A 142,545-nucleotide genomic window follows, 5' to 3' on the forward strand; every position below is an offset into this window, starting at 1 on the left:
TTCCAGAATGGAGGGCAAAAAGGGATGAAAAGTAGGTAAAAAATATATAGGAAATACAGAGGACCAGGGAGGAGGGCCAATATATGAATAATTAAGGAGTTCCAAAAAGAAAAAAAAAAATCATTATAGAGTTAGGCATAGAAAATTTCCTTTAAATGGAAGATGATGAGTTTTAGAATGAGAAGACCCAATGGGTGTCAGGCACAGGGAACAGAAACAGACTCACTTCAAGATGCACAAAGTCACAGAAGCTTAAAAGCATCCAAAGGAAGAAAAAGATTCCTTTTAAAAGATTAGGAAACAGACAGGCACGGTGGAACATGCCTGTAATCCCAAACAATTTAGGAGGTTGAGGCAGGAGGATTGCAAGTTTGAGAACAGACTCAGTAACCTAGTGAGGCCCTAAGCAACTTATCAAGCTGAGATCCTGTCTCAAAACAAACTATAAAACGAAAAAGGACTAGGGATGTGACTCAGTTGTTAAGTGCCCCTGGGTTCAATTCTCAATACAAAAATAAATAAATAATCATAATAAAATTTTAGAAAAGATTAGGAAACAGAATGCCATTGGACTTTTCAGTAGAAACTAGAAGACAATGGAGCAAGCCTTCAAATCCAGAAATAAAATTATTTCCTACTTAGAATTCTATAGCTAATCAAATATGAATTAAAAAAGAGGCACTTCCTGTAATCAAAGCACCTCAGGAGGCTGAGGCAGGAGGATTGCCAGTTCAAAACCAGCCTCAGCAACAGTGAGGTGCTAAGCAACTCAGTGAGACCCTGTCTCTAAATAAAATATAAAATAGGGCTGGGGATGTGGCTCAGTGGTTGAGTGCCTCTGAGTCCCCCCAAAAAGAGACACTTTTAGACATGCAAGATGTTAAAAATGTACCTCACATACTTTCTGTATTACTTCACTTTCTGTTGCTAATAACACAATATTACAGATTGGGTAAATTTTAATGAAAATAGGTTTATTTTGGCTCACAATTCTGGTCCAAGGTGGTGGGGTAGGGGTGGGCACATTTGGTGATGGTCTTTCTTGCTGACAAAGTTCCAAGGCAGTGCAGGGCATCACAGGGGAAGAGAGAGGAGTGACATGTGTCTGTGTACATGTGTGATATGTGTACATGTGTGTGCACGTGGGGGGGCTGGTCTCTCTTATAAAACCCCCAGGATTTCATCATGGGGGCTCCACCCTGATGACATTATCTAATCCTAATCACCTCCCGAAGGCCTCACCTCTACATACCATAGTCAGATTAAATTTCTCCTGTTTTAATATCTTACGACAGGGATTAAACTCTGACATGAGTTATATGTTATGGTTCCATAGCATCTCCTTTTAGAAAGTTGTGGCTAGGCAAGCTGAGCATGGTTGTGCATGCTTGTAATCCCAGTGACTCAGGAGGCTGAGGCAGGAGGATCAGAAGTTTGAGGTCAGCCTTGGCAATTTAGCCAGGCCCTAAGCAACTTGGCAAGAACCTGTCTCAAAATAAAAAATAAAAAGGGCTGGGGATGTGGCTCAATGGTTAAGTGCCCCCTGGGTTCAATCTCTAGTACAAAAACAAAAACAAAAAAGTTGTGACTGGTGTTCCCCCAAATAAGGCAGAATCTGGAGAGAAGAGGATATAGAAAATGGGAAGCAAGGGATTCAACACAGCAGAAAAATGCAGAGTAGCTTCCAGATGCTGGTGAAGGGAGATCCCACAAGGAGAGCTGAGCAGCTGGTCTTGCCACCAGACAACCCAGGATGGCCAGTCCAAACTTTAAGGGGTAAGTTGGTAGAATACTTAATGTGGATGATTGTATTAAGAGGGGATTTACATAAACTAGGGAATGTTTGGGAAGGAGTAAGAGATGGCTACAAGAAAAGCAAGAAATAAAACAAAAATGATCAATTATTAATTCCAGGGAAAGCACAAAGTTATGTAGGACAAATATTAATCATGGCACACTGTGAATAGCATTTATTTCATTATGATCGCATCAAAATCTTTGCAGGATATGACAGCAAATATACAGGCAACTAAAGAAAAAGTAGATATGTTGGAATAAAATCAAAATTTAAAAATTCTGTTTTATTGAAGGATTTGATCAACAGATGGAAAAAACTACCCACAGAATGGGAAAAACGTCACAACCATATATCTAATATCCAAAGTTAATGTCCAAAAATATAAGAATTCCTACAACTCAATAACAAAAATATTGGCAAAGAACTTAGAGATATTTTTCCAAAAAAAGATAAATTAATGGCTGATAAGCACATGAAAAGATGCTCAACATCACTAATCATTTAATAAATGCGAATTAAAATCGCAATGGAAAAAAAAAACACAAAAACCTCATACCCATTAGGATAGCTATTACTGAAAACCAACAAAACCCAGACAACAATAAGTGTTGGCCAGAACATGGAGAAACTGAAATCCTTGTGCCCTGTTAGTGGGAGTATAAAATGGTACAGCTGCTGTGGAGAAAATTTAAACTAGAATTATGACACAACCCAACAATTTCACCTCTCAGGATATTCAAAAGAATTGAAAGCCGGAACTTGAAGAGATATTTGTTCACCCATGATCATAGCGGCTTTCTTTGCAATAGATAAAATGTGGAACCAACCCAGGTGTTCATTGATGGATGAATGGAGAGACAAAATATGGAATATACATACCTATAATAGAATATTTTTTTATTCTTAAAAAGGAAGGAAATTCTAATACATACTACAACATGGATGAACTTTGAAGTCATTATGCTAAGTGAAATAGCCAGACTTAAAAGGACAAATACTATGCAATCCTCCTTCCTCGGGTCTCTCCTTCCTAGAGTAGGTGAATTCATAGAGACAGAAGGTGGAATGGTGATTTCCTGGGACTGGGGTGGAGCTACTGTTGGATACCTCTGGAGTGTCAATTTGGGAAAATGAAAATGTTCTGGAGAGGGATGTTCATGTGGGACTGGTTGCAGAACAAATAAAAATGAACTTAATGTCACATGAACTGTGAATGGGTTAAGATGGGGGCTAGGGTTGTGACTCAGTGATGGAGTGCTCACCTAGCACATGTGAGGCACTGGGTTTGATTCTCAGTGCAGCATACACACAAATAAATAAAATAAATATTCATCAACAACTAAAAGAAGAAGTGGTTAAGATGGTAAATTTTGTCATTTGTATTTTATTACAAAAATGATTTAAAGATTTAAAATTTTTTCAAAGAAAAAATACCCTTTCAAGTCATATATTCATCTTACTAGGGGGCTGGGTAGGAGCTGACTCAGTGAATGCACGTGTCTGAATGTGCATGGGTTGGGGAGCATTGGGGTGTATGTGAGAGAGCTAAGCTCTCATCTGTATAATGGGAAATCAAAAGATAGTTCCTAGTCAGGTGTGGTGGCCCACACCTGTAATCCCAGAGGCTTGGGAGGCTGAGGTAGGAGGATCACCCGTTCAAAACCAACCTCAACAAATTAGAGATGCTTTAAGCAACTTAGTGAGAACCTGCCTCAAAATAGAAAATAAAAAGGGCAGAAGATGTGGCTAAGTGGTTAAATGCCCCTGGGTTCAATCCTCAGTTCAAAAAAAAAAAAAAAAAATCCTAAAACTGAAGATCAAGAAACAGAAAGAAGTGAAGAGTGTTATTTAATGATATGGAGGTATGTACCAAAAGATTCAGCTAAGAGTAGACAGCAGTTGCCTCTGGGGAGAGTGAAGGGGGGACAAAAACAACTTAAGATTTTCATAACAAGCTTTGCAGAACAACATGATTCTCTAACCTATAAGCAAGTAAAACTTTTTAGGGGGAAAAAAGACTGAGTCAAACCAAAAGCAATCAGAATACTGCTGATCCTCTCCTGGGAGGCACTGGGCTTCAGGCCAAATTACCAAATGACCTTGAGGAACACCTGCTATCATGGGCAGAGAGGTCAGGGCCCCTATGTTCCATCCTTTTCCCCAGAACAAATGATGGTGCTCAGAGCTGGTGGCCCTTAGAGAAGGGAGACACATCTGCACAGGCAGGGCCCAGTGTTTACTGGTCTAGCATGTTCATTTTAATGTATCAGAAAATGCAATTACTGTATTGAACCTGTGATTTCATGGGGATTATTGATTAGGATGAAGCCAAGTTTGTTAGTGAAAGGATTTAAGGAAAACATAGCTGCCCTTTTGTATTCATGGGTTCCACATTGTCAGATTCAACTCACAATGGACAGAAAAACACTAGGAAAAAATATGTCTATACTGAACATATACAGTTTTTTTCCTTTTCATCATTCCTTAAACAATGCAGTGTGGCAGCTATTTACATAGCGTTTACTACATTAGGTATTCTAAGCAACCTAGAGATGATTTAAAGCACTTGAGAGGTTGTATGTACATTATATGCAAACAGTATATCATTTTACATAAGGGACTTGAGCATCCACAGATTTTGATTTCTCAGGGCATAGGGTCCTGGGACCAACTGCCCTCTGATGTTGAGGGACAATAGTACTAGGAGATAGTAGAGGAGGTAAGTGGAAACTGAGAGAGTCATTCAAGTGGGATGGAAATGACTGAAGACACAGGAAATACCGACCTAGTGCAATCCCTCGGATCAGGGATGAAAACCCCATGCCTGGGGAGGAAGAGGGACCCACCTTGAGTCCTACAGTCAGACTGTAGAGGAGGCTGATGTGACCCCCACCCCTGCTCTCCTAAGAGGTAAGAAAGGAAAGCTGGGTTTTTCCTGCTCTTTTAGGAAGTTCTGAGTTACCAGCACTCTCTCAGTATCTTCCTCTGCACACTGAAGGGTTCCGCAGCTAACAGCAGTCACATGGCTGATGGGTTGCAGGAAGTTCTTCTGGAGAACATGCTGACTGTGTAAGAGAGCAATGCCAATCACAGGAGCAGATGCTTGCAGTGTGTGCCATATACTGAAACCCTTCTAAGAACTTAGCACACATGAGCCTTTTCATCCTTATGCGTCCTTACAGCCAGCCTGCAAGACACTTTCCGAAGAGGTTTTTTCAGGGGGGTGTACCGGAGATTGAATTCAAGGGCACTCGACCACTGAGCCACATCCCCAGCCCTATTTTCTATTTTATTAGAGACAGGGTCTCATTGAGTTGCTTAGCACCTCACTTTTGCTAAGGTTGGCTTTGAACTGGTGATCCTCCTGCCTCAGTGGCCTGAGCCACTGGGATCACAATTGTGTGCCACTGCGCCCAGCCCTGACGAGTTTTGTTTCTTGGGAATCACAAGCCTGTGGCCCACTCCTACTCAGATAGGTTGACCTGTGTCATATTATAGAAATGATGGAGTGTGACTTTCATGCTTAGGTCAGAAAAGACATTGTGACTTCTTCCTGTCTCTGGATCAACTGCCATATCCTGGGGGAACCAGCTGCCATATCCTGAGGACACTCAGCAGAGTGAGCTGTGTGGTAAAAAACTGAGTCCTCCTGCCAATAGCCAATGTGAACTTGCCTCCAGCCCCAGGTATGCCTTGACTGCAGCCTCATGAGGGACACAGAGTAAGGACCAACCATCTAAGCTGCTCCCAAATTCTGACCCCCAGATACTGTGAGAGAGGATGTGTTTATGATGTTCTAAAATTGTTATGTTTCAGGATCATTTGTTATGTAGCAATAGGTAATCGATACAATTAGGTAACATTTCCATTTCTATTTTATAGATAAGAAAATTGAGGCACAGGATCATATAGGTAGCAAGTGGTTTAAACTGCAGTGGTTTGGATCTATACAAAGTTCATGTCCTGAATTAGAATCTCCCACTTATAGGAGATAAATGTATTCTCTCCTTTGTCTCTGCCTACTCAGAGACAGTGTGACACAAATGACAAGGAGAAATGGGCAACTGGCTCACAGCACAGTGTGAAGAACTGGAGCCCCACATCTGTAAAACTAAGGGAGGGGACAGTGGGGAACTCTGTGCCCTTGCAGTAGCTGTGGTTGGCTTCAGACTGCTGATCTCCGACCCTGGTTGAGTGGGTGGCACAGTCTGGGGGTACCTGGTGGTGGGAGTCTGATGCCCTTGAACAGCCCCCCACTGGGGCTCTTATCCCCCTCTGCGGTCACTGTTCATCCCAGTCTACGTCTGCCCCCACACCAGAATCCTCAGTGGCAGGGATGGAGTTTTGTCATCTGTATCCCTCCCCTAACACAGGGCCTGCCAAAGTAGGCCAGGCAGGGTGCAAGCAGAAGGCCCTTTGGCCCTGGCCCTGGAGAGGATTCATCTGGTCACACCTTCCTTTAACGAGTCATTAGCAGTGACACAGGACAAGCCAGTTTCTGACTTGCAGCACTTTTCACTGAGTGGAGGATCCAACAATGGCAGCCCAGACAGATTGGGACACACTGTGCTGCAGGAGCCCAAGGAAGCAAGGAGGATCTCTGTGGAGAGGCTAGAAGGCTTCCCACAGGAGGAGGCACGTGAGCAGAGATCAGAGGATGAACAGAGGTCACCAGTGCCTCAGTGCTAGTTCTAGGCAGAGGGTCCAGCCTGGCAAGGATCTGATGCTCCAGTTCTTAAGGGGCAGAGTAAGGAGTAGGGGTGCAGAGTGGGCTTCAGGGCCTCTAGTGGCCCTGGAGGCAAGTCATGGAGGCATCAAGGACAGTGTCATGCTGACAGCAGGTGGAAGGTCACCTATATGTTTCATGGAGAACACACGGCATTGGGGATTGAGTTTGGGAGTTCTCTTTGGAAACCCAGGGGTAGGCAGGTCCCATATGCTTGAGTCATCCCATGACTCAAGAGAGAGGACAGATGAGGACAAGAAGTCACCTGGGTAGCAGAAACTACACCCAAACCTCAGTGTCCATTTGGTGTCTTAGACATTCCTCTGTTCGCCCCTCAAAGGAATTAACACTTGGGGCCTGAAAAATTCTAAGTCGCACCATCTGGGTTAGAATGCTGACCTGCCATTTATTGGCTGTGTGATGGCTCCATTCAGCTTACCGGGCTGTGAAATGGAGATGCTACAAGGACTAAACTAGTAAAAGATGAAGCACTTAGAATGGTGTCTGACCGCCAGAAGTGTACAATAAATATTAGCAATTATTACTGCTTGTTGTGGTCTTCTTTCAACATTTTCAGTTATTTAAACATAATTTATCTAATGCTTTTCCTGTGCCTGGTCTTGTGTTTATCCTCTGAAAACATTGTCATCCAAAGGGACAGAAACCTTCAGTAAAGGCAGAAACAAACACTGGTCCAATGTGTCCCATGCCAGGGACCCAGAGATGCAGAAGAGCTGGTCCCCATCCTTAGGCCGATAAGGTGACAGGTGCATAAACAGACGGTGGCAGCACAGGGTGATCCAGGCTGTGACAAACAGAAGCCCAAGGGCTGTAGGGACCCAGGAAAGTGACCCAAACTGGGTAGGGGTCTAGAGAAGCTGAGAGAACCTCTGCTGAGGGGTATGTGGAGAGACAAAGAGTAGCCCATTGTGGCAACTTGACATATGGGTAGATAATATCCCTTAGGCAGATGGGGCAATGCCTGGGCTCAATTTGCATTCTTTGTGTGTTGGGAAGTCATCAGGGGTTTTTGAACAGAGAATTATGTTTGAATAATAATAATGACAACTAATATTTATTATGTACCCACTGTATCCTATATGCTGTGCACACACAGTCCCATCTAATATAAACCTCAAGCAGCCCTAAGTGGTAAGTACAGTCACCGCTCCCACTTTTCAGATACAGAAAATGAGCTACAGAAGTTGAATTGTCCAAGTTCACATAGGGAAGGAAAGAACAGACTCAAATCCAGGCAGTCTGACCAGATAACTATGCTCTTTTCTTTTATTCTTCTTTATTCTCTCTTCCTCTCCCTCTCCCTCTGGAGATTGATCCCAGGGTCTTGCACATACTAGGCAAGTGTTCTACCACTAAGCCATACCCCAGGCCATGGCTAATGCTCTTAACCTTTCAACATGTTGCCTCTGAACTTCACCCCGTACAAAAATCTTAAAGCTGGAATGAACCTCAGAGACTCCCCGGCTCACAGATGAGAAACTGAAACTCAGAGATGGAAATGACTTTTCTAAGAACACAGAGTGGGTGGGGGGAGCTAGATAGATTAGTCTGGGCACCAGGAGGGGCTTCTGTCCAGGGCTTTACCGCCCAGGCATTTCTGTTCGGCACAAAATCCAAACTCCTTGCTCTGGCCTCCAAAACCCTCCTGCCATCAGGGCTTTGTGGACTTCCTGCAGCCTCTCCTAGTGCATATACCCCTTCCTTTCACTAGACTCTGGCCCATCTTGAGGCTTCTACATTGCTGTTCCCTCTGTCAGGAATACTTTTCCATGTGATCTTCATATTGTCAGCATCCTTACTATTCAGTGAACTGTCACCCTCCTCTAAAAGTTACTCTCTATTCTTATATTGCCCTGGCATTTTTTTCCATAGTAATTATAATAATCTAAAATAATCTTTTTTGCTTTCTTGTTTTTGTGTTTTTCCCTCCCAAGACATACACTGAAGGGGAGCAAAGAGGGGTCTTATATTATTTTTACACTGCATCTTTGAGCCTTGAACAGAACCTGGTACCTAGTAGGAAGTGCTTAAGTCCACATTTTATTGTTTGTTGATGGTCTGCTTCCCATCAGCCAGGGACCTCCCCAGGGCTGGCATCATGTCTAATTCACCTTGGCACCCTCAGGCCTAACACATGGCCGGAATATGCTTAAATGATCAAGGGATGGAAGGGATAATGGAAGAAGCACCCTCAGTTCTCCTAAGACGTAAGCCCTTTCCTGGTGGCAATTGCCACTGGGCAACCCTTTGGGCTCAGGAAGCTGCTGAGACAGAGTGATTTCCAGGTCTATGGCTAATAGCCCCCATCCTTCTGCAGGGAAGGAAGGGCAAGAAGGAAGAGTGGGTGGAGACCTAACACCAGGCCTTGACACCTGCAAGCTGATCCCGTCTAGTGGTCAATGCCCTCAAATCTCGTTTTCTGAAGAAGGTAGTGTGGTTGGGACAGGCTTACCAACAGGCTACTAAAACCTAGTCCGGGTTCTGTTCTCCACATCCCGCACCTGGAGCGGCTGAGGTGGAGTTAAGATGCCCCAAGAGAAGGAATCTTCTCCTTTGCACAGGGGCCAGTGAGGCGCACAGAGGTCCTATATGTGCGGCCCCTAGTGGCAGAGATGACGCTGCCCCTACAGTGGTCTCCTTTCTTCATCCTAACAAGTTTCCCTGAGGGCCTCCCCCCACACACACCCAATTGTCTGCCTTTTTGCTTGGGAGGGTGAAGAATACGGAATGTGGATGAACAGTCGGTAGCCAGGCCTAAGCGGCCTGCCTCACATCCCTGACTGTGATCGCATGAGTATATAACATACGCAGACGGACATAGTCACAGGAAGCAGCTATGCTTCTGGAGTTGTTGACAGGTGTAGGGGTCATGGCTCATACCCAGGGCTTCTCCTTCATCACCAATATCCTGATGCCCCTACTCCTTGTCCCCTGTATCCCCACCTCCGCCCCGCAACGCGCACACTGCACAGGCTTGCGCGGTCTGGAACATCATTCTCCCTCCCATCCTGGCTCTGCTGGGCATCCTCTGCCTCAGATCCACCACCTCCTCCGGGAAGCCCATGTTGCTTCCCCTGGACCTGCTACCGTCAGGAGCAAGGGCCTCGCCTGGCTTATCCCTGCGTCTGCAGAGTCCAGCACTCGGATGGGCCCACAGTGGGGTCGTGGAGCCACTGTGAAGGCAGGAGAGGACCAAGGACAAGGAGAGAGAAGAGAGAGGAGGCGGCGGCGGGAGGAGCGTGGGGCGGAGGCGGCAGCAGGAGGGAGCGCGCGCGCCGGCGGCGGCCGCCCAGGGCCGGGGCCGCGCGCCCAGCCTGAGCCCGCCCCGCTGCCGAGCGTCACCGAACCTGCTTGAAATGCAGCCGAGGAGCCGGGGCGGGCGGCAGCGGCGGCGGCGGCGGCGGCGGGGGCAGCGGCAGCCCCGGCGCCGCGGCAAGGACTCGAAGGTCTGAAGCGCGTCGGCGGCGGCGGCGGCAGCGGCAGCGGCAGCGGCGTGGGGGGCGCGGGGCGCGGCGGCCGGAGCCCCGGGCCCGCCATGGGCCGCTTGGAGCGGGCCGCGCTCCGGCCGCTGGCGCTGCTGCTGCTGCTGCTGATGCAGCTTCAGCATCTCGCGGCCGCGGCGGATCCGCTGCGCGGCGGCCAAGGTGCGTGCGGCGGGTCCCCGGCGGTGCTCTGCGCCGCCCCAGCAGCCAACAAAGCGCGGCCCTGCGAACGGGGGAAACCAGTTATCCCTGAATTTGCACTCGAACCCGCCTCCGTTTCCTTGGGCGGAGAGCTCTGGTCTCCCGGCACCGAGATGGGCACAGCGGGGGCTTGACTCGCCGTGAACTTTACCGGGGGTGGTCATTCATGGTTTCGGGTGAGCTGTGCCATTCTTGCGGTTGGGTTTATTTGACACGCGCGCTCAACCGCGGCGGTGAGCGGAGCCCAGCTGCTTCCCCGCCTGACAATGCGCTTGCTGGGACCCCTGCGCGCGGTGGAGTGTGGCTGTTTGCAAGGGGAATGAGCCGATGTGCCCAGTGCGTGTGTCCAGCGTGAGCTGTCTCCCTGTGGGTTGTGTCTGCGTGAATCTGACTATGGGCTGTGTGTGCGTCTGTGTCTGAATGGAGGGTGTACCCAAGTCGTGTGACGCCGACTATTAAGTATGAGCTTGGTCTAGCCGTGCCACCAAGCGGTCCGCCATCCGGGGAACTCAAAGCATCTGGATCAAGGGTGCCCTAAGCCCCTGAGGTCTTCAGCGTCGCTCCCTTCCCTTCTCCCGGGTTCAGATCTGCTAACCCAACTCTCGGTTCCTCTACCCCCTAGGGCCGATTAAGGAGTGCCAAGAGCACCAGTTCCGGTGTCGGAACGAGCGCTGCATCCCCTCGGTGTGGAGATGCGACGAGGACGACGACTGCTCGGACAACAGCGACGAGGACGACTGCCGTGAGTGACCAGCCGGGGCGCTCAGACCCAGAGACGCAGGAAGCTGTGGGGGGAGCCATGCTCAGTGTGCACGTGGCTCCAGGCGCCGCGGGGCCACCTGCTCCAGCCACATAGCCTCCCTCCGGGCGGAGTGACTCTCAGCTACCCGGCGGGAGCTGGGCGGCTGGCATGTCTTGGCTGGGCCTGGGGCGGAGCCCAAGTCGGTGTGCGCCTAGCCCACCACGCCGGGGCCGGAACTGTGGGCGTGGACGCGGCAGCCCCTGCGTGCGTGTACGTTCCAGCGATCCGGCCTTCTGGGTCTCCCACCTGAACCCCACCCTGCGCGCTACTGTCTCAGAGTTTCACGCTGGCCCTGGCCGTTCGACTTTCCTTTTCCTGCTAGGTATTTGTGAATGAATGGGCTCCCCGGGGCCCCTGATTGGTTGGGCAAGGACCACCCCATAGGCCTCCGTGGCCGGAGCCACCAATCGTGGAGCCGCAGGGTATGTAGTACTCCGGCGCCCTGGGCGCAGGGGCCCTGCCCTGGCCCCGCCCCGGCGCACCCCCGCGCCCATCCTCTGGGTGGTGGTGCCTGCTGGAAGTGAGCGCCCGCTGCTTTTCTGTCGAGTCACGGTGAAGACCTTTTAGAGCCGCCTTTAGTACCCGACCGCGCTCTCCTGCCAGCCAGGTCTGGGTATGACTCATGGGCACCAGCAAGGAGGGGACCAGAAGGAAGGGTTTGTTTCCTGGAAGGGGCCCGAGGCCCTGCTGTCTTTGCTGAGTGGTGTTGCACTCTGGGTGCAACTGATTTTGAAGTTCCTTGTCTAGGGCCGCGGCGTTTCGGTTATCTGTGGGACCGGAAGCTAGTTAGCAGGCAGTTGCCTTGATGAAAGGAATTTAGTTCCAGGAACACAAAAACCAGACTTTTCTAGATAGACCCAGGCAGTCACTTCCTTTATCCTTACTGAGGCGTTCTGTGAGCCAGGTGCCGGGTACTCTTGAGAACATGCCAACCTGGGAACACAGGCTCTGAGGGAGGAGGCAGCAGGTAGGCAGACCCTCAGCTCTGCACAGTGTGCCGAGAGGGGGACACTTGGACAGGTAAACTGTCTGTTGGGTCCTTGAGATTTTTTGACTGCCAGTCAGCCTTGACAGTTCACTCTCAGACCTAACAGAGTGGGCTTTGTGACTTGTGCACATCATTTTTGTCTGCCTCAGTTTCCTCACCTGACCACTTGGGCTAGTAATTCCTGCCCTGGCAACCTCATGGGACTGTTTTGAGGACTAATTCTAGAAATGTCATTGAAAATAAGGAGACTGGTGGTAAGTGCTTATCTTATATAAACTCCTTTAATCACAATAGTTATGTTGTACAGAGCAAACACCTGAGTCACTGAGGGGTTAAGTTACTTGTTCTAGAGCTACTGAATTGCTAAGTAGGACCTTGAATTGAAGCATCTGCCTCCAGACTACTTAGCCTAATGGTGACTTGACATTCCCCAGTGCAATTGAAGTTGTGAAAATGACCCTGGTCTGGTAAAATATTAGAGTGAGTCTCATATGTGGAAGTTGTTTTTCTGATTCCCTTAGAGGGGGAGAACTGTGGAGAGGCAGGGAAACAGAAACTGCACTTCCGTGCTAGTTATACTGTACCTTCTTGACTCTTTAGAATGACAGTCTTGTGAAGGTGGCTGGGAAGACCAAAAGTTTTTTTTATCCTACTGCTTCATAGATAAGAATACTGACTCAAAGAGGTTGAATGGTTTGCCCAAGGCCATACAGTTCGGAATGGCAGAACTTGATCAGAATCTCTGTCAGTTTCCTTGCTAAGGAGTACTGTCTGCCTGCTGTAGAGGGGAGTGTGGTGTGGAAGGATCTAGGAACTGGAAAGCTGTACTGTAAATGTTGGGCTTTTGTGAGGCTTTGGGCGAGATGGAGAAGAGAAGTAGCATGTGGCTGGGTGACCCCAGGTGAGGCTAGGAGAGCTCTGGTGACCATTCTGGGCTCCTGCTTTGGTTCTGAGATGGTTGGGGTAGGGTCACAGGTCGAGGGGTGGAGAGGGAGGTGGCTTTGCTGGTAGCACTAAGGATCAGTTCCACACTGCTTGACTCTGCTGTTTGTTTCCTCATCTGCTAAACAGGGTAGCTGTTCTTCCATGCTGAGTTTTATACAAGAAAGTCTTCTCACAAGGCTGGCAAGAGAAAGGAATGGAAAAGTGTTCCCACCTCTAAGATCTTTAGAAACCCTTTCTGCCCCATATGAGGGCTTCCACTGTTCTCAGCCACCTGCCCAGGCTGAATCAAACTGTTCTCTCTGTTGGCACCTCCCTGAGCAGCTTCCTCCTCGCACCTGGCCACTTCCCTTGACACTGCCCTGCAAGGGGGCCCCAGCTGCCCTGCCTCTTTACCTCTCTGGGCTGCAGAATGGGGGTTGGAATTTGTAAATAATGTCCTTGTAAGGCAAAATGCAGCCCCTGAATACCAGGAGACTGATGGAGGCTGGTGGGAGGGAGGTTTTGTGTTAAGGAGGCCAAGAAAGGCTTCCTAAAAGAGAAAGCGTGAAAGATGATAGCTAACACCATCTCTGAGGGCTTACTGTTTTAAAATAAGTGGCACAGAACCCATGTTAGGGAGGACACTGAGGCGCACAGAGATAATGTGACTCCCCCACAGTCATCCAGCTCCTTCGGGTTGGAGCTTGAACTCACACTGAGACCTTCCAAGTCTGAGCCTGATCCACAAGGAGTGGGTTTGGCCCTTTGGAGACAGATAGAACTGGTGGAATAGGGAAGGGAAAAGCTCATGGGGCTTTAGTTTCCAGCTCAGAGAACTTCAAAGTGAAGAACGAGGCCGGAAACTGCAGGGCCAGGCCCAAGGAAACTCAGGGGTGACCAGCCAGGGGAAGTCGGATGGGATTCCTGGCTGTGGGTGTGGGTCACGTAGGCCAACTGGCCCTAGGTCTCAGCTTCCTGTTGCTCCTGGTGTCTGGGGTTGAAGTGGGAGTTCTGGTCCCTGGCCAGGCCTTTACTCCCACAGTGACAACCACAACAAGGCCCATTAACACTTACCAAGCACTTGCTGTGGGCCAGGCATGGTCGGGGATCTCATGTGCATCTCCTCATGTTCCTCTGTTCTGTGAAAGGGGCAGCCCTCTGAAGTACCTGAATTATTCCCAGTTTATAAAGGCACAGAAGGGATTAAATGACGGGTCAATGGTATATGATTTTTAAGTGAAATTTCTGGGATGTGAATGCAGGCACACAACTTTGGGACCTGTGCTACTAGCTGGTGACCTTGGGTAAATCTCCCATAGGCCTTGGTTCCTCATCTTGAGATTACATTGTAAGGCTCCATTCCCCTCAGCCCCCAGCTGTGGGAAGAATTGGTGCTTTCTTTGTGGATAGACTGGTGGACAGGTGCACCAATTTCATACTCATATACCTCTGCCTTGTTCAGGTGTCTTTCAGCTCTCTCGCTTCTCCATCCTGTGTTTTTTGGTTATTTTTTGGGTGGGGAGGGGAGAAGGTACCGGGGATTGAACTCGGGAGCATTTGTCGAATGCCACCTCCCCAGCCCTTTTGTATTTTTATTTAGAGACAGGGTCTCACTGAGTTGCATAGTGCCTCGCTTTTGCTGAGGCTGACTTTGAACTCACAGTCCTCCTGTCTCAGCCTCCCAAGCCGTTGGGATTACAGTTGTGTGACAAGGTGCCTGACTCCATCCTGCGTTTAATACAGAGTGGCTGCAGCCAGGTCTCCTACAGTGGAGGGTGCATTAGCTGGGAAAGCTGGGCTGCAGGAATCCCATGGCCTGCTGAATTGTGAATAGTTACAGGCCAGCCACAGTTCCTGGCCAGTGCTGGAGCCCACCTCTGGCCTTCAGAGGGCAACATAGACACCAGGCCCAACTTCATCTCCCTTTTGGGATGCTACTGCTTTTTTCTGAACCTTGGTTTCTTCATCTGACCAGGTAACTCTTATCATTCAGAGTCCTCCTGGGGCTCCCAAGTACCCCAAGAATGGAGTCAGCTTGGGTGCCGCTGCCCCCACCCCTGTGTCTACTCGCCTCCAGCCCCTTCCTGCCTCTTTCAATAGCCTGGCCACCAGACTGTAGCTCTGTTACTCTCATCTTCCTTCTGCTTCTCACCTCCAGGACTTTGCCTATGCTGTGTTGTTTTTTGGTTTTGTTTTTGGTTTTTAACTGAGGATTGAACCAAGTGAGCTACATCCCCAGCCCTTTTTTTAATTTATTTATTTATTTTATTTTAAGACAGGGTCTCACTAAGTTACTTAGGGCCTCGCTAAATTGCTGAGCCACTGCACCTGTTTTATTTTTTATTTTGAGACAGGGTCTTGCTAAGTTGCTGAGACTGGCCTCAAACTTAGGATCCCCCTGTCTCCCAGTTAGTTGTTGGCATTGCAGGCAGGTGTCACCACATTGGGTGTGCACATGCTACTCTGTCTGCCTGGAACACTCTTTCTGCTCCCTTACTGGTTATGTTCTTCTTGTCACCTTCAAAGACTTAGTGCCAGTGTCACCTCCTCCAGGGAACCTTCCTTGCCACCCAGTCTCTTCCCAGGATAAGAGACTTCAGGGTCCATGTTGAAATCCCTGCTCAGTGTGCCCTGGATCAGATACTCCGCATTTTACACCCCAGCAATCACCTCTTGACTGAATGGCCTTGGGGATGATAATTGTTCTTTTTCCCAGACATTCAGTGAGACAGTGTGCTTGATGACCAATAGGTGTTTGGTGAATGGCAATGGGGTGAGTCTTGGTGAGGGGAGTTTCACCGAGGGCTCTGGGTACCTTCTGTGGAGGGTCTCCATCTCCACAGGCCTCTCAGGGGCCTTTGCTCCCCAGCCCCATCTGCTTTGCCAGATGTTTCTGAAGGCTCCTGCAGTGGGTTGCTTCCCCACTCTGGAAGAGGCCACAGGGCCCCTCAATCCCAACATGACCTGAAGGTGGCAAAAAGCAGCCTGGGCAGGGACTTGGAAAGAAATGAGTCCAACAGGCCTGGTTGGTCTCAGTGAATAAGTAGCCTGGGGCTCTAGGGAGGGCAGATCCTATTTGGCTTCCTGTACCTTTCCTTCTGGCTGTGCCTGCCACCCCTGTGGCTTTGCCAGCAGGCCCCAAGCTTTCCTTGCTTCTAGGCCCAGGCCTGTGCCTGGGGCTGTTCCTAGTAGACCTTGGAAGTGTTTGCTGAAGACTCTCTCCTGGGCCTTCCCAGGGGCCCTCACAGGCCAGAGACCCCTCCGTCAGCTTCTCAGTTTCTTAGCTGGGACTCCTGGTTGCACTTGGCCCAGGGCTGACTCGCTTCTTCTCCAGTTGTCCACAGGCAGTTGACTTGACAGCTTTCTCTCCTCGGGGAAATGCGGGGAGTAGGTGAAGCCAGAGAGGGACCCCCAGGGAAGAAGTGAGAGGGCAGAGGGCTGATGGAGCAAGTGCCCCCTTGAGGGGTATAACCAGGTGGATGTTCTTCTGGCCCCAGGGTGAGCAGTTGTACCCTCAGGCCCATGCTATTCCAGGAAGGCAGTCGGGACCTGGGAAAGGGTGCTGGTTATGTCCTGGGGGCTCTAGAGCCGGGCCCTGGGGCCTTAGCACTAAATAACCCTGGTAAAACCTGCCCTAAAAATACTCACATGTTCAGACACCCAGTCTCTGAAGTCATGGCCCAGGTACTACCTCTAACAGGGTACCTTTCTAGTCCCCAATATCCTGCAGCATGTCCTTATTCTCCCCTTGGGCTCAGATCCTTCTTTACTCTGCCAGCCTTATGTTGAGCACTAGAGACTCCAAAATAAAGCATTCCCATGAGGGGATTCCTGATAACAGATACATTGTCTGCTTGTTGCCCACCTGGGACCATGCTGGGAAGTTTGCTTCCTTTAGCTTTGGTACTTACCACCACACCAGGGACATTTTCTTATTTCCATTTTAAATACTTTGAAGTGGAGGCTCAGAGAGAAGTGACTTGGCCACTGGTGCTGGATCTGACTGTCTGTCAGGGCCGGAGCCTGGTACTTGGAGAGCATGGAGGAAGTAGGAGAGTGGCCTTGGTACCCAGCAGCACCTCCCTGGACTACTGGTTTCTGGCCTGGGGAGTGGGACTGGGAAGGGACCCTCTTCTTGGAGACCTCTCCAAAGCCCCAACATAAGACCCCATTTCCCAGCCTCCCATGGGTATGGCCCTCCACAATTTCCAAAGGCTTCTCTTAGCCATTCTATATTCAGAAAGGGAAACTGAGGACCTGATGATGTGTCACTGACGTGGGTGACCCCAAGGAGCATCAGCCTACTGTCATCCCCCTTACCATCGATGGTCCCACTGTACCTCCTGCACCCAGCCTTCTCAGAGCTTACTCTGTAGACAGTCTAGTCCCAGGCTGCAGAAGGTGAAACCGAGACCCCTGTGGCCACAGTTCAGCCCCAGGTATCAAGGGACCCATCCTCAGAACTAGAGTACCCTCAATTCCTGAGTGGGAGTGGAGGCAGAACAGCATGTGCTCTTGCCTCGCTGCTGCAATACCCACCTGCCACCCCACCCTCTCTGTTCCCTGCTGAATCAGGGAACAAGGTGTTCTCAGACTGAGGGGCTGACACAGGCCTCTGGTAGCAAGGAAGAGCTTCAGGCTCCAACCAGGGATCTTCAGCTGCAGCGCTGCCCCTGGCTGGGCCCTAGGGCCTGCCCACCCCTGGATGGCTGGGAAGTCATGTAAAATAATTGTCTTATAAGAGTTTATGAGTGTGCTTGCTGCTGGGGCATTTCTCATGCAGCCAGGCCTTGAGGTGACATGGCTTTATTTTGGAGAGGAAAAAACTGAGAGCTAAAGTCACTTGCTCCAGGCAGCCTGACTGGTCAATGACAGGATTGGGCCACACCTGTCTGACTGCAGAGTCTGACACAAGCAAAAGGAAGAGACATGTATTCACAACAGCAGCCATGTGGCTCCTTCCCAGCCTCAGCAGGTGTCTCTCATGCCAGCCCTCCAGGGGGTGTGCCAGCTTCCTCCCAACTGGCCCCAGCTCCTAAAGTGCCCTTGAGCATCAACTGGGTCCCTTGGGCAGTGGCTGTTTTAATGACCAACGCTGTGACCCTGGCTGTTCTCACATGTAGCCATGTGTTAGTGACCCCCAGCTGGAGTGGCTCAGGAGGTGCTGTAGGCCTTTGCGGAAGCCTGTTCAGTCCTGACCGTGAGCTTCTCAACACTATTCCTGCTCTGACCCCAAGTCTCTGATGGGACCCAGCCCAGATGCTCACAAGCTGGAAGATCTAGGCTTAGGCAGTTTTAGCCCCTTGAGTGTCCTCTGATGACTGGGAATTGCCCAGTGAGCCTGAGGCTGTGGGGTACCCACATCCACACAGTTCCCATGACCCTCACTGCTCTGCACATCTGGAACATGGAACATGAAACATGGTAGGACAGACGGCTCAAGACCTCAGAGAAGCTCAAGGGGACTTCCAGTCTGAGAGTTCATGGGAGTGGTCATGTGACCACTGTACTGCCCTGGTCGCTGACCTTGCCAGTGCCACGGAGACCTCATTCCCACCACTCTGGAGACTGTTTCAATTTCCAGCCCTTGACCTGTCCTGATGCAGTGTGGCCTTTCCCAGTTGTGCCTCAGGGGGACCTGCCTGGTAGGCAGGTGGTACAGAGGTCAATTATCATCCCCATTTTCCTAATGAGGAAGAGGAGGCTCTGGGAGGTCTCGAGACTTACCCAGTTATTGGTAATGCTGGAGCTGAAACTCACCTCATTTGATTCTATTTATTTTTTTCCATGGAAGTAATTTTTTCTGATGATGAGAAAATAATTTCACACATATAATAAAAAGCAGATAATAAGGAAAAGCAAAAAGGAAGGTCGCGGCAGTCCCCCTTGGTGATATCACTGTGGGAGCACTGTGTCCTTCCAGATGCTGCTCTCTGTGTGTGAGCAAGCTGGTGTGTGCAAACCCATTTTTTTTTTTTTAATAAGGTCATGTTATGCCAGTTTTCTCATATCATGCTTGGCTTTCCATGTCAATAACGGTGGATCCATGCCATTGTTTTGAGGGGCTAGATGGCTTTCCATTGTGTGAGTTGCCCCTGGTTTGATGACATGTTCTTCTGTTGATAGACGTTTATCGTTTCCATTTCTTACCCTGGTTCTACACAATGCGGGATGGACATCCTTGGGCTACATCTTTGCGCATTTGTCTGATTCTTTCCTTAAGATAAATTCTTAGGGAGGGAATTGCTGAGTGTGTGCATTTTTATCACTGCCACCAGGCTCTCTGGAGAGACTTTTCCCCCTTTTCTCATCAACACCCCCTTCATGCCCCCACGATCCTCCCTTCCAGTGAGGCAGCCAGCATAAAGGACCTTCCCCTTCCCTGAGCACAGAGCACCTTGTCCCAGCCCCAGGGGACAGACAGAGTAGCCATATCTAGGCGACACAAAGCAAAGCAAGGAGAAAGGGCAACTGTGTTCAGGCCCCAAGGACTTCTCTCCCCATCAAACAAAACAGCAAAACCATACCATCATTCTTGTCCACATATTGGTAGAGTCCATCTCCTCCTCCACAGCATTGTAGTGATTCTTCTGTCTCTTCCCCTGACTTGCTGTGTGACCCTGGGCAGGCGACATCCCTGTCTGAACTTCATTTCCCCTTCACTCCTTGGTCCTTGCTCCACCTTACCACCTCCTGCACTCTGAACAGACTCCTGCCTGAAGCTGGCCAGTCCTTCCTGGGGGGAGGTTGTACCTCTGTGTCCCTTATTGCCTGGGGAGGGTTGGGGCAAGTGTAGCTGGCACAGTGGGTAGACAGGGCAGCTGGGCTTTTTAGGATTCTCTTCTAGAACTCAACTCCAAGGCCCAAGTTCCTTGCACCACTTTCCCTTCTTGTGCTCATGATGAGTTGGATGCAGTGCAGGCAGGGGGCAAAGCAGAGTGAGGTCCAGTAGCCCCAAAGCCTTTCTGAAATGAGGATCATGAGCTCACAAGGTGGAGGTGCAGGCTGATGGGGCCCAGAGCCTGGCCCTGGAAATGAGCATCCCCATTTCCTTCCTGAGCCCACGATTCCTGCACAGGGAGCAGCTGAGCAGAAGGACCATCAGCAGCTTTCCTCCACCTCCTCCAAGGACACAATAACAGGGCAGCTGCTGAAATAGCAGCAGGAGAGATGTAGGTCAGCTGGCCAGTGGGGAGGGCTTGGCTGCCTGGAGAGCAGCAGCATTTCTGGCTGGGAGGGGCTACAGGAATCATCCTGCTCCTGCCTGCAGTGGGGACCCCCGGGAGCTGTTAGCCCGCAGGCCTGGCATGGTTAGTTCTCCAGCAGAGGCCCTTGTTCCCCAGTGGGTCCAGACTGACATCAGAGAAGTGGCAGCTGATGAGAGGCAGGGAGGCCCCATCAGGCCCAGGTTAAGCTGCTCGACTGAATAACTGGAGGCCAGGGTGGGCTTTCCTGATGGCCCCAATCCAGGGACATTCAAGCCAGCACTCCCCTCCTGCCTCCTCCCCCGCTTCCTGGACCCCGAGCTGCCATCTGCTGCCCCGGCACCCTCAGAGCCCCTTCCTCACCATGGGCATTGGCACACGTGCATGTGCTTGGGTGTATGCTTGAGAGGAGGGGGTGTGTCAGGAGGGAAGTGACCATTCTGGACACACGAAGCCATGGGGCTGAGTGACGCTTTTCCTCCCACACCCGCCAAGGTGGCCCAAACCAAGCCAAAGCCCCCCACCAGGCTGTTGTGCAGGGAATTATTTGTATCTGGAAAGGAGCCAACAATCTCTGTTCCCAGCCTGCCCCCCTGCCATGACCGCCTCTCCTCCTCAGGCCACAGCCTGCAACGTGCTGTCTGGCCCCCACCCCAAGGGCTGAGGTTGTTGCAAACAGCCATAGGCTGGGCCACAGGTCCACCTCTGACCTCACCTTGCCAGTGGCCATTTGGCAAGTGCTAGTCCTTCTTGAAGCCTCTCACTGGCAGTGGGTCATCTCCTGGCCCCTCTCAGCCCGAATTCTCAGATGCTTTTGTTTTCCTTAGAGTCAGGGCATTCATTCATGGTAGCTGGAGTCTGCCATGACAGACCTCAGGTATGGGACCTCCAAGGAGCTGCCCCTGTTCTCTGAGGCCCAGGAGACCCAGGGATAGAACTAGAGGCAGAGGCTGAAATCCAACCGAACAGTGCCCCTGGAGCCCCTGCCTTAACCTCTCACATAGGGGATTTGGCCTCAGCTATACACACAAGAACCAACTGTTTATTAGCAAGCCTACATCTCCTCCTTTTTTTTTTATTTTTTTATTTTTTTTTTTTGATGGCTTGTTTATTTTTGCAGAACTCTGAATGGGCCAATGTTTTGGTACCTATGATCCAGCCAGAGCAGACTTTATATTGGCTGCCTTTATATGACAGTCTTTTGTCTCTTTCCCTTTCCTCCCACCTCTGCCTGTCACTACTTCCTGCTTCTCCAGGGTAGGTGCCAAGAGATGCAGGGGCCGGTATGGCCTCCCCAGGGTCACCCAGACTGGGTTCCAGCTATAGCCCTTCTGCTTCCTGATTAGGAGATCCAGGGCAAGTCCCTGGAGCCAAACCCCAGACTCCTGCTCTGTACAAGGTGGGGAAGAAGTAATTTCTGAAGTAATTGAAGGTAGCAGAAATCTCATTCTCCCATAGTGTGTGGGTTCCACCCAGTCAGCCATTGCCCTTTGGTCAATCCTATGTCATGAATTGGACCAAACCAGGGCAGTTTGGTCCACCAGCCTGTGTGGTTCGAGCCCCTTGTTCTTTTTTCCCCCCTCCTCTCCCCAGGTGTTGTGCCCTTCCTCTGTCAGGCCTTTGGCTTCTCTCCCCTTGCTGAGTTGATGCTGAGGTCCCTGCTCTGGAACAGAGGCCTAAGCTCTTGTCGCTGCTGGAGAACTGAACCACATTGCCAGTTGCCCCCCAGTTCTCAACCCCTCCCCTAGAAACTAGGAAGCCTCACCTTGGCCCCAATTTGCTGTGTGACCTGGGTAAGACCCCTTCCCTGGGACTGGTTGTCCCCATCTGTACTAGGAGAGAGGATTAGATCAGTAGTTTGAGCCACTTTAGGCAGCATTTTAAATTCAATCTCAGCTCCTCTGAGACCTGACTCCAAACCTCTGCTTGGTGTATGGCCAGCTGGGAGACAGATGTGAAAAACCTCAAGGATCCCCACTTCGTCTGTGAGAGGTCAAGCCCACACCTCACCACTTCCTAGCTGTGGGACCCTGGCAAATTACTTTCCCCATCTGAGGCCCTTCCTCACCTGGAAAAGGAGCAGTCACCCCAAGGTGATTGGGAGAGGGATAGTAGAAGTTCGAAGAACAGTGCCTGGCATGACGGTGCTCAACTCAGTACCATAGCCTTGTATTGACCTCCTCTAAACCTACATCTCCCCTCTGTCCTTCAGGGACCCTATCCTGTGCCTGGCTGCTGCATGGCTGAATGGGGTGGGAGGAACCTGGGAGCCCCCAGAAAGTTCCCTTCATCTCCCCTTCTCTCCTGTGGCCCCAGACAAGAACTTACTGACTGGCCCACTTTAATTAGGGAGAGTCCTTCCAGGGACCGAATTAGGAAATGAGCCCAGAGCCTTGGGGACATCTTGGAGGGGTGGGTGCAGGAGGAGGTTGCGTTGTGTCTGACCCTGCTTGCCAGATATGCCCAGGAAGGTAAGGGCTTCTGTCCTTTAGAGGATAGGACACAGACCTGTGACATGGAGCTGGGCTCATGCGTGGATCAGTGGTAGAATACTTGCTTAACATGTACAAGGCCTGGGTTCAGCTCCCTGCATCCCCCACCCCCCACATACAAGGTGAAAAGTATGAGAAAACGAACAGAGCTGTGATGTGGAACATGGCAGTCAGCGCTGAAAGGCTGATTTCCCTCCATCCTCTGTCCCCAGCTTCACTCCAGCCTCACCCCTCAGTGGGTGGGGAAGACAGAGGAAGCTTCTGGTTCTGGTCCACCTGCCTCTGGTGTCCCTGTCCCTGGCCTGGCACAAAGCAGGTCCCAGGAAACATGTGTTCAGTGAATGAGAGAGTGACCTAGCTCGTGGGCTGGGGCAGCATCCTGCTTGGCAAAGCAGCTTCCTGGCCCCTCCCAAGGCAGTGCTGTGCATCTGCCGGCGGGAGCTCACGCTGACCTGTGTCCAGGCTTCAGTGCCTGGGCCTTTTAGTGATCAGTTCTGTCAATTCTGACCCACCGCCTACATTTCTCTTGCTTTCTCACACCCCAGCTCTGTTGTTGAGGCCTCTGCTTTCAGGGACCACCCCCCCATTCTCATCCCAAGCCTACCCAGGGTCACTCCCTTTCTATGTTCCTGTCACAGCCTGTGGCAACTAAGGTGTGCTGTGGGCTTCGATAGGGCCCGTCCTTACTGGGGCCACTACTTCTCTGGCACCCCCCCAACCCGTATGGAGCCCCAGGGGTGCACATTCCCAGGCACCATGTATGTTGGCTGTCTTCCATAACCAGGACTTGCCCCCAGGACTTTGAGAAGAGGGTGAGGGGCAGATGTGCTGTGCCTGGAGGTAAGGTGGCCTCCCGTGTGCAGACAGCAGTGCCCAGATCTTCAGTGACATGTGGCACAGCACAGTAGGCAGCTATGACTAGTGGCTTCTGCCCCTTGGACCTGTCTGAGCACAGTCATTGCCTGACTTTGGTCAGGAACCTGGGAGTCGCCACAACCCTCTCTTTCTCGTTCCCTCACCTGTCATGGTCCTTAGAGTCTCTCCCCTGCCTACCTGCCAGTCCAGGCTCCTTCCGCATACCCGCTGCCTCTCACTTCCTGGCCCTGCTGCAGCGCCTCCCTGATCTCTGTCTTCCGCCTGTAGTCTGTCCACTCTACAGCGAGTTCTAAACAGGCAGAGTTGTCTTCAGCATCCTGCAGGGTCAAGGATCCTCAATTAACACATCAGAGCCCTTCATGGCCTAACATACACCCGCTGCCTCTGCAGCCCAGGTCTCTCCATCTGCTGCCCCGCTCCCCACCACATCCCCAGGACTCTGCTTCAGCAGTGTCCTGTGTGAGAAGTTTCATGCTCTCTCCCATGCAGTCCCTTGGCCTGGAAGGCCCCGCTCTGCTTGTCTGACCCCAGCTCACCTCTAGAGCCACCATTTCCAGGAGTCTTCCTTTCCCTCTGCTCTGCATGTCAGATTCTCCTCTGGCTTCTCCATCCCATTTCCCTGCATGTCTGTCCCTGTCACTGTACACTGTGATGGCCTGATTAAAAGGCTGTGTGGTTCAGGATGCAGACCACAAGCCTCAGGGGCGCAGGAGCAGGGGACGCCTGTGGAGGAGGGCAGAGGGCGGCTGGGGTGGAGGGTGTCTCTGGGCTTCATTCCCTGCACCCCTTTCAGGGTTTCAGCTCCCTGGTGGCCTGTACCTGGCACTGTGCTTCTGTGAGTTCCCAGGAAGCACCACGCAGACTGGAGCCTCTCACTCCAGCACTCAGAGGGCTGGTTTTGTGCCTCGTGTCCTGTCAGCAGCTAAGCGGAAGCTACAGATGGCATAGCAGACTCTGTCCTGGGAGCTCTGACCCCTAACTCAATGTGTGGCCTCTGAGCCTCTGCTTCCTCCACTGTGATGGGATAGAGGACCCAAGACCCTTCCCTGTTCCCTTGGGCTCATCTGTGCTGTGGTTGGGGTCACACTGGCCCTGCAGGGTCCCAGGACTGGGCCTCTGGATCCCTGGGCCATTTTCACAGGCTAGGGGTAAGCAGGGATTTTCTTTCTTTCTATGAAAACACCCATCCCTACATTTGTTCTGGTTGGCATTGCCAAGGGTGACCCATGCATCGAGTGGCTAGCTCATCCTGGTCTGCTCAGAACTGTCCTGGTTTGAGAAGTAAAAATCCCGTGTCCCCTGGGACACTGGGCCAGTCTCCCTGTACCCTGCGAGCCCTGGCCACTGCACCCCCAAGTCTGAAGCAGGGCTTCCTCACTACATGTGGATTCCATCACCAGCTGCCAGGTCACTTTTAAAACGTTGGTTTCTTCCCTACCTTTTGGGAGAATTCAAGAGAGAACTAGAACATCCTGGGTGGGTGCGAATGGCAGGAGGCCCAGCCACCCCTAGCTCAGCCATGGGACTGCCCTCTTGGGGCCTTGGTTTTCCCATCCCTACCTGCTCACCTTCCATAAATATGGGGAGAATCATAACCTCGACAGGCCTCCTGTGTTCCTGCTGCCACGAGGGCTCTGCGGGGCATTTTCCTGTATGCCCCAGTCCCATTCTGGCCTCACTACTCACAAGAGGAGGGCGGCACTGACATCCTCATTCCCTTGTGCAATGGGAAGAAGTTGGAGACACTGGATATTTGCCTATACGGTGGACAGAGCCCTTTCATGTGTGGTAGCTCTTGGGAAGTGGGACCAACAGGAATTACTGCACCCATTGTACAGATGGAGACACTGAGCTCTCGATCCCACTGGCTCCGACTCCTTGATGGCAAGGGAGAAGGGAAGACAGTGGGTGGACCAATTCCGGTCATGGTGGTTGTACGTGGGGGTTGCTGGCTAGCTGGTCCCCTTCCCCTCTGCCTGCCCTCTCTAGATGTCTTCATCAGTAGGAAACATGGAGACAGATGGACGGGGAGGGAGAGACACAGGAGAGGGAGGAGAGAGACGGGGGTGGGGTGGGGGTGGGGGGAACGCTGGGGAGGTGAGGCTGGGGGGTGGGGGAGGGAGGGTCCAAGCAGTGTTGCTACTTCCTCTTGTGGTTCTCACAGTCTGTCTGCACCAATTCCTGACAGATGGAGGAAAGGGGAGAGCTGGTGCCAAGAGGCTGTCACCGCAGGCGGGCAGAGCTGGGGGAGGGTGCTTTGTGGCCAGGGTTTGCATGGGGAGGGGAAAGCAGCTGGTGGTCTGGCTGCTGGGCCTCCTTGGAGCCTGCTCCCCGGGAACTGCTGAGAGTGTGTGTGTGGATGCTGTGGGGCAGGAAAGTGGGCGAGAGCTGAGCCTGACACCTGCCTGGGATTGGACTTGTCCTGTCCCTGTCAGGCAGAGAAACCACCCCTCCCTCTGACCTCCACACCCTGCTGCCTGCAGTGCCCTCCCACTAAGGACACCTCTTGCCCACCCTTCACTGGGTATCAGCAGAGGGTTTGGGAGTTGATGCTGAGCTGTGGTCAAGGTGGACCAGAGTAGGGAGAGCCTGGAGGACAGGGAGGCCCTTGGGATCACAGAGGACATCCGGGGCTCAGAGCAGGGATCAGCTCAGCCCCTCCCTGAGCTGTTCCAGGTGTTGCCCATACCCGCTTTCATGGCAAAAAGCCCCTTGCATTTCCCTGGACTCACACATTTGCCCAGTTTGGTGGGACAGGCCCGACTTGGGCTCGATTGGCATCTTCAGCATCTCTTGTTCCTTTAGAGTCTAGGTTTCTCTCTCTCCATCCTCCAGGGCCCAGCACAGAGGAGGGGCCCAGTGGATGCTTGTTCAATGAATGAGTGGATGGATGTTTGCATACCTCCTGAGACAGAGCCCTCACTCTTTTATGAGGCAACTCTAAGATTTCCAGAAAGTTCTTTCTGTCTGTCCTTAGAGGCCTTCTGTATTTCAGACCCGTCACAGGGTTCACCGGGCGGAATCTCTCGCTTATCCTGCTGCCTCAGAACAGCCCTAGAGCAACCAGACACCCCTGAGCCTGCCCAGCAACTCAGTGGCCCCTGGCAGGGCTGAGTCTCCACTGTGCTAATCTCTGGTTGTTGGTAATCATGGCTGTGCTGTACTGAGTCCTCCCTCGGCTAGGCAGGATTCACTGGGTCTTCGTATCAGTCCACTTGACAGAAAAGTGAGGTAGAAGGTAACAAGTGACTTCTCCCTGGGGTCACATGACTGATAAATGTCTGAATGAGGAAGAGGGGGGTGGGCCCAGAAGGCCTCCTGGAGCAGGGGATTGTGGCAGGGATTGGGGGTACTTGGGGTTTATTAGGATGCCCTGGCTTGATAAGGGGCCCCCAAGGACTTTTCTATAGGTGGACTTATCTGCTACCTGTCACCTCCCTCCCTAGCTGTTGTCAAGCAGGTCCTTGACACCATACCTGAAGCTGGGCAGTCCCTCAGTGAGACTGGGAGCCCAGAATCCCTCCTGTCCCTGGAGGCTTTGGTGTAGGTATCCTTTAGGGTGGAGCCCAAGGTCCTTAAACTAACAGGACAGGTCACCGGCCTCTACAGTGACCTGAGATATGTGCAGGGTGACAACTGGGATTCTGAATGGTGGGGACTCCCATCTTCTAGTGAGGGACTGGGCTAGGTTGGTGGTGGTTGAGTCTCCTGCCTGTGGTTGCTGAAGATGGTTCTGGTCAGAGACGTGCTCCCATTAATGTCAATGGCAATCATTAATGATAAATTACAGTGTGTCTGCCCCGTGCCAAGCTGGGCCTGGGGAAGGTGGGGGCGGGAGGCAGCAGGAGGTGGTATCCAGCCCAAGAGTGAGGATGCTCTTCCCACTGCATTTATCTCTTCTCCAGAGCCTGACATTGACTGGCCACTCAGGAGGCAGCTATCATCCCCTGGGCCTCTCCAGTGGGGTGCCTGCTCGCTGTCCAAGGGTACACTTCTCCCCTTCCTATGTCACCCACAGGTTCTTTCCACAAACATTGCTGCCACCCCAAGATGGTCCCACGGTCTGACTTTTCCCCTCACTTTGGCTCCTTCAGGGAAGCTCTTGCCCAGGAGTTTAGTGGGTGGCTATAGTCCTTTCACCCCTGCCCACAGTGTGTTGAGGCCACCCAGGGTGTGACCTGCTCACTCAAGGTCACACAGGTGAGTTGAGCAAATCACCTCCCCTCTCTGTACCTTGGTTTCCTCAGCTGCACAGCAGGGTTATGGTCCTCCCACCTCAGAGCACTTGGCTGGGGGCACTGAGGTGATGAACACAGCACACGCTAGTCACTCAGTATCACTTGCTCCGATGCCTTCTGGGGCATGGAATGAGGATCCTCGAGAACCTTTCCACGCATGACCATGGTCTTTCACTGCCTTGTGAGGGGATTTCCTTCTGTCTCTTTGCTGACAGAGGTGGTGAGGAATAGAGAAGTGTGGCGACTCACCCTGGGTCACATAGCATGTGGGAGGTGGCAGCAGGATTCAGAGCCTGGCCCACATGTCAGCCACTGCCCCAGGCAAGAGATGAAGGACTTGGTGTGAGAGCCCCTTTGGAACTGATGCGCAGGGGCACCTGGCTTCCTGGGCTGATCTCCTGAATGCCTCCAGATCCTGGGAAGGACACAGCCCCTCGTCTCTCAGGTGGCCCTCCCTGAACCTCTCACCTCCCACATGAACAGGGAAGCACAGGCCAAGGCCTGGACTTGAGGATGGGGGATTTCCCTACTCCAGTTGAGATCTGTCACAACATTAATGTTAATTAAGCCTTGTTAATTCAGCTCTGCTAACGCAGAGCCCCTGACAGCAAATTACTCATAAGTGAGGTGGTAAATTTATTGCTCTATTTTCCCAAACACAGCAGCAATAACCACGCTGGGAAAGGCAGGGGAAAAGCCTGGCGGGCAGGACCTGGGCAAGGAGGAAGGCAGGTCCTCCGGGAGCCGGCAGCCTTGCTGGGGGCAAGAAGGCGGGAAGGCCGAGGAGGGAGCCAGGCAGGCCCTGCTCTCCACACTGCCCTCAGCTCTGCCTCAGCCCCATCCCACAGCTGCCTGCTGGCTCTGTGCTTTGTGCACACACTGTCCCCTTCAGTTTCTTCCCATGGCTGTGAAGTGCAGTCTGCACACAGTAGGGCTCAGTGAAGGAGGGTGGGGATCTGGTGGTGCAGCTCCAAGCCCACTTGGGTGTTGGCAAACACCTCCACCCTGCAATGCCTGACCAGAAAATCACAGGAAGGGCATCTTCTCCCTTCCTGGGTCATGGGACTCCCTTAGAACCAGAGTCTGACCCTCCAGGTCAGAGGTGGGGTCTCTTCTGTGCACATCGCAGCTCCCTCTCCCTTGGTCCTACTGCCTTCCTTGGCTGCAGACTGGGCCAGGCCTGGGACATTTGGAATAAACCCAGGTTTGAGGTATCTAGAATTTTTTTTTAATTAATTAGAGCATTAAATGGTAGCCCTGTGGGAGAATCCCACCATCTGGCTATCACAGGAGAGGCAGGAAAAAAATGTGTGCATATTTGTCTGCAGTATGTGAGCATCATATGAAGCCACCTGTGCATGTGTGGGTATGTGGCCTGCTGCTTCACATGTGCACAACATGTCTGAACATGTTCCGTGTGGTTTGCTCATCTGAGTGTGCAAGGAAGTGGCATGTGCCTCTGTGCACATGTGCCTGAGGTTCTGCACGACTGTCTGAGCACACTTCTGTGTCTGTGGCCTGTGCCCAGGCCTGGCTTTTGGATGACATGAGTGTGACTGCTCTGTGTGCAAAAAGGCCCTCTTGTGCCAGGCATGGTGGTGCACGCCTATAATCCCAGTGTCTTGAGAAGCTGAGGCAGGAGGAGCACAAGTTCAAAGCCAGCCTCAACAACTTATAGAGGCCCTAAGCAACTTAGCGAGACCCTATCTCAAAATTTAAAATGAAATAAATAAAAAGAGCGGGAATGTGGCTCAGTAGTTGAGCACCTCTGGATTCATCCCTAGTACCAAAAAAAAAAAGTGGGGGAGGCCTCTTGAGCCCTCCTGTCTGAGGTGGTGGTCACAGATGGGCTGGGCAGCAGGTGGGGACAGGGTGTGTTTGGCAAGTGTACAGCTGGCCTCTTGGGGGTGAGTGCAGGGCAGGAGTCTTTGTCCCTTGTTTGACAGATGGGGAAACCCAGGCCTGCCCAAGCACAGAGCCAGCGTGTGGAGGGCCAGGACTGAAGCCCAGTGTGGTGCCTTTTCTGCCACAGTGGGCTGTTGCCCTGGCCAGCACTTTGTGCCTTTGGCATCTTTTGTGCTGTTAGATTTTCATGGTGGCTCAGAGAGGTTCCTGAAAGGATACCACTCCTGTTTCTCAGGCTGTCTTGGGCAAGTTTAGAATTCCCACTGCAGATCCTGTGTTCTTCCCATTTCATGAAGGAAGCAGCCAGGCTGCTGGAAGACACTGGGCATGATGGTCTTCTGACTTTCTTTGTGACTAGGCCCATCCTGTCCTTCTCTGAACATCACAGGGTTTACAGGGGCTAAATGAAGAGGCATATGCAAAGGGCTTTGTAAACCTTGGGTGAGGTGAGGTAGACAGATGAGGACCCGGCCCAGAGGCAGCCATCATACTATGACTGGGACCAGGATCAAGACCCAAGTCCACATGTCCCGAGGATCTCCTGGGAGCAGGCCAGGATGGGAGGCCTAGGACAGAGGCTGTTGCCTTGTGCAGCATGTAGACTGGAACTGTACCATTCCCCAGAACCGTCTGCCTGGTTGCTAGCACTATCCTCCAGCTTCAGCTCCCCACATGTGGTTCATGGAGATGAAGTAGAACAGGAACAGGTTCTCATAGTATGTAGTGACACTGAGTCCCAGGGAGCATGAGGTGGCAAGCAGCTCAGGCGTAGAGCTGGGACCAGAACCGAGGACACTGCTCTCCTTAGTACCATACCCCTGTCTTTAGAAAGGGAGAAAGGGGGTACAAGAGGTGGCTCGTCTATTTGTGGGGAGGGACATGGGGTGCCATCCAGCTGGAGAGAATTTGAAGTGAACTAAAGTTACAGGTGACGAATGAAGGATTTTAAAGCAGTGGTTTAATGACTATTGTTTGCACCATGTACACAGAATACTGGGTGGTAAATCTGGTTTGTATCTTTGGCTGTAAATTCTGCATAGATGAAAAGACCCAATCCTGAAGATTTCGCTCATTCATTCATCCTCTTCGTGCTCTGAAGTATCTCCTTGGTGCCTGCCTGTGCAGATCCTGGCCTGCCTCCTGTAAGCTGCTGGTCTTGTAGGGAAAGATAGATGAGTCAGTGGGTTGGAAGAGGTCTTCTTGGGTTCCCAGTAGATTGTAGGAAGGGGTCCTTCACTTTCACTCCCAGAGAATGAGAAGGGTGTGCTGGTTGAATACCCTGGCCTTCCAGCAACCTAGGCCTCACATAGGCTCAGTCCGGGCATACTTGACCTTCACACAGAAACAGGTGGCTGGGCACCTTCCAGTTCCCCTCCCCTCCCCATGTCACTCTCCCTGGACTTGGACCCTCCCTACACATGGATCAGGGAGAGGCCTCCTAGAGGACCTGTTCTCACCTGTGTGGGACAGGAATAGAGGCAGCAGGGGAGGTAGGCGGCTGGACTTCCACTGCTGACTGTGCCTCTGGGCCGGCCCGTGGCACCATGCCCTTGGGGTGATGATCGTTGTGTGATTAGCTGGGGAACTGCTTCTGAAAACGCCTTCCCTGGGAGCCTGGCTGCCTGCCTGGTGGTAATTCCACTCACTTCAGCCTTCCTCTCCTTTCTAGTTTATACACAGAGAAAATAAGTCACAGAAGAGCCAGGTGGTACAGGGCAGCATCGACCAGGACCCCTTTAAAAACTGTAGCCAAAACTGCTCCAGGGCCCACTGTACACACAGCCTGGGGTTGGGGTGCTACCACGGCAACTGAGAAACTCGGGGGCACTGTCATCCTTTTCTAAATGCTAGGACCTGTGAGAGATACTGATAAGAGATCTCACAACCAACTACCCTGCAAGTAAAGATTTACCATCACATTTTTGGATGAGGAGAACACAGGCTTAGAGAAACCAAGTAACCTGCCTGAGGTCACATTGCTGTAATGGGACAAAGTCAAAATTTGAGCCCTTAACCTGCTGTTGGCAGGAAGAAAGCCACAGCAGGCAGTAGACTAGAACCTCCCAAATCTCCAAAGGAAATGTTCACTAGAAGACAAGACCCAGGTGAGTGGAGAAGTCCTGGGGCGGTGGGCAGTGTTAGTAGGGCAGGCTGTTTCAGAAGTGGCTTCCCTTCCATCCAAGCTATAGTAGAACCTGTCGTACTGGGGGAACCGTGCTGACTGGGGACCCCACGCTGTTGGGCACCCCCTGCCTAAGGAGCTCTGAGAAATGGTAGGAGTGGCTGAGGTGCGGGTCAGGATGCCTGTGGGGAGTGAGTCTCCCTGGCACTCCTTACCTCGGCTCACCTCCTGCAACCATGTCTGCCTCCTCTTACCCAGCTGGGTTGGAGCACTGTGCTGTGACCTGTAGCTATTAACTGCCCGTGCAGTTAATAAAAGAGAGGATGTCGTGCCCCATGGGTGGTGGTCTCAGCCAGAGCCTGAGCCCCAGCCCTCCCCGAACCAGTGCCCCCAGGCAGGGCATGCCCTGAAGGTCTTCCCTAACTGCAGCACCTAGCAGGGTGCCTGGCACTCAGGAGGCTCCTGCTTAATTCTTTGCCTTCCAGCAACAGAGACCTGAGACTTTCCAGCTAGGACAGGAGCTGGCAGAAGCTCAGACCTCCCAGGGCCCCTCCCAGAACATGAGACTAAAGGTGAACCCTAGAGAGGGTGAGAGGAGGCTTCGCAGCCTCCGTCCCAAGCTCTCCCTGAAGCAGCCTGGGACCCTTCGCCCTGACCACTTGCCAAGTGGCCCAGCGGCTGCACGTGGGCTGCCTTTCCTCCCACTCTGCATGGCTGTCTCCCAGGAAACGGGGAATTTCCCTCATTCCCATCATTAGGGTGCCAGGGCAAACAAACAGCCTAATCCAGATGAGCCCTGGGCCACAGTCACTCTCTTTTGGGGTTTTCTCTTTATTTCTAGCAATTTTGAGAAGCCTGAGGTAATTGGAATTCTGTGCAGGTTGATGGAACTGCCGCCTCCTCAGTATTATGCCTTAATTTCCTTTATCGCATCGCAAGTTGGAATTAATCGCCCCTCTCCTTCCTTTTTCCCACCGAAACCTATTACCAGCCTGTCTGCTGGTTAAAGTCATTTCGTGGCAGCTCTTGGCTTCTTTCCACTTCCCTGGGAATCTTTCTGACCAGAGCCAAAGAACAAGGAGGGGTGAAAAATCCATTTGTACAAAGTGGGGATCTCCTGTTGAGAACTTATTTCCCTCCCTGTTCAGGAGGAGGGAACGTGTCCAGCCTCCAGCCGGCATAGCTAAGTGAGGCCCCTGTCGCTTAGAGTATTCAAGAGGGCGGAATGGCCATATGTCTGTGGTGGGAACAGGATTCCTGCACTGGTGGATGGGGGAAGGGGCAGCCATCGCTGCTTCTGGCACCTGGATTAGATCCTGTGACTGGAAGCTTCTAGGATTCTGTTCTATTCCTGAGTCTGAGATTCTCTGCCATATCAAAATTGTAAAGATTCTGTGACTCTGTGGGCCTAATATTTTGGCTGAATAGGTCTGATGACTTTTAGATTGTGATTTAAAGATTCTAAGTTCTTCCCCAAGATGGAGATTCTGTTCTGTGATTCTAGGGCTGTTTTGTGATTCTGAGTCTCTTGGGCTGAAGTTCTGATCCTGGACTGGGTCTTGGGAAGGAGTGTTGCTTGGCTGAGGTGACCTTGGGAGTGTGACTTCAGGCTGCATTTTCCTCATTTATGAAATTTGAGGGTTGGACCAGGTGGCCTCCAAGGCCTAAGTTCCAGGTGTGTTCTGCCTCCAGCCCCCTCTGGCTCCTCCTGAGCCTCCCCATAGTGTCCCATGGGTACTGGCCCCTCCCTAGCACATTACAGGACCTGAGCCAAGCTCTTTGCTCCTCTGTCCCCAGCTGTTCCCTGGAGTCCCAGTGGGAGAGCTTCTGGGAGAGCTGGTGATAGGAAACCAACAGTAAATAACATCACTGTCCAGGACCCACCTGCTGCCGCGGGGCTGTGGGGTTGTGGGGTTCTCCATATGATTTTTCCACCTACAATCTCCTTCGCTTTTCACCACCTGAGATGGCTAGTCCTGTTTTGTATGTGAGGAAACTGAGGCCCTGATAGGTTAACTCACCTATAATACAGATTGTTCCCAGGATCTCAGCTCCAGGTCCCTTGCTGTTGGCTTCAGGCTGCCCTCAGACTGGACGTACTGGTGCAGGGGCCTCCCTCCGTGAGAGCTTCTGCCTGGGGACGGTATCGTGGAGGAATCTGCTCCTGGGAGGTTGTGGACCACATGCTCCCACTTCTCCACTGGAACCCATACCCGGGGAGGATAAAGGGTTTTGGAGAATGGTCACTATTTCCTTCTGGATCAAACATGCTTTCTCAGAATGGGCTTCCCCACCCACACTGATGCCAACCAAAAATTATTGCTTCCTTTGGGGGTCTACCTAAGGCTCCTTCTGGGCAGTGACCCCCCCACCTTGGCCCTCACTAGGCAGAAAAGGGAGCACTGAGTGATGTCTTAGAGACCACATCCTCCTCTCACAGCTGGGCACTAAGGGACAGAGTGGAGGCGAGTGTGCTTGACCACACAGTGACTTCACCACCTTCTATTCTAATCAAGATCATCTTATCTTGCTCTGGGTTATGGCTGTTATACCAGGTCCTTGTTTCCTCAGCTTTCTATAAATCCTGTGAAGGAGGTTCGCCTCTCATGTTTTTCTTTGAGCTCAGCTGGTTGCCCAGTCTCATGGTCTCCTTGGTTCCTAACCCCCCGCCTCGTGATCCCCATTGCTGAGCTGATGTACCTCTTGTGCCCATGCCTTCACTCTCCCCATTGGGCACCTACCCTGAGCCCCATGCTCTGCTGTCCTCCTCACCAGCCACATGCCTGCCGACCCTCTGGGAGCAGGCGCTAACCACGATGGTCCACCCTCTCAGCCCCACACCTGGAGTGCCCCCCAGTGTCAGTCCCTTTTGCTTTCACCTGTGAGGCGCCTGAGGCAGGCCTTCAAATGGTGTGTGTGGAAAGCCTGCCTCTTTCCTCCTTCAGTGACTAGAGGAGGAGACTGAGGTACAGGAGAGTAAGGGACTTGTCCAAGTTCATCCTAGAGGTCAAAGACAGCCTGGAGTAGTGCCCAAGATTTCCCCAACCCAGGCTTGGCTTTGTGGCACTCCCCAGAGAAGCCCCATGAAAGGCTTTCTCACAACCAAGGGTCCAGCTGTCTATCTTCAGACCAGCCCGGGTTTTCCTCTCCCTGAGCCCAGCCCCAGCCGTGTCACTGGCTTGCTGAGCTGCTGGGATGACTTGCGGAGCCTGCTCTGGTCTGGTGGAGGACTCCAGGTTGTCCCTGAACCATCACAGGGACACCAGGCTGTTCAGCAAGCCTGCAGATCTCCATCTCAGCACCGACAGCCAGGGTGGTGCAGCCCACAGGGCTTCCCACAACACTGCCTGGGGCTGCCCTGCCAGAAATGTGGTGGCACAACAAGCACCTTCCCAGCTCGCTAATGTTCCACCCCTGGTGCTCTGTGCCCCCAAGGGCCGGGGTGGGGACCTTTCATTTCTGCTTTGCTGAGGGTGGGGGAATTGATACCTTCAAGCCGATGCTTCAGCTGACCTTGAGGGGTAGCAGGGGCGAGAAGGGCCCTCTCCCTGGTGGAGCTGCAGGAAGGCCCATGGCTGTCCCTCACCACTGAGTGCTTATGGGAGGCAGGTGGCCAGGGATCAGGGCAGTTGAAGAGATCCTGAGTTCCCTGCAAAGGCCCTTGGACGTATTATAGGGGAGATGGGAGCGAGCAGGACAAGGAAAGATGGCTCTCTGATTATGGAAATGGCTTTGGGAGGACAGTGGCTGCTGGCCATGGATTTATAGCCCCTCACTTGGAGCCACAGGGCTGGATGGTGAGGACCTGGGGAACAAGCCCCAGTCACCTCCCACTGTTGGCCTTGTCCTGGTCCTGGAGGAACTTGGAGCTGAGCTTGTCCGATCTATCTTGCCATGGAGGAAGAGATCAAGGCACAGAAGAAGGCAGGGGACTTAGACAAAGGCCACGGAGCACAGCCAGAATCCCCGGGTCCAGGGCAGGAAGTAGCCCAATGCTAACCCCATTCTCAGCTGAATATTCTTAAATTCTGTCCTAATGAACCAGAAGCCTCCCCGGCATAGTCCTTGGCAACGTCAGAGCCACCCCTAACTGGCAGGCCTCCCACCGGACACACAGGTGAGCAGAGGTTCCCTGCACGGCTGCTGCGGAACCGGGGGTGGCTGAGAGCTCTCACCAGTCTCCTAGGCACGACTTGCCCCACACTTGCTGGCGAGAAGCCCAGGCCCAGCACGGAGGGACACCCTAGAGAGGCACAGGCCCGACACCAGGAGATGGATTTCCCAATAACAGGGTGTCGCTGCCCATTTGTCACTGGGACGGCCGATGGGGCTCCTCTCCTCTCCTTTCCTAGCAGCCTAATTGCTGAATGCATTTGCATTTTCCTCGCAGCCAGGGCTGCCTCAGCGTGAGCAGCCGCTGCCTAATGGTTGGAGAGGGTGCGGCATTGACATTACTGCTCACAGCAGGGGCCTGAGTGCCCTGACCTCTGGGTGGGGAGGAGGGACCAACTGCCCTTCCCCAGATAGGTGGGGGCATTACTCTGTCATTCCCTGGGTTGGAGGCGTGTCTGCACCCTGTGGATTCTCGGGTTCTCAGGGCCCTTTAGCCTGGCCTCCTCCGCCCTGGCTGCAGTTAGTGGGGGCTGAAAGCCCAGAGAGGCCTGCCTAGTGTCATGCAGCATATTGGGGCTAGAATGAGATCTGGAACCTTCTCAGCTGCGTTGGAGAAGAAGAGTGCCTCCTTCCGTCAGGGGCTGATGGCAGGGAGAACACAGCCTGTAGTGAGGGCACATGTGAGCCCTGAGGCCTGCCCAAGTGAGGCAAACCATGGATCCCTCAGCTCCACATGGCCTGGTTGGAGCAGGCAGGAAGGTCTGCCGGTCAGAGGAGGCCGAGTTCCCTCTGTGGAGGGGAACTCAGCTGGGAGCCAGGCTGGAGGCCCTGAAGGGTTTCCCGGCCTTGCCTCCTGCCCTCTGGAGGCTTCTGCTTAGAGAATACCATGAGTTTCCTTCTAGTTGTTTCCCTGGGACCTATAATCCAGTCCCAGGGATTACAAAACCACTGACCAAGATCCAGGGTGGGACTGGCCCGAGCCCAGGAGATGGGCCAGAGCTGGGCCATTTTCCTGGTGTGTCGCCTGCTCCAAACAGCAACTTGCATCATGTTTGGTTCCTTAGCAGGCGCCAGCCAGGAACTCCCACTGGTCCCATCCTGCCCTCACCTCCCCACAGCCCCCTCCTGTCACTGGTTCAATACCTCCTGCCTGTATCCACAAATCACTGGGACAGGAAGACCCCTTTGTGGTCAGTCCCTCTGAGGCGCTCATCTTCCCTGTGGCGACAGGGAGTCCCACATGCCCAAGCGAGGGCTTGGGCCTCCCTTGGTGACAGACGGGTGGGGTCAGGCAGTGTCCAAGAGCAGCTAGGATGTGCTGGGGTCTGAAGGAGGGATTGGCTGGGGAGGTCACAGGTGACCTTTTTGGAGGGACTTGGAGCAAACACCAAGAACCACATCCCATCTGTGTCGTGAGGTTGCAGATTCAGAATGTCAGCTGGAGGGGACCCCGTCTCACTGTAAGGCCCAGAGTGGGAAGAAGCCACATGGCCTGTTACAAGTGTGGGCCATAGATATTCTTAGAGTGCCCATTTGCCATAAGACCCTGTGTCGGGAGGGCCCTGGGCTGAAAACCTTGAGGCAATAGCCCTGGACCAGGGGATGGAGGCTTGGGTTCAAGTCCTGGCTCTGACCCTACTGGCTATGAAGTCTAGTTCAAGTCTCTCTCCCTTTCTGGTACTTCCCTCCTTAGAAGGGGAAAGAGGAGACCGTAGTTTTTCCCTGGGATGTGGTGGTGCAACCAGCTGGTGGAGTGACATCTGTGTCCTCTGTCACAGCCATCGGACACTGGTTGATTCTGACACTCCCCAGTTATCTCTCAGCCCAGCCCAAGTTCTGCTTGGGGACACTCTGAGGGACATTCGACAAAGGGCTCTTCCTGTCCCAAGGTATCAAAATGAAGTGTCCCTGTGACCACCACCCCAGCCTGCCCAAACTCAGCACCTCGTTTTGGATTGTTTTGTCTGTCTGATGATGTGGCCTGGCGAGGGTGTCTAACTTCTTAGTGGAATGGGGTCTGGACATTTTGAGGGAAACTTTTTCCAATTTTAAAGCAGAGATGCCTTCGCCCCAAAGTAGTCCTGCCCGTACCATCCCGTTGGCCCGTTCAGCCTTCCCTGAAACCCTCACTTGCGGAGGACCTCCTCAGCACCTGCCATTTCCTCCTCGTTCTCCTCAAGTGGGAAGGGAGGGTGGCCAAGGAAGGGGACTCTGATGTCACCCACTGATGGATGGTGCTGTGAGCGTCTGAGCCAACACAGAAGCTGAGCCCTACCCACCACACTCCTTGGACATTAGGACACTGGGTCACTTGCCTCCCAGCACCGCCTAGAGCCTTGAGTCAGAGATTGACAGTGTGTGGAACCTCAGGGTGGAACCTCAGCCAACCACAGCTTATTGACATGTCTGATCCTGGAAGTACCTGTCATGGAGTCTTGTCACAGGAGCTTGGATGGTGCAGATCGTGTGGTGATCTTAGAAATGTGGGTCCTTAGAAAATTAGAACTCAAGACCCATGAAAGCATCCTAAATGCAATAATAGACCTATGGGATCTTTAGGGACATCACTTGCCTGGGGAGGGGTTAGGATTTGAAGCCAGCACTGCTGAATCCCAAAGTAGCCGCCAATGGGCTCTGAGCCCCAGGGTTTGACAGAGGCCCCAGCAGGGCATTGAGTGATGGGGAAACAGCTGATGGGGTCCCCTACCTCTGGCCCTGCTTCCAACAGCGCAGCTCTATTTTTATCTGTTTTATTCTTTAGAGTTTCACTTGGGAAAAGGGTTCCTCTGCTTAAAAATGAAACACAAAGTTTGCCAGGCCTTGCACTGTGCCCCAGCTCTGTGCCAAGACCCATCCTGGCCTGAGAGGGTGACTGTGGCAGTGGGTGGACACAGGCAGGCCGGGGGGCCTCCTGGGAGGGGGTGCAGGTTGCTCAGGCCACCGGCTCCTCCCCCTCTCACTCCTGCTGTGTTGCTGCTGCAGCCAGAGAACACTCCGGAGTCTGTCGTCCTGTTGACTGTGGTGACAGTTTAATAGTAGCTTCCTGGGCTGTCATTTAAATCTGCCTGCCAGGTTAGTAGGCCAAGGGCGGGCTGGCACGCCCCCTGCCCCCACCCCGGATCTCCCTTCTGCTGCAGTGGTCGTCTTGGCAACGCCAGGGCCTGGCGAGCTCTGCAGAAGGGTAGCTGTGGGGAGCAGCCCTTTCATCTCCCCGACCCCACCGGGTACAAGTGGCCCAGCTGCCTTAGGACTGGCTGAGGTGGAGCCAGGCCATCTAGCGCTGGCCCTGGCCTGAGAACAGCTAAGTCCCCTCTGTGTACCAGGGTCCAAGGTGGGGGTTTTAGGTCTTTGCTCCCTCACTTGCACTAGGAGGAGAAGGCCCTGTTCCAGGTGGCTCAGCAACAGTGTTGAGCTGGGACCCACCTTTTCTTATAGATTTCTGCTCAACCTCTTTCTATACCCAGGAAACCAGAGAGCAGACTGCATCCCTGACATCTCTCTACTTTTCCTGCTCCAGATGGTCTTGGTCTCCATCCCCTCTCCCTGTCCTCGGCCCTTCTTTCAAAAAAGCCCTGCTCAGAGGACTGGGTCTCTCTAGTGAGGTGCCCTCAGCTCCATTCTGGGCTGAGTGCTCTGTGAACGTCTGTTGTTCCTGGTCTGGTGTGCTGGCCCAGAGACGTGACAGCAGGGTGCCAGACTGCTGGGTGACTGTGGCCGGTCCTGCTAGGCCTGTCTTCTCATCTGTAGGATGAGGGGCTTGTACCACCCGGTGTTTTCCCAGGTATGGCTCATTGGGCCACTTTGACTTGGGAAATAATAGAGATGACATCCAAAAAAGGAGTTTCTTAGTTAAGTAAGCTTGGCAGAGTTGGAGCAAACAGTTGACTAGACGTCTGCCGTGGGCCATCCCGGGGCTTTTGGTAAGCCGTGGGCATCATGAATCTCCAAGGAGTAAAACAAGTCTACTCCAAATGTCTGGGTGGATAGCTCCTTGGCCCACTCTCCTGCCTTCTGTTCCTCTTCCTCTGCTAGGGACCGAGCGTCCATGTTGCCCATTCTCACTGAATTCCAAAGCCAGCCCTGGCAGCTCAGTCTTGGTTTTCGCTGGCTGCTGAACAGCAGCCTTGGGCTTGGCAAGAGGCTGAAGAGGTCTTGGGAGCTCAAGGAAAGCCAGGCCCTGTGCTGGGCCTCTGCCCCATGGGGCGGGTTGGCCCTGGCCTGGTGAAGCTCCCAGGTCCCTTGCCACTCGCCTCCCGCACAGGAGGGCTGGCTCCTGCACCCCCAGGCCCTGTTATCCCTCTTTCTGGAATGCCCTTCATCCTTCGCCCTGCTCCCACAGCTCCCCCGACTTCCTTGAATGTGGTGCCCTCCTCAGTTGGCCCTCGCTGCCCCCCACTTCCTGGCCACACAACGGGACTGGAAGTTAATACCTCGGTTCAAGTGCATGCCCTCGGGCCTTGCGCAGGCCCCTCTCTCTGGGCTTTTATGGAAGGGGCTCTGACGTGGTGGAACACTCGATTGGAGCAGCTCTGGGCAGCCCTCACAGGTCTTTGTTTTGAAGCCCTGTCTGCACTGGGCGGCAGGAGGAGCGTGGGTGGGAACAGCGTGAGGGTGTATATTGTCTCAGGGAAGCAGGCCTCAGGGGCGGGAAGCTGCGAAGTGCTGAGTGATCATAATAATTTCACAAAATCACAGACTCTGGGTGCTGAGAGGGACTTAAGAACCAGTCAGTGCCCTGCCTCCATTTCCCGACGAGGAGGCAGGCCCAGACAGGCCGGCTGATGGACCCAACATGGCACACAGCTGCTGGGGCCAGGGCAGTGACTTCACACTCCCCAAACGAACCCCTTTACTGCTTTTTAGTTCATTAAAGCATCAGTGCCATCCTTAGCCCAGAACCCTCTGTGTTTTGTAAGGCAGGGATAGTATCCCTGAATGCAGATAAAGTAAATGGGGCTCAGAGAAGTTGTGTAACTTGAATAACATCACACAGCCCAGAAGTGGCAGAGCAGAGTTCAATTGGCCTTGGACTGTCTGATGCTTTCCTTGGCCTATGTTCCTCTTATAAATAGCAGCTCCCTCTTCTTTTGTCCTGGATTTCCCACTCTCCTCTGCTGTACCCTGGGGTCAGCCCCTCCTCACCACCCTCTGGAATCCTGAGTCTTTTGTGGCAGCCCATCTGTTGCCATGGCACCAGATTATGATGTCGCAGACCCTGGATGACTATGTATCACTCCTGGGCTGTGGAGTATAGGGACTCACAGAGGTGGGCATTGTCCAAGGGGCAGACTGGCATGGAGGGACATAAATCCCTGGAAACAGAGCCACGGCCTCCAGCCCAGCTGGGGAATTGTCCTGGGAACCAGAGCCAAGGCCAGGAGAGTGGGTCTGGCATGGCTTGCTCTGACAGCTTTAGAACGACTGCTCGGGCCCTTCTCTGAATGAGGACTCTTGGGCCTGTTATGCTGAATGACCTGATGCTGGGATGTTCACTGAGATCCCCAAGAGAAACACTTTGCCCTGTGGGCTGCATGGGAAAGCTACAGCTCCACTGGCTCAGAGAGGGAAGGGACTTCCTTATGGTCCAGCATTACCCAGTGAGGAGGCAGCCATGCCAGGTGCAGTCTTGGCGCTGATGCTAAGTCCTTCTGTGGTCTGCTTCCAAGGGGACCTTCCAAGGTCTCAAAGCTGAAAGTGATCATGCTGCCTCAGTTTCCTCAGGGAAGTACATTAGCAGAGCAAAGTCACCATAGGCTAAATTCTTCTGCACACTTCTGGCCACATTGCAGGGGACCACCTCAGGCAGTTGCCTCTGCTGTGTGACTGATCTGCCTCACTACATGTCCTGTGGCCCCTGGGACCTGAGAGGTCTTTCACTGCATCTGCCTCTCTGGGGTCCTCATTCTTAGGTGGCTAACACTGGGATGGCTGCGGGCCTTAGAGGGAAGAGCTCAAGCTTTGGTAGCTACCACACAGAATTGAAATCCCACTTCTGCCACCTGCCGTCCTCACCTCATTGAGCCTCGATTTTCTGTTCTGTAAAATGGGAGTAATGACAACTACCAGAGAGTCACTGGGATTTTTGATAAAAGGAGCCGGGATGGAAAATGACCAAACTGGTCTAGACAGTGAACAAATCTGTTCTGCAAAACACCACCAGGGGCCCCCCGCCCTGCGGCCCTGTTTCCTGGGCCTGGATGACTTCTCAACTGCCCTTCTGGACCATGATGGTGCTTTTGACTGCCCAGCCTCCTTGCACAGTTCCTGCTGGGTCTAGGACATGCAGAGAGGCCATGCTCAACCCCAAGCTTCCAGAATGCCAGAGAGAAAAGGACCCCAGGAGGCCATTGGGTGTCCTGTACCTAGGGACACAGCCTTGCCAGACTTGCCCCCTTGCTCTGTGCTCCCAGGGTCTGTCTGACTAGTTTTCCTCTGTGTCCCCAGGGCAGAGGCTCAGTGATGCTGACTGCAGCCTCCACAGGGTTTCCCCCATCTACTCTTGGGCTTTTCTTTCACCTCTACTGCTGAGTGTGTGTTTGGGGAGCCCTGGTGGGAAAGAGCAGATGTCTGACTGCAAATTCAAATTGTGGTGCTGCTCCCACCCCGATGTGACCTGGTCATATAACTTAACATCTCTGGGTCCAAGTTTCTTCATATGTTAAATGAGGACTTAACTGATCTTTTGTCCTGGGGTTTCCGGGGCAAAACCCCTAGCACAGACGCTGGCACCCAGGAAGCACCTAGGGACTGTTAAAAAAAGAAAAGCTCAGAACATATGCTTCTTTGTTTGGATGCTGAACTCCTGTGGGGAAAAATTCCCGTTGCTGAAGCTTAGATTGGTATTCACTTTACAAAGATTGCAGACTATGATTTATCAAGAGGTGATATTGACAATGACCTCTTGTGCAGAGCTTAGGCTGCTTGGGGACCCTGGACTGAGAGGCAAGGGAGCTGGCTCTTGTCCCTGCCTTGCTGGGTTTCCCTGGGCCAGCCTTTTTCCTCTCTGAGCCTCAGGCTCCTCCCCATCTGTGGGTGGACTTGGGTTTCTTCTAGCCCTGAATGTAGAGGCATCTGGCTAAGGAAAGTGTGAAGAAAGCTCAGAATGCAGATGTGCTGCAAGGATTTCATGAAAAAGAAGGAAGTGGAATGGACTCGGGATACCCAGTCTCTCTCCCCAAATCCTTGCAGGCAGCTAGCAGACCATGGGAGGAGTTCAATAAAGCTGGCTGATTGGAAGGAACTTCCTGGGGAGAAGTGGAGTCCTGTCCCTTGATATGTTGGGAGCAGAGGCTAGACATTTTGTTCACCATCCTTCCAGGATCTGCCAAGTTGGTTCCATGCTGAATCTGACTGTTGCCAGGTTGGACAGAGAAGAAAGCAAACCACGTGGGGCTGTGGGATCAGTGATGCGCTAGAGCACAGGTCATCACGCCCCAGGCCACAGCCTACTGCCTATTTTTATAAATAAACTTATTGACACACCACTGTGTTCACTCTTAACTGTTGTCTGTGGCAGCTTCTGCTGCACAATGGCAGAGCTCAGTGGTGTGACAGAAACTGTGACCCTTGAAGCCTAAAATATCCACACTGTGGCCCTTTACAGAGAAAGTTTGCTGACCTCTGCTCTAGAGTGATATTTAGAGGATTGTGGGAGCTCAGGAGAGGTCCCCAAAGATTAGAAGTGCTCAAGGAAGGCTTTTGGAGTAGGTACTATCTCAGTATGGAGTGGAAGCAGGCAGTTTGGAAAAAGGGTTTTCAGGCAAAGGGCAGCTTGAGCAAGGGGTGATGTTATAAATAGTATGGACTGTGCAAGAGCCCTCCAGAATCCAGGTGGGACTGGACTGGGAAGTACTGAGGAGGGGAGGAGCAGGGAGGGGGACTGCAGGGGTTCAAGGAACCTCAGCCCCTGGGAAGGAGCAGTATCCAGGTGGCCCCTGCACATCAGCCTCTGGATCATTCAAGGGAGGACTGGGCTCCCCAAGGCCTGAGGCGAGCCCTGCCTGTACTGAGATATCCTCCTTTGTGCTGAAAAGAGACCACCACCCCTGCCATTTCTGGGCCTCCTGATCTGGAACTACCTTCTCCACTGAAAGATTGTATCTTACCAAATCCCCCGCCCCTTTCCCAATGAGGAAACTGGAGGGCCAGAAAGGGACAGAGATTTGCATGAGGACACACAGCAGAACAGCACAGCAAAGACTGGAATCCATACCTCCTGGCCCCCTTGCTCTGCTCTTTCTCTTCCAGTCTGCGGCTCTGTAGCAGGTCCTGGATCCTCAGCCCAGGCCTGGGCAAGGTATAAATTGAATGCACATTTGATGCTTTCAAAGCCCCAACCGTTGAGAGGCACAGGCTGCTGTGAAGGGTGCTGAGTTAAGCTGGGGTCCTCAAGACCTCACCCCAACACACCTTCTGGTTGTAAGGGATAGGCAGCCCCAACTAAGCCACAGTAGGCCCGTCAGGACAACTGCCCTCCTCCTGCCCTGGCCTGTCAGATACAGTGGGTATTCAGGAAGAAGCCAGGATCCCAGCTGAGCAGTAATAATGGGGGCACCATAGAACAGGGTTAGGCGTCTCTCTGGTCCACTCTCTGACCCCAAAACTCCAGTGCCTCTCAGGACAGAGCACATAGGGCAGCAGAGTGTCTTAGACTGTGACTGGTTACCCCCATTCCTGTCCCAGCTCTGCTACTGGCTGTGAGATCTCAGCTTGCTGTATCCTCTGGGTGGGCAGAGAACACCCTATTTCTTACACTTCTAATTAGGACTCCAAACATGAAAACAGCAGTAGCCGCTGCTCACGAGCATCTGCTGTGGGTGGGTTCTTTGTACATGTTCGTTTGCCCTCTCCCTTTACACAGATAAGAAAAGGGAGGCTCAAAGGTAAGTAATTTCCCCAAGATCATGCACATGGAAGGAGCCCAGCTGAGCTCCAAAACCCAGAGCAGGACAGTGGTTTCTGTAGAACCTCTGCAAGGGCCTCAGGGATGGGGACTGATGTGGTGTCTTGCCTAGTAGGTGCTTGGTCACCTCATTCATCTTGCCACAAAGAAAGAATCTGCTTTTAGGATTCAGGAGCTCCCTGCTTGCGGAAGGTGCCTTGACTGGGGTGGGGAGGCAGGTAAAGGGACTGAGGACTGGCTGAGGAGGCTAAAGCAGCTGCAGGATGGGGATCCAGGAAGGCTTCTTGGAGGTGACAACGGTAGTAGACTTTGAGGGAAGACAGGAGTGTGACTGGGATGTGATGGATCCTGGCACCCTTGCTGGACCTGGAGGGCAGGGGCAGGGTGTCACTTGAGTGAGTCAGCCTTTCTCCCCTCTCCTCTCCCCTTGGCCTGTGACGCACTCTGTGGCCTGGTGGTGCTGCGGGAGGTCCTGTGGGCCAGCTTTTAGATGGAGCACGTTCCTGTCACTCTTTAGCCACCAGACTGTGTCTTAGAAAAGCCTGTGGTGGCCACCAGACCCCTCATGCTCTCCTCCTTGCCCCACAGCTAAGAAGACCTGTGCGGACAGCGACTTCACCTGTGACAACGGCCACTGCATCCCCGAGCGGTGGAAGTGTGATGGAGAGGAGGAGTGTCCCGATGGCTCCGATGAGTCGGCGGCCACTTGCCGTGAGTCCTGTCCCTTGGACTAGTGGGGTGGGCGTTGCCCTGAACCTGTTTCCTCATCGGCTCTTTTGAGTTGGCAGTCAGTGGGGCTCAAGTGAGGTCAGCAGTTGGACACTGCCGTGCCCTGGGGTCGGGGGCTCAGCAGCCAAGTGGATCTAGTTGCTAGTCGCCCGTTTCTGGGCTTGCACGTTGGACCCTGTTCCTATAGCATCAGGCATGGAAACAGCCCACTGAATCCTTCTGCCTAGAAATAGCCATAGCGCCTCCTCCAGGCTGCCTGCTCGTGTTCTTGAGGACCCAAATCGAAATTCCAATAGCACGAATGGCAGCTGGCGCTCGTTAGGCATTTGTGGTGTGTCAGGCACTGTGCTAACCCCTTTTATCCTCCCAGCAGCCTCAGGAGGCAGGTACTGTCACTTTCAGGATTTTGTAGAGGAGGACACAGAAGTTCAGAGAGGTCGACTGACTTGCCTGTGACTACCCAGCCAGGAACTTGAGTTCCTGGCTCTTTCTTCTGCCTTGGGTGGGCTGAGCCCAGGAGCCCAGTTGTCCCTAGCCAGCTGACTGGTGACAGATGCAGCCAGGGGTGATATGGAGGGCCAGAGCCCTGGGCTCGCCTCCCACACTCAGGACTTTGTCTTTCTATGATTTCTTTTCCAGGCCCTAATCCTCTAAGCAAACTTACACCCGGCAGGTCATTCCGTGACATTTGTTAAATTAAAAAGGAGAGAGAAGGGGGTGGGGAAGGACCCAGTGGTTCAGAGGCAGCGTGTCAGTATTGCGAGCCTGAGACAAAAGGTTGGGATGTGACGAGCACGTGGAGGATGGTGGGGCTTTGGGGGACCCAGCAACCCTTCTTCAGGGGTAACAGTTGCCCTAGAGGCAAGACAAGGACAATAGAGGCCACAGTCCCATCTAAGGCTGTGGCTGGTGATAACTGGGTTTCCTTGTCTCCTAGCAACAGCGCTACCAGTCTGTGAGAGAGAGAGAGGGAGAGAGAGGAGAGCAAGAGCGACCCCGTCCCAGACAAGGGGCCCCTCATTTCCTCGAACGACTGCCCCTGCCCTCCTCAGTCATGCCACAGGCCCCGTCCTTTTGTCACCCCACCAGATAGCCCAGATCAATGCTGTCCTGGGGCGCCTGGGCAGGAGGAAAGCCCAGTGCTTTGTCCTGAGCTTTGGCAGGAACAAAGCCCAGGCACGCCCACTTACGCCTTGCATCTCTTGGCAACCTTGGGAGGGAGGTGGAGCCCCACTCAGAAGGAAACTGAGGCTGGAAGAGTCGAGCCACGTGGCTGTGGCTGCCCAGCCTCCGAGGGGCAGAGTCTTGAGCACCTGGAGGGCATCTGGGGAGGAGGCTGTGGCCACGGGGGCCCTTTCTATTTTTGCAGTTAGCCAGCGCTGCCATCCTCCCACTTCGGCAGTTACCCTGGACACTGGGGGCAGAAAGGAGGGGCAGAGGGGCCTCGTTGTGATTATTAGTGGGGGGCTATCTTGCTGCCCCAGGGCTATGCTGCCCCTTCTCTCCCCAACTCAGTCTCTTGGTGTCGATGTTGCTATTCGCCTTACTTCCTGAACCCTCGGGCTCCACTCCTCTGGCCTCCCGGTTCCCCTTTTATTTGACAGTTGAGCACCTAGAGACCCAGAGAGGTTGACAGACTTGCCACAAAGAAACACAGCTTGTTCATGGCAGGTCCCCCTTCTGTGACAAAAGACGGGTTCTTCAAGCTCTCTGAGGTCTGACAGGACACCTGTGGGTGCAGCAGACAAGGCAGCACTCAGGAGCAGAAAGACCCAGCTCTCCTTTGGGATATCCCAATAATTCCCTGTGAGACAGTCCCTATTTCCCACTCCTATCTAGGCCCTGACCTCTAACATTCCAGAATTTCAAAGACTTCACAATTTCAAGATTCCTGAACCCTTAGTATTTTGAGAACTTTTTTCTCCCTTGCCTGTGCTCAACTGGGGCACAAGGACCAGGGTCCCTGCTTCCTGTACAGTTAACATTGATCAGAGGCAGACAAGGACCATGACTAGGGAAGGCTGCCTGGAGGAGGTTGGCCAGAGTGAGCCCTCAATGGGCAGGCAAAACTTGGGGCAGCAGGGCCTGGTTGCAGGCTTGCACATAGCTTCCCAACTGAATGAGAACCCGGTAGCCAACCCACTGTCCATTTAATTGGCGTTGCCATAGCAATCTTCATAGCTTACCAGGTTTCTGGGGCTGTGCCAGCTCCCAGGATAGAGCCCCACTCCTCACCCCTAACAAAGATTGTAGACAATAAAGCGTAGTGATTTGGTATCTGATATAGGTGGGTCTGGTCCATTAGTCTGTGAGACCTTATACCAGTTGCCCCGACTTCCAGAGGCTCAGTTTCTTCATCTGTCAAATGGTACAATGGCATCTGCCATACAGGGATTGTGTTATTTTTATTGTGTTATTTTTATTCTTATATTTGTACTTTAAGCCCTCTGCCCCAGCACATTTAATAGAATAGTAAGATATTAGATGATTATAGTATTAGAACAGTATAAGTGATGGGGGGCTGTGTTGAGAGGAAAAGGAATGTGGGGGCAGGTCCCACATTTTCCCCTACTATGTGATCTACCCTGGCTGGGCAGGATATCTCCCAGCTCCATTTCTCTCTGATCCTGAATTCTGTACTTAAAAAAATACAGCCAGAGTCACAACGGAAAAGCCCAGAACATTTGCCTAATGAAAGTAGCTTTTCGACTCTAATTATAGCTCACTTGATTGGGTACCACTCTGACCCACCTTCAGGCGTCTGTTGGGAGGGGTGTGGGCAGGGGGAGGAGAGGTTCAAGGGGAATGAGCTACACTCTGGGTGCTCCTTATTGAAAATGGAATTTGTTCTTGCAGCTTAGGACTTGGAAGGGGACCTCACTGATTAACTGAGCTCACCTTCTATTATGGATCAAAAAATGGAGACCCAGGGATTTTCTGAGATAACCCAGCAAGTTAGGGACTGACCCAGCTAGAGGCATTTTGCCAGACCCCACATGAAGGAGCCTGGTATAACTCCCCACTTTGGCGGGGTGGGATTGTCCCATGCTGTGCCTCCTGGGGAAGGAGCTGGTAGCTCCCATCACCTGAGTCTCCAGTCCGCTTTGAGCTGGCAGTCCCCATATGGAGGTTGTCTGCCCCTAAAACTCTAATGAGCTGGTATTGTAGACTTGCTTGGTCAATGAGCATCTGCCAAGTACTTTCATTTTTTGTATTCAACAGACATTTCCTTTTTTGTTAATTTGTGAACTTATGAATTGGAGAAAGTACCCATGGATTTGAATTTCTGGGGCAAGATTCTCCAGAAATTAATAAATGCCTTTAGCCATTCCAGGGTGCAGTTTCAAGCCCCCTTGCCAACTTTGGAGGGTTCCTCTTATCTGAGAGATAGTGGGGTTCTTTGCTTCTGTGTCTTAGAACCTGGGGTACTTGGACAGCAGACCAAAGGTGTCCTTTGGGGGCCTCTGTCACAGGGGAGAGACTGAGGTTAGGTGGACCTGCTCTGTGAGGAGCATGTGGACTCGTGTGCATTCCCTGGTGGTAGACCCAGGTGCCCCACCAGCCTTTTGCATGTACAGTTCGTGAAATGAAAGAAGGGCAACTGTTGCCTCTGCTTCAGGTTTGTTCGAGGATCTCAAATATAGGGATTTCCATGTTTCCTTATTTAGAACATCCACCAACCCCAGGAGATTATTCACCCAGGACACAGAGAAGTTAACTGACCTGCCCAAGGACCTTAGTAATTGAAACCTGGCCCTAGGTGTATCTGACCCAAACCCTGCTCTTTCTCCTACATCACACTGCCAGAGGGCCTTGGGCTTCAAGAATCCTGACAGTGGACATCAGATAGCCATCATGCACAACCTGCCTGAGCAAAGGCTCAGTGAGCCTCTTTCCTCCAGTGACCCTCTCCAGCCCAGATGTGCAGGAGAGATGAATGGGGCCTATTTTTTCCACATGTAATGGTTAGTACAAAAATTAAGCAGTCAACTTGGACCTGGGTTGGAAGTCTAACTCTGTCCCTCATCATGAGACTTTGAACAGAGAACATACCCTCTCTGAACTTTGCTCTCTTCATCTGTAAAGTGCAGGAAATAATAGGACCCACCTCCGAAGGAGATCTGCACATCAGCACTATCCAAATCTCTGCAGTGGAAAGGCCTGACCTGGTGCCTGGAGAACCAGATCAAGTCCTAGCTTTGGGAAGAACAATGTCACAAGAGAGACAATGAGATTCCAGGAGAGACAGGCATTTTGAATACCTGGAATCATTCCCTTCTCAGGATTTTGGGACCAGGGGTGCTCATCAGTGTGACCTCCAAGGCCCCTCTTGTCCTGGCATTCTGAGAGTCTTGACTCTTCGGGTGAGGTGCTGCTATCAGGAACTGATGAATCCTTGAGAGCCTGTAATTAGAACTGTCTATTTAGGGACACAGCAAATGTCTTATTAATTATAAAGAAAGGAAGCAGATGGATTGTTTAATCATTGTCCTTGTTGAAAGGTTATGCTATTAACTATATAAATATTCATTAAAAGTTCAATCGACTGCCTGCTGCACTGGGGTCTGAAGAACCAGGCCTCCAGAGGTGGTGCATATGGCCAAGGGTCATTTTCAGTCACCTAGGCTTTGGGGAAGAGAGTTTAAGGCTGGTTTTAGAATGTCTAGGGTTTTCTGGAAAGGGCAGGGCTCTAGTCAGAGGAGCCTGCCGTGCATCTTTGGGCTAGTTACTTCGTCTCCTTAAGCCTCAGTTTCCTCATCAGTACAATGGCGTGCTTACCTTCCCCACTCTTGGAACACTAGTGGCATGGTGATCTTTGTACTTACAGCCTGCAGGGCTTGCTTACCTGTCTGGGTGAGGATGATGATTCTGGCTGCTATAACAAAATCCCTTGGACTGACTAATTTGCAACAGAAATCTGTTGCTTTTAGTTCTGGAGACTGAGAAGTCTGAGGATCAAGGCATTGGCAGATTTAGTCTGGTGAGGCCCATTCCTCATAGATGGTCTGTTCTCACTGTGTCCTTACGGCAAAAAGGGCAAGGGAACTCCCTCAGGCCTCTTTCATAAGGCCGCTAATCCCATTCATGCCCTCATGGCTTAATCACCTCACGAAGGCTCCACTTCTTAACACTATCACATTGGGATTAAATTCCAATGTGAATTTGGGGGAGGGGGATGCCAGCTTTCACACTGTGGCGAGATAAAACGGGAACATATTTGGCACGAGCAGCCTGATTATACCATGGGTGCTTGGTAAACTTGGCCCTCCCAACCCCGTGAGATTGTTTCCTGGACCTGACTTGGGAACAAGTGGTGCTTTGCCCTTGTCCCATTGCTCTTTGTGGGGGTTTACAAATGTCTGAAACACCTATATCAACTTTTATGGTATCACTTGATTTTGAAAGAGGTGAAATATCCTACATCTTTTAGAAATGCCCAGTGTTAACCCAAGGATTCTTAAACAGAGGTGCCTAGAATCCTGGGCTCTGCCCCCTAAGTGTCCATTCAGTCAGAACAAGCGGGAACCTGGGAACCTGCACTTCCAACAGCTCTCTCACTGCCTACCCCTTGGTCAGAGGACTCTCTGGGAGATACTGGATATCAGCTCCTTCACATCCTGGTGGGGTCCAGAAGTGCTTGCCCAAAGTCCTGTGGTGTGTTGGTGACAAAGGTGCTATGGAAGGACCCCACCTGTAAACTCTCAGTCCCCTTTATTACCCCACACAACAGCCCCAAGGTGACCTTTTAAAGGTCATTGCGTGTCAGTGCTTTCCAGAAAATGAATCCTATGAATCCTGTATTCCCGGTGGATTACCTTATAATTCATAAAATATATTCCTGGGGATAACTTCAGAGTCCATACTGGAGGGGCCAAAAGTACTCTTCTCCCATGGCATAATATTGTCTGGGGACCTTGACTCAGACACCTACCCACACCTGCCTCCCCAATATTTCTGTGCCTTTTTTCCATTCCTCGTGGCCTCTCATCCCAGCTATAGAGGCAAGAAGAGAGGAAATTGATCTGGGAGCAGAGATCAGAGTCAGATATGAGTAGTCATTGCTTCTGGGGGTGTAAAAGGCTGTTCCCAGTCTCTGACTAAATCCTCATAGACTCTTTACCAGCAGCATAACTAGAACTCAGTGCTGACCTCCATGTCTGGTACCCAGCAATACTAAATGAATAAATAAGATTCATGAGTTCTCATCTCTTATCTATGGGTTATAAGTAGCACTAGGCTGAATGTTCTTTGAAATACTTTACAGACATTAACTTAGTCACCATAATAATCCTAAGAGATAGGACACAGCAGTGTCCTTTTATTAGCCCTGAGATAAGAATTTTTGCTCAAGTTCACATAGCCAGTGGATGATACATCTAGAATTTGAAACCAGGCAGCCAAGCTCCAGAGCCCATGTCCTCAGTCTCCATGTTGGAGGCTGGGGCATAAATCTTCACTCTCCTGGGTTTTTATTAAGATTAAATAGAAGCGTCTAGCACAGTGCCTGGCACATCCTAGAAACCACTGAGATTGGGCCTCCAGCACACCCTGGAAGGCAATAGGGAGCCACCATGGGGGTATGAGATGACATCTGCCTTGGCTGTCAAGTGCATCAGGAAAAGCTGAGGATAAGAGCTGCCCCCAGCCCTGAATAGGGTTTTCATTCTTTCTTCCAAATTGAGAATCAACCCTGGGGCTTCAGGCCCCTGATTGAGTCAGCCTCTGATTGCGGCTGCAGTAATTATAGCTGTGCAGTCCCGCTGGGCCCTGCCACGCAGTAGCTGCTCTCAGCAGTGGGCTCAGCACTATTACTGGGAGAGGGGGCTTGGAGAGGGGTGGGCGGGAGCTATAGGGGCTTTGGTGAGCCCTCACATATACAGCTTCAGATCATGGCGTCACTGATCTGGAAGGCAAACCCCGCTTCAGTTGGGCATATATCTCTCAAGGGCACACAGCTGGAAAATGGCAGGGAGGAGTGCAGAGCGAGGCAGCTGCATGTTGCTGGAGCTTGAAGGAAAGGTCTGGAGAGGGGGAGGGATAGCCAGGCAGGGCAGGCAGGGATCAGTGGGTTAAGGAGGGACTTGAGTACCAGGGACCAGGGGGCCATGAAATTGTCAGGCAGGGGAGTGATGGGGTCAGATTTAGGATTTGGAAAGTCCTAGGGGCAAACAGGAGCTTCAGGTGAAGAAACTTGAGATGTGGGGCAGAAGGGTCCTGAAGGACACCCACAGCCTTGTGCTAGGTGGCTGGAACTGAGTAGCAGGACTGGTTGGCACTATGCCCTGGGTTCCCCTTGGCTAAACCATGCATGGATGTCTGTCTCCACAGCCAGGCAAGTGTGTCCTGCAGAGAAACTGAGCTGTGGACCTACCAGCCACAAGTGTGTGCCTGCCTCCTGGCGCTGTGACGGGGAGAAGGACTGCGAGGGTGGAGCAGATGAAGCTGGCTGTGCTACCTGTGAGTCCGGGGTCAGAGCCCCAAGTCTGCCAAGGGTGTCAGGAAGCCATGGGGAGTAGTGGCTGCTTCTGTTTCCCATGGGGCCTGGCAAGTGGAAAGGAAAGGATAATGATCAGGACGCTAGTAATGGCTGGGCACTTAGGAGACATTTTCTTCTTTTCATCCTAACAACCACCTCATGAGTAGCCATTATCATCCCCATTTTATGGGTGAGGAAACTGAGGCTCAGACAAGGAAGGAAAAGTGCCCATGGCTAAGTGACAGAACGTGAGATTCAAATTCAGGTTGAACAGCAAAGCTTTTTTACCATGCCTGACATCTACCACTCCATTTCACAAGTCTTCCAACCTCCAAGAAAAGGCCAGGGATCCAGGCAGTGGTCTGTATGGGGAAATGGTGGTGGTCTGAGCCAGGGCATGGGCTGTGTCTCGGGAGGAGGGCAGATTCCTGAGGTGTGAAGGACGACTGTTGTAGAAATCTCTGATTCAAGCACACATGTCACAGGGTAGGGAAGACATTCCCAGCAGCCTCAGCAGGGACAGATGGAAGTGGTCATTGGGACAGTTCCACATCACTGAACTTCAAACACAGGATTATCTCCTTCCTAGGGAGCAGGCCAATAAGGCCTGGGCCAGTGGGGACTATGACCAGGTCTTACTTGTTTCAATTTGATGGGTACCGACTGTGTGCCAGGCCTGGAGCCAGACTCTGGAAGGAACAATGAAGCGAATCCTACATAGTCCTCACTCTGGAAGCACATGGTGATGGGGGAAAAAGACTGACTGTTAATCTGTGAGGCTAGGCAGAGACATAGGCGTGCACTTAGCAGGTCCTGTGCCTGGCACTTGCCCACTGTTTTCTCTCAGCTCTCTGCTCTCCAGAAGCCTCTCTGTATGCACCCTAGCCATTCCTCCAGGCCCAGGGGAAAAGCCATCTCCTCCCAAGGCTTCTGAGTCACAGATTCTAGGTCTGGTACTTTGATGAGTCAGAAGCAAAGAGCATCTGGGTGTTGGGGGCAGATTCTGCATGGGACCAGCAGTTTCAAAGCCCCAGCGATAGTACTGGCTCGTTTCTTCAACTGTGATAATTTTGTGAGGGCTCACTGGTCCATGAGAATCCTCTTCTCTCCTTACTTCTCACCCCTATAATGATTCCTAATGATTCTTCCAATATAAAGGCTGTCAGCCATTACCACAGAGGGTGGGAATATCTTACTGGGGTATGTTGGTACAGAAATATTCCCCATTAATTATAAGAGCAAGGATGTTAGAAGGTATTATTGGGCTTCTCCACTCCAGTTCATTACTGCCTGGTCAGAGGAAGAGGTGTCCTTCCTTCTCCCATCTCTCAGAGGCTATTCCATGTGAGGGCTGGGAGTGAGTGTCTAGGTAGTATGGATCTTAAAGTTACTGTCAGCTTTATAACCTTGGTGGGAACTCAGTATTAAGAAGCACTTCCTGCCGGGCATGGTGGCACAGGCCTGTAATGCAGTGACTCAGGAGACTAAGGCAGGAGGATCACAAAGCCGGCCTCAGCAACTTAACGAGGCCCTAAGCAACTCAGTGAGACCTTATCTCAAAATAAAAAAATTAAAAGGACTCGGAATGTGACTCGGTGACTAAGTGCCCCTGAGTTAGAGCCCAGTACCAACAACAACAACAAAAAAGGGCTGCGGATGTAGCTTAGTGGTAGAGCACCCTTGAGGTCAGTCCCCAGTAACCCTCTTGCCCCCTGCAAAAAAGAAGCACTTCTTACCAGGACTCAAAAGGCTGTGAATCCTCCCTCTCTGGATGTGTACAAGCTGACTCTGCACAGGTAGGAGGGGAGCTAATCTTGACATCAGTGTCCTCTCCAGAGGCTATGGTATCCCATACCATGTGTTTCCCACCAAAGCCCCAACATCTCAAAAGCCCAGAAGGATAAAAAATGCAACTGTCAGAAACTTGGTAGAGCTGTCAGAAACACATGACATGAGCTGCCTACATTGTGTGAAACCAAAGACATCACTTTATTTTATGGTTGATAACAACGAAAATTGACATTGTTCCACCAGAAAATAGAAACAGGCTATGGGCGACCCCACGTGGAGAGATCTGGTGCTGCAACCACCCAGTTACCTGTGATCACAGCCACTGCACCCAAAACCCACCTGGGCCCCCAAGCCAGTTCTTGGCCAGTATCTGAAGACACGAAGGAGGCAAGGAAGTTGTGACCCTGAAAACAGCTTACACTCCAAGAGGAAAGAAGACAAGAAAAGCTAGAGAAGGAGTCAAAGCAGGAAGGAAATACCCCAAACCTGAGTTCTAGTTCTCTTGTCACCATGAACTGACTGTGTGACTCAGGGCAAGTTGCTCCCCTCTCTGAATCTCAGTTTTCCTATCTGTAAACTAGTGACTGGGCTGCTTGGTCTCTTAAGGTCCTCCATGCTTCCGAGCTCAGAGCAGCCCATCAGAGCGGGGAAGCCCAGGGTCACAGTCAGGGCTATGACCTATGCCCTCAATTATTCCTCACACCCGGACAAGTCTCAAACCTATCCAGTCCACATCTACCTGCTGCTGGGAGCTCCATGCCAAACCCCCTGGACAAAGTAGGGTCACCTCCAGGCTGTTTGTGATCTTGGAGCAAATGGAGAAGGATGTAAAACCCAGGCTTCTGGGCTGACCGTGAAAGGCACACCGGGCAGAGGCAGTGGGAGATGTCCCAAGCAGAGAAACACGAAATGTGTTATGGAGGAGGTGGAACGTGGGCTCTTGAAAGAAAAGAATCGATGACAGAAAAAGGTAGAGGCAGTGAGGGACAAGAGGGGGACTCCCAGCAGGTGGAGCCATTTGAGCAAGGCCTAGAGGTAGAACCCTCCCAGTACATTGGGATCACCAAACCATGTAAGGTGTCTGGCACTGGGTCATGTTAAGGAGTGAGATGATGGGATCAGAGCAGTGGAGGCCAGGGCGGGGCCTGGATTGTACAGGTTATGCTGTCTACAGCTGTGTTATGAGGAGACAGCCTCACACCCCGCTGCTGTATAACCTTTCAGATCATTGCTCTCTGTCAAGACAGGCAATGCTCTGCAGCTTTAGAGCCTTCCTATTCCCACCGTCCTGCTGGCAGCAAAGCAGGAATCTTCACTCATTTATGCAATGAAGCTGGTAAGGCTCAGGAAGGGCAAGTGTGTCGCCCAGGGTCACCACTAGAAGCCCCACTTTGCTGTGCCTGGCTTCTCGTCCCCATTCAGGTCTTCTGCTGGACTCATTCTGGCCCCTAGGTGAAAGAGCTTCTACAGCAGGGCCGGGTGGGCGGGGATGGGGTCCGGCCGGCCGACCGGCTCTCTGTCCTGCGCAGTGTGCGCCCCGCACGAGTTCCAGTGCAGCAACCGCTCGTGCCTGGCCGCGGTGTTCGTGTGCGACGGCGATGACGACTGTGGCGACGGTAGCGACGAGCGAGGCTGCGCGGACCCTGCCTGTGGGCCCCGTGAGTTCCGTTGTGGAGGTGTCGGTGGCGCCTGCATCCCTGAGCGTTGGGTCTGCGACCGCCAGTTCGACTGTGAGGACCACTCGGATGAGGCGGCCGAGCTCTGTGGTCGAGCCGGCCTGGGGACCACGTCCGCGCCCGCAGCCTGCTCCCCCACTGCCCAGTTTGCCTGCCGCAGTGGCGAGTGCATACACCTGGGCTGGCGCTGTGACGGCGACCGCGACTGCAAGGACAAGTCAGACGAGGCCGACTGCTGTAAGCCCCCTCCACATCACCCAGCCCTGCCCAGGGCCTGCAGATCCGGCTGCCAGTAGGCCAGACTCAGGCTTCCTTTCTTTGCTTTACTCTGAATACACTGTCCTGCTTTTACTAGGGACTTAGGTTGGGAAAATAAAGTGACTTGCTTGAGGTCACATGGCTACTAAGCAGTGGGGCTCAGGTCTGACCCCACAAGCCAAGCATCTTCAATGGTACCTGTGTCTCTGCCCAGTTCCCCTCTTCCATCATACCTCTACCGACTGCCCTGTCCCAGTCCAGGTAGTCACTCACTGTCCCTCTAACCAGTGACCTTGTGCACTCAGAAACTCCTCACCAACCTTTTCTACAATCTGACTATCCCAACTGGGCTGGGTCCCTCCACTGGGCTATCCCATGTCCTTACTGTCCTTACATCTTATACTGTCGTGTCCTCATCCTTGTACTCCTCAGCCCCTCTCTGCACCCTGAGCTCTTAGAGGATTGGGGGGCTCTTGCTAGTCTGTAGGTCCCCATCCCCAGCACAGTTCCTGGGTCAGAAAGGGCTGGCTAAGTGGACAAAGTCATTAAGTCATGAGCACTAAGACTCAATGGAAGGCCCTGGGGACAGGTAGTGAACAGGGAAACAGGAGACCTGAGTTTTACTTGGGGCTCTGCCAGCCAGAGTGCTGTGTGACCCTGAACAAGGCCTTCCCCTTCTCTGAGCTTCAGTTTCCCCATCTGTACACTGGAGATGCCTTGGCCAGGTGTCCTTTGAGGACTCCTAAGCTTAGCCGCTGGTTTCGTTCTTGCCAGGGGTAGCTATGGTATGGGGTTTTGTGGGAGAGCTGACCTAGAACCACACTGACCCTTAACTTCTCCTCTTGCCCTCTCCCAGCAGTGGTGGGGACCTGCCATGGGGACGAGTTCCAGTGTGGGGATGGGACTTGTGTCCTTGTAATCAAACGCTGCAACCAGGAACAAGACTGTCCAGATGGGAGTGATGAAGCTGGCTGCTTACAGGGTGCGTTCACTCAGGCAAAGGGGCAGCATCCTTCTGAGGAGAAGAAGCCCTGAACTTTCCCAGGCCTGGAGAAAGCGGTGTTGGAAAAGACCTCCCCTTGGTCCCTGAGGCGTATTTTCCCCCAGAGCATCACTTGCCCCTAAATTATATGACTCCCCTCCCATGAGGTCCTAATGGCACCAGAACTGGATTTTTTTTTAAAGGATTTTGCAAAAGCAGCCTAGGGAGACATGAAAGGGCACCTCAGGAAGTCCCCTCTCCCCCAAGCCCCTGCAGCTCAGCTTCCAGGTGACTTTCCTCACTAGTTGCCAGATTGAACAGATGCTAAATCCTGCTCCTCAGGGAGCCCCCTTGATTTTCAGAGGACTCTTCTGGTTGCCACCTGCCCCTCTAAGGAGCAGAGACCTTAACTCACTAGTCATCCAGGGGAACAGTAACAGATTGGGCAGTCAAGTAGCCTCTCCTATTCAGAGTCCATGGGGCAAAGGTCCCCCCTTAGGAGATGGTCAGTCCAGCCTCTGAGGTCTCCACAGAGCTGTTCCATATAGAGCTGCCAGGTCAGATACAGACCCCCATGGCCCTCCCCAGCTAGCCAGAGCATGGGACCTTGATCATTCCTGGGATCCTGTCATATCCTGTGGAAATAGACCCTGAATTTGGCTGTCTGTCCTGAGCTACCCTCTAGACTGGTGGGGCTGCGGCTGGGGCTGGAACTCTGCTTACCTTCTGTGGTCCCTGGCCCAACCCAGCCCCGGCCTACCTGCCCAAGGTCTCACAGACACTGTCCACTCTCTTGTCTGGCCCAACAGAGTCAACCTGTGAGGGTCCCCACAGATTTCAGTGTAAGAGTGGCGAGTGCGTGGACAGCAGGAAAGTGTGTGATGCTCAGAGGGACTGCCGGGACTGGTCGGATGAGCTTCTGAAAGAGTGTGGTATGGTACCTGTCTACATCCAACGCTGGACTGACCCTCCTGCCGGTGCCCATCCTGATGTCTGACCTCATGGGCCTTCACATGCCCCTCTGCTCTGACCCTCTCTCTGGACATGTGTTCTGTCCTGTGGTTTTATATGGGGCTCTTTGCCCTTGGGGCCTCTTATTCTACATCTGTAAAAAGTTCTAAAGGCCTTTCCTTTCCAGCCCAGAAGCCCCCAAAGTATGCTGCTTCTCACAAACTTCGCCTCTGCTCCTCTTCCTTGCCATGCTCAGACTCAGTGCGTGCTCTGTGCAACTCTCTTCCTCAGTGTTCCTGCCCTGCTGACCTAGCTAGGGCCCTGGCCTCAAAGGCTTCTGGCCCCTCCACCACAGGGGATCCTGTAGAGAAAGACACGGGAATAGCAGCCAGGCAGTCAGTTGAGGCAAATCCTAAGGCCACTGCTCAGGCCAGGCCTGGGTAGGAGTAGGCAGCCCCAGCAGCAGGAGATGGCACTAATCTTTGAGGAACTCAGACTTGCTTGGGAGACCAGATGTATGGGCTGGATTAGAGTGAACTGGAATGAGGTGGCTGTCCTGATGGCTGGAACTATCAGGATGGATTCCAGGCTCTGCACTGAAGGTGGGTGGGCATCCCAGAGGACATGCCAGGAAGCCAGTGTGGACGCTTTAGAAAGGTACATGTATCATTTCTCTGCTGATCCCAGGTCAAGGCTCCCAAGGAGATTTGGACCGAGAAGCTCTGGGAGGAGAGAGTCTAGGTCAGCCCCTCCCTGTCCCTCCTCCTGGCAGACTATTCCCCAGTATCTCCCCTCCTGGGCACTGAGAGGAACTTCATTCTCTGGAGCTCCCCAGGAATAGCGTCTTTACTCTCCTTTTTCGAATTGAAAAAACAAGGCAAGACAAAACAAAACTGTGAAAGGAAGAGTAGCTGAGTGACTTCATCTGAGCTTTGGGGGATACATCCCACCCCCAGGCCTTGCCAAGAAAAGGCCAAGAAGAAGGAACCTGTGGAAAGGGAGACAAGGAAGCAGGAGCAACCGAGCCTATCTCCCCCCACACCCAGATTTGCAGATAGCCAGGGACTACTAACCTGCTAAATTCTTCTCATCTTTTGCATGGCACGCCAGAGAAGTATATATGCATGTGTTTGTGTCTGTGTGTTTTCTTCCTGTCTCTGAGCTGGTTGGTTGGAGGTCTGTGTTTATATCCGTGTCTCCTCTGAGTAAGGCAGGGGAATTGCATTCACACATCTCTGCGTGTGTTCTCATGTCTGTGTGAATGTGTTGATGGAGTCTGGGTCTGTGTGTGCCCCTGCACATAGGCTGGTGTGTGTGTGCATGAGTTGTGTGCATGCAGACGTGTGCATGCAAGTGTGTGCATGTGCTGGGGAAAGTGACATCACTGCTTCCTCCCATGGAAGCCTCAAATACTACTCAGCCTCTGGACCATCCTACCCCCTTCCTTCCTCTCCCAGTTCCCCAGCAGAATCGCCTCCAGGCTAGGCAGCGTTAGAGAGGAACAGAGACTTCCCTTCAGGCCTCCCAAGGAAGGGTTGACAGTGACATTTAGATGCAGACCTGTTAGCCTTTCTCTTACCCTAACCCACTTAAGTCCTGGAGAACTCTGTACCTTCTTTCATCAGAAGCCAGAGTCACTGTGAACTTTCCCCTTTCAGAGCCAGCCATCAAGTGCTTAGTAAATAGAATTGCGGAGATGCCGCTACCTGCGAAAGGAGAGGAAGGAAGCGAGTGGATGCATGAATGACGTAGCGAGTGAATGGAAGAACAGATGAATGGATGGTGCTCAGGGAATAATATGGTACAAGAAAGGTCAGGGAGGGTTTGGAGTGACAGAATGATTCTTGAAGGTGAACCCCCCCCACACCCTGCCCCAACTACTCCGAGCTACTACCATGGCTCAGCCCATCCTCAAGAGTATGAGGCTTCCCAGGGCTGAACCTGGCTGAGCCACCCCTGGATCCCTGAGTCATGGGGTTGCTATGGTCTTGTTCTTTCAGTTGCACCAACATTCCAGGGAAACAGGAGGAGGCCCAGGGGTAAAGGGGACATCCCCTAAGCATGGCTCAAGCTGGAGGTGGGGCACCCCACAGCTGTGCATGGCCTGGGGTGGGCAGCTCAGACCAGCTGTATGCATGGCCATGGCTGGCTCAGCTCAGCTCTGCTTGGCTTGGCTGCAGTGGCAGTGCATGAGACTGGTGGGCAAAGGGGTGGTGTGGCACCTTCCCTTGGCTTATAGAATTAACCTTCTGTGATTCTAAAGCTCAGAAGATGCTGTGAGAATTTGGTGAGCCTTGGTCCTGGACTCCCTGACTTCCCCTAGGACCTGCCAGAAGTTGGTGAGGGGGTAGAGGATGGGGAAGGCAGACCCAGATGACCTCCTGGCATTCCTTCATCCCTTGCAGCAGTTGGTAATATTGGAACCAGGCCTGTGACTAGGTGGAGGAACAGGGACAGGTGCTGAGAGTGGAGGAGTTGAAAAAAATCCATTGTATTAGTTCATGGGAGGAGAGAACTGACTCGGCAACAGGTCTGTGTAGAAAAAGACCCGGTCTGGGAGTCTCAGATAGCCCCAAGCCTGGTAGGGGACATCCTGTGTTGTTCAGACTCCTGGTTCTGTCCCCTGCTCAGAGAGAGACACGAACAGATGGAGTATGTCCAGAGAAAGGCAACTGAATGACAGGGAACCAGAAATAAGCACTTTAAGGAAGCACTGAGGGAGCCCCTGCACCCTGGCAAACACCACGCAGCAGAGCTGGCAATGGGGATAAAACTGCAGGAGGCAGATCCTACAAGGAAAAACTTGATAAGGGACACCACTGTTCCAAAGTGGAACTGGCCGCCCCAGGAGGGAAATGGGCTCCCTAAGCTGGAGGCGAATGGGCGGGGCCATTTCAGAAGACATTCTTGGATATCCCAAGGATTGGATGTTATACATGCAGGCCCCTTCAGCTTGGAAGTTGTGGGGAGAGAGAGGCTGTAGGAAACATGGTTGTAAAATTAAAGACCTCAGACCACCAGGGAAAGCCTACTGAGGTGGACAGAGCCCTGGTCTAGAAGGCCAAGGACCTGCCCCCTCTGAATCTTCTCTCTCCCGGTCACCTGGTTATTGAAGGCGGAGGCTCAGCAAGGTCTCCAGCCCTCCCGGCTCTGTGGGAGTTCTGCTGCCCTGAGGCTGTGCTTCCACTGTGGCCCCCACGCTTGCCCTGCTCCCTTCCCTTCTGGGCTCTTGCACTCTCAGGAGCCTGCATCCCTCCCCAGGGCTGAACGAGTGTCTGCATAACAATGGTGGCTGTTCCCACATCTGCACTGACCTCAAGATCGGCTTTGAGTGTACCTGTCCAGCGGGCTTCCGGCTTCTGGACCAGAAGACCTGTGGCGGTGAGACCTCCCCCGTCTGCCCAAGCAGAGGCAGACCCTCCTACCAGTTCTGACCTCTGCTCCTCCCCACAGACATTGACGAGTGTGAGGACCCGGATGCCTGCAGCCAGATCTGTGTGAATTACAAGGGATACTTTAAGTGCGAGTGTCACCCTGGCTATGAAATGGACACATTGACCAAGAACTGCAAGGCTGTGGGTATGGACACCTCAAGGGTATCCATTGCTCTAAGGGCATGAAACAGCATGCTCCCACATATATAAGGAGTGGTTGTGGTCATGTGCGCGCACACACATAGAAGGCAGGTTGTACACACAGTGCTTAAAGTGTAAAAATACATCACCTACACAGTGTACTGCACAGTAACCCACACGGACACTGCAGAGCTCCCAATATGGCCCACAGAGACCACTCTTGCACAACACAGTGAATAGGCACACTTGGACCACATACATGGTATGAGCAGCCCACACAAAAACCATGAAGTGTAGTCCTCCATATTGACCAATTCAGCCCACTGAATTAATTCACCTCATTCAATTCTTTATAGGAAACACCTAATATTTTTATAGGCACTGGGGATTCAGCAGTACATAAATCCTCATCTCCCCTTGTATACTTATTCTAATGGGTAACACAGACAAGAAATCAGGATAAAACATAGTACATGGCAGATGGTGATAGGGGCCAAAGAGAAGTGTAAAGTGGGAAATGGGGATAGGGAAATCTAGAGGGCAGTGGGTTATAGTTTTAAATAGAATGATCAGGGGAGCCTTCACTAAAAAGGTGACATTTGAGTAAAGACATAAGGGAGGTGAAAGAGTGAGCCACCCATTATCTGCAGAAATAGCATTTCAGGCTGAAGGAATCAAAAGTACAAAAGCCCTAAGGCAGGAACATGCCTATTGTGTTGAAGGAAGAGTAAGATAGTTGAAGCAAGGAGACTAGAAAGAGATGAAGTTAGAGAGGTGACTCGGGGCAGATCCCCAAAAGCCTTCTCGACTATTGTTAAGGGCTGACTCCATTTCCTGACGGAAACCCTTCAGGGTCTCCATGAGAGGGAGAATATAGTGTGCCATTCAGACTCTGGCTGCAGTGTTGGGAACAAACTGCAGAGGGCAAGGAAGGAAATGGAAACCACTCGAGAGGTTATTGCAGTAAAGAGAGAGGTGATCTGGCTTGGACCAGGGTGGTTGCAAGGGGAATATTGAGAAGTGAACAGGCTGGTTATATTTTGAAGGCCAGCCAACAGGATTTGCTTATAAATTGGATGTGGAATGTGAGAGAAAAAGGAGTGAAAGATGACTCCAAAGTTTTGGATCAGGCAACTGAAAAAATAGAATTGCTATTTCTGGACTTGGGAAAGATGGTGACTGCTTAGTTTTGGGGGAATGTTAGCCCGTTTTGGACATGTTGAGTATAAGAAACCATTTAAATATCCAAGAGAAGTATGAGTAGGCAGTTGGAGGCATGAGTCTGGAGTTCATGCACTTAAATATATTATATAACAACATAGCAGCCATGATGCTTGATATGTAACCTATAAACCCAAAAATATACCACCCACACTGTACCCTATATAACCCTCACATCATGTGCACCACATAGTCTGTTTTTACCTCCATGTAGGACATATGACACATTATTTATGTATAGTAGAGATGATGCCCAACTGTCTATGTATATACAAAATCCTGTGCATATACATAGAGGTATCTAAAGTACAATTACACAGAAATGCAAATAATAAACCCACAGGGTCCCTCTTACTGTCTCAACTTTCACTAAAAACAACTTGAGATACCCTCTTACCTAGCTCCCTAACTTCAGAGAGGTAAAGTGTCACTGCTGTCATGTTGGGGAGGAAAATCCCAGACTGTCAGTGGCAGGGCTGGGCCTAGAAGCTAGCTTTCCTCCTTGCCCCTTCCTGCACTTAGAGCCCTATTTTCTGGGCTCTTTATTTGTATCATAGCCTCCCTCTCACCCCCACCCTCTTTGAAAAAATCTTCATCACTACACACAGGTCATACACCCAGTGCCAGCCCTTACATGCTCTGTGCTGGTCCCACCCTGCCCCCAGGGAACACGTTAGCCTGGCACAGAGGCACAGTGACAGGGACCAGGTGGTTGGCAGAGTGTCAACTGGAAAACATGAGTGGGAGAAGACACAGACAGCTGGACCGGTATTTCTTGGACTGGAACCAGTATTTCTTGGAGCTATCGCTCCAAGGGACCGGTATTTCTTAGAGCTGTCGCTTAGTCAGTGTTGATGCTCAAGAGTAAATGATACATCTCAACACAGCCTGGGAGAGTCAGTCCATTTGGAGTAGCCAGGTATATCTAGTTCACTGTACCCTATATAACCCTCACATCTTCCTAAATCTTCCTAAATCTAATCCTAAACAATCTTCCTAAAATCTAATCCTAACTCTCAAACTGGGTTTTGTGTATACATGGGCAGTTGTGTATTATGTCCACTGCATGTATATAATCTACGTCAGATATCACACATGTTCCATCTCTGCCACTGACTGTGGATGAAGAGCGAACTTCACCCAGCTCTCTATTCTCTGCAGCTTCATCTCTTGCCATGTCCCCAAACACCTTCCATAAACTAAAGACTTACAACATGAAAGACTCACAGCAGCCTCTTGAGAATCTGATTTCTGTCCTCCATTCTGAGCTGTCCTTCTAAGGCACTTACTTAGTTAGGTGGCCCCATCTTGAACTATGTCAGTGGGGTCTCAGGCAGAGAAGGTGAAAGTTCCTGGGAAGATATGCATTCCAGGTGGAGAGGAGGATGTGAGCAAACGTCAAGGCAGCACAGCCTGGCCCTGGCTAGGTTAGCTAGAATCGAGGAGGGTTACAGGGTAGCTCATGAGGCTGGACACTGCAGAAGGCCTCAGTGCAGCCCAAGGAGGAAATGGGGAGTTGTAAAAGATTTTGGGGAGTTGGTGTTTAATTAAAAGAAAGAACTCCTTTTACACTTGGTACTTTGTATCTTGTGCTTTTTATACTCACTTCATCTGCTTCTCTATACTTGAGGAGTAGGGATTATCACCCCTATTTTACAGGACAATGAGCCTTCACCCAGCAATCTAGTGACAGAAACTTATTCTCCAGACTCTGTCTCTTCCATTAAGCCTCTCTCTCATTTCCCTGCATGGCAGCTGGGAAGAGCCCGTCCCTAATCTTCACCAACCGGCACGAGGTGCGGAAGATAGACCTGGTGAAGCGGGACTACTCACGCCTCATCCCCATGCTCAAGAATGTTGTGTCACTAGATGTGGAAGTTGCAACCAATCGCATCTACTGGTGTGACCTCTCCTACCGCAAAATCTATAGGTGAGTGGCATGTCTCATGCATCCAGGCTTGGAGGGGTGAGGGTGAAGAGCAGTTGACAGAGGAGGAGAAGGGTGACCTCTGCCTCTCGGGTTTCTCAGGAGAGTTGGGTTTGGGAATGGATACAGGATCACAGTGGCTAGGGCAGCCCCAAAACTTCATTCATCCCCTGGGGCAGCTGGAGTTGGCTGGGAGCTCTGGTGAGAGAGCTACTTTCAGCCCACATGCCTGGGCTTTGTCTGACCTCTAGTGGAGAAGTGCAAAGCAGGAATTGTTTAACGAGGGCCAAAAAGAAATCCTTAGCCCTGTGGAAGACTTTGACAGCAGCTCACATATCTGTGTGTCAGACTCTAGAGACTCAAAGATGACTCAGACCTGGTATCTGCCTGGAGAATCCCAAATATAGTAACATCCATTATGGTGATCATGCAGGCAAAGTGCAGAGGAAGCCTCTGACCCAATCTGGGAGCTGAGAAATCTTCCTGGATTGCAGTACCCCAAACACCCCCATGCTGACTGTGTGACCACAGCCGTGGAACACTACTCAGGAGGCTCTTGCATATCAAGGTGCTTCTCTCTAGATTTCAGATGCCACCAGCTTGCTCCTTGTATGTCTAAGCTTCCTGGGAAGTCATGTCTTTTTTGTGCTGAGATCCACTTGGCAAGACTGTTGATGACAGGCACTAAGTAGACACTGAATCACTGTTGGAAGAATGAAGGGATAGATGGGTAGATGGGTGGATGGAAGCAAGTATCCCAAGTGCTATTCTCTAACTACTAGATTCCTACCTCCCCCCAGCACACAGACACACTGTGTTCACACCCACACATGTAGAAATAAAACTATAACAAAGCCCGTCCAACATTTGAAACTGAAGAGACTGGGTATGGGGCTAAAGGAGGAAAAGTTAAAATTAACTCCAGGGTTAATTTGGGGAGTCTCAGGTATCTGGATTAGGGATTTTGATGCTACTCTTTGAGGTGAGAAAAACTGGAGGAAGATCTGGGGTTGGGGTGTAGACAGTCTGTTTAACCAAAGGAATGGGAATGAGGATGAACAGGTTTGGACATGTTGAGTTCAAGGTGTCCATAGGACATCCAAGAACAGCCCGAATTGTTGGGATTGGACAGGCAGGATTATGGATGGCAGCAGACACTGTGGAACCACATACCCAGAGAGAGGGCATGGTCATTGTACCTGGTCACAAGCTTCTGTCCCCTTCTGAAACTGAGCTCCACCAAACCAGAGACTATGCTAATTCAAACCTTTATACCTATCCTGGTGGTTCAAAGAATATGTTGAATGTAAATTAGCCAAATTCCTCTAAAATCACTGCCATGATCCCAAGGGAAGAAAAAGGGTTCACAGGCAGCTCCAGATGGGCCTATGGGTGGAATATCTGCTCACAGTCAACTCTGGTTTCTCCTAAGTGCCTACATGGACAAGGCCAGTGACCCGGCAGAGCAAGAGGTACTCATTGATGAGCAGCTACACTCTCCAGAAGGCCTGGCCGTGGACTGGGTCCACAAGCACATCTATTGGACAGACTCAGGCAATAAGACCATCTCAGTGGCCACACTCGATGGTGGCCGCAGATGCACTCTCTTCAGCCGTGACCTCAGTGAACCCCGAGCCATTGCTGTCGATCCCCTGCGAGGGTGAGTGTCCCTACCTAAACTTCCCATTCCACTACCACATGTGCTCAGTTCCCACATGTCTGTCACAAGAGCTATCTTGAGGAATCTAGAAGATTCTGGGTTGCTCAGACACAGGCCATGGGGAAGAAAGTCCATGCACAACCTTTGTCCTGTTAATCCCAGACCAGGGGTTCTTTGGGCATTGTTTGCCAGGGTTCTCCTGCAACTCTGCACTCCATTGTGTTACAGAATTGGCATGTCTCAAAGGAGACACACCATACCTGTCCCCAAAACTGTAGTTACACCAAGCCCTATTCCACTATGGCTCTGTCAGGGTCCCAGCATGAAACACACTGCATACTCAAAGTAAGATAATTAGAATGAAGTTTAATAAGGGGACTATGTACAAAGGAGTGGGCGAGATCTAATGCACTATCTTGGATTAGTAATCTTAGGCTGCTACCAATCCTAATTGGCCTGAGGATTCAGGAGCAGGGAGGGCTACTCAATTGAGAAGATCGTCCACTTTATCCTTTATAAACCAAGAAAGAGAGAACTTTTAGAACCCTTTCCATACTCACACTCTAAGGCTCTAGTTAGAGCTTCCAGAAGAAGGGAAGGATGGGCTCACAAGCTATTCAGCTGGGGCTATGTAGACTCATCGAGTCTAGGCTTCCCCAGATTCTAAAATGAGATGAAGGCTAAAGTATCTGCTAATTCTATGATTTGATAGTTCCAAAGGATTTCAGAGGTATTCCTAGTCCCTACAACATAATAATCCTTAACTATTCAGTGGGTTATTGAGCCTTTGTGACTCAGCCCACCTCAATCATGTCCCTAACAAGAAGCCAAATTGGGTTCTTTTGTATTTCAGGTTCATGTACTGGTCTGACTGGGGGTACCAGGCCAAGATTGAGAAGTCTGGGCTCAATGGTGTGGACCGGCAAACACTGGTATCAGACAATATTGAATGGCCCAACGGAATCACCCTGGGTGAGCCCTGCTCTAGTACTTGATCCTGATGACTGGAGCTCCATGGATCTTGTTTCTGGGTCCCCCTCATGGTACCAGTGCCTTCATTCCCTGATGGTTGTTGCCCCAGCCTGGGTTCAGTCTGAGGCCTGGGAATGTGGGCAGTGGGGAGGTATAAAGGTGCAAAGATCTAGACTACGGTCTTAACCCTGATCCCTCCTTTCCTGCTTCCTCCCCAAGATTTGCTGAATGAGCGATTATACTGGGTGGACTCCAAGCTGCACCAGCTGTCCAGCATTGACTTCAGTGGAAGCAATAGAAAGATGCTGATTTTCTCCCCTGACTTCCTGAGCCACCCCTTTGGGATAGCTGTGTTTGAGGTGAGCCCTGTGGAGGGAGGCCTGGCCCTGCCAAGAAGCTGAAGCCTAGAGAGGGCTTGTTCAAACAGTATGCCTCCCTGAGACTTGTCCAAAGGAAACAAAGGAACAGGGAACCAACTGACATACTTGTACACAGATTGACAGCTGCCTGCATACAACGGCCTGGCAGCCTTTCCTGTGCTTTATTCCTAGAAGCCCCTCTCAGTGTACTTCTTACAGGTGAATCGCTACCCATGGATGCTTCCTCTCTGCAACCTCAGCACCCAGCACCCAATAAAGGGAGGAAGGGAAGATGGAGTATGTGTTTCCTTAGAATCATTTACTGTAGGAAATGACCTGAGAGATGCTTTGCACTTCAGCATATTAACCTTTACCAGACCTTGGGGTCATAGAGGTGAATCAGACACTATCCCAGTCCCCAGGAGCTCCCCAGAGGGTGAGGAGTCAGAGCTCTCCTGTGCCCTGACCCCAACAACCTTTCTTCCTGGGGAACAAGGAAGACAGAATCTACCAAGATCCTACACACCAGTCTCTTCCCTGAAACTAACTCTGCCACCCAAAAGTGAGGAGACAGTGGTCTGTGGTGGGCATTGGTAATATTTTCTTGGAGTAGCTTCACTCAGCATTGTTTTGGAATTGTGGGCAAATCTCCACCTCTATAAATTCAGTCCCTGCTTCAAAAGACAGGTTTGAACACTCGTATATATGCTTGAGCATATTTGTGGCATGTGTAAGTATGTGTATATGCATATATATGTATAGTGCATCAGAGTAAAAATATCCATTCCTGTATGTGCTGGTGTTTGTATCATATTATTGATGTAAATATGTCCACCAGTATATAGACAAGCTTATTTAGGTACAAGTATGCCTTTATGTGTATAGGTGAACATTTGGGTATAAGTCTGGATCTGTGGATAAAGATGCATGATTATACCACAGTGACTGTGGATTTGCCTACAGATGCACGTGTAGGCTTGAATGGACTAACCACAAGGACTTATGTGTATCAGATGTGTATCAGAGGCTATAGGAAGCCCCAGTAGCAGATAGCCCTCAGTAGCTTACCCGTCCTCTGCAAACTTAGTCCCCAGTAATGAAAGTAACTTATAGAGATCTAACCTTGGGTTTCTACTGGCCCAGGAATCAGGCCCAGCTTAATATTAGTGAGTTGGTTTCTGGCCTTCAGGTTGAAGCACACAATCACCAAATGATCCTCAGAGAGAGAAGGGGCTAATTCTCAGCCTCATAGATCAGAGTCTAATTCTCAGTCCTCAGAGAATCTGTGGACAGGATAGCTCAGGGGAGATATCAGGGCAATTCTTATGGCTATAGTTTGGGGGCCAAGCCCTCAGACTGAGGTTATGAGCTTAGACTCTTGGTCTCCTGTCTTCCATATCTGTACCCCATAGGACAAGGTGTTCTGGACAGACCTGGAGAATGAGGCCATTTTCAGTGCAAATCGGCTCAATGGCCTGGAAATCTCCATCCTGGCTGAGAACCTCAACAACCCACATGATATTGTCATCTTCCATGAACTGAAGCAGCCAAGAGGTGAGCCTTCCCTGGTTTCTGGTCCCTAGTCTCCTGGTCCTCTCCTGCCATGAAGCAGACTATGTTTACGTTCATGTCACAGTTCAGCATGTTTATAGAGTGCTTTATCATCACATATTTTGTCTTATTTTGCCTCAAGTTCTTTGTGAAATAAGTCTGGGTATAAATAGATATATAAATTTCTTAGTTTTACCAATCCTACAAAGGGTAGCTATTGTTCTCATTTAACAGCTGAGGAAACTAAGGTTCAGAGAGGTAACTTAATGTTAGCAGGTAGTAGAACTAAAACCTAAATTCAGATCAGATTCCAGAGTTCTGCTATGATGCATGACTTCTCATTTTCTGTTTGTGCCCATTTTTCATAGTATGAACTTACGTGTCACAGGACCATATAGTAAGCCAGTGGTTGGCTGGATATAGAATCCAGGCTCATTCCTCTAGGTTGTCTTCTCCTCTATCACTAGGATATACTAATTCTAACTACAACTGAAGTGTCAGCTGCCAGGGTGAAGTTGGGGAAGTAAAGTAAGACTGTGCCTTACAGTAAGACTAGTGCCTGATTCTAGATCTAGAAATTTAACTCAGTGACATGGCATATATGTCATGGGGTGTGGGGGTGGGAGCATGAGTTTTTGGAATCCATCATAATACCCACCTGTCAGAATTATTAAGAGTCAAATAAGAATAGAGATAAAGCACTAGGTACAGTGTTGGAAGTTACCCAGTAAAATTGTAGGGAGTGCTGGGGTGTAGCTCAGTTGGTAGAGTGCTTGCATAACACGTGCCAGGCCCTGGATGGTGCAGGGGGAGTAGGGAAAGCTTTTGAGCAAGCCCAGTGGGAGAAGCCTCATCAATGGGAGGTGGGAAGACTTGATATGTCCTATCGGTACCCTAACTCACTCTCCCTCTGTCTCTGCCATTAGCTGCAGATGCCTGTGAGCTGAGTGCCCAGCCCAATGGAGGCTGTGAGTACCTGTGCCTTCCTGCTCCTCAAATCTCCAGCCACTCTCCCAAGTACACATGTGCCTGTCCTGACACTATGTGGCTGGGCCCAGACATGAAGAGGTGCTATCGAGGTAAGCAGAGCTTCCAGGAGGGGTGGCCCCTGGCAGTGCCAGAACCCTCCCCTGCAGAAATCTCCCTCTTGACTTCTGGGACACAGTATGCTTCAAGTTTTCCTCCATCTTTTTTTGGCTACTTTTTGCTTTGGATGCTCCTTTTTTTTTTTTACCTTCCTTGAATGTGCATGTCCCCAGAGTCCTGTCAAAGTTTTCTCTTCTCCCAAGAAAAAAATACTTATATACATTTAAGACTCTATCTATTTTTATTATATATATGTATATATACATATATATATATGTATATATATATATATATATATATATATATATATATATATATTCCCTCTAGTCTTTTACAGTGATATTTCCCACACTTAATTCTTTTTTGGGGGTGTTGAGTACTGGGGACTGAACTCAAGGGCACTTAACCACTAAGCTACATCCTCAGCCCTATTTTGTATTTTATTTAGAGACAGGGTCTCACTGAGTTGCTTACTGCCTCGCTGTTGCTGAGGCTGGCTTTGAACTCATGATCCTCTTACCTTAGCCTCCCGAGATGCTGGGATTACAGGCATAGGTCACCATGACCAGCTTCCCACACTTAATTCTATATAGCATGGTTTTAGTGACTCATCTTTTGAATCAAAGTGAAGTGCTTAGGATTTAGCTGAAGAGAAGATCATGGCCTATTCAGGGGGATAAAGCAGGGTCTCACCAGAGTGAGCTAAGCCACGAGAATAAGCATGCAACTCATTGAGGTGATAACTTAGGAACTAAAGCAACAAAATTCTCTGTCCAAGTGACCTCCCCGGTCTTTCCCCTCTAGCACCTCAATCTACCTCAACTACGACGTTAGCCTCTACTACATCAAGGACAGTAGCTGCCACCACAAGAGCCACTGGGACCACCATCCACAGCCCCACCTACCAGAATCACAGCACAGAAGCACCAAGCCTGGCAGCTGCAGTCCCAAGCTCAGTTAGTGTCCCCAGGGCTCCCAGCATCAACCCGTCTACCCCAAGCCCTGCAACCAGCAACCACTCCCAGCACTGTAAGCAAATGATCTCTGCATTCTTTCATGACATGGGAGGGTCCTGTGGGAGCCAAGATGGAAATGTGTGGGAAGAGAGATCACACCAGAGTGCAATACTGTACGTCTCTGAGGAAGAAGCAGAGGGAAGGAGAATACCAACCATGATTTAAGAGTCATAGGTGCCCCTAAACTATGCGGGGTCTGGAGGAAACCTCTATCCTAATCTCTGAGCCTCAGTTTCTTCCCCTACAAAGGGGAAATAATAACAGCCCACTCCCTGCCTGCTTCCCAAGATAGCCAGGAGAGACAAAGGAGGTAGTGTAAAGGGAAGTACGCAAACAGCCTCTGCTGCTTGGATGTACGTTTGCATTTTATGAGGTACTAACACGTGTATGAAGGGGTGTCCCACAGGGTGGGAAGCTCTGATCTCAATTCCCAGCATCCCCAGTGAGCTGCCCAAGTAGTGACATCCTTAGCTATGGTCTGCTCATTCCTGTTTCCAGACCCTGGGCTGAAAATAATTAAGTTCACCACTTATTAAATCACTGGGAATAGTAATTGTCACTGCCAGAACTGTTCTATCTCATTAATGAGCAAATACCTTTTTAATTGAGTTACCTGCCAGGGGGAGTTCATTTAAAAGGATAAACTATCGTTTAACATTTTTTTCTGTTCATGGATGGCCCAGAAACCAAGCAGCCTGGTGACACCTTTCTGATTAGGCCTGTTTTACCAGCAAAAGCTGGATTTCTAGAGTTGAGGACTCACCCTGAAGTTTGGAGAGGCAAGTGGAGCACATGAATTCCAGTCCCTATCATCTGGGGCCAGAGCCTCTGACCAGCCTCTCCCCATGGGCCTTGTCAAGCTGTAGGTTTAATTTCACCCTCCAGCATTTGCTGTGGCCCCAGAACGAGAGGCCGGCAGCACTGGCACAGTTAGTTTTGTCCGCAGTGCAAGCTCCCTTCTCCCTTCAATAGTTAGATTCGCTTGAGGTGACTCAGAGAAACAGACACCCTGAAGGATAGGATGTGGGCCATTGCCAGGGAACAGTCATCTCCTTGCTTGGAGCAAACGTGGATAACAGCTCCTCTTCATGCCTCATCGGGCTGTTAAGAGGATCCAATGGGAAAATGCTTTTAAACTACAAAGGACTGTAAATATGCTACAGTGAAGATATTTGTGAGAGTGAGAAGGGATGACACAGCATACCTTTTAGAAAATACAGGACATTTTCCAAGCACTTTCCAGTTTAGAATGTGTGTTTACATATATTTTTAGATTTAGGCCTCACAACAACCCCTAACCCATGCACGACCTCTTTGACCTAGGCAAGGTTGTATCAGGTGCTGTGCTAGTATTTTATATGACTTATTTCATTTAATCCTTACATATATCTATGAGGAAAGTAATGACATTATCTCCATTTTCAAGATAAAGAAATATAACATGATATGTGTATTTTCATTTATATATCGATACAGACATATACATCTATATCTATACTTATATAAATTTGCTCAAGGTCACACAAGTAATGAGTAGTAAAATGAAATTTGAGCCCAAAATTCTGACCCAAAAACCTGGGCTCTTGATTCCATTCCATTATTATGCCCTTATTATGCCCCATTTTAATTACTTAAGAAAAATAAACTAGTAATACAGGTGGACAGACAGACCACCAGCAACAATAGACAATGCAATGAACAGTGGCTGAAACATGCCGTTGATCCAGTCAGTCAGCAAAGTGAAGATCTAAGTGCTCACCCTGCCTTCCACACTCCCCAGCTTCCTACCATTGTGTTGCTGTGGGAAGGGTGTGGGGCTTGAGTCGCCAGTTCTGAGTTCAAGTCCCAGCTCTGCCACTTACCGGTTAAGACATAATTTCCCCCTCTGTGAAATGGAGATAATGTCCGTCTCGCTTGCCTCACAGAAGTTGGATAGCATTTAGGAAGACTGCATGATTAAACCTTAGCCAATTATCATTTAGAGTGTGAACAAAAAGCAGTTGGGTAGTTCTTACTGCTTGAGGCCAGTAAAGGCTTGAACTCACAGTAATGGAGTATCATTCTGCAAATGTTTGTGTTCTGCAGATGGGAATGAAGGCGGCAAAATGGGCTCGACAGTTACTGCTGCTGTCATTGGGATTATCACGCCCATAGGTGAGTGTGGCCCCAGGTCACTGGGGAGAAAAGAGAAACCCTGCCTAGCTCTTGGGAAAAGGCACTAGGAGGAGGAGAACATGTCACACTGACTTGCCCCATTGACTCATTCTGCCCCCACAGCCTTCCTGTCACCTCCTGGGCCTGATTTAATTTGGTTTCTTAGCCTGGCACATAAGGCTCTTTAGGACCTGGCCCCAGGTGATGATCCAGCTTGCATGTCCCACCCCTTCTCATTCATACTGTGCACTCCCACCACATGAAACCCAACTGAAAGCTCCCTGGGGACAGGGCTGGCATCTCTCTTGCTCACCACTCTCCCTTGTCCTAGCAATGTCTGGCACATGATAGAAAATTAAATTAAATATTTGTTGAACTAATGAGTAGAGATGCTTGCCATTCCTCGAATAGGTCATACTGTTTTGTTTTCTTTCTGGTTTTCGACAAACATTTATGAAGCAGCTACTATGTGCCAAACTGTGATTAAGGGGAGGAAAAGTGATTAGAGATTAAAGATAAGACTTGGTCTGGTCCTGCCCAAATTAAGTCTTGTTGAAGAGACACATATAACATAGATAAGCGTATTATGACATGGTAAGTCCTAAGACTTAGCTATGCACTGAGTTTAATGAAAGTGTTGAGGAAATACTTAGACTGGGAAAAGGAAAAGGGTAGGGTAGGTTTCCTGGTGAAATGATACATGGGCTGAGTCAGCCAAGTGAAGAAAAAATAGAGAGCCATCCAAGCATGAAGACAGCATGAGCAAAGCCAGGAATGGGAAATGGCATGGGATAGGAATGGGGACATTAAACGAGAAGTTCAATGTGGCCAGAGTACAACATTGGTTACGACCCCACACAGAACTGTGGAGCTGATTCACTCCTCCGCCCCATGTTCACATGGTCCCCTGTACTTCATCTCTCTCATGCCACCTTCACAGTATCTTTGAACTGTGGTTGTCCATTCACAGTTTGTTTTCTTTTACTTGCCCATGAATACCTCTGGGATAGGGACTTTGTCCTTTGACCCTGAGAATCCTCAGTATGGTGGTGAGTTAGTCAGTGAATGTGTTAAAAACTTCTCCCCTTCGTGAGATGCTGTATTAAGAGTGCAGAGGAGAAAAAGATAAAGACTTTAAGAACTTTCAGTCTTTAATCAGAGTTAATCATAATAAGTCATACACGGTAGATATTAATATATAACAGAGGCATGACAGATTAGGTAGAGACACATGATATAATAAAGGCATGATATTTCTATGGAGGAACAGTGGGAAGGAAAGTTAATTCTAGAGAAGAGAGCATTTGAATTGACCTTGAAAGGCCTCACCAGAAAAAGATAATGGAGACTTTTATTCCAGCCTTATTTTGAGTGGAGTGAGTGAAAAACAAATCAACCCTATTCCTATCATCCTGTGCTCTTTAGAGAAAGACATGTATGCTGTTTCACTGATATAACCCACCCTAACATAATCAATATTTTAAATTTCTGCTAATATGAGAGGTGGAAGATATTTCCCTGAGAGAATATCTTTTCATAAGCTTATTGACCCAGTTACATTTCATCCTTTATGAATTTTCTATTCACAATCTCATTTTTCTATTCATTTTTTATTTGTAGAAATATTTATACCAAATGAATATTTAAAACCTTTATAATATATGTGTTGAATATTTTCTTCCAATCTGCTCCTTGATTTTTATATTTGTTTATGGTATCTTTTGCCATGCATAAATTAAAATGTGTAAGTTTCATATCTGTTCATCTTTTATAATTTCTGAGTTCTGTGTCTTGCATAGGAAGGCCTCCCTTGCTCTGAATTTTATTAAAATATCTCCCAGTGTTTTCTTCTTATACTTTAATAGTTTTTAGTAGTTAGATCTTTCCATTTGGAATTTACTTTAGACTACATGGTGTGAGAAAGAGATTTAACTATTTTTTTCCTACTTATCTATCTAGTTTCTCCAAAACCATTATTGGTCTATCCTTTACTTTCTGACTTGAATTGCCATCTTACTCACATACCTGTGCATACCGGGCTGTTTATTCTCCTCTACAAGTTGTTTTTCTATTCCTATATACTCGTAGTACTCTGTGATATGTTATGCTTGCAGCATTTAGCATTTTCTTGGCTATTTTCATTCAGTTTCTCTTCTAGAGGAACTTTAGAATAATCATGTTGATTCTATAAAAATTATGATGAATTTTTATTGAAATCATTTTGGATATATAAATTTAAGTGGGAAGAATTTACATTTTTACAATATCGAAGTTTCCTATCCAGGACCATCACATCTCTGTTTATTTCAGTCTTCTTTATGCCTTTTAGAATAATTTTATGGATCACATAAGACTTGCACATTCCTTATCAGGTTATTCGAGGTATTTTATAGTTTTTTGTTGGGCTATTATATTCTTATTCCATTACATTTCTAATTGGTTATTGCTGACCACAAAAAGGAAGCTATTGACTTTTTATGTTGATTCTTTTTTTTTGTTTGTTTTGTTTGGGTACCAGGGATGAACCTAGGGTGTTTAACCACTGAGCCACGTCTCCAGCCTGCTTTATTTTTTATTTAGAGACACTGTCTTGCTAAGTTGCTGGGGCTGACTTTGAACTTGTGATCCTCCTGCCTCAGTCTCCCAAGCCACTGGGATAACAGGCATGAGCCACCACACCTAGCTTTATATTGATTCTTGACAAACTAAAATTATTTCTAATACTTTTTCACCTGCTTCTCTGAAACTTTCTAAACATACAAATATTTGTTAGTAACAACAGTCTGGTTTCTTCCTTTCCCACATTTATACCCTTCAATTTTCAATTTATCATCTGGTTTACTGTACAGCTAGATCTCAAGGACTTTAAATAGTGGCAGTGATAACGACCATCCTTGCCTTGCCCCTGCCTTAGTGGGTATCAATTATCATCATCTTACTTAAACAGAAACCCATCAATAACAGGATGATATAATAGCATCTTATATCCTAAATAGTGATCATCCAGCCTCCACTAGAGTACTTAGATTATTACTGCCTTATGAAGCTGCTGGCCATTTTTGACCAGCTCTGTTAAAGAGTGCTCCCCTCTTTACTCACTAATATATTCCTTTATTCTAACTCAAAGCCTGTGTTGCCCTCTGTGTCCTCTTCTAGTCTTGCCCTTCTTTTGGTGGGGCCCTAACTTTGGGAAAAACACCCCACTTCATCCCACTCTCTACCCTCTAATTTGGGGAAAGAATGGTTTTCTTAGAGATTCAGGGAAGCAGCAGCCATAGGGCAAAGGTCAGGAAAGAAACTGACTCATTCATTCTGCCCATGTCACTGAGCACCTCTTCAGTGCTAGGCACTAGGTACACAGAGATAAGTAAGACAATCTCTTCCTCCCGGGTTCAATTGCGCTGGGAGAACAACTCTGTAAAGTAAGATTCCACAGTCTGGGAGCACACATGAAGGAGCAATAGACTCTGCTTAAAGCAGATGGGAAAGACTTGTCATTTGAGGTGGATCTTGAAGGACGAGTAGCGAGAAAAGGGCTTCCAAACAGCAGAAAAGGAACACAGAAGCAGTACCCAAAAAGCAAGGGGCAGTGAAGTTGGAGAGCCAGGAGGATCTGCACTGAGGTTTAGGCCATGAGTCGGAGCCTCCTGGATGTCCAGTATAATGTGTCCCTTCCTCTAGCCGTAATAGCTCTCCTATGTATGAGCGGCTACCTGATCTGGAGAAACTGGAAGAGGAAGAACACCAAGAGCATGAATTTTGACAACCCAGTCTACAGGAAAACAACAGAAGAAGAAGATGAAGATGAGCTCCATATAGGGAGGACTGCTCAGATTGGCCATGTCTATCCTGCAGTAAGTCTTCCTTGCTGGGAGAGTTTCTTCCTTCCATCCTCCCTTCCTTCCTTTTCCCCACCCCTTCCTTCAACATTTTTCAAGAACCCACCAGGTACCAGGCACTGGGGAACACAGATATCCTGAGGTAGGTTGTTGGGGAACCTAGAGCCTCTCCCTGGCAGTAAAGAAGCCAGAGGCCTTTCTTTCTGCTGAGTAGTTTTCAGTGTGTTTGGGCTAGAAGGGCAACTGTGGCCATTTAATTTGAATGTATTCATTATAACAAACACTGCATGCCAGTTATATGCCAAGCACCACATTAGACATCAAGTGTTCAAAAGTAATTAAGAAATGCACTTGCTCCCAAGTTGCTGGTGGGGAAGTTAAGAGATGCTAATGTACACTTGTACAACTGTGTGCTAAGTGCCATGGTGGAAGCTTAGGAGTTCTTTAATCTAGGAAGCTTTTCTTGGCTTGCTTTGTTCTCCCCTAGTCCATGGGCCACTCTCCATCCCAGCACCTGTCACACTGCAGTCCATTTGTCCCCTCTAGAATATGAGATCCTTGAGGGCAGGATCTGATGTGATTAATCTGTTTTCCTGGTGCCTAGCATAGCATATCTGGCTTCCAACAAAAATACTATGGAAATATCAATGAGGGAGCTATTTATTCTGTCTGGGGAATTGGGAAAGGAATGCCTCACAGAGAAGGGAACAGGTGAACTGTATCTTGGAAAGATGAATAGCAATTTTCCAGGTAGAGAAGGAGGGAAATGGCATTCTAGAAAGAGCATGTGCAAAGGCTTAAAGGCACAGAAGAGCATGACTTGTTGGGGAAGCAAAAACCACAGCGTGGTTGGAGCAGGTATTGTTGTATAGCAGTCAGGGGGCTGAGTGTGACCTCAGAGGTCATCCAGTACATCCCCCTGTCAGGCAATCAGCAGCTTTGATCGCCCACTGTGGGCAGAGCCCTGTCTTGGGGAGACCAGAGAACTGGAAGACCCAGCCCCTGCCCTCAAGGAACTTTTTGTCTTGCCGGGGGAACCAAGGTCACAGCTGCACCAACTCCCGAAGAACCCTCTTTCCGAGCTGCCTGTCGTCAAGTGCAAGGTAGGGCAGTGCCACTCTGAGCCTGAGGGGCTGGTGAGGGCCTGAACCTAGGCAGGTGCAGCCAATCCTAGAAGGTTTTCTGGTCTTGGAAGGCTGCAAACTGTAAGCCGGGTGGGGCGAAGAGGAAACCTGGGTTAGTGGCAGACCAAGAAATGGCATGTGGCAAAATGTGACTGAGTATGGAGCAAACAGAACTTCTGCTGAAGCAAATTATTTATAAAGAGGAGACATGATAGAGGAAGCTGAGCAAATGAGAAAGGTTAGCAGATGGCCTTGAGGATCCTTAGCCTCGGCCTATCCCAGCAAACAGTTGCTTAACAATTTTTAAAGATCAGAAGGAGCACAGTGCTTGAAGCATTGAGCTTTCAGTAAAAAGATGACTCCCAATTCCAGCATTCCATAGCCCTGTGATCTTAGTCATTTCTCTCTACTTTTATTTGTAAAACAAGAATAACCCCTATTCCATCTGCCTCCTGAGCTTAAAAAGTTCAAGCAAGATAGCACTTTGTAAATTACAAAGCACTCTGTATGTGGCATTATTTCCAGAGAAGGAATGACTTAGAGTAAGTTACTCCAGGAGACTAAGGCCCGAGTAATAATAAGCTCCTGCCAGGTACAGAGAACAAAGTTAACAGAATGAGGAAATCAGTATTTAGTGAGCACCTACTATGCGTCAGACACTGTTTTCATTGTTTTGCATGTATTTTCTCTTTTAATCTTTAAAATTACCTTATTGAGTTGATATTGTTAGCCCCATTTTGCAGATGAGAAAACTGGAGACTCATAGAAATTGAATAACTTGTCTAAGATCATAGCAAGGAAGTGGCAAAACCAGGATTCAAATTCTAGTCTCTATTTACATAAAGGCCCATGCTCTTCCAATTTTATCATGAGGTAAATAACTTTAAAGCTCTGGAAATCAAAAAAGAAAAAAGCTCTGGAAATCAGTATTCTCAACCTGTCTTCTCCCTGCCCCTTTCTCAGGTAGCTCTGCCATCACTACTGGGACCTATCTTTGGCCTAGAGATCTGTCTTGACTAGAGTGGGAGGGTGGCTGGACTAGAATAAGATGGTCTCAAAGGTCTGTTAGTGGAGCATGGTGTTCATAGAAAACCACAAATAAGCCAAAGATGACTTGAAAGGCAGTGGAATTACTCTTTATCACATGTAGAATGTTCAGAGATGCAAGATACTGTTATTGGTGAGGCTGATCTAGAATATTCCAGATCCCATGTGTATTAAGTATTAAACTCTCTACATGAATTATTTCATTTGATTTCACATCAACCCTATAAGGTAGATCCTGTTATTCCCATTTGACAGATAAAGGCCCAGAAAAATAAAACGAATAGCTCAAATTCATATAGCTATGAAAAAATGAAACTAGGGTCTGTCCAAAGGAGGAATGGAAGAGTAGCAAACATGATTATATCAGGACCAGTGGGGAAAGCTAGATGTGTATCCTGGAGACAAAAATAGAATAAAGGGAAGGAATTCACACAGTGTCCATAAAGTTCAAGGGTTGTCCTGTGTAAAATTCTTTTTGAGTCATAGAATCAGGGAACACCAGAAGATATAAAGACACAACTTTCACATCAGTATAGGAAAGAATTTAAATCCACTGTCCACAAAGGAATACTGGCTCAGGGGTTAGTGGGCTCACCGTCTAAAGGTTAGCATTTGTGGCAGAGGGGAGTATGGTATCCAGTGACTAGAAAGCAGGGATAAGTGAGAGAGGTACTGGATTTAATGACTTGCACTTCTTTCCAATTCTGTTTAATCATTTGAGAAGGGTGTAGCATATTACCAAACTAATTGTGATTAGCTTCCTGGAGACAAGTCACAAAAAGTCAAGGATTTAATGTTTTACAGAGCTAATCCACTTTAGGACCCAACCTAAAATCCTGCAAGGGAGGAAAGTTTAGATCTTTGCCACCCTGCTTTACAGAGACAGAACAGAATGATGAAACTAGCTACAGCTCTAGATTTACACAGACCTGGTATCAAACTTAGTTCAGCCACTTGCTATGTGATCCAGATCAAACATTACATAAGCACGTGGAGTCTGTTTTCTCATCTGCAACTATGATGAATCTTGTCTCAGCATAGTTTGAAGAGTATGTGAGCTAATACCTATAAAGTAATAATATGTCTGGTACTTTGTTGATAATAAATAGTAGCTCTTGTGGATCTAATGATAATTTCTTTGGTCTATCTCCCCAGCGAGTGGCATTAAGCCTTGAAGATGATGGACTGCCCTGAGGATGGGACCACCCCTTCGTGCCTCATGGAGTTCAGTCCCATGCACTACTCTCTCTGGATGGTGTATGACTGGATGGATGGGTTTCTATATATGGGTCTGTGTGAGTGAGTGTATGGATGTGTAACTATTTTTTTTAATTTATGTTGCAGAAAGGTAACCACAAAGTTATGATGAACTGCAAACATCCAAAGGATGTGAGAGTTTTTATATGTATAATGTTTTATACACTTTTTAACTGGTTGCACTACCCATGAGGAATTCATGGAATGGCTACTGCTGAGTGACTAACCTGATGTACATAACCAAACAGGGGCCGATGGTACAGTACCTTACTCATCATTTAAATACTATATTTACAGAGGACGTTTGATTTGGGGGGCTTTTTTAGGTTTGGGGGTTTTGCTTTTTGTAAATAAAATGATTATGCTTTGTGGCTATCCATCAACATAAGTAAAAAAGAACAAACACTTCAACTCCCTCCCCCATTTAGATTATTTATTAACATATTTCAAAAATGAGATTAGTTCTATAAATAATTTAGAGAAGTGAAAGTATTTATTTTTGGTATGACTGGCCCACCACACAGACTCTGTGTGTGTGTCTATGTATGTGTGTGTGTGTGTAAGAGAAAATCTGTAGAGAAGAGACACACCTCTGGTTATTGTTCAAATACATAAAAATAAGTTTATTTTAAAACAGACCACAAGAGGAGGGGTATCTAGTTTTCAGAGAAACCTTTGGAAATTTGACTCAGAAAACAGATACCAAGATTTATACAAATATGTGGTGAAGAGACAGATTTTTTCACCTCTGGCTATTCCTGAGACCCCAGTAAACCAGGAAAAGTCTTTCAGCTCACCTGGACTTTCTTGTCTATGGCTAAGATCAGTGTACAGATATACCTAGTGCCAGAAGTGTTCATGAGCTCAAGACAGAACATACCTAAACCTCAAGTCCTTGTAAAGTTCAGCTCTTTGAGTAATGTCTTCACTTTCCTTCAGGATACTGGGATTGAATTTAGTAAGTTTCCTCTGAAGCACCCTGAAGGCTGCCATCCTTGCTTACAGAGCTAAGTGGAGACATTTTCAGAACAGCCCAAGTTTACTGTAGAGAATGGCTCAGGCACTGAACCTCTGAAACATGCTGTGGGTGAGGATAAGGGTAGTGGAATAGGTTTTATTACACCTGTTTGTCCCTTCCCTTCACTCTCTACCATTTCCTTTAGGTGAGGGAAACATTTTAAAGAAATAAGTAGGTTTCTTACCATCATCTGAGAATAGAGATGAAACTAATTTTTGGCTTAAGTCAGAAAAAGTGGCTAAACCTGAAGTCATATTTGAGGGGAAGTGGCATACACAATAGTACAGCATATTGGACATGTATGTTCATACAGGAATTTGGTTTACTGCTTTGTAAATAAAAGGAAATACTCTCGTTATATGTATAGATTTTTTTTTTTTCCATTATGGACACCTTCTTTGCTTCTCCTGGGCCTTGGGGCAGGTGGAGAGAAGTACTGTTTTCTATCTGTGAGATCTACCATCAGAAACATAATCCTACAGTCACAGAAATTTGGTTTTCTCGTCCAAAGTATGGTCTTACCTTCACTCTGCTGTTCTGCCACTTCACTCCCAGTAGACAACCAGGGACACATACAACATGGAAGTGTTTGGCTTACATGGACGCAGAGGACATATAGCTAACCTTAACATACCTGGAACCTGACACCCTTAAGCAAGCGTCTCCCTACTCCAGCCACCCCCAACTCAGTGATGCTTGGCTGTCTCACCAACTTGATACCTTTTGAATTTCCAGGCAGACAATCTACAGTTCTATCATCCTATTCCTAGGACCTTGCTCTACTAATGGTCTCCTGTTCTCTAAGAAAACAACTGTTCCAGAGCTTGGGCACTGTTTTACAACTTCCTCATGATATGCTTGTGTTGACAGTCCTGAGAAATTCAGCTATGGGAATAAACGACAAGAAACAAATGGAGAAATCTGTGTTGGATCACAGTAAATGGCATGAAATCTGAGGAGTCAAATCCACCTCCCTCCTATCTTTGGAGGCTTTCTGAGCCTTATTTTAAGGTGCATTTACAATTCTGTTGCCTTCGTTCCTGTGCATATCTACAGCCAATAACAGATCACAGACTCGTTGGATGACAGAGCTGAAGAAAGCTTATAGATAATGCCAAAAGGGCAGAAATTTCATCAGACAATATTTCCTTTATTTTAAAGAATCCAGCCCAGTCCTTTTCCTCCCTTTCCTTCTCCAGGAGATATATTGAAGTTATCTTAAACATTGTATCAAACTTTTTTCTATCCTGTAGCTATCTTTCTAAAGGATTTATCAAGGCACTGGCAGAAATAGCCTTCCAGAAACAGGGAAAACAAAAACTTTATTTATTTATTCTTGATAGCATGATTATATATAAAACAGACTGAAGTAACCTCAACTGGCAAAAAGAGAATGAGATGGGATTTAAATATATGGCAATAAGGACTACTGATCCCTTCAGTTATCTGTATGTGACTGCAGCATATTCATTCCCTAAAACCATTCACTAGGTGCCAACTGTATGCCAGGCACTTCAGATGTAAAGGTCAATCAAATATTGTATGTCCTTATGAAGCTCACAGTAGCTGCAGAGGAAGACATGTAGAAACAAAAAGGGACTAGATTCCAATTTAGAGTACTTTAGGGTATAAGGAGAGAGGGGTCATTCTACCTGAGGAGATGAAGAATGATGCATTCAAGGAGAAGTGACCTTAAGCTAAGTCTCAAAAATTAAGAAGGGGTGTCCAGAGTGCTTCTGGCAGAGGAAACTGTGCAAGACACAGAGGCATGAATCAGCATGGGGACTTTAAGGAACTGCATGTAGTTCATTATAACTGGAATAAAAGACTCACCACGACTTAGCAAGAAATGAGGCTGGATGGAAAGACAGGTTCAACATAAGCACTTTATAAAATACTTATATTTAATTTCTGATTTAATTTAACATTTCTTGGTCATATTGTGAACAAGACACTAAGTACATCATGGAAAATATAAGAAGCATCGCCAGCACTTTGCAGACATGACATTATTCAGCCTCGAGTTTTCCAGTGGCCAAAGGGAAATGTTGACTGCTTTTCCTAAACTTGAGTTAGAGGTTTTTGATATGGTTAATGAAAACTAATATAAAGGCAGTGAGATTTTCATGGAAGCATGCTACATTGTCAAGAGCCTCTTATATTTTCTCAACTATGGAAAGAAAACTATGGAAGTTTTAAAGATGTGGAGTCTGGAGGGGGGATCCCAAGCACTGTACAGTCAGGCACTAGCAGGAATGGGGAGGGCCATTCACATCCCACAGAAATGCAAACCACCTCCAAATTGGCCATGTGCTCATCACAGAATATAAATGAGTTAGCAGAGTAATCGTTTCAGAGTAATTTTCCTTTCCCATAAATGCATGAAGATAATATCAGAGTCTTCTCACGCTATATTTTTAGGATTTGGGGAAATTACAGGATATGAAGAATTTAGAAGGTGGAGGAATTATAGCTTCAAAATTTTCAGTTAATATAAAAAAAATCAGGAATCTCTTCATCAGGCTATGCACCATGTGCACAGTCAAGAAACCCTCTGCATTTGCAAACACTTTGTGCTATAAAAATAATTTTAAAAAAACCACCTGTATAAATATATATATATATATTTAAAGATAAGGTTTTGATACTTTTTTAACAAAAACTACAAAAAAATACCTGTACAAACCATATGCTTTTAAAATAGCATTTTGTTCTATACCAATTGTTAATTTGAAGGTAAAGGTACTGGTTTGCAAACTCCATCATCTTGTATCTAAGTGGATTTTCCTTGTTTGTCTCCCTCCAATTCCCAAATTACCGTATTTGATGTAACAGTCAGGCATGTTAGAATGTTTGGTCACACTAACCGTTTTGCTCTTTTTGTCTTATCATTTCGAGTTCTGTTACCTTCTGTACTCCATGCCCTCGACAGTCTAGCTTCTCTTCCAGAGACAGAGGGACTGAAGGTGTGTGCTGCATCTCACTAGCTGTACTGACATCATCTTGGTGAAGTGAGAACCAAATGTAGACATTTGTAAAATCAGTACACTGTTTCTAGAGAGAGATTAAATTCATTTTTAAAAATCTTTTAAGTTTCGTTTCATTGTGATGCTTCAATGGGGGAGTGGTGAACTATCAGTAATTGAGACCCTAATGTATCTCAGGTATTCTACATAAATCATCTCAATCTTGGTGATAATCCTATAAGATAAATACTATCAATACTACCCATCCCTGTTTTATAAGCAAGGAAATGGGTGAAGTAATTGCCCAAAGTCACACAGTTATTTTTAGTAGACCCAACAAACATATGCACATATAGAATTTTCTGCCTAGATTCTCTTTTTCTGCCTCTTTCTAGCAAACTCCTATTTATCCCCAAGTACTCCACTTCGATAATGCCTCCTCCAAGAAGCTTCCCTGTTTCCTCATTCTGGGTTATGTAATTCAACTCTGTGCCTCCATGATAATTTTTGCCAGTTTATGTCCCAGTATTTCTGTCCTGACACTTAACTCCTATATCATTGAGATTGCTTTCACCAAGTTGATCCAAGGTCTCCTTCACTATAAACATTGTAAATGCTTTCAGTCCTTATCTTCCTTGACCTGGAAGCCATATTTAACACAGTGGACCACTCCTTTCTTGGCATATTCTTATTTTTGGTTTCCATGACACCATACTCATGGTTTTCCCCCTACCTCTCTGGCCATGTCTTACCCCTTTACTTTACTTACCCCTTAAATTAAATCCATCCATTTTTCTATTTCTTTTGTAACTACCTGCCTATGGGTCACCGTCATCTTATACTACCACCCTCATGGATTACTTTAACAACTATGTATCCAAATTTCATATTTTTAGTCTTTCCATTTCCCAGTCCAATCTACAACATGACAGCCAAAGTGATCTTTCTAAAGTACAATAGGTCATGAAACCATCTTTTTTCTACTTTCCAGATTAAAGTCCTTCAACTGCTTCCTTGGCATTAAATGCCAATATACGTGGGTTAACCCAAACTCTTTAATATGGCTTATAAGGGTCTTCACAATTTGGCTTCTGCCCCATCTCCAACCTCACCACTCAGTGTTCTATACTGTAACCACACAGTTCTGGACCTGAGTCTGGAACATTTCCTTCAGAACTCTTCTCATAGGCCCCTCAACTGGATAAGGAATCACCATATGTACTTCCAAAATATTGTTTCCTCTATTGATATCCTTATTCCAACATTATGCCTTCTTGTGTGCTCAACTGCCTCCTCTGCAAGCTCTGTAAAGATCTGTTCTTTCACATTATATCCCCAACACATGACACAGAGTAGATGCTCAATAAATTATGCTGAATTCAGGCACTGCAGACACACATGCCATACTCTTTCAGCCAAACCACGTTCTCTCATGTCCAAACACCTGGATTACTTTGCAGCCCGAATGGGTTAAATGTCCTTTAAATTTTTCAGTACTTTTGTTATTTGCCATATCCATGGATGCCCAGATTTACCCCAGGTTTTTATAATTTCACTGTAGGAAAATAACCATATGACAACTGCCCTAACTCTAATTATCACCTCAAGATTGTTATGATGATTCAAAGAACAAGCACATGTAAATGGACTCAGCCTAGGAGCTGACATGTATTCAATGCTTAACACCTAATGGCTCCCCTCTCTTTTCATACAATTCCCTTGTTACCACTCATACCCAGTGCTTTGTAATAAAAATACCTCATGACTTTATAGCAATTTACAGATGGCAAAATATTTTCTAAGACATTGTTTCTTATCCTTACAACAGTGCTTCCAGTATACAGTATTATTAGGCTCTTATTTTTTATATATTTATCATTTTTGCTGTACTAAGTAAGGATCAAACCTAGAGCCTCCCACAGTCTAGGCCAAGCACTCTACCACTGAGCTACATTTCCAGTCCTCATATACTCACTTTGAAGATAATGCCACTGAGTTTCAGAAAGTTGAATCTGTCACTTATGGTTACAGTGACTCACTGTTAAAGAATTATTTTAAGGAGAGTCTCCAGCCAGTCCCTCAGCCCCTAAACCCACTCTACACTCTGCTTCTTCAGGGAGAAAAGGACTAAAGGTAGCCTGGGAATAAAAATCAGAGACTTTACAGAACAGGATACAATTACAGTCTCCAGGTCCCGGATAATGATGTCATCTTAGCACCATATCTAGAACCATTCTCTCTATAGCTGGAACTTGGATGCACTGAAGCATGCTTCTATAATTAAGATTTTGATCGCCCTTGGCCTACTCAAACCTTAGTTGAGCCAGAAAACTTTCAGAGGTCAACAGCTTTCACCTGAAAAGACAGAGCCTCTTGAGCGCTGGTCACCTACCCTGACCTACCTGGGAGCTCTACCAAAAAAAAAAAAAAAAAAAAAAAAAACTAGCAACTTCCAGGTTCTCCATTGGAGGTTTTCATGGGTTTGGGTTTGGGGTGGTTCCAGGAGTTTGTAATTTTTTTTAGGCGCTCCTGTGCAACGTGATTCCAACGAGCAGCCTGGGCTGAGAATCCCTAAGAGATCAAGTATACTGTTTAACTTCCCCCTTAATACCTATTCTAGAGACCAGCGAGGGCGGTAGAGAGAGGTAGAAAGGGGCAAAACAGGAATTTAGTCCAGGCGAGTTAGTTCCAGGTAATCTGCACTGTGGATTCGGGGAAGGAGTCACTGAGAACGTTTTCTTAACAGAAGTTTAAAGACATTTCACACACGCTTCCTCGTGCACGGCTTTCCCCAGGTCAGTCATTTTGCTCATTTTACTGTTGAGACGACGTAGATCCAGAGACAGTAAGGAGTCTTGTCCGATTCACTGGAGTCGGCGTTCTTTAAACTGGCTGGACACAGGATCGAGGTGCGGGGCCCGAAGTCTTTGGATGAGGTCGCCAAACCTTAAAGAACCCGCGGGCAACGTCCGCCTCCCGCCGGGAGCACACCACTAGCGAGGCTCCTCCCAATTCCCCGCTCCGGGCTGGAGGGGAGGGGTATTCTTGTTCCAGCCTCCCGGGTCGGAGGTGAGGAGCTGCGGGCACCGCCCTTACCTTGACGTCACTTCCACGCGCCGCCGTAAACGTCGTTGTCGGCCGCCGGCCGCGGCGTTGTGGTTTGCTTATAAAGTTCGGTCTTAGTTCAGTTTTGCGAGGCATGGAGAGTGACTTTTATCTACGTTACTACGTGGGTCACAAAGGCAAATTCGGCCACGAGTTCTTGGAGTTTGAGTTCCGACCCGACGGTAAGGGCGGCTTCCCGCGCGCCTGGAGCGGGGACTAGGCCTGGGCTCGGGCGCGGGGTCGGGAACGGGCTGGGAACTAGAGGAAGGGACTGAGACCAGTGCGGCTCGAGTCTGAAGAAACGCTCCTTTGGCTTTTTGTACCCATGTGCAGGGACTTTTTTTTAGTGACAGTTGTGACCAGATTGCTTACATTTCAACAAACATTGGTTGAATGTCCACCTTGTTCCACGCTGTGTTCCACTCTTCTAGAGATACAGCAACGAAAATAGACAAACTTCTCTCGCGAAACTTCTGTTTCAGTGTTGGGAGAGCGAGATCATAAACAAAATGATCCCAGATAGTGACGATTTATCAGGAAAAGGCAAAATGTTGAAATAATTTTTGGTTGAGCTGCTTTAAGATAGGGTAGCCTTTAGAGAGCTCTCTGAAGAGTGGATATTGGAACTGAGCCCTGGGTGTCAAGAAGGAGCCAGCCTTGTGAAGCCCAGGAGGAAGAGCATTTTACAGAGGGAGTAGCAAATGTCAAGGGCAAGAACAAGCCAGGCATGTTTCAGGTGACCAGTGTGGTGGTTGAACAATAGTGAGCTCTGAGGACATTAGTAGGAGATAGTGTTCGACAAATAGATTGGGGCCACACCACCTGTTTGTAGGCCATGGTAAAGGGTTTAATTTTTGAAGTACAGCAGGACACTGTTGAAAAGCTTGAAACAGGAAAGATGTTATCTGTTCTTGAAAAAGTATTCTAGCTATTGGGTGCAGAATGGGCAAGAGTGGAAATGTTGGTTGGGACTAGGGTAATAATAGAAACAGGATTTAGGATAGCATTGGAGGCAGATCCAGTTGGACTTGATCGATAATATATGGAGGGCACACTGGTGGAAGAGAGAGGAATCAGAGATGATAGAAATTTTGAACTAAATGAGGGCACAAAGATGACTCTGACAATTTCCAACTGTGAGGGAGATAGATTTTTGTAAACAGTGACAGAACAATGTATTAGGTGTTGTGGCATAAAGAAGCAAAGGGAACTTTGGGAGCAGAGAGGAGGCACCTAATTTAATTTGAAGGTCAGAGAAAACTTCCTACATATTATATCTTGAATTGGGGGAAGGATTTGCAGAATTTTGTAGGAGTTGGTTTGGAGACCAGGAGTAAAGAAGGTGTTTTGGACACAATTCACAGCAAAGAGGCTGAAAGCTAAAAAGTGCTTGAGATGTTTCAGACAAAAACAAAGTAGTTTAACACCAACTTGATAAAGAACACAGTTGGAGTGAGGCTACAGAGAGGGGCAGGAGTTCAGCTTAATTGCCATCATAAGAAATTTGGGTTTTGTCTGGAAGGCAGAGGGAAACCATTGACTGTATCAGAATATTAGATTAACCTAATCAGATAGATTTGTTCCTATATCACATTATCCATTGTAAGTAACATGAAATGAGACTTGAGGTAGAGAAAAAGTGAAAAGGCTTTTTATTTGACTCTTCTTACATGTGTCTTCCACAGTAGGGAAAATAAATCATGTTTTCTGTTTTCTTCTGTCTTCTTCAATTCCACCATTTTCCTCAAACTATCCTGTTGGTTCTTCACATGCATAGAGGGCCTTGTGAAGCAAATTATAAAAGCACATTTTTTTCATCTCAGAAAAGTGTCACATGAGAATATATGTCAACAGCATCCTACAGTTTTCAAAGTGCTTTCACAACTTATTTGAGCTTCAGCATATCCTCAACTACAATCCCTATTTTCAGTCGAGGACATTAATCTCCAGAATTGTGATTTGTAAGTCATAAAACAGTCTGCCTGTGTTCTTTTGCTTGAACTGTAGTTCATTGTCCTGAATTTTTGGCTGAGGTTAATAGCCTAAAGTGACAAACTGAAAAGGCTAGTAGTGTTGAAACACTAAAGGCATACATAGTAAATCTGTTAGCCACTGTGAAGAACAGTTAGGATACATATTAGGCAACAGGTGATAGTCTCGTAGACTAATAATGCTTTGTTCATATGTTTTTATTGTATACTGCATTTATTTTTTGCCTTTTATAGGTAAATTGAGGTATGCCAACAACAGCAATTACAAAAACGATGTCATGATCAGAAAAGAGGTATGAGACTTTCATTTTCACTTCAGTCTAGCTTTCTGCTTTTTATTGATTTTGCTCTTTGTAGGAATAGTATTTGAAGTTAAGGACCAGGGAAGTAGATCTATATCTATAGATAGCTTCTAGATTATTTTGTTATTTTGTTATTTATATATTTCAGTTTTTATTTTATAATTATGAGTCAATTACTGGTTGCTTCTTGAAGTCTGGTGTGCCTTGGTTTGAATCCTCTGTTTGCTGCCTACTAATTCGTGTGACCTTAGACAAGTTCCCTGTCTGAACTTGGATAAGTCTCTGTTTCTTCATTTGCAAAAACAGGGATTATAAAATCATTCTCCCATTTCCAAGTACTGTCATAGAATTAAATATGTTATTCTTAAAGTGGTTGGTATATCCCTTGGCACATAGCACTCAATGAAGAGAGCTATTTAATTTGCATCTGAAAGAGAAAGGGGAACATAGAAAGCATTTAGCATCATTGAATGCATGTTATATGCCATGCATGGCGCCAGGTAATCAACACATACTTATCTTATTTAACCCTGATGAAAAGCTCATGTGATGGGAGGTATTGTATCTCCTTTATAAGAAAATGAAGGCCCAGATGGGGCCTGTTCACAGTCATCCTTGCTAGTAAGAGATTAAGAGCTGGAATTCAGATCTATGCATATGTTATAGTTTGGATATGACATGCCTGTCCCATTCCCCTTTCCCCAAAGAAAGCACATGTGGTAGTGCAGGTATGTTCAGAGGTGAAATGATTTGATTTCAAGAGCTATAACCTCATTGGTAGATTAATCCATTTGACAGATTGATAATTTGAATGAATTACTGAGTGGTAATTATAGATAGGTGGGTTGTGACTGGAGGAGGTAAGTCACTGAGATGCCCTAGAAGGGTTTATCTTCTCTGTGTCCCTTCCCCCTGCCCTTCCCTCTCTGCTTCCCTACCTCCCTGGCTGGCTCTTTCCTCTGCCAAGCCCTTCCCCCATGATGTTTTGCCTCACCTAGGGCCCAGAGTAATGGAGTCAGCTGACCATGGACAGAACTTCTGAAACCATGAGCCCAGATTAAACTTTTTCTCCCCTAAGTAGTTCTTATCAGGTATTTATGTAACAGTGAGGAAAAACTGACCAACAGCATTTCTCAGTATTGTCCATGTACTCTCATTCTGTTGATTTCTGCCATTAAGATTGTCAGAGCTGGGGTTGTAGCTTAGTAGTAGAGCGCTTGCCTAGCACCTGTGAAGCACTGGGTTCCATCCTCAGCACCACATAAAAATAAAAAATAAAATAAAGGTTAAAAAAAGTCTTGCTTTTCTAGAACAACTTCTTATTTAAAATAAAAAGACTTTGTCAAAGCTGCTTTTTCCCTTTTAACCACTTTGTCACATTTGAAAATATCTTAAGTCAATATATTTTCATAACTATATAATGAGCAGTTGATTTTATGCTTTTCCATACTTGTCAGCATCCTTACATTTTTTTAAACATGGGCTAGCAGGCAAAGTGTTTTTAGTTTGTTTTGTTTTTTTTGGAGGCACTGGGGATTGAACCCAGGGGTGCTTTACCACTGAGCTACATCCACAACCCTTTTTATTTTTTATTTTAAGACAGGGTCTTACTCACTTTTCCTGACTGATGCACTACGGTACTCAACTGCAAACTGTATTTTAAGACACATGTCTTTTGAGGGCTGGGATTGTGGCTCAGTGGTGGAGCACTTGCCTAGCATGTATGAGGCACTGGGTTCAATTCTCAGCTATCGCGCTCCCCACCCGCAGAGAGACACGACACCGGATCGGAGCAAGTTCTTTATTTTCTGCTATCTGCTACTTCTGGCTGGCCGCGGCGGCGGCCGCTCTTGCAAGGGCCTTACATTACATACAACAACCAATCAGCTTATAGATCACGAGGAGAAAGCATGGACAGTAATGGAGCATAATAGTGTGCATATAGCAAGCATGCAGTGTCCACGAGGACCCATGGCCAATCACATTAACTTCCTCAAATAACGCCACTTGTTGCACAGAGAATTAGTCTGCTGGAGGTACCTGGTTTTGCTCTCAGCACTTCCTTGGCACATTGCCAGGCGCCATCTTGGCCACACCATAGGGCTGGGGTCCGCGGCACCCCGACAGCTCCCCCTTTTTTATTTATTAAAAGAATGCTGGCTCGGGACCGTGCCTGTCTTAGGCGGAGTGGTCAACCATCGTCCTTACCCGTCATCGGATAACTGCAGAGCATGCTACAGCTCCTGTCTTAGGTCGGTACGAGGTTACCTCCTTCCTTACCCGTCATTGACTACCGGTCCAGCATGCTCAGCCAGACTTGAGGAGAGCTGCCAGCCTCTAAGGCCATCATGGCTTGATGGAAAATGATGCGATCTCTGGCATGAACTTGGCGTATACGCATGATAAAGCGTGTGAGGAAGATAATTGCAATAATCATTAACTTGCACAATGCTCCCATTCCTGCCCATTGCTTTACAAAGCTGAAAGAAGAGGATAACCAACTTTGCATTTCAGATATAGGGGCTATATTAACTCTAGTAGAATTAAGGCTAACAATTTGTGATCTAAGAATGGCAGTAAGATTATCAAATTTATAAGACCAATTGGCACGTAGCTGAGTAGATATGATTTTAGACAAATTTGCTGCATAACTAAGATTATGATAAGCTACAGGTGTAACGCACAGTCCCGGCAGATGATAAATACACCCCATGTTTAACAGTTCCTGTAAAAGGTCCATCTGTTCTTGAAGTAAGTCCACACGCTGGTTCACCAAAAGTAGTCCTGTTTTTAGGTGTTGATCCACTGTTTGTTGAGTAGACAGAGCAGTAGCTGTCTGCTGGACCACCTCATTAAGCTTAGTTGCTGACTGTACTGATGTCGTCAAGGCTACAGCTGCTGCAGCGGCTGCTGTTGCTGATGCAACTACGGTGGTAATGACTGCCACGGTGATTCCAAAATCCCTCTTATTTCTGGAAAGCAATACTGGCAATTCATCATCTGTAACAGAAACTGGCATAGGCAGAAAAGTAGGGATTCGCATGATGACCGCTCGGGAGAAATTGGCAGCATTCCAACATTGAGAAAGGTAGCATCTAGATTGAGAGCAATTAAGGTTTGTGCTATTAGTATTAGTTAGTAAAAACATAAAAGGAGGGAACACACAGACTGGGGTGGACAAGAATGAAAGATTTTGAGTACAATTAGTAGTAGTCTTGGCTCTACTCCTGTTAACTCCACTCCACTTCATAGAATTCCATTCGCATTGTCTGAAAGATCCTCCTTTAAGAGCAAAAAAAGGTTGTAAGTTAGTATATCCTGAAGTCGAAGTAAATAGCAACCAGTTATCAAAAGGATTAGTGCGCCTTCCGCCAGATTTGCCGTCATAATCATCAAAGTCATCAGTGGTACGCTGAGAAGTAAAATTTGGTGTGAAGAAAAATCCATGTTGAACTGGAGCTGCTTGTTCAGCATTTTGACAACCTGTCCATGTAGGAAATGTGGAAAATTTTGGATTACATGGAGGAAAAAGTCTGGGAGTTTTAAATCCATTAGTGGGAAGTGGTAATTTGTGAGGTATAAGTCCTGTAATCAAGGTGGCTGCCCCTTCCCAATATTCCTTTGATATGGTTATGTGTGTACCATTAACAAATTGAAGACCAAGCGTACGGTAGCCTTGGGGTGGAGCATCAGGAGAATCCCTGGATGTAAAGAAACCCTGTACCTGCTTTTGGAGAACAATACAAGGGTTAAAGTCATTACTACTAATAGCATTATCCTCAGGTATATCAAAGCACAAGGTTCCAGGGAGGGAGAAAGTGGAAAAATTATATAGGTGAGTATCTGGATCAAAAGACGTAGTGGGTAATCCTGTAGCCGCCTTGGTGGTGAACAACGGAGGAAGTAAAGAGGAAGTATTAGTTAACGGTAAAGGATATGGCCAGGCTTTAACTATCGCCCATAATTCTCGTGTCTTCACCAGTGTCAACATCATCATTAGCAGGGTGCTTATCAGCACGATGTTCTTCATCGTTACTTTGATGCACCAGTCTGGTCAACCTTTCAGGTATCCAAATTGGTGTTTGCTGATCCTGTGGGAAGACACAAACAGACCCTCGGACTCATCGAAGAACTGGATCTGGACCTTTCCATATATCTGTGAGAATATCTTTCCATTTTACCCACATTTGAGTACTTGTGGGATTAGCATGTCTCTCTGCAGCCGTGCTTCCATTTTTGTCCACATTTAAAAAATTTAAAATAAAGAGTACTAAATTTAGTTTGTCTTTAGGTGCTCTAAAGTCAGCACCTATTCCCCCTTTTTGTCTTATTAAACAATTTTTTAATGTTAAATGAGTGTGTTCCACTATTCCTTGTCCTTGAGGATTATAAGGAATTCCTGTGATGAGCTGTATACCAAAATTTTTGGTGAATAGAAGAAAACTTTTGGATGTGTAAGCTGGCCCATTATCAGTTTTGATGATTTTTGGAACGCCCCAGGCTGCAAATGTTTGTAGACAATGTTGTATAACATCTTTAACCTTTTCACCAGTGTGAGCTGAGGCCATGATTACCCCTGAAGCGGTGTCTACTGAAACATGAATATACTTGAGATTTCCAAATTCTGAAAAATGAGTAACATCCATTTGCCAAATATGGTTAGGTAACAGTCCTCTGGGATTTACTCCAACAGACTGTACTGGCAATAGGGTGGCACAATGTTGACATGTTTTAACAATTTGTCTAGCAATATCTTTAGAAATATTAAACTTTCTTCTAAGAGTAGTAGAATTAACATGAAATTGTGAATGAAACATTTTAGCTTGTTCTAATAGTGTAAAAGCAAAGATGGTTTTTGTGGCTTTATCAGCCTTAGCATTTGCTTTGGCAAGTGGTCCTGGTAGGCCAGAATGAGCTCTAATATGTCCTACATAAAAGGGGTATTTGCGGTCTAAAATTAGGGCACGCAAGGTTCGAAAGTAAGGAGCAACTGTGGATCCATCGGGAATATAAGGCACAGTTTCTAAACAAGGTATTGATTGTACTATATAATAACTGTCAGATAACAGATTAAAAGGTTGATCCATCATGATATTAAAAGCTAAGACTACTGCAGCAAGCTCCACTACCTGGGCAGACGAGGAAGGGAGAATGATAGTTTCAGTTTTATCTCCAACTATTACTGCTCCCACTCCATTTTTAGATCCATCAGTAAATATTGTTTGGCAATGACATAAAGGCTGCGTCTTTGTAATTTTTGGAAATATAATTGGAGTATTTTTACAAAACTGTATCCATGGATGTTTAGGATAATGGTTATCAAATGTTGCTGTAGTTGAGCAATATAAAACAGCCCAATCATCATCATGCTGAATCAACCACTGCATTTGTAGTTTAGTATAGGGAATAATAATGACCTTAGGGTGACTTCCAAATATGGTAATACAGGCCTCTAACCCTTTATATATCAACTGAGCTATTGCCTTAGGAAATGTTTGTAACTGTTTTGTGGGCGATGCTGGGAGATTGATACTCTGTAAAGGTCCTCCTTGCCATAGAATTCCATATGGGCTATGTTGTTCTGGGATAATAATCAACATTAGAGGTTGGGATGGATCACATCTTTCTGTATGATCTGATTGCAATCTCTGTTCTACCAACGTGAGAACCTTTTGTGCTTCCGAAGTAAGGACTCTCGGGGAATGGAGATTAGGGTCTCCTTTAAGTATATTAAATAGAGGTTTCAGCTCTCCTGTGGTAATCTTTAAATATGGCCTAATCCAATTTATATCTCCAAGGAGTTTTTGAAAATCATTTAGATTTTTAAGCTTATCGGTTCTAATGGTTAATTTTAAAGGCTTTACCATAGTAGCTGTAAGCTTAGTGCCTAGATATTCTTGAGTTTCTCCCATTTGTAGCTTTTCTGGAGAGATGTTTAAGCCATATTGTTGTAGAGTGGAAATTAAAAATTGTAAAGCCTTTTCCAAGAATTGTCTGTTTTTGTGGCAGATAAGGATATCATCCATATAATGATAAATCAATAAATCTGGAAAATTGTCTCTTGTAGGTTTTAAGGCTTTATCTACATATATTTGGCATAACGTGGGACTATTAGTCATGCCTTGAGGCAGCACGGTCCACTCAAATCTTTGGTCAGGCTGTGCATGATTGAGAGAAGGTAAGGTAAAAGCAAACCGCCAACAATCCCTTCTATGTAATGGGATTGAGAAAAAACAATCTTTTAAATCTAAAATGACAGTGGGCCAATTTTTAGGTAAAGCTGTAACTAAAGGCAATCCCCGTTGTATAGGACCCATAGGGAACATCTGTGCATTAATGGCCCTTAAATCATGTAATAGTCTCCACTTTCCAGACTTTTTCTTAATGACAAAGATAGGAGTATTCCAGGGAGAAGTAGAAGGTTGTAAATGTCCTGCCTGTACTTGTTCTTGTACTAGTTTATGAGCCGCTTCTAACTTTACTGTAGTAAGGGGCCACTGTTGAATCCATTGTGGCTCATCATTTTTCCAAACTATTGGAATTGGTGTAATAACAGTGGCCCCTACATAAAACCCAGCCCTCTGAAATCATTTTTTGGAGGAGGTAAGGGCAAGGGTTGTAGTGATCCCTGTTGTTCTCGACCTAACCCTTGACTTTCTGTATATTGCATCTTTTTCATCATATGTGTCACAGGTTTAGAATTAATATTTGTTGTTAATTTAGCATTCATTTGAGTTAAGACATCTCTCCCCCATAAGGAAATAGGTATTTTACAGATATATGGTTGAAAAATCCCTGAATGGCCCTCATTATCCCTCCAGGACAGCGAAGCAGCACTCTGGTTAGGTGATTGAGCCACACCTAAACCTTGTAAATTTTGATTAGCTGTAACTACAGGCCAACCTTTGGGCCAAACTGCCTCACTTATTATACTTTTATCAGCTCCTGTGTCTAGTAATCCTATAAAAGGCTTATGTCCCACTATTAACTGCATTATGGGCCTATCTTGGAGGTCCATAGTAAAATTAGCCCAGGGTCCTCCTGTAGACCCAAATCCGTTAGTTCCCCTTATTGTCTCCTTACTAGGCCACAAGGAATGCTGACTAGGTAAAATTAACATTTGTGCTATCCTATCTCCTGGAGAAATGACTGTGATTCCTTTGGGTGAAGAAACCATAGCCTTAACTTGTCCTTGAAAATCAGGATCAATTACTCCTGGGTGGACTATAAGACCTCTTAAGGTAGAAGAACTTCTGCCTAGAAGCAATCCTACTGAATTTGCCGGAATATTTCCCTCCCAATCTGTGTCTATCATTTGTACACCCATATCAGGGGTTAATACGAGTCTGGAGGTGGCACAGATGTCCAATCCTGCACTTCCTGAGGTGGCTCTTCTTTCCTGAGCTTCATTCCCTTTTCGGTTGGAGGATACCACTGTCGTGGCACTTGTTGAATCACCCCGTATATTTGTTGTGGGCCCCGGGGCGGGCCCCTCACCCCGTTTTTTTGTAGCTTGGGGTTAGTTGGTAAAGGATTCCCTTCTTTGTCCCTAGCGGAATGACATTCACTAAGCCAATGATTTCCTTTTTTACACCGAGGACATAACCCGGGCCCCTTTCCTTGGCCATTGTTCCTGGAAGGGCAACATGCTCTCAAGTGTCCCATTTGTCCACATATGAAGCAGGAACCAGGAGGTCCCCCTTTTTTACCCCCTCCTCTTTGTGCTAATGCTGTGGCAAGAACAGAGGTTTGTCTGTTGAGTGCCGCAATAAATGCAGCACTATTTCCAGAGGCCTCATTAATGTCTTTGCAGACTCTTAAATAAGTAGACAAGTCTTTATTTCTCCATGGCCTGATGGCATCTTTACACCATTTATTGGCTTGTTCATAGGCTAACTGTTTTATTAATGGCATTGCTTGATCAGCATCTCCAAAAATTCTAGAAGCTGTTTGAATTAATCTATCAACGAAGTCTGCATAGGGCTCATTACTTCCCTGGGTAACTTTTGACAACTGTCCTTGTAAATCTCCTGACCCTTGTAGGGTTTTCCATGCTTTAATAGCAGCCACAGCAATTTGAGCATACACTGCAGGATGATAATTAATCTGTGCCTGGACTCCCTCATAAGGCCCTGTTCCCATCAACATGTCTCTGTCTACCTGCGGATTCCCTGAAGTTGCATTGCGCCTTGCAGTGTCCATTGAAATTTCCTGCCAAGCTGTTTTCCACATAAGATACTGTCCCCCTGACAAGGTTGCTCTAGCTAGATTAGTCCAATCCAAAGGTAGCATATTTAAGGACATCATGGTCTCTACCAGTGAGACTGTAAAAGCCGATTGAGGCCCATAAGTGCTCACTGCTTCTTTCAGCTGTTTAACAATTTTAAAATCTAATAGCTGATGAAACCTTTGATTTTGGGCATCCTCAAATACTGGATATGTAGCATTTTGTAAGGAGGCCCACCCTCTATGTCTGCTGTGGTTTTCCTTTTTCTTAAACTCCATAGGTGGTGCACTAGGGGCAACAGGTGTACTAAGCAGTCTAGGCGCTAGAGGGCGCTCAGGTTGCACGCTTAACTTTCCCATAGCTTCTTCAAGTTCTTCCCCAGTGAGTTCCTCTTCGGAACTCTCTCTTTCCGTATAATTTTCTCTTTCTGAATTCTGAGAACATGATCGTTCCTCTTTAATTTCTTCTAAGATCTGACTTCCTTCTTCTAAAGGCCCCTTTAAATCCCTAAAAGGGTTTTTTGATTTACTTTGCTGCATCAAACAAGATTTAATAAGCGACCATATGGCCAGTGTTCCCATTGGCAATGGCTCTCGTCTCTCCGCATCGCGCAAATCCTCTCCTAGCTGCTCCCACTGAGGAAGATTTAGTAGCCCTTCGTCTAAAAACCACGGAGAGACTTTCTCTACAGTATCAAGAAACTTCAAAGCCGTCTTTGCCTTCAATGGTGTTCCGTGATTTTTTAATAGTTCTCTAAGAGGCTGCTGCATTCTAATCTTAGACAGTTCCGTTCCCATGATTAAATATTACAGCACTACGAGCTAGTTTAAACACACAAACAAAAGACAAGCGCGTGCACGCGCACACACACGCTCACGCACGCACACACATACACAGTTTGGTACCACTGTATAAATCTGTATTTGGCCACTTCACTCGTCCCTCCCACGGGGATCCTTTTGTCCCTCCCACGGGGATCCTTTTGTTATGAATTGTCGCGGCTCCGCGATCGTCGAGACGTCTCACCTTTTGTACTCTCGGACTAATTTTGTCTTGATTTGAGAACTTATGTAAACTTACCCTTATGTCTTTACTCGTTCCCGGGTCTCGGCACCATTTATCGCGCTCCCCGCCCGCAGAGAGACACAACACCGGATTGGAGCAAGTTCTTTATTTTCTGCTATCTGCTACTTCTGGCTGGCCGCGGCGGCGGCCGCTCTTGCAAGGGCCTTACATTACATACAACAACCAATCAGCTTATAGATCACGAGGAGAAAGCATGGACAGTAATGGAGCATAATAGTGTGCATATAGCAAGCATGCAGTGTCCACGAGGACCCATGGCCAATCACATTAACTTCCTCAAATAACGCCACTTGTTGCACAGAGAATTAGTCTGCTGGAGGTACCTGGTTTTGCTCTCAGCACTTCCTTGGCACATTGCCAGGCGCCATCTTGGCCACACCATAGGGCTGGGGTCCGCGGCACCCCGACACTCAGCACCACGTAAAAATGAATAAAATGAAGGTCCATCAACAACCAAAAAAAAAATTAAATAAAAAAACCACATCTCTGTTTCTTAAGAAGCATGTTATTTAATTGAGAATAACCAGGATGTATTAATCACCTTTTGTCACTGTAATGAAGTACGTGATGTAGCTGCTTATGAAATAAAGAGGTTTATTTATTATTATTCTGGAGATTCAAAGTCCACATAGTACAGGCAGGCTCAGTGAAGGCTGCTTCTTGACCATATCATCTCATGACACAGGTAGCAATGATGGGAGCCCATATATGAATAGGAGATTGCACATCAAACCAGGAGCAGAGAAATTGGGGCCCCACAATCCCTTCTGAGGACATTTATCAATGTCCCATTAGGTCCATACCTCTTAAATGTCCATATCATCTCCCAGTACTGCCACCCTGGTGACCAAACCTTTAATTGCATCAACTTCTGGGTAGGAACACAAATCATGTTAAAACCATACTGTTTTAGTCAGCTTTTTCACCACTGTGACCAGAATATCTGACAAGAACAATTTTAAAGGAAGAAGAGTTTATTTGATGCTCATAGATCTCAGTCCATAGATGGCTGACTCCATTGCTGTGGGCCTAAGGTGAAACAAAATATCAGAAGGGTGTGGAGAAGGAAAGCAACTCAGGACATGGCAGTCAGGAAGTAGAGAGAGAGAGCACACGAGAGAGCTTTGCTCGCCAAGGTCAAAATATAAATCCCAAAGGTACAACCCCAGGGACCTACCTCCTCCATCCACACACTACCTGCCTGTAGTTATCATCCATTTAATCCTTAACAGTGGATTAATCTACTGATTAGGTTAAGATTTATAACTTGGTCATTCCACCTCTGAAAATTCTTGCATTGAGCTTTTGGGGGAAACCATATCTAAGCCATAACATATACCATACAGTATGGGTATATTTCAGTTCATTTGTGCTGCTATGACAAAATATATGGGTAATTTATAAATAGCAGATACTTACCTAAGTCCAAGATCAAAGCCATGGTTGGTTCTGTGTGTGGGTAGGGCACAGTATCCTCTTGCACTGGTGCCTGATTGCTGCATCCTCCAGAAATAGCACTCTATCCTCACATGGTGAAAGAGAAAAATGGACCAGCTTATTCCCTTGAGTGTTTTTATTAGGCTCTACCATCATGGTCTAATCACCTCCTAAAGGCCCCACCTCTTAATAAAGTTGCCTTGGAGATTAATTTTCAAGGTAAATTTTGGAGGAACACAAACATTCAAACCATTAGCAAGGAGCATTCACAAATCTTCTGTTTGGGTTCAGGTGTGAGCTGTTTATGTGAGCAGGGAGAATATTCATATGAACAGAATTTGCCAATAAGTAGTAGAAACTAGAAGGGGAAACAGGGGTGCTGTCATTGGGTCCTTCTGACCAGTCATCTTCAGCATGCTGAGGTAAAAAGCATGAATGGTTTCCTCCATTTGGAAGTGCCAGAAATAGGTCTTCAGGAGCTGTTTTTATCTTCTATCACTATCTGAGTCAGAGTGCTTCTTAAGTTCTGTTTTTTAACTTGCTTTCAGGCCTATGTACATAAAAGTGTGATGGAGGAATTGAAGAGAATAATTGATGACAGTGAAATTACCAAAGAGGATGATGCTTTGTGGCCTCCTCCTGACCGAGTAGGCCGGCAGGTATGTATTTTATTGACTATCCTTGTAATACAGAATTCTTACAAAGAAGATGATATTTATTGCTCTGCTTAATGTGTGCATGCATGTGTGTATGTTATTGAGCCTTGCATGAAACAGATAACTAGCATCTTGTCTAAGGAAGCATTAATTCCAGAGAGAGGACCAGAGAGAGCAGGTGGTGTTGCAGGCTACCCAGAGCCCACCCCTGAATTGCTTCATGTCATCCCCCCTCAGACCTTTTGCTCTCTGCCTCACTTACTGAGTAATTTCTCTGGACAAAGCATGTGGGAATGCAGAGATAATTAAAAAATAGTTATTTCACAACCTAAAGAAGGAAAATCAAGTGACTGTATGTATTTAAATTCATGACATATATATATATATATATATATATATATATATATATATATATATATTATTCTGAAGACCATTTTGGTAATTAAAAATAAGAGCCATTGTCTTGACCTAATTAACCAAAAAGATATTTCTACCTTGACTGCTACCATCATCATCCAGATTTCTAATTGATTTCCTTGTTTTTTCTCTTGGCTTGTACAGTCCATGTTTCCATTTTAAAGCCTGCATGATCTTTAAAAATGTAAATTTGTTTATGTATACCACTAATTATATGATGCTCTACAACTGAACTACATCCCCAGCCCCTGAGAATACTGTTATCCTACTATTAGGAATTTTCCTAGGGAAATTTTGACATACCACCAAGGAAATGCATAGAAGAATATTGTCACATTGTTTATTATACCAAAAATTGGAAACTTAAGTCTGCTTCAGTAGGGAAATGGAATACTCAAAAGTATGTAGAGCTAGTGATTAAGATCTGTGTTAACTCAACATGGAAAAATCTCAAAAACAGTATTGAATGGAAAAAGCAAAAAGATACATGTAGTATGACCATATAAGAGATTTAAAACAGACTATCATATCTGAAAACACAAGTAGGAAGAATACATTCCAGCTTTAGGGGACTCGGGAAGGAAAAAGAATGGGAACAAGGAAGGGGAAAGAATGGAAGATGGCACCAGATACCGTGGTACATGCCTGTAATCCCAGCAGCTGGGGGAGGCTGAGGCAGAAGGAGCGCAAGTTCAAGGCCAGCCTCAGCAACTTAGTAAGACCTAAAATAAATAAAATTTTTATTTTTATCTCAAAATATAAAAAAAAGGATTGAGGATGTACCTCAGTAGTAAAGCACCCTGGGTTCAATCCCCAGTACCAAAAGAAGAAAAAATATGGGAGATAGACTTCAAAATATTTATTAAAAAGAAGGAAAAAAAGGTAGGGATTTTTTTTTATTCACTGGAATATAAGTCTTCAAAGACAGAGACATGTGTTTGTTTTGGTTTTATTGATCTGTCGTAAGCACTGACAACAATACCTGGCACACAGGAGGCACCCCTATAGAAATTGTTTGAAGGTTTGTGGTATTTGTGTCACTGTCTAAAAATTGAGACCCAAGGTCATACAGCTAGTTAAGTAGCAAAGCTAAGAGCAAACCCAGGATCTAGGATCATTTTCCTTATTCCATGTTGCCCAGAAAGATTGGATCATTTGGTGTTTTTCAAACAGATCTATCCATGTCACATTTTAAGAAATAAAAACTCATATACAAAGTAGTATGTAAATTCTAAATCTCAAGTGATGGTGCTTTGAGGATACAACTTTCTCTAGGCAGATGAGTTTCTCAAGGGCTTAACCAGTATCATCTCTTTCTGTTTCCATCATAGTTTAATGCTTAAAATAAGGTATCTTTCCTATGTGGTCATCTGTAGTAGAGTTTGGGTGATTTGAAAGTAATGAGCACTTCTTTGTGCTTGATGAATATTCCAGATCTGCCCAACTTAGATTTTTTTAAATGTTTCTAGGAGCTTGAAATCGTCATTGGAGATGAACACATTTCTTTCACAACATCAAAAATTGGTTCCCTTATTGATGTTAATCAATCCAAGTAAGTGTGTATGATACTTATATCCACTGTTTGTCTTGGAGTAGATTAATAAGAAAACCTTTAACCGAATTGGGACCATTGTAGGAAGATATGGTGCAACTGCAAGATAGAACCAGACAACTTTGTCCCCCTCGTTAGAGAGGGACTCCACATTATAGTCATTCCACACTATCCACAGGGGATTGGTTCCAGGACCCACTGTAGACACCAAAATTGTAGTTGCTGAAATCTCATTTAAAATGGTTTAACGTTTTTATATAACTTACTTGCATCATCATGTATACTTTAAATCATCTCTAGTTTACTTTTTTTTTTTTTTTTGCAGTGCTGGGGATTGAACCCAGGGCCTTGTGCTTGCAAGGCAAGCACTCTACCAACTGAGTTATATCCCCAGCCCACTCTAGTTTACTTATAATACCTAACACAGTGTAAATGCTACGCACATAGTTGTTATGCTGTATTGTTTAGGGAATAATGAGGGGGAAAAAATCTTAATGTGTTCATTACAGGTGCAGCCATTATAGGCCTCTACATTTTTGATCCATGGGTGGATGGTCCCATGAATGATACAGATCCCTTGCGGATCTGGCCAGCAGTATTTTCATAGGCCATTTCTGTTACTTTTGTTGTATCAATCATTGGTACTAAAAACTCCTCAGTGACACACACACAGTAATGCATCAAAACAACCAGAACAGAACATTAAGTATACTTGAAGAAGTGCTTGAAATAAATTACCATTTCGAGTCAGAATAGCTTTCTCAGTCACTGTTGACCATTCAAACCAGCACCTCTTAAAGTATTGATGAAATTTGAAATCTCTCAGGGTTTAAATTTTAAAATCCATGTTGTCAGTGGGGCAAATTACAATGTTGAGACACAAATCTGTATGCTGTAAAGAGTCTGGAATTTGGCAGCCTCCTTTGGCTCCTGTGTTTTGAAGATTTGGAATTAGTTATGGATCATTGTTAGTAAATGTTGGGTTTAATTGTCTTCCTTCATTCTTCTTGTTCTTACATTGATGCCATAGTAATTTCAGCCTCTTGGTCCTGCTTAGTGCTACTTTAAAAAAGGGGGGGAGAGTGAGTGGTTTCTAATTCTGAAAGCAATACATGTTCATTGTAGAAAGCTCAGGAAATATAGAAAAGTAGAAAGGGAAAATTGCCCACAATCTTAGATTGCCATTGTTGATATCTTGAAATGTATATTTTTAGTCTTTTGGTGTGTGTGTGCATTAAAAACTATTTTTTGAAAAACACACAAAAAAATTGAAATGTTATTTTAATCATTTTTTTCTTAATATATTTCTCCACTCAACATAAATGCCCTCATAATATTTCATTTTAATATGTAATGTTTCTTTATGGGTTTTAGACTCTTTGAAGTTTTAATGCTGTAAATACCTTCACAAGGAGCATTTTGGTAGATAATCAAGTTGTTAATTGGGTTGGTGTTTTGGGTGGGGGAGGGGAGTACCAGTTTTTCTCAGCATTTTAATTTTTTTCCCCTCTTGCATTTTAGGGATCCAGAAGGCTTACGAGTATTTTATTATCTTGTCCAGGACCTGAAGTGCTTGGTCTTCAGTCTTATTGGATTACACTTCAAAATTAAACCAATTTAAATGAAATATTAGTGTGGACCCGAGGTTGGGGTAGAAGTAATTGTTTTTAATTACCATTATCAGGAGATTTTTGTGTATATCAGGGCAGTATTTTTTTTATAAACTATAAATGATTGTCTTTAATAAATATGTGATAAAAAAAATCCAATTTTTTTAATTTTATAAAGACCTGAATGTATGAGCATTCCTTAGTTACTTTGTAAAACGCAAACATTGTATGGAAGTATTACCAAAATATCCAACCAATTCTGTAGAGACTACCATTTTACAGGAAACAAGAGAATGAAGAAAAAAAATGTTTAAAAACACAGTAAGAATCCAGTCAGCAATATTCAGAGGAAATTCTAGAACAGATAAAATTGTTTCTTAAAAAATTTCAAGAAAAACAAGACATGGAGTAAAAACACATAAAGGAGATTTAAAAGACACATTAATTGCTGGGTGTAGTTCAGTGATAGAGTGTTTGCCTAATATGCAAGCACTGGACCTGGATTCATTACCTAGCACCACCAAAACAAAAAAGCCCCACAGTCTGTGCAATGTATGGACTATTTGGGTCATGACCAAAATGTATAGAATTGACACCACTGAGGAAATTTGAACATTGGTATTTGAGGACTAATGAAGTAGTGTTAATTTTTTAGGTGTGAAATTGTGGTTGGGGTTTTTTAAATTATCTTTTACAGACACATCTGCATTTCAATGTAGGGAGAAATACCTTGGTCTAATACATTTTAAGGGATAAAATGCCTGGTCTCAGAAAAGTTTCCTGATTTAAAATCCATTTTTAAAATTTAAAAACCAGCAGCCATGAAGAACTGAGACCAAGTGGTACAGATAATGTGGGAATTTTTGGTCAGGTAGGTGAATGTGCTAGGAACTTTTACACCCCACCACCCATCCCATCCTTCCCTTTCCCCCGCCCCTGGTCCCTAAACTGCATGGCGGCTTTAGGTAAAACTGGCAGGAAGTAGACCTTGATAAGCCTCATTTGACTCATGGGAAGTGATTATCCTAAACTCATAAAAAGTCTAGCTTGGGACAAGGTACAGAACTGGGGTCTTCTGGAAAACTGAGGCAGCACAAAGAGCCCCCCCCCCAAACCCTGATTCTTGCCAGTTAAGTCAGAAAGATTTCAGACATGTCGCTCAGAGTAACAAGGATGAATTTATTGAAGGTTTAGGAAAAGAGAAAGGGTGCACTCAAGGGAGAGAGTAGGTCCTCTCAGGAGGGAGACAATGTGCCTCTGTTGCACTCCAGTTTTATTGGGGGTCTCAGGAAGTTTCCAGAGAGCTCCACCCAGGTCCACCTCTTGACGTTTGACAGCAGAGTGACATCAGACTTTCAAGTACCTATTGCCAGGACAATGCTAGGGTTCCCTTGGCCCATACTGAGCAATTCTAATTGAATTTTTAAAATTTTTCTTTTAGTTGTTGATGGACCTTTATTTTATTCATTTATTTATTTGCGGTGCTAAGATTTAAACCCAGTGCCTCACACATGTAAGACAAGTGCTGTACCACTGAGTCCCAACCCCTCTAAATTGGATTCATTTTTGCAGGTTTTGTGGTTTGGAAGATTTGTTCTTATCTTCCAGAATCTGGTCTCTGAAAAGGGTCACAAATTTCTCTCCCTTCAGGGTAACTTGGTTCCTCTTGTCAACATTATGTCCTACCTGCATTTCCTTGCAGCTGACTCCTGCAGCTTGGTGCAATGCCTGTATTGTCCCAAGGCAGAGTGGAGGCCTCTTAAGCATCCTTAAAAGGTCCAGGACCTGGTCTAACCAGCCTTTCCAGATCCCCTCCTTCCATCTCTCCTGTTCTCCAGCATTAGGAAAGAACTTAGCAGAATCCCAGAATACAAGAAAAGATAAAACAACCATTTATGCCCCACAGCACCTTGGATTTAAAAGTGACACATTATTCCCGCTAGTCTCAAACTGATTTGGGCCCCTGCTCAGGTGGCTTGCATTTTAGATGGGTATCAGGCAGCTAAGGAGTAGGAAAAGCTGCCATTTTGAGCATAGGAGGCAGAAACTCATATATTGGGCTTTTTTTTTTTTTAACCATTTTTTCCCCTTTTGTAAAACTATTCTCTTAAGATGTGGTGTTAGTTTGTTTCCCTTTGGGAATCATTTTTCTATTCCCCCAACTGGTAATACAGGTTTGGATGCAGAAAATTATCAGACATCTCTTTTTCTCAACCACGATTGAATCATCCCCTGGTATTACTTTAGAAGATGAGGCGCCCCTCCCAAATAAACACACACAAAGAACAAAAACAATTAAATGAACAAAAGAGAACAGAATATGGGCGCCTGTGCCCAGGAACATATCTAGGGGACATATCTCCCAATCCTGGAGCCTCTAGCAGTGAGTTCCCACCTTTCCTTCCATAAACTCTGGCTGGGGCTTCACTCAAAATGGAAGATACTAACTTGATAACTTAGGGGCTAGGGGACACATCTCCCAATCCTGGAGCCTCTAGCAGTGAGTTCCCACCTTTCCTTCCATAAACTCTGGCTGGGGGCTTCACTCAAAATGGATGATACTAACTTGATAACTTACTTATTTTAAGGGAGGACATTTGCCAACTAGCTGTGCCTTTAGAATTTGTCTTTCACATTCCCTTAGTCCTTATGGGTCCTCATAGAGGACCATGATTTCATATTACACTCCTCAATATGAAGTGGGAGGCCAGCCTATTAGTGCTCAGGTTGATATTCCCTCTAAAGAAAATAAATGATTTGGCTCACTGAACTAGTAGAGATAAGAGGTAGTTTTATTCTAAGTCAGACAAAACTTTGTCTTTTGTCCTGCCAGAGGAAGGGAGTACAGAAGAAAAGGTATCCTGTGAGAGTCTGGAGAAGGCACTATAATTTTAAAGCTAGGGGAGCTCTATTTTGAGAATTTCTCATAACGGGTACCTGTTTAAGAGGTAGAGACCAGGGACAGACCTGGTGTAGAAGCATTGCTGAACAGGGAAAGACTGTTCGGCTCACACTCTGGGGATTAATGGTCACCTCTTTCCCAAAGACCTCAGGTCAGAGTAAGACTTCATCTCAGGATCCAAGATGCACTGGGTGAGGGTGCTCTCCACCATCAGTCCACAGCAAACAGAAACATACAGACTGGTTGATAGTTGGTACTCCTGAGGGCTGTAAGGGTCAGACTCAGGCCATGAGACTGTCATGCAGCACTGGGAGTGGCCTCATCAGCTGCCTTCAGTTATCTCAAGCCTTCTTCTGTGCCACACACCAACTTTCTCTCACAGAAAAGAAACTGACGCAAGTCAGGATGGATATTCTCAACACCTGGGTGAAGGGGAAATCAGATCCACCTACCCAGCAAGCCCATCACTTGAGTCTTAAGTCTAGCAGCTGTGCTAGTCAGGTTTAACTAGCTGACAGGTACCCAGTGTTCAAAAAAAGATTGTTCGCTAAGAAAAAAGCACAGAGGAAAGAAATGAGAGCTCCTTTGTCCATATTACCCTTTTGTAGATACCTGTACAGTATAGGCTGCGGGCCTCGACAATTCCCTGCTGGGTTCTGGTCTCACAAATTTAAAGAATAAAATCCACATGTAGCTGAAAGCTTGGTCCTTGTCCCCATTGCCAATTCATGTCAATTTAATAAGGAGGACATGGTTTTGAGAAAAAGGAAAAAGAAGTTTTATTGTTTTGCTAGCAAAGGAGAAACACAGGGGACACTTGTCCCCAAGGCTATGATTTTCCCATTAGGGAAAATGAGACTTTTATTTATTTATTTATTTTTAATTTATTTTTTTTTGCCCAGGGCCTTGTGCATGCAAGGCAAGCACTCTACCAACTGAGCTATCTCCCCAGCCCAAAATGAGGCTTTTAAAGAAGCTATTCAAAGGCTACATTCCAGGTGTGTCCTGACAGGGGGTTCCATGTGTACCCTGAAGTTGTGTTGAAATTCACTTCTTAGATCCTCTGAAAGATATCTCCTTCCTGTGGTGGGTTTGTTTAACAACAATTAACTAGGGAAAGAAGAGATAACACTGTCTCCCTAATCTTCTTAGGGAGGGGGAGAGGGGAGAAGAGAGGGAGGAACATAAGCCTCAGAGCAAGGAGGCTATATTCAAAACGTAAAGTGGATGACTGTTACACATGGACAGTGGCAAAAGGGAAGAGTGAACAGAGCACCACAAACCAGACATGGAGAATAGAGTTTCAGAAAAGGCTGAATGGAGAAAGCAACCAGAAATGAATTGGGGTAACTTAAGATAACCAATAATCAATGAAAACCGGAAGGAAACACCAAATGTCACGAAGCTGGGCTTTCTGGGAAACTGAGACAGTGCAAAGAGTCCCTCTTCAAACCCCAATTCTGTGCATTAAGTCAGAAGGATTTCAGACATGTTGCTCTGAGTAACAAGAATGAATTTATTGAAGGGATAGGAAAAAGAAAAGGGGACACTGTCAAGGGAGAGAATGGGTCCTCTCAGGAGAGAAACAATGTGTCTCTCTTGCACTCCAGTTTTATTGGGGGCTCTCAGGGAAGTTTCCAGAGTCTTGCCCAGGTCCTTAACTTTTGACAGGGTGACATCAGACTTTCAAGTAACTATTGCCATGACAATGCTAGGTTCCCTTGGCCCGTGCTGAGCAATTGTACTTGAATTCTTAATCATTTTTATAGGTTTTATGGTTTGGAAGAATTATTCTTATCTTCTAGAATCTGTTCTATGAAAGGTCACAACTGTCTCTCTCTTCAAAAACTTGAGCTCCTTTTGTCAACATTATTTCCTGTCTGCATTTTCTTGCAGATAACAGTTTGCTGAGGAATGTGACATATCCTGTCTACTTAGGCCAGGCAGAGCTGCAGGTAAATTGCTTTTGGCAAAGAAAGTATGTGGGGGTCAACACCTTAGGTCCATTTTATAGAATTATTCTCTGTAACCTCATTTCCCCACTGTAGGTAAGAGTGACGAGGGTCTGATAATGAGAAAATTGGCTAATGTTGGGTATGGAAAATGACAGACCCCAGAGTGGTGTGACCTGGGAAGAGGGAATGGAGAGGAGAGCAGCACACTGATGGCATTGATCCTTTCCCAGTGCATTCTTTCCCAGTGACAGAACAATCCCTAGAAAAGAAGCCAAAGCATTGATCCTGCCCCAAATAAATCCTTTCCCAGTGACAGTACAACAGACCCTGGAGGAAAAGAGAGAAGCACTGAATGCTGAACTCTACACCCTCCGTCCTTGCCCATGAAAAACACTGCTCAGTAAAAACAAATTTCAAAATCTTACAACCTGTTCCTGAATGCCCAAACTGACACATTTTTGTTAAAGAATTAAGTCATCTCTCAGACCTCTTCTGTAACCGGGGGCCATTTTCTACCCAGAAGGTGAGCCCCTCTGATGCCTGACTCCACTGCTGAATAAAAGGCACTGCTGATCCACGAAGTCTGCTCTCATCCTGGTATTTGTGCTTTCATTATGTTGATGTTATGGTTTGGATGTGAGGTGTCCCCCAAAAGTTCACATGTGAGACAATGTAGGAAGGTTCAGAGGAGAAATGATTGGGTTGTAAGAGTCTCAACCCAATCAGAGAATTAATCCCTGATGGGATTAATCAAAGTGGTAGGGTGTGGCTGGAAGAGACTGGAATTGGGGCATGGCTTTGGGGTATATATTTTTGTACCTGGAGAGTGGAGACTCTCTCTGCTTCTTGACCACTGTGATGTGAACTGCTTCCCTCTGCCCCTCTCTCCTGCCGTGATGTTCGGCCTCACCTCGATCCCCAAGGAATGGAGAGAGCCTTCTGCAGACTAAGACCTCTGAAACCATGAGCCTTCAAATAAACCTTTTCTCTTTTACAATTGTGCTGGTCAGATCCTTTTCGTCACACCAGTGAAAAAGTTGACTAAAACAGGTGCCAAAACCGTTTTGGTTATTTTTGTTTACAGGAGCAATAAGGTAGTCTGGTGGTACATTAGACATCCCAAATTTTAAACAGAGGACCTCTAGAGTTAGAAAAGTTTCAAATGGGCTGAACCTTTTGATGTTGATGCTCACAGCTCCTGTATGGTACTAAACAGTAAATATATGACAGGATGTGGCAGGTGGGACCTCAGAGAAATGCCAGCAGAAAGGGAGTGTCCAGTTGTAGGGGTCACAGAGAGAAGGACATGGACACAAGGAAACCCACTGGAGAGGAGCCTAGAAACAGACTCATGGACAAACAGAAGAGGAGCAATTTGGAGAAGGCATCATTTCCAAATCTGTGAGGCGTCCCCAGATGCCAGAGAATGGGAATTTTTGACTCAATTTCATGAGAAATAAAATTGAGTCAGAAAAGCATGAATATACTGGCAAGGCTTTTATTTGGAATTCCAAAAAGGGAGGAAGACCAGGAGAGTGTGGGGCTGGTCACAGACACAGGAGAGAGCTGGGTTTATTGAAGTCAGAATGGGGGACAGGCAGTTAGTGTAGAAATAGGGGATGGGGGCCCAAATAGAGGAAATGGAGGCCATGAGAGCCACCTGCCTCTGGAAGTTGGAGACTGCCCCTGGGAGAATGGAATGTCAAGGATCTCCCAGAGCCCATTGATTACTAAATTTACCTGCCCTTATCAAGGATGTAGGCAAGGAGCTGCTAATTAATGCCCCCTGGGCCCTTGCCTGGCTGAATCACTTCGGTCTTCCCCCTGCCCCATCCGCCTCTCAGTTTTTACATCTCATGTGCAAAACCAGGCCTAGTCACATAGGCAGGAAGGAAAGATAAGGGGGAGAAAACTGGAGAACAAGAGACCTTAACCTATAAAAGATGTAGGGTGCACTCACTTCTTGGGATTCTAGAACATCAGTCATGGCCCCCTTCTCCCTCCTGGGAGAAGTCTGTATTATTACCTTTAAATAAACCTGCTTAATATGCTTGCCTTGGCGTGCTTCTCTAATGTTATACTTCAACACCTGAGGAAGCAGAACTCACGGTTAAACGGTGGTATCATTATTCTTATGAAAGGACTACTTGCAGGGGTGGGCTAGTTTAGGACAGTTAATTGGTTTCAGGTGCATTTCAAAGTTATTTTTCTTTTCCTGTGGGAGCACTGTTAAGGGAGGTGAATGTTACATTTTTTTATATCAATGCTACATCCTATGTAAACACCTTTACCCTGTGATAAGGATGAGTTGTTATACCTGTTAAAAGAACCATAGATGGGAGATGTAAAATCACAAATCAAGCAAACAAGTTAAAGGCCCTGGGACTTTGGCATTTGCGGATCTCAACAGTCTATCCTTTAGGCTGGTTTTCACTGGAGACTTATGGCGAGGGCATGCTGGCTTTAATGATGCACCTACGTTTTGAGACCCATAAAATTGAGAGTGAGACACATACCAAGCTTTTGGTATAACACAAACTTTTTGTTGAAAAACTAGGAAGAGTACATACCATCTTTTAAATGATTGTTTGTTAAGAGTTAAGACCCCAGGAGTGCATGTGCCCTTTGTCCCCAAGATGGTCCCTGAACATCTCACTCCTGAGCAGGAGAAGCCAAAGTGATCTGAGAAGCCTCAGGGAAGGGACGGTAATGAAGAAGCAATAGAGAACTGTGGGACAGGAACGGTCTGTCCACTTAGTGCTGGTACAAAATCGGATCCCAACAGACATCTGCAGCATGACCGATTCCTGGAGGCAGCTTTCAGCGCGTCTGAGACTGGATAATCTCACACTCCACGATTTCCGCGGTTCCAGTTCCCCTAACAGGAAAAGCCCGGAGAGGCAGGGTAGGCATAGGTGACAGCGGCATAGTTGCAGCGCCATGCCTTGCGGCCCGCACTGAGAGTGCGCAAATGTCTCCTCCTCTTTTACGACCAGCCAGAAAGTAGACGTCGCAGTCGGTGCCGCGCTGAGCCGGGCCGTCATGGGGGTGAGGGGGAGGAGACCCGCCACTGGGAGCCGGGGTACCGGGGCGGGGATGGTAGCGAGGCCGTGGTGAACACCTGGAAAGCAATATCTCCCGCCAGAGGAGAATGAAGGGAGTGGGCTCGCGCTGAGGTGGCGGGAGGTAGAGCGCGAGCAGGGAGGGCCGGCGCGGGTGTGCGCAGGCGCAACCGACACTCTCGGTCTGGTTCTCCCTCCCTTCAGAAAATCGCGCTGCAGCTGAAAGCGACGCTGGAAAACGTCACGAACCTCCGGCCCGTGGGCGAGGACTTCCGGTGGTACCTGAAGGTGCGCGGAGGGCGGGCCTTGTGACGCGGAAGGGAGGGGCTTCGGGAGGTGGTGGGCTCAGGGGGTTCCGGGAAGGGTGCCGGGAGGGACCTGGGCAGGAGGCGTCCCCTCCTGGTCTTGGTTTTGAACTGGAGTGGCGGCATGACAGATGTTTAACCAGGCATATTAAATGTTCGCGTTTTTCTGGACAAAAGTTTAGTTTGCTTTTTAAGTTCATGGTCACTTTTTTGACAGTCTTAGAACTCTTTTTATCTTTGTAATTTTTTCCTTTGTTAAATATTTAGTGATCTGTAAACTGACACTAAATGAAATGCTAGTTGAATTAATCTTGTGATTATTAAAGTGGTAAATTTACCTTCTGTTTTATTTGTTGATCTGATCTTATTTATTGTGAAATATTTAAATTTTGTGCATGATCCACCCTTACTGGTAAACCTTACCCCAGTGGCATGGTATGCAGAGGTACCGAAGAGTTTGAGGCCCTTCCCTGTGGCAGACTTCAGAACTTCTGCCTTGTTCTCTAGGTTTGAGTCCTTGCATCCTGCTGAACCTGCCTAAAGTCCTGTCCTTCAGGAAGCTACCTTTGACCACTTTTATTTCCAAATATTTTGAAGCCTGAGTTTGAGTGTTTTAATACTGAATCAGTATTCTTTGGCTTCAAGAAGCCCAGAGTCAAGTGAAAGAGACATAGAGAATAACAGCATAGTGATGAATACTTGAACCTGGCACTGACAGGGCCTGTAGGAACACAAATGCCTAACCACAGAGTTGCTGGGACCTGTTAAGGCCATTTTTGAACCAAATTAGCCTTGAATCCCCAGCCATAATGGGCATTTTGTACAGGAGACTGGGTACACCAACATGAGAAACAACTTGTTCTTTGCCTAGAGATAAGTCTGGTTATGCCTTTGTCAGTCCTGGTTATAAGGGTGAGGTGAGCCTGCCTATTCACACTGTCCTTACTCTTCTCTCAGTGTCTGCCCAACTTAGCCAACTGCTTTACTAATACGCTTTTCTCCTTCCAAGTTGAAATGTGGCAACTGTGGTGAGATTTCTGAGAAATGGCAGTACCTCCGGCTGATGGTAATGTTCCCCACCACTATCCCCGCCCACACACACATATATACACACCTCTGGGCAGGGATTCAGGGAAACTGTCCCTCATTGCTCTGATCCTTTGGACCCTGCCGTTTGTGGTTTGGGAAGGTAGGCATCAGCATAATCAGTACTGGGAACAATAGTCATCTTTGGGATGTGAAATAGAATTCAAAATCAAGGGGGGGGAACCCTTTCCTCAGTGTCAAGCCTCCCCAAGATTCTTTTTTTAAAAATTGGTCTGAGGCTTGAACCCCACAATTTGCACATGCTAAACATGCTCTACCACTGAAAGCTCCCCAGTCCCTGGGATTGTCCTAGCAAAATCCTTTGCCTCTCTTGGTTTTGTTCCTTCAACTGGATAAGTGGTGGGATAGGATATCCTCGGGATCCTTGCATCTAACTGATATGTGACTAGACGTTCTGTTTACTTCTCCCCAGGATAGTGTGGCAGTGAAGGGTGGCCGTCACAGTGTCTCCATGGTCCAGAAGTGCAAACTGTGTGCACGGGAAAACTCTATAGGTAGGTCAGGTTGGCCCACAGCTTCCTGGTAGCAGACTGAAAGCAGGCTCATGTTCTGTGGATAAACTGAGGCCTCAGGTGCTAAAGCCTATGTAGCTATCTCTTTCCCAGGGCCACATATGGGCAATGAGATGGGGCCAGGGTATGGATTCAAGTCAACTTTGTCTTTTTCCTTATGTTTCAGATATTTTGAGTGGCACCATTGAATCTTACAATGTAAGTTTACTGCTATAGTGGCAGACATGGTGGGTTTAAATCTAAACTGGGAGCTAGGAGGCCTGGGTTGTAGAATTATTGCTACAGCAGGACCACCTTCCATAGGACTTTTACTCATGTACTTTTTTTTTCTTTAATTTCACTCACTTAGGTGCCCATTCACTCTGTCCCTCATTTATTCACCATATACTGAGTGTTTGCTAGGGAAAAGTCTCATAACAGGTCATTGCAGTGCCTTCGTATAAGTGCTGTGCTGTTGGAGCTCAAGGGACTTCTAACCGAAGTTAGCTGCTCAGTTTCCATGACTGATAGTATATACCTTGTCTGCATCTTGGAGGACTAGCAAGCCTTCTCTGAAACTCAGTGGGGCAGTCCTTTGGTGTAACCCATGCTGGAGAGTGCCAATATTATTATTAGTTATGCCTTAACTACATAACAAGTTAGCTCAAAGGTGAGAGGGTTGGGGTATGCCTTGGGTCTGTTTTTAAAAGGTAGTTATTTGTGTTCATTCTTTTCTTACTTGATATTTATTTAACATATTTGAATTGTGTCCAATTTTCATATTGGCCCAAATGTAAAGAGAGCAATTAAATGAGGGCTTACTCTCAAGTGAATTATAATGTAGCAAACAACAAAACAAGGCCCAACAGAGAAGTGCCTCACCAGTGCTAGACATGTGGTTAGTATGTAAGGAATGGATTTACAGTGAATGACAGCACAAGAGTGAATGTGTGGGCATGGCACTTGGGTCTGTAAGCCCTATGTGTCAGATAGGCATGAATTTCCTGGCTGCCCACCCCTAAACAGGTGTGTTCTTTACACGCACATCCCATTTCAAAGGCTTTAAGACAGACATCTGCCCTTGCAGTGTTATGGATGGTTAGCACAAGGTTATAGCTAAGCGTACTATGACCGTTCATGTCATCTGGAGACTTGGTAGTTTAATCTTCTTGTTCATATATATATATTTTTGTAGCTCAGAGGATAAGAGAGGCAGAGCTCAGCTTCACACCCAGACAGGTTGACCACAAAATCCATACTCTTTGCTGCCTCCATGTCCAAGGAGTTCCCATGGGAGGATTCTTTCAGAAGGGAATGAGTTGTTCCATGGTCCCATTGTAGGCTCATAGGAATTACAGGGTCCATGGGGTTTTCTTTAAGGCCAAGATGAGCCTGCTTCCCCAACATACTTCTTTCTAGGTTGAAGACAATGAGAAGTTCAAGACAATAGTAGAATTTGAGTGCCGGGGCCTTGAACCAGTTGATTTCCAGCCCCAGGTATGTGTGTGTCTTTACAGGGAACCTGTATCTTTGGGAAAGTGATGTAAGAAGTGACAGCAGAACTTAGCTTCCTGCAGAGGTTGTGGACTAGGAAGTCTCCATTCTAAGACTCTAATTGTCACTTATTAAATATCTTCTATATGCTGGGTACCAGGCCCATCACTTTTACATGTTACTTAATTTAATCATCACAGTAACCCTATGAAATGATTCATCCTATTTTTCAGAGGAGGAAAGATCCTAAGAGATTTTGCAGCTTGCCCAGGGTCACACAGTTAGTGAGCAGTGGAGCTGTAACTTGAACCCAGGTCCATCTGACTTCAGAGCCAATGTTCATCACTGTTTATTTGTACAGTATTCTCACCTCAAATCTGTGATATAAGGCAGAAGAGATAATATTGTCATCCCCATTCATAAGAAAACTAAGGTCCAAAAAGAGGGGTGACATGCCCTGGGCTGCTCAGCAAATCAGGGTAATGGGAGAGTTCACCCCACTCCTTCTGCCTTCTGGTCCAGGGATTTAATTTGGACAAAACACACTAGTTCTGAGGCAACTGCCAGGTCCTGGAAACAGCAGCTATTCCAGAACAGCTGCATCTCTCCTCCATCCCAAAGTCTTTGCTAGAAAAGCCAGCTCCCTGGCCAGTCTTCAGAAGCTAGCCCAGTGCCTTCTTTCCCCCAGACTAACTGCTACTTTCCTGTCCCCTGAAGGTTGGGTTTGCTGCCGAGGGTGTGGAGTCAGGGACAGTCTTCAGTGACATTAATCTGCAAGAGAAGGTATGTGGCCTGGAGACAGCAAGGTACTATAAGGCACCCGAAAAGAATTACCCTTTTGGTGAACAAGGCTCATCAATGGAAAGCTGGTTCTGCATTTTGTGCTTTTAGTTAGTGATTTGCTGTTTAAATAGTCACAAGTGTACTGCTGTCTTGCTCTCTAGTTTCTACATGCAAGAAAGCTGAGAGGTGCCTTATGGAGAAATTGGATAAACTTGGATGAGGCATAAGTTACAGTGCTGTTGGCTTTGAATCAACAATAAATATAAAAAAGCATGTCTTTAATTAGAAAGAAACACAGGTAAAACAAAGTTATTGATCAGTTGATGAAAATGTGACCAGAGGTTCACAGAATCCTAACCCTGTGTTTCCACTGGGAGCAGTAGTTGGATATTCATTAACTTAGTGTTTGTAGTGACTTTATAGAGCCTAACAACTAATCATCTGTATTACTGGACATGTTATCCTGCAGATAAAAGTTGTGCTCAGGCCTTAAAAGAAGGAAAGACAAGAACTTCATTCCAAACTGGATATGGTAGCACATATTTTTTTGCAGTGCTGGGACTTGAACCCTGGACTTATGTATACGCCAGGCAAGCACTGTTCCACTGAGCCAGAGCCCCAGCCCTGGTGGCACATGTTTTTAGTCTTGGCGCTCTACAGAGGCTGAGGCAGCAGGCTCACTTGAGCCCAAGAGTTCAAGGCCAGCATAGCAACTTAGTAAAACCCTGACCTAAATCAAGAGAAAAAAACAACAGTAAGAAACCCACTTCATTCCATCTGCATAGCACCTACTAACAATAGTAGCTGGCATTTACTGAGCTCCTCTTTGTGCCAGCCATTGTGTCAAGTGCTTTAACATGTATTTGATTTGATTTTGATTTTGATTTGATTTGATTTGATTTGATCATGATTTTGATTTGATTCTTTGAACATTCAATATGAAATCTATTGTCATCTTTTTTGTCATCTTTTTTTTTTTTTTTTTTTTTTTTTTGTAAGAGAAGAGGACTGAGGTGCAGTCTTATCCATAATCACAAAAGCTGGAAGAGCCAGAGTTTAGTCCTGAGCTGTCTGTCTCTGTTCAGGGTCATACATGTTCATGAATATTTGAGTCTGAGTCTAAGTCTGAGTGGGACCTCATAAATCCCAGTTCTCCACTCTCCACACTGTCTTTCTGGAGAGATTAATTCTGTCCTCTTACTTTATAGGATTGGACTGACTATGATGAGAAGGCTCAGGAGTCTGTGGGAATCTATGAGGTCACTCACCGATTTGTGAAGTGCTGAACTCTCTTCCTACACACTTGCTCTTAAGAACGGAGAGGAAACAAAGTGCCCCAAACAGCAGCACCCATGGAGACTGATTCCTTCATCCCTTATCTGGTTGCTGTACAGAGCCTTCGCAATCTGCATGCTGGGTTTGTCACAGTTCCCAAGCCCCATCAATAAAGCCCTGTTTGTACCACATCGGTGTGTGAGGGTAGTCAGGGAGCAGCCCTTCCCTCCACAAAGAATTCATACTGAAGGTCTTTGACTGCTTTCTGGCAACTTCCCACAGTTTAAATCCCTGCACTTGATCTAGTTTTCAAAATATGCAGGAGTACATGGCTTCTAAGGGCTTTCCAGCTCTTGGAAAGTGGGCAGGGAAACCTATGGAATGGTGCCCCAAGCTTAGCAGTTCTGTGTCTAAACACTGCATTGACCAGCTTGGCTCTCAGGTAAACCCAGGCATCTCTGTTAGCTGGAATCTCTTCACATTCCAGCACTCCACTTCTGGCATATAGAATTCCTGACTGATGGTCATCAGATCTCAGCCCACTGCTGTGATGGGGCACTCCTGGCCCATCAGGAGAGGTATGAAAGTTCTTCCTTGTTCTAAGTCAGACCCTGTGCTCCCTGAAACAACTCCAAATGGTCTCCATTTGTACTCTTGTGGCCATACTTCAGTGTCTGCTCCCAGGCAGTCCTTTGGAATTATAAGGACAGTAGTCAGGACCTGATCAGCCTCTTGGGCCTGGTTTCTGGGCCAGATATCCACACAGCTGACATGGTTGTTAAGTGCACTGCTAGGCCATGGGACACTTGTACCTTCCCTCTGAACCCACCATTGGGAATACCTGTTGCCAGAGACCTCATTTCTTCAGAGTTCTTCTTGGAAAAACAAATTAGTGTATGTTTCTCACTTCCTGACAACAGGAAAGGGTTTACCAACACACAGGCTAGTTGTGAGGCTCTAGAAAGGGGATTCTCTGGTTTTACGGAAAACTAGCCAAATCCACGGGTAATGAGGAGGTATATACCTTGTTATCTTTCCAAGTCTGGCAGTCATACTGTTTCCCTGTGTTCCCTACTCCCTGGGCTCTTCTGTACCTGACAGCAAGGCTTCAGTCTTCCCTCAGCCAGCCCCTACCTGCTGGATCCAGTCTGCTGTCTTACCTGGAAGCAAGGACACATTAGGCGGGGAAGCAGCCATTCTTGTTTTTAGTCTCTGCATCCACCAGTGTGTATGTTCAAAAGTCAAACACGAAAGGAACCTTAAGGTTTTATTTATATTTTAAATTAATTTGCCATCTTTCAGGAGGTATGGGGGACCCAAATAGTCATGAACAGATTAAAGGAACAATCTGTCAGGAAATTCATGACCTTAATGGACAGCTTTACTAACGGGTGTTAAGGCCTAAGTAAATGAAGACCTGTATTACTTGAAAGTACATGATGAAGATGCTCATTTCCCATTAATGTTTATACATTCTAATTGAAATCTTAAATTTTTTTTACTAGCACTTAAATCGATTCTGAAATCTTTGACAGAGGTGGGAGGCCTCTCCTACAAAGTATCACTATTTCTAAAGTAGTGGCAATTAAGCCAGTATGGTATTGGCACTGATATGCAAACAGACCAGTGGAATGGTAGATTAACAGACCTACTGATGTATGAAGACTGATAAAGGACCTACTGTTGCAATTCATGAGGTTAATTATTAACTCATCAATAAATGGTACTAAGGCAGTTTTTAGAGACTTTGTGCAATAAAACATGGTTGGAACCCTACTTCAGTCTGCATTCAAAGAGCTATTCCAAGGATTAGTGATCTTGTGTCCTCTGGTACTGCAGTATGTAGGAGTAGAATATCCATAGGCTCACTGTAAACCCTGGGCAAGTGCCTCCTCTTCAGGACCTTGTTTTCTTCACCTGAGGATGTTTCGAAGCTGAAAACATCTGATGAGATTTGTCCACCTGGTTGTGGTTTTCCTGGGCCCTGCCCCTTGTGTCTAGGCCTAGACACACGTTATGTGATAAATAAAAAGTAGTTCCCAACTGGGTATGGTGGCATGTGCCTGTAATCCCAGCAACTAGGTAGGCTGAAGCAGGAGGATCATAACTTTGAGGCCAGCCTGGGCAACTTAGTGAGACTCTGTCTCAAAATAAAAAGAGCCAGGGATGTAGCTCACTGGTAAAGCACCCCTGGGTTCAATTCCCAATACCACAAAAAAAAATTCCCTGCCCCACACTCAAAACAGAAGTATCCTGACCAGGTAGAACTTAAAGCTACTGGAAGTGGGGACAGTGAAAGTTGAGATTGCAAGAGTCCTAAATCTACTACTGGCTCTTGTTTGGGCATTCTGTGAGGGTCCTCAACATGTGATTCTTACATTATCCCTGAGTTTTTAAAAAAGAATCATAGTGGGTTGGGCACAGGCCCTAAGCAACTTAGTGATAACCTGTCCCAAAATAAAACATTAAAAGAGCTGATGTAGCTCAGTGGTAAAGTGCCCCTGGGTTCAGTTTCCAGTATAAAAAAAAAATGTATTATCTTCGAATAACAGCATTTTTCTTAAGTAGGACTATGGGTAAAGAGGCTGCAGGCCTTGTGTACAATGTTCATTTATGCTGATCTCAGAGAGGGCAGAAACCCCAGGGACTGTGCTTGGCCAGCCACTGCAGTCATTTCACAGAGCCATCCCCGTTCCTCAGTAGGTCAAGTACCATTGGGCCATGCCCTCTTGCTGGCTAGTTGCTCAAGACTCCAGAGGAGCAGCTTTCATGTCTGCCCTTCAGAAAGCTATAGGAATCACAGCACTGGACATATTTTGCTTTCCTGGCACCTTTTGTTCATTTAAATATTCATTCATTGGCACATCTTCCCGAGGGCCTCTACTACACAAAAAGCCCAAGAAAAGGAGCTCAAGTACAATACCAGGGGTTTGTACAGGAGCAAATGGAAGCAGTTACAATTTGATTAGAAATGCAGACAGTCTGAATGGGTCTCTGCTGGAGGCAGCTCAGAGCCTAGGTGTCTGCCCTGGAGATGGGATCAGACTCAGACTGACTAGACCTACCTGACATCAAGTGCTAACTAATGCCTACCACCTGGTCTCTTCTCTGAAGATGCCAGAGTAATATGGCTATTTCTTTTTAAATGAAAAGATTAAAAATTGCCCAATAGTCATGTACAATGGTGCATGCCTATAATCCTCACTACTCAGCAGGTTGAAATAGGAAGATTATAAGTTCAAGGCCAGTCTCAGCAATTTAGAGAGAACCTGTCTCCTAATTATTCAGGCATGGTGGCATATACCTGTTATCTCAACTACTCAGGAGGCTGAAGCAGGAGAATCACGAGTTTTGAGGCCAGTCTGAACAATTAGACCCTATTTCAAGATTGTAAAAATGAGGCTGGGAGTGTAGCTCAGTGGTAGAGCACCTGGGGTTCAATGCACAGTACCACAAAACAAAAGTGACAAGCCAGGTGCAGTGGCCACTGCAGAGTATTTTCTACCCTTCATTGTAGTCCTGTGGTGCAATCTCCTGCCAAGCTCCAGACCCTCTAGCTATGTACTGGTCATCACCCTGCTGTCTCATGTACCACCCACTGCTGGACTACAGGGACAAGAGATGCACAATAAATTCCTCACCCTGTTAAGCAGACAACTGCAATACTGGGCTTTGGATGGGATATTCAGTCAGTCATCCCACAAATATTTCATGAGTCCCACATTGTGTGGAGCCCATGGGGGTCCCTTAATCTGGCAACGAGGATGGTTGCAGAAATAAAAGTACTCGTTAAAGGTCAGGTCAGAATGCTGTGGGCACACAGGAAGGGTACTAATTAATTTGGTGGGGCCAGGGAAGGTTTCCTAGAGGAGGTGAATCTAGCTGGAACCTGAAAAAGATTGCTAAAAGGGCAGGGAGGGAATAAATGGCACTGAGTCCCCCAGGAAGTGTAAGCTGTTAAGGGTGAAGCTGAATAGAGCAGATCGGCAGAGCCAGCTCCCTCTGGGTTTCAGTTATCACGTTGCAGGTATAAACTTCTTTCCAAGCTAAAGGAAGCCCATCAAAGGATTTTAAACAGGAATTTTAAGCAGGGAGATGACCAGACTTGTACATGAGAAAAACCACTGTCTATAGCAGCAAGGTAATAGGCTAGAGAGTGAGACAGTAAGTTTGAGATAATTGAACTTAAAATGTAAGTTCATAAAAACTGCAGTGAAATATCATTTCACACCCACCAGAATACCTATAATAAAAAATACAGATGAACTAGGCACTGTGGCACAAGCCTATAAGCACAGCTACTCAGGAGGCTGAGGCAGGAGGATTGCAAATTTGACACCAGTTTGGGCACCTTAGTGACCCTGTCTCAAAAATTTATCTTATTTTTTTATATTTTTAGTTGTAGAGGGACACAATATCTTTATTTATTTTTATGTGGTGCTGAGGATTCAACCCAGTACTTCACACATGCTAGGCAAGCGCTCTACCTCTGAGCTACAACCCCAGCCCTCAAAATGGCCTTTAAAAAACAGCTGGGGCCCTGCGTAGTGGCACATGCCTGTAATCCCAGTGACTCAGGAGGATCACAAGTTCAAGACCAGCCTCAGAAACTGAGGTCCTAAACAACTTAATGAGACCCTGTCTCAAAATTTAAAAAGGGCTAGGGATATGGCTCAGTGGTAAAGCACCTCTGGGTTCAGTCCCCAGTACCAAACAAAACAAAAAATTTGGGGATGTAGCTCATTGGTAGAGTATTTGCCTCACATGTGCTCAGTGGTAAAGCACCCAGGGTTCAATCCCCACTACTGAAAAAAAAAGGTAACAAATGTTGTTAAGGCTAGGGAAAAACTGGAATCTTCATTCCAGACTGATGGAAATATAATGGTGCAAAAATCTGGCTATTCAGGTCAAGGCAAAGGATCCCAAGTTCAAGCCCAGCCTGGGCAACTTAGCAAGACCCTGTCTCAAAAAATAAATTTAAAAAGTGGGATACATAGCGCAGGGATAGAGCACCCCTGGGTTCCTTCACAAGTACTAAAAGAAAAAAAAGTTCTGGCTATTTCTCAATTAAGCAGACTTACTACACAACCCAGCAATTCCACTCCTAGATATGTACCTGAGAATGAAAACATATCCACATAAAAACTTGTTCATAGCAGCGTTATTCAATAGCCAAGAACTATCCAAATACCCATCCACTGACAAATGGTATCACCATACAATAGAATGTTTTAAAATACTGACACATGCCACCACATGGATGAACCTTGAGAACATGCTAAGTGAACAAGACCAATCAAAAGGCCACATACATCATGGTTCTATTTATATAAAATATTCAGAATAGGAAAACCTATTAACAGAAAGTACATTTGTGATTTTTCTAGGGCTTAGGAAAGTTAAAAGTTTAGGGGAGTTTCTAAGTATGGAGTTTCTTTCTGGGAAGAAAATCATAAAAAGTTGTTTGTGATAATGGTTGCATAACAAATATACTAAAAATGAACACTGCATTTTAAAATAAATAGACTATCATGTGAAGTACACATCATTTATTGCTGGAATTTTTTATACATAAGCCACATGGGATCCTTAAATCTGTTTGGGGGCCTTAGGGACACCTCAAAAGAAGCTCAAGGAGGCTGGTGCAGCTGTGGGACTGGAGACACACAGTACCTGTCCAGGAGTCATGAAGAGAGAAAGCCACCTGGACAGAGCCTGCTGACTTCCTCAAGATCTCCTCCTTGCATGAGCAGCCTAAGGGACAGGAGTAGCAGGGACTAACTGAACAAATTTCACTCTTCTGAGTCGAGAGAACAGCCAGTGTAAGATGCCATTACTAGGGGCTAGGGTTGTAACTCAGTGGTAGAATGGCTTGCCTAGCACGAATGTAGGATTAATCCTCAGCACCATATAAAAATAAATAAAATTCAGGTATTGTGTATGTCTACAAACTAAAAAAATATTTTTAATTAAAAAAGAAAGATGCAATTACTTGGAAACCTAGACAAACAAACATGATAGAGCACTGAGCAATGAACCAGGAAAGCTGGTTGTGGTTCTACCACTTACTAAGTGACTGTGGCTAAGAGCTCCTCTCTCCAAGCTATCCACCTTCCCTATGTAAAATGGGGATTATAATTTCTGCCCACTCCAGAGTTGAGGGGATCAAATCAGCTAATGCATAGGGAAGAGCTTTATAAATGGCTGATTCAGTACAAACGTACAAGACTTGCGTGTGAGCCCCAACTGGGTTGAGGCCTAATAGTTAAGTGTCTTTGCCATCCTAGCTACCATTCTAGAACCTCTCAGCATATGAATCCAAGACAAAAAGGAAGGGTGGGAAGGGAGTTGCAAAGAGGAATGCTGAGCACTGGGACAGGCCTGTGTGTACCCAGTAAGATATTCACCCTGAACATAACACACACTGATATGATTTTTCAGTCCTGCAAGATTCAGATGAGGTGTTGGTATTAAGAGCTAATGTTATGGGGACCTTGCTGTTCAAGTGGGGTCATCACTTCACTAGGGAATGGAAGAGAAGCATCAGACATCACAGTGCAGCAACACAACACACATTAAACTTTGACTCTGCCAGGTGCCTTACCTACGTTGTTAGAGGTATTATAAACACACTTCTCTTTAGGAATTGTAAAGAGGAGAAAGTGATGTAACATATTAAAAGTGATATGTGACCAACCTATATCAGAATTTGAATCCCAGCTGTTTCTGTCACTCACTAAGAAGCCACTGGGGATGCAGCAAGATTAAACACAAACAAAATCCCTTTCTTTAAAAAAAAAAAAATAAGATGAAAATGCCCTTCCTTTCAAGTTCCAGCAGCATTCTAACAATAAATGGGAAAGAAAAACAAACTTATGCTCATTTCACTCAGTAGAAAGTTCTTCTGTAAAATGCACTTAATGTCTGCTGAGACCATAATGCTCACTCACACTTCAACTGATTAAACACATGTCCATTATAAATCCTCATTTGGCTAGAAAAAGAGTCAAATAGCAGTCCTTATATCCACCAGAAGAACCTTTTATTGAAGCTGGCCTACCAGAGTCAAGCACAGAAGTTCACTCCTTAGAAAAATGAAGGATACTTTTTGCCCAAGACAAGGGGGCAAGTTTAGAGAGGATGAAACAGTGTTTCCCACAATACCTGAGGAGCCAGGAGCCAATGGGAACTTACTGCTCCCTGAACTTGCTATTGGGAAGTTCTTTGTGGGAAACAGGAAATTAGGATAAAAAACAAAAACAAACAACAACAACAACAACAACAACAACAAAACCCCACTACTAATAATAATAACCATCTCTAAGTAACAATTAAATTTTATTATTGCTTAAACAATAAATAGACCTGAGTTATTTTTCTAAACCCAATCACTTGATCAGAAGGCCTTGAAACTTGAAATCTCTTATGGTCTCCTGTGATCTAGTCCCACTCAGAAATGACAACATTTAGCTTTAAAACCATGATCTTAGAGCTCAAGCCTGCAGCACTGCCTGCTTGGGCCTATGATTAGTTTCATTAGGCACAGGATAGCACCTATTGGCTACATGGCCCTCCATTTTCATATGGAAGTAATGGAGGCTTTTCCACCTACCTAGAAGCTAAGTTTTGATGGATTTGCCTTCTAAGGCATCAAATATATCCTTTAAGGACTTCTCAACACACTGAAGAAACTCCCGGGCATTCCGCCCTGGGTAGGAGGAGACATTGCAGCCTATCCAGTCGTCATGAACGGCATAACCAATGCCAAAGCCATCAGGGACCACAGGGGCAAAGCCACCAAGGTTCACTGCTGGGCTGCTCAGTGTGCTGGTGGACAGGATGTTGTGGTTTATCCGCTCGTATGCAGGGTCCAGGTAGAGCTCGGGCAGGACAATTCCTTTGGCTGCTGCCAGGTACCGCAGAGCAAACAAGTGCCGGTCAAAGCCCTGGCCTGTCTCGAGACAAAATGGAAAAACAAGAATCTCAGAATATCAGTACTGGAAAGGATCTTGGGCAAACTGGAAAGTAGAAGGGTCTATCTACCTCTTCATGTATATCTCCAGCTCACTAACCTTCATAGCAGCTCATTCCAGAATACTTTTTTTTTTTTTTTAAACTGGGAATTGAAACCAGGGGTGCTTAACCACTGAGTCACATCCCCAGCCATTTAAAATTTTTTTTTTAAATTTTGATACAGGGTATCTCTAAGTTGCTTAGGGTCTCACTAAGTTGCTGAGGCTAGCTTTGAACCTGCAATACTCCTGCCACAGCCTCCCAAGCTGCTGGGAGCTTACAGGTGTGTGCCACTGCACCTAACTTAAATTATTTTTAAAATATATTTTCAGCTGTCAATAGCTGAGCTAAAAATGAGCCTAAAATGAAAAAGCATGGTTTTAAAAATTCTGAATCAATTTAGTCAGTCAAGACGGCATGTGAAGAAAGTCACAGACTCGATATCTTAAGATATAGGGCTACAGGTGTATGTAGCTCAGTGGCAAAATATGTGTTAACATATACAAAGCCCTGGGTTCAATCCCCAGCAACCCCCCACCCCCATCACACACATACAAACCAAAAAACAAGACCAAACTCAAAGTCCAATTCACATGTAAAAAATAAGATTGAGTCAGTAGAACAAAAAGAACAGGATTCTTGGCCAGGGTTCTAATTTTAGCCTTACTACCCATTTTCTCTATGACACTGGGCCAGTGGCCTCAGTTTCCTACCTTTAAAATGGAGAATGAAAAAAATGGGTCTTGGAGGTCCCTTTCAGTTCTAGGACTTTATAGCTACATGAAAAGACTGGAACTCTTCCACATCCTTTCTAGGTTTTGTATTTTATCACAAAGAGTAAAGAAAGAGTAAAGAAAGATGACACTTCAATTTGAGAGCCCACACACTACATCTGAGGTGAAATGAGGGGGAGCTGTGGGCTTAGAAATTCTCAGTTGTTGAAAGGGAGTCTGATAACTAGTAAGTAACAGAAAAAGGAGAATCATGACTCACAGTTGAAAGTGACCTCAAATGAGAAGAAAGCTAGATGTATTTACCCATCCCTACTTAGGATATGAGAACATTCGGATTCCTAGTGGCTGGGCTGGCTTGTCTGACTGTTAGGGTAGGAAAAAAGAAATAATTCTGGGAGTAGCAGGTCAATTAGAACTAGAGATGGGGTAGACATCGGATGTGGGGGATGTTACTGAGTCTTACCCAGGCACAGAGGGCGACAGACATGAAGGCATGCTCCCCACCCCTGCCTCACCCATTGCTGCTTCTTTGGTCAGCTGGCCGTGGTGCCTGGAGCACTCGGCCATCAGCTGCTGAAGCTCGCCAGCACTGTGCTTGGAGGGCTCCCTGACGAAGGCCTCCGAGCACCTCTTTGTGAAGATGGAGGCTGGGCGGATGGTCTCAGTGCGGCCATGTTTGAATGCTGCAGTGCTGCAGGACTCGTAGGTGGCCACTGTCTGCCCATACTGCCGTAGGAAGGCCATCTGGAAGGCCAGCTGGGCCACTGCGTCAGGACTCAACTTCTGCTTCTTCAAGAATTCTTTGCCTCCTCTCTGAAACTGCATACAGTCAATGGTGAGGGTTTTCATGGTAGCATCAAACTTTTCCTTAGCAGCAGTGATGCCAGCCTTTAAGGCATCGTTCAGTTTGAAGTTGAGTTTTTGTACAGTGACAGAAGAGTCGGTATTGGCCGGCCGGCTCTGGGGAGTGATGGCAGGGGCATTAGTGCTGTCTTTAAACACTTCATTGAAAAACCTGAGTACTGCAACCCCATCACCCCAAGCATGCTCAAAGTGGACAGCAGCAGTGCCATCCTTGGCCACAATGAGGTTAAAGGATTTATCAAACCAGCGATTTGTACCATCACCATGTAGCATGGTGTGGGACAAATGGACAAGGTCCTTAATGGGGAAGTCATCTAGGCAAAGGCAGAAGGCAGCAGAGTCCACTTTCCTCAGCGTCTCTTCATTCCCTTCATGTATCAGCTTCTGTCTGAGCTCTGCCCAGACATCTCGGTTCTCACTGGTCAGGTACGCCAGAGGAAACTCAGGCACAGGGCTATTATCTGCGAGAATGTACTTCAGATGTGCCTGGATTTCTGAGGGGCTCACAATGTTCCCATCTTGATCCAGGACATCAAAGACATAGAAATGTCCTTTTCTTAGGACAAGGAGGTGTCTGGCTTGGTCATCAGTAAAGAGTTCATCTCGCCTCAGTTTGGGTAAACGAGTTGAATTGAAAAGTCGAAAATACTGAGACATATCCAGGGGATATGCATTGACCAAGTAGGCCCCATACCAAGACAGAGAGGAAGGCACAAAGCGTATGAGTTTCTTAAAGGCATTTGTGTCACTTTTGGCAGGGTTCAAGTGGAACACTTCTGGCTCCAGAAGGCCAGCCCGGAGTGTCTTCAGAAACCGGATGGCAGAAACAGTCATGTTGGTTGCCCGGGTGAGTTGGTCATTATACTCAGATTTTGGATCAGGATTGAATGCCATAAATGGATTAAAGTTCAGAACAATGGAGTCTCGAGCAGTTAAATACATATCAAACCATGGACCTAAAAAAGAAAAGAAAAAACCCCAAGCATTGAATAGTTAATGCAGTACCTAAAAATAAAATTTAAATAGAAAAAATTCAAGCATAGATAGAGGAAATGACATCAACCTCCAGGGGAGGAATTTCCTGATTACTTTTTTGGCTGTACAGTAATTAATGACACATAAATGGGATTGTATAATGTGTGGTCTTTTGCATCTGGGTTGTTGTTTTTGATAATGATTTTGAGGTGCATCCATGTTGGAGCATATATCAATTCTTTTTAAAAATTTTTTTTAGTTGATGGACATTTATTTATTTATTTATAGGTATGTATGTATGTATGTATGTATGTGGTGCTGAGAATTGAACCCAGTGCCTCACACATGCTAGGCAAGTGCTCTACCACTGAGCCACAACCCCAGCCCCGTATTTCAATTCTTCATTTCATTTTTACTGTTGTTCAATTATTGTTGTTGTTGTTGAGCTACGTTCTTCCATTTTATGGATAAACTACATTTTGTTTAATGGCCATTTAGTTTGTTACCACTTCTTAGCTATAATGAAATATACTGCCTTGGACTTTCATATAGAGGTTTTGGGTAGACATGTGTTACCAATTCTCTTGAGCATATAGCTAGGAGTGGAACTGGCAGGTCATCTGAGTTTCTGCTAAGCCTTTTGAGGAACTGTCAGGGCATTTGCCAAAGCAGCTGCAGCCTTCCCACTAGCTGAATGTGAATATTCCAACTTCCCCACATCCTCACCAACGCTTGTTACTATGTCTTTTTGACTGGAGCCATTCCCATAGGTACGAAGTAGCATATCATTGTGGATCTGATAGACATTCCCCTAATGTTTATTAGTTGCTTTTTCTTCTTCATTCTGTTTCTCCTTTTTGGTTCCTAAAGGGAAAACATGCAGCATGCAGTGACACTCCATGCTGGAACAGAATAGCCAATTCCTACCCCACTCCTTAGTTTTCTCTTGGTTCATCCACTTTCAGGGACAAAATTCATCCTTGATTATCTCCTTAATGGGCAGGGGCACAGAGAGCAGCCTTCACTGTCCTTCTGTGTACAGTATATATTTGCACACTGTCTTTCAGGAAATACTCAAAAAAAAACAATTAGATATAACTATCAGTGCATGTGGATCACTCTAAGCAGCCCTCTGCATTCCTGTGGATGTTTTGCCTTAAAACCTCCAGATGCAATATTTTATCAGAAAAATTTCTTCAAGGGGATTCCTGCTAAGGTTAGCACACATGGATAAACTCCACAAACAAGGACCCTCTTTAACGCTGGAGGAAATAATTTTCACAGGTAAAACACTGGGGAAGGACCAACAGATCCAAGTTTAACCATTTTTTCTTCATTGGCCCATTCATTCCATTCCATTCCTTGAGAGTCAGTGCCAGGTCCTGGTCCAGGGGATTTACAGAATAGGACATAGGATTTGATTCTGAAAAACTCTAGTGAAGTAGACAAAATTAAAATGTAATGCAATGCACTAAAATGATGAAAGATATGGTGGATAAGATATATTTTATTAAAGAAAGCAAATTCATGCCTCTGACTCCCACTTCAACTTTGAATAAAAAAATTTTTAAAAATATATAAACCAATAAAGTCAAGAGAATGAGAAAGAACAAATATTGGAAACCTGAAAGTATTTAGGCAACTGGTAACGACCAAAATAGACTCAAGAAAGCCAGTCTTAAACTGGCAAGACAAAGAAATTATCTGTTATACACAGCAGAACCTGCAGAGCGCTCAGTAATTGGCTGCTTAGATCTTTCTGGTTGAAATACTATTTAATTAGATCACCACCATAACCCAATGCTTCCTGATAGAAGGCTTTTTGTATTCTCTGATTAAAGTGAAATTAGAAGACATAAGTCACAGTTGACCTCTCAAACTTGCTTCCCTTACTCTATTTCCGCCATACTAGCAACCTCCTGGCAGTTTACCTGAAAAACCTTTCCTGAGGAATCTAACTCAAAGACACCACATTAGGAGCATCTCAAAGAAAGAGTTTAGCCAGATCACATCACACCTGTAACCAACAAGCCTCACCCTCATCCACAAAGCTTCCAACAAATTTTTAATATGTCACTCATATCTAAGGTCACAGGAAAGGATTAAGAAGCATCAGAAGAAAGAAAAGAGGCAAAACAAACAAGAGGGGCTGGGGAGATAGCTCAGTTGGTAGAGTGCTTGCCTTGTAAGAACAAGGCCCTGGGTTCAATCCCCAGCACCCAAAAAAAAAAAAAAACCAAACAAGAAAATGGCAACTTGAAGGCAACTGAAGAAAATATTTTTTAAATATTCCAGAGATAATTGTTTAAAAAGAAAACAACATCCTAAGAATAAGAAAAAAGAGCCCTTAGAAATGAAAAACAGGAAAGCAGAAATTTAGAAACTCAAGACTGTAAGATAGAATTTAGCACATCTTCCAGACAGAAGAAGAATAAGAGGTGAAAAAAATATGAGAGAAAAGATAAGAAAATTCGAGGACCAAGCTCAGAAATTCTACAAGTGAATAAGAGTTCCAGAGAGAGAAAACAGAAAAATAGAAGGGAGAAAATCAAAGAAATAAGACAAGAGAATATCCCAGAACTGGGATAAACATGAGTTTTCAGAGTCAAAGAACTCACTGAGTGACCCAGTAAAATGGGTTATAGCTAAACCCATACCACAACACATTATCTGAATTTCAGAATACAGGGGACAAAGAGAAGTTCCTAAAAGCTTCCAGAGACAAAGGAAACAAAGGATCAAGACTCAAAATAACAAAAAACTTAGTAACACTGGAAGGAAAAGACAATGGAGATTGCTTTCTCTCTCTCTCTCTCTCTCTCTCTCTCTCTCTCTCTCTCTCTCTCACAGCATCCTGGATACCATGAGGTGAGTGAGCAGCTTTCCTCTACCAACACCTTTCTGTCATAATGTTTCTGCTTCCATAAAAGCTTACAAGGAATGGAACCAGCTGATCATGGACTAAAATCACACCCAAAATAAATCTTTCCTCCTATTAAAAAAATAAATAAAAGAAAAGAAAATGGAGTACAGACTTCAAAATCTGTGGAAATATTATTTCCAAGCTAGTCAAACAAATTATCACTTAAGTATGAGAACAGTTTTCAAAACTTTTGCTTTCTGTGTTCTGCTTCCACACAGCAAAGGAAATCTGTGTTGTGAGAAAATAAGGGAGATGCTAAGAAAGGAAAATGTGAAATCCAAGAAATGGAATTCCAGCATGAGAAAGAATAAAAGAAGCCTCAACTGAAAAAAAGATCCCAATAGAGTAGCTTCACACAGGCCAAGAGTTCACAGATGCCAGGCAGTGGTACCACCTGTAATCTCAGTGACTAAGGAGGTTGAGGAAGGAGGATCACAAGTTCAAAGATAGCCTCAGCAACCTAGCAAGGCCCTAAGCAACTTAGTGAGACCCTGTCTCAAAATAAAAAATAACAAGGGCTGGGGATCTGACTCAGTGTTTAAGCACCCCTGGGTTCAATCCCTGGTGCCAAAAAATAAAAGAAAAAAACTTCAGAGAAAAAAAAAGTTTGTATAGGAAAGAAAAAACAATCCCAATATACTACATGACTCAGCTAATAATAGTATTTATATGATCGTAATAGTATAAACATGAGATAATGAGTTAACCAAAATTATAAATAACTATACTTGAAAAATGTGGGTCTGAGAAATGTCTACACTTATATGTGTGGGAGGGGATGTAAAACTTTGCTAAATTCAAATCTTTGTAGTTAGATGTCAACAGATAATGCCTAAAACTAAAAGAAAGAAAGAAATTAAGATGCAGTAATATAAGTATACCATTTAGGGACATGTGGGCATATATCAAGGGAATTAAATAGGAAATGAAAGGTGTAAAGTGTGAAAATAAGGGAAGGTCAGGCAATTGCTACTTTTCCTATAAAGCCTTTTGGAACTGTCTGATTCTTTAAACTATGTTGCATGTATAACCTGATACAAATAAAAACTAAGTTAGGAAGTGCTGAAGGAAAAGAGGTGGAAGTAACCAACTTTGAATTAGAGGGGAAAGGACTGAGATGATTTACAGAAAAACTACCCTATCCAGATCTCAAAGGAGAAATTTGCTAGGGAAAAAAAAAAAAATAATGGAGATGGCGTCAGGTCAGTGACATATAATCCCAGAGGGTTGGGAAGCCAAGGCAGAGGACTACAGTGCAGATTCAAGGACAGCCTAGGCAATTTAGTGAAACTCTGTCTAAAATAACATTTTAAAAAAAAGGGGTGTGGATGTAGCTCAGAGGCAGAATGCTCCTGTGTTCAATGCAGTGCAAAAAAAAAAAAAAAAAGAAAGAAAGAAAGAAATGGAAACAGGGGAAGAACATGGATAAAGGGCATTGAAGGGTGAAAGACTCATAGGTTCAGGGGAGCACACAGAGTTCAGACTGTTGAAGCGTGGAGTGTATCAGGAGGAGGCATGAGAGGGCAGTTAGGTCAGCTTGTGGGGTACCTAGGATCACAGGAAGAAGTTGCAGGACCTAATCCTGCATCCTTTGCAGACAATCCTTGATTGGACCCCACCAATAGAGAGGGCAAGCCACCGCTGAAGAGCCAGGACCCAGTCAGTCCTTAGAGGAGGCGTTCCCACAACCTTAACATCTGCTTCAGGAAGTGGGGTGGGCCAAACCTTCGATGCTGGTCTCACTAAAAATATGTCTGAGACAAAAATGGCAGAGAGGATTCCTTGTTTCCCACCTACCAGAAATGTAGCTCGTGTGTTTATTCTGTTTGTCCTGAGCCACCAACTGCTTGTGCAGTTCTTTTCCAGTTCCATTCTCAAAACTCATACAAAATTGTTCTGTTTTCCTGAAATGTTCAAGAAAAGACAGAATTAAACCATGGTAGGAAATACACAATTTTTAGGTCATGGTCAAGAACTTATAGAGGGGGCTGTGAATCCCCCAACAGCATATCCCTACAAACTGGGAAGGAGGTCAGAAGGTACCTCTCTGAACACAACAGAAATCAATCTAAAATGGAAAAATCTAGGATATCAGGAAGCTTAATCAATATTTCACAGAACAATCTATACTCCAGGAAGCAATTTGGCATGGAGAAAAGTATATAAGCTTTTGAGTAAAAAAATAGCTAAGTTTGATTTCTGGCTCTGTCACTTTTAACTGTGTGACTCTGGACAAGTTATACATTCTTTCTGAGTCTCAGTTTCTTGATGTGTAAAAAAGAGATAATAAAACCACTGTACAAGATTAAAAATATATACAGTCTAAAATATAATACTCACTTTGTAACTAGTAACTGTTAATTTATTACTGTATTGAAACTTCTAGTGACTAACAAGGAATTTTTTTCTTAATTTCAAAGTTTGGTTATTTTAATGCAATTTCACAGTTCAAGGTAATAAGGGTAAATTAAGTGATTCATTTCCATCCTGAAAAGAACACTAACAGTTCCTTCACAAGGAATATTTAAAAGCAAGGGCCTTGATTATAGACAATTTCTGTTTCTCTCACTGCCCAATGAAGGACTGATTCAAACAGCAATGCCCGTTTTCAGTACAAAAAATTGTCATTTGGAAAAAAGCACTGAACCACACAAGGCTATCAGAGCTTAATGCAATCTACTTTTTGGCAATATCTGATGTTATTTTTGAATTCTTCACTGTATTAGTTTCCTAGGATTGCCATAACAAACTATCACAAACTGGGTGGGGCTTAAAACAACAGCAGTTTATTCTCTCATAGTTCTGGAGGCTTAAAGTACAAAATCCAGGCATCAATAGGATTGTATCTCTCTGAAGACTCTAGGAGAAAATCTATTCCATTCTTAGCTTCTGGTGATACCAGCAATCTTGGCTCTCCTTGGCTTATTGATACAATGCTCTAATCTCTGTCTTCATTCTCATATGGCCATCTCTTCTTTTTAATATTTTTTTAGTTGTATATGGACACAACACCTTTATTTATTTTTATGTGATGCTAAGGATCAAACCCAGTGCCTCACATGTGCTAGGAAAGCGCTCTGCCACTGAGCTACAACTCCTGCCCCTCATATGGCTCTTTATGTCTCTTTTAATCTTCTTATAAGAACATGAGTTGTATTGGGCGTGGTGGCACATGCCTGTAATCCCAATGACTTGGGAGGCTGAGACAAGTTCGAGGCCAGCCTCAGCTAAAGCGAGGCCCTAAGCAACTTAGTGTCTCAAAATTAAAAATAAGGACTGGGGATATAACTCAGTGGTTAAGGCCCTCTGGGTTCAATCCCTGGTACAAAAAAAAAAAAAGGACCTACTCTGCTTCAGTAGGATGATATAGGACTTCATCTTTAACTAATTACATCTACAACAACCCTATTTCCAAATACGGTCACATGCTGAGATTCTGAAAAGGGCACAGATTTGGAAGTCACACTATCCAACCCCATAAACATGCTCAACAAGCAGACCTCTGGTGAACCATATGGTTCTCAATGGACCTCCCTACCAAGAATACATGCCCTCTGCAAAGGTACATTTGTCAAGACCAAGTACAAGGACAGCATTACAGCTTATAAACCACCTGTTGAGGCAGGTTAGAGGGACTCTCACTTCAGGGGTTGCTCAGTCCTTTGTGAATGAAAATCTTTTCCTGGACTTGCAAATGTATAAGCTAGGTTCCAGGTTCTGGAGATCCAATCAAGTCACAGACATTCCCTGAGGCTTGGTCCACCATTACTTGCCAGCCTCTCTGGAACCACCCAACCATGGTCATTTGGAGTAGTCAGCTTTTACCTGAACTGGCCATCATCCAGGAGAGGTTTCTGTGCACTCAGGTATCTTCTAATGGTGTCTTCAAGTTTAGGTATGGGCAGCCTGGAGAGAAAGCAAGGTCAGCATGAGGCAGACAATGTGTAGAAGAGGTTAATTAGCTTCACAAGGCAAATGAGTAAGTTGATTATTAATGTTATCAATGATAACTCCACATTTTAGTAAAAAAAAATTTTTTTAATACTGATTGAACTCAGGGGTGTATTATATGAACCACACCCCCCACAGTTCCTTTATTTTTTTGAGACAGGATCTTGCTAAGTTGCCAACACTGGCCTCAAACTTGCAATCCTCCTGCACAGGTTCCCAAGTAGCTGAGATTACAGTTGTGCATCACCATATCCTGCTTTATTTTTTGAGACAGGATTTGGCTAAGTTGTCCAGGCTGCCCTCTAACTTGAGATCCTCTTGTCTCAGCCTCCCCAAAAATCTGTTATTGTTTGTTTATTTATTTATTTATTTATTTAGATACCAGTGTTGACCTCAGGAGCACTTAACTACTGAGTCACATCCCCGACCCTCTTTAAAAAAATTTAAATTTTGAGACAAGGTCTTGCTAAGTTGCTTGGGCCTTACTAAGTTGGTGAGTCTGGCCTCAAACTTGAGATCCTCCTACATCAGTCTCCCAAGTCGTTGGGATTATAGGCATGTGCCATTGCACCTAGCTGTTATAATTTTTTAAAAGAAGTTACTTTTCATCTCTGGTGAATTTTTTTCTCAGTAAGAGGGAGGAACTGAAAGGGAAGGTCTCTAAGGGCCCTCTCCAGCTCTGTGACCTCAATCAATCTCAGGAGTCACATTTATTTCTGCCCTTGCAAGGCAGCAGCACCACCTGGTGGTCCAGAGCGCCAACTCTGGCCTCAGGGATCACAGTTATGTGACCGTGGGCACATGCCCACCTTGTACCATGTCTCCTCATCTATAAAAAGGGGATAATATGCATATGTACCTTTTAGGATTCTGCACAGGTTAAATGCCACAATGCTTATCAATGATTTAAAAGTGTGCCTAGCACATAGTAAACACTCAATAAATTAGTCAGTCCTCAAGACCTGTAAATCCAAATCCTGCCACTAGTCTTTTCACTTCCTTAGGAAAATAGCTCATCATCTCCCCTCAGTGCCTAGGATAGCACTTCCTCATTTCTGTTGTTGGGCTATCTGACATCCATCCTCCTAGGTTTCTGGTAACAGTACCCTGTTTTTCTGGAAACAAATCTTTCCTACTCAGTACCAGTGGTTCTAGTGGAACTGACTACCCCAAAGTCCCAGGGATGAGCTTACAGCTTACTGGTTCGGGACTGATAAGACCCAGTGAGAACCAATCAGTCTTAATTATGGGACTCTTTTGAAACTCCCAAGAAGGGGAATTATTAGCTTAGCTATGCCTTATGTGCTGGCTGAACTCCGTCACCAGGAGGAGCAAATCTGTTTGAGAATGGTGTTATACCAATGACGAGCTCATCAGGAAGGCAAAACAGGGTCCAGATGACATCCTCCATTGTGTATTTTTCAGGACTGTGAGTTCATATGCTAAAGTCAGTTTGAACTGAAATTTCTATAACTTGCTACTACAAAGATCCTCACTGTAACAATTTCCTTTTCAGTAAGTGTTCAGAAACCATTTTTCCAGTTAACACTTATTCTCTTGAAAAAGTGAGATGTGAGAGCAGGTCCAGTCTCTATGCCCCACCCTGCTTCCTTCAGATTCTTCAAAGAACACACCAAGTGATTTTATGTGTGCACTGCAGTTCCTGTGATGTAATTTAATAGGCCTTGAAAGAAGTAGCACCCGGGTCTAAAGAGAGGTATATGGCAGTTCCATCTTAACCACACGGGTGTTCCTTCTCCACCCACTCCCACTGAAGAGGCACTTGCTGTAATAAAGAGGGAAGTAAGCGCTACACTGGTCTATCTCCTGTGTAAGTTACTCTGTCACCTACTCTCATTCCTCAATCCGCTTCTGAGCAGTAGGGATTTTAGGGTTTCTCCTGTAAGAGCATAGCTAACAAGCCTTCCCTGCACCTACAGGATCTAGTTATAGTGGGATAGTGTTCACACAGTTGCTTGGGGGATAAAATTTATTCTACAAGTCAAATGATCAGTTTGAAAGGCATGCCTGTGGGGCCCAAAACATTACTGTTTCTACCTGTGTTATTCTCCACGCTCTGGAATCTCTGCCTCTTCTGCCTCCCACATGAATTCTAGAGAACCTGCCCATTATGTCTTGAACACCAATCATCACCAAAAGTGATTAGCAATTAAAAGAAAAACAACAGATGACTGACATTTATTGTGCATCAATTATAGACGTAACACTGTGCCTAATAATGGGCTCCTTTCGCCCCCACACACCCCATGGCCAACTCCAATAACTTAAGGCCTAAATAGTGATTCTTTCCTTTGGGCTGGACCTACCATAAACCTTTCCAAATTTCTCATCACATCACAGATTTCAGTTTTCTGTCCCTTGGTATGTGCCCCTCTGTCCTTTTCTCATTACTCTCACTTGGTGAATTTCAGATTCCAGTTCAAGTGCCACTTTCTCTGTGAAACTTCCCTCACTCACCCAGGCTCTAAGTCACTCACACTTCTATGCTCACACAACACAATGGCTCCCTTTTGCCGTTTGTTTTACTTGTGAATGTCCACCGAGTACTTACTATGTGCCAGACTAAGCACAAAGTGCTTTGTTTTTTCTGTACTGGAGATTGAACTATGAAGTGTTTTACCACTCAACTACACCCCAGCTCTTTAAAAAAAAAAAAAAAAAATTTTAAAAAAATTTTGAGACAGAGCCTCATTAAGTTGCTGACGCTGGTGTCAAGCTTTCCATTCTCCTGTCTCAGTCTCCCAAATTGCTGAGATTGCAGGCATGCACCACAAGACCCGGCCAAGTGCTTTATATCAGGGGGTTTGGTTTTAACTACCCAGAGAGGAAGGTAATATTAACATTCCCACGTTTAGGTAATGCGGCTTGCTGCTGGTCATGCAACCAGTAAAAAGTAGAACTGGGATTAATAATCAGGTCTGAGTGGTGCAAGCCTGTAATCCCAGTGACTTGGGAGGGTGAGACAAGAAGATTACAAGTTCAAAGTCAACCTCAGCAACTTAGTGAGGTCCTGTCTTAAAAAAAAAAGGTGGGGGGGTGCCTAGGGATGTAACTCGTTCAATCCCTGGAACCACAAAATGATAAATAAATAAACAAACAAACAGGTCTGACTCCTGTCTCATTATTTTAAGGACCATAAGATGTCATTTCCCTCTTATCACATTATAACAATGTTCACATATCAGTATTTATCTCCTCCACTATGTCATAAGTGCCTTCCCATCCCTGATGGACCTCCAATCCACACCAATAAATATTTATCAAATTCGTGTGAATGAGGTCAGGTAGATCCATCCTTGGTCTCCTCAGGACTTACTATTTCATAGTCCCAGGTTATATAAATAACCCCTTAAAAAATATACCCCTGAACTATACACCTAAAAGTGGTTAAGATGGTAAATTTTATGTTATGCATATTTTACCACACTCACAAAAACAAACAAACAAACAATAAGAAAATCATAGTGGGAGGGATTCTAGTAAAGAGTCCAAGGCTACCAGGTTAAAAAGCACCTTTAATAAGAGAACTGGCAGATAAAGAGGAGGGAGTAATCATACTTCCTTATCTCTTGTACCTTATTTCAGTATTATGCTTGCAACAGAGAACTGTGTGTTACCATTCACAGGTGACTGTCACTAAGTTAGTTGAATTGCCCAAAATTATAGCTAGAGTTGCAGATATAAAATCTGATATAAAAATCTGCAACTAAGTTCTACCAGACTTGAAAAGGAGGGCTCTTCACCAAGTCTGACATCAACATGAATGTCAAAGATAAAACATTTTACTAACCCAGAATCTCTGAAGGAATTTTATCTCTCATCTAACTCCCACTTTATAGAAATTGGTTGCTTAATGGGTGGTGAGCATTATGGTTTGTTCTTACGGATTCTTACAGATTTTTGTGCTGTGAATGGCCTTGGAGTAAATGATCTTAAATATTCTTTATAGCTTTCCAATTCTGATATACAGAAAATCCTTCTGATCTTAAACCTGGGTGGGGCTGCGGCCTGGGCCTGCCTGAAAGCCAATGACCATGACTTTGTGTTTGGCAAGTGAAGACAGGTCTATCGGTCCTGACCTTTCCTCCACATACAGGCACAGCTCAGACAAACAGGCTAACAAGGAGGAGGCAGGTCCCAGACTTATCTCTCAGGCATACAGACCCAGTTTTCTTTCTTCTCCCTCCTATAGTTCAGATAATCTCATTTTAGTTTGTCTTAGAGATTTGCATAGTGTTATTTCAGGAGAATCGCCTTTGGATGATCTTCCTGAGAATGCAGGGTGGGCAATGATGCTGGGTTAAACATAACTCTTGAATATAGAGAAAAACAGTAACCTGGTGGCTGGGGACACTGCCTGCACTATAATGCTGTTCTTTTCCTGGGGAGGGAGTACTGGTCCCTGGCTTGGGGGATTCCTGATGACAGTTTAGTGAGAAAGAAAGATTTCTGAAACAAATTGGGAACTTGGCTCCAGGAACTAAATGGTGAGTGAGTAAAGAAGACAGTTTAGGTTTAGTTTCAGATTGTGAAGGAATTTTCTAATATCAGAGAAGGAGACCTGGCAAATCAGGAAGGCTGGGAGTTCAAAGACTGGAAAAACTGGAAGCTGGGAAGTGCTGGGTAAGGGAGGGGGTCAGAAAGACTTATTAGGGTTGTTTTTATAGGGGAAGTAGATTTTGAGTGTTCCATATTTCAGAAGGTGGGGATAGCCTATGGTGAAGAGCAGTGAAAATTTGGGAGAGTCCTGGATCTAATTTGAAAAAGATGGAGTCTTGGAGGGGCATTGAGGACCGTTTCAAGAATCCTGTGAGGGTGGCCTGAAGGTGCAGGGAGCAATGTGAGTAAGGGAGGATATTTTAGGGAGAGGAACTCTAAAAGGGAGGGATACTGAGAAGGCTCTGGGGTGGGGGTGAAAAGTTTCCAGGTGAAGACTAGACTCAGAAGTTAGGATGTGCATGATGCAGTTATGGTTGAAGGTAAGGGTGAACATGCCAGTGTATTGTGGAGACTAATGGGGTGTTAAAAGAGCAGGATACTGGAAGAATGAGGAGTGGGACTGAAAGTTCTGGGTAATGGGTTAAGAAGGTGGAACACTGGGACAAGTTGAGGAAGGGTAACTACAGTATTACTATTATCAGAAATTGGCTACCTACATTCCAGGCAGGAATGCTCGGCTTTCATTAGGTACCCCTAGTTTGGAAGGATTAGGGTGTTTTTGGAGATAAAAAAGCAGGATCAGTTTCAGGGAGAAAGGTGAGGGCGTCAGAATATATGGTTGGAAGTTAGGTTAATGGAGAGGGAATTCGAGAAGGGCTCAAGATAATCTGTGCATGGGAGGATTTTGGAAGAGAACTGGGGTTCCTGGACTGCAGATTCTGAAAGTCATAGGAGTTCGAGAATGGGGAATATGGCTGCCTCCAAGGTAGGGGTGTGACGGTGGAAGCCAGTTCAGCTTCGGAAGTCCTGAAGTGAATGGAGTCGCGCTGGGGTCGATCCTGGGCTGGCGGGGAAGGGGCTCACCTGGGCAGACTGTCCTGGTAGTGCATGGTGGGTACGATGCTGTGCTGCAGGTACTGGCCAGGCCCACTGTCAGCACTGAGGGACCGACAGGGGGCTCCAGGGCCAATAGCAGGGCCCCGGGGCCAGACGCGTAGCAGCAGGCGGGGCACCATGGTTCTGGGCGGCGAGAACGCAGAGGTGAAGGAATTCTGGTACGAGGAAAAGGCCGCTGCCCTCTGAGCTGAGGACGCAGCGTCAAGAACTCGTTGTCCAGCTTGTCTCCGCCCCAGGGTCACTTCCTGCCTACGGCTCCGCCCACAGAGCCCGCCCACTGGTGGGCCCCGCCCACAGCCGAGCCCCGCCTGCCAGGGCCG

At 46.7% G+C, this 142,545-nt stretch overlaps 4 protein-coding genes across 19 annotated transcripts; 3 read left to right on the forward strand and 1 right to left on the reverse strand.

The window, feature by feature from the left end:
* Positions 1–9,912: 9,912 nt before the first annotated feature.
* On the forward strand, positions 9,913–85,546 carry Lrp8 (LDL receptor related protein 8). Of its 15 annotated transcripts, none has more exons than XM_047561491.1 (20): positions 9,913–10,189; positions 10,851–10,970; positions 45,384–45,506; positions 52,854–52,982; positions 56,322–56,705; positions 57,583–57,708; positions 58,518–58,640; positions 61,921–62,040; positions 62,113–62,238; positions 65,211–65,385; positions 66,815–67,042; positions 67,896–68,014; positions 68,234–68,373; positions 69,786–69,927; positions 70,851–71,003; positions 71,815–72,039; positions 74,112–74,180; positions 77,862–78,034; positions 78,946–79,122; positions 81,346–85,546. In XM_047561491.1, exons 1-20 carry the CDS (start codon positions 10,081–10,083, stop codon positions 81,382–81,384), a joined length of 3,000 nt encoding a protein of 999 aa, XP_047417447.1. In that variant the 5' UTR covers positions 9,913–10,080; the 3' UTR covers positions 81,385–85,546. The 15 variants fall into 15 exon arrangements, with proteins under 15 accessions (XP_047417447.1, XP_047417496.1, XP_047417463.1 ...); XM_047561540.1 differs by having other exon boundaries at positions 79,062–79,122; XM_047561507.1 differs by lacking the exon at positions 58,518–58,640 and adding an exon at positions 60,660–60,698.
* A 2,997-nt stretch (positions 85,547–88,543) lies between these two features.
* Magoh (mago homolog, exon junction complex subunit) lies at positions 88,544–105,993 on the forward strand. Of its 2 annotated transcripts, XM_047559639.1 has the most exons (6): positions 88,544–88,718; positions 90,762–90,820; positions 102,128–102,238; positions 104,122–104,204; positions 104,530–104,565; positions 105,726–105,837. In XM_047559639.1, exons 1-5 carry the CDS (start codon positions 88,631–88,633, stop codon positions 104,540–104,542), a joined length of 354 nt encoding a protein of 117 aa, XP_047415595.1. In that variant the 5' UTR covers positions 88,544–88,630; the 3' UTR covers positions 104,543–104,565; positions 105,726–105,837. The 2 variants fall into 2 exon arrangements, with proteins under 2 accessions (XP_047415595.1, XP_047415587.1); XM_047559631.1 differs by lacking the exon at positions 104,530–104,565 and having other exon boundaries at positions 105,726–105,993.
* Positions 105,994–113,649: 7,656 nt separating this feature from the next.
* Czib (CXXC motif containing zinc binding protein) lies at positions 113,650–119,379 on the forward strand. Its single transcript, XM_047527582.1, has 8 exons — positions 113,650–113,719; positions 113,938–114,021; positions 115,048–115,104; positions 115,558–115,639; positions 115,824–115,855; positions 117,056–117,133; positions 117,848–117,913; positions 119,122–119,379. Exons 1-8 carry the CDS (start codon positions 113,714–113,716, stop codon positions 119,197–119,199), a joined length of 483 nt encoding a protein of 160 aa, XP_047383538.1. The 5' UTR covers positions 113,650–113,713; the 3' UTR covers positions 119,200–119,379.
* A 6,834-nt stretch (positions 119,380–126,213) lies between these two features.
* On the reverse strand, positions 126,214–142,451 carry Cpt2 (carnitine palmitoyltransferase 2). The gene is made up of 5 exons (XM_047523012.1): positions 142,193–142,451; positions 136,523–136,603; positions 134,495–134,601; positions 128,451–129,755; positions 126,214–127,139 (listed from the first exon to the last, which is right to left on the reverse strand). The coding sequence occupies exons 1-5, from the start codon at positions 142,342–142,344 to the stop codon at positions 126,808–126,810; spliced, it is 1,977 nt and encodes a 658-aa protein (XP_047378968.1). The 5' UTR covers positions 142,345–142,451; the 3' UTR covers positions 126,214–126,807.
* Between the last annotated feature and the right edge of the window lie 94 nt (positions 142,452–142,545).

This window comes from Sciurus carolinensis, chromosome 1, assembly GCF_902686445.1.
Source record: "Sciurus carolinensis chromosome 1, mSciCar1.2, whole genome shotgun sequence".
NCBI classification, from domain to species: domain Eukaryota; kingdom Metazoa; phylum Chordata; class Mammalia; order Rodentia; family Sciuridae; genus Sciurus; species Sciurus carolinensis.

Coding starts and splice junctions, on each gene's coding strand:
- Cpt2 (XM_047523012.1), bottom strand. CDS start 142,344: ATGGTGCCCCGCCTGCTGCTACGCGTCTGGCCCCGGGGCCCTGCTATT. Junction 129,756..134,494: donor ACACACGAGCTACATTTCTG/GTAGGTGGGAAA, acceptor TTTCTTTTTTAG/GTCCATGGTTTGATATGTAT. Junction 127,140..128,450: donor GACCAAAGAAGCAGCAATGG/GTGAGGCAGGGG, acceptor GTCTCGAGACAG/GCCAGGGCTTTGACCGGCAC.
- Czib (XM_047527582.1), top strand. Junction 115,105..115,557: donor GGCAGTACCTCCGGCTGATG/GTAATGTTCCCC, acceptor ACTTCTCCCCAG/GATAGTGTGGCAGTGAAGGG. Junction 117,914..119,121: donor ACATTAATCTGCAAGAGAAG/GTATGTGGCCTG, acceptor CTTACTTTATAG/GATTGGACTGACTATGATGA.
- Magoh (XM_047559631.1), top strand. CDS start 88,631: ATGGAGAGTGACTTTTATCTACGTTACTACGTGGGTCACAAAGGCAAA. Junction 88,719..90,761: donor GTTTGAGTTCCGACCCGACG/GTAAGGGCGGCT, acceptor TGCCTTTTATAG/GTAAATTGAGGTATGCCAAC. Junction 90,821..102,127: donor ATGTCATGATCAGAAAAGAG/GTATGAGACTTT, acceptor ACTTGCTTTCAG/GCCTATGTACATAAAAGTGT.
- Lrp8 (XM_047561491.1), top strand. CDS start 10,081: ATGGGCCGCTTGGAGCGGGCCGCGCTCCGGCCGCTGGCGCTGCTGCTG. Junction 62,041..62,112: donor GGACCAGAAGACCTGTGGCG/GTGAGACCTCCC, acceptor TCCTCCCCACAG/ACATTGACGAGTGTGAGGAC. Junction 72,040..74,111: donor CAGCAACCACTCCCAGCACT/GTAAGCAAATGA, acceptor TGTGTTCTGCAG/ATGGGAATGAAGGCGGCAAA.